Consider the following 135,416-nt stretch of genomic DNA (forward strand, 5'->3'; position numbering starts at 1 on the left):
AATGCTGTGTTTTCCACCAACTGGCAACCTGTGGTAGCGAAATACTATTGGGTAAATAGGATACATGCCGTATCGCACAGGCCAAATCAAAAACCAACATGAAGACACTTTTTCAAAGTAGAATAACTGTATATAAATAACTGGCGGTAGAAACGAGTATGTGAATGATGCATGTTTCCTAACTGCCCGCAAACACATTATGGTATTTTTATGCTTTAGTACAGTAAAAATATTAAATACTGAACATTTAACCCCCTCGAGACACTGTCATGCCGACCACTCACCCAAATTAGGGGTAAAACGTGAGGAAATGGAAGTGTATTTAACACCACAGAAACAAACACTTGCGACCCGCATGACCCATGAACGCCACATCAATGAGATCTCACAGTTTGACATGTTTGTCACTGGAAAGCACCATTGGTGTCATGAATAATTAAAGACAGTGTCTTCTCATGTGATAAAAAAAAAAACTCAGTGTCAAAAATAATTATGAGACACCGGCGTGTCATCAACGTATTAAATTGCACTGCCACTTGACAAACTGTGATGTGGACACGATGTAGAAAAAATTAACAAGTTGTCCCCTACAAATTTATTAAACAGATGCTAACTTTGCCTACAATGATGTTCAACATACAGACCTCTGAAACACAAATTTTTGAAAATGTAGTTTTCTTTAACCAGGAAAAGGCATTCATACATCCACACACACTGAACTGAGATAAATACATTCATATTAGATTGATTTTTTTTCCTTGATTGTTAATGATGAACAATGTACATTGTGTTCAATGGATAATTTATAAAGCGCAAATAATATTCTTATGTGATGAATGCAATGTTTTGAGTGGATATTGAATTTGAATTGAAGAGAAAGAGCAATAGTTCAACGAATACAGACTGATTAATGCGTTTTATTCAATAATTCAATGACTCATTTTATTTCATATTTTATTTAATTAATTTATTCAATAGGTATCTATCCAGTTATGGCAGTAGACAATTAAAGTTGCAAACACGCATATTAAAAACACAGCTATTAGTCATTTTATTGATTCATTGCATGGTGTGAGACCCGAACCCGGGACTCCAAATACTATTATAAATAGAAATTACACAAATTTGGCGATGTTAACTCAACACAAATGGGTTACCATTACATCAGTGCAACTTTAAAATACCAGCAGTCAGCAATCTCACACTTTATATAACACCAATATTCAGCATATTCAAAGTGACTAGATGTCCAAAAATAACCCAGATTCGTTCAATTTCATACGAAGGCTTAAGTGCACGCATGGTTTGTAATATCCATAAATTTATCATAAGATGTGGTATTTATAAAATGCTGTGAGGGTACTTTTTAAGAAGGTGTATTAAGCCACTGCCTGAGGCCCGTGTCACGAGCAAGTTCAGAGAAGTCCATCACGCTCTAAGTGAAAAACTTTCATCAACCTCAACCGTCACTCACATCTCCAAACAACACAGTACAGTATACGCATACACAAAACTAAATTAGCGTCAGGGCTCGCATTAAAGATTAAAGCTGTGTGGTATGTTGTTATAAACACATATTTCACCCTCTCTCGTGAAATCCCACATGCACATTAGCACACACGCAGCCCATCGGCTGAGCCGTCCGACTCCAGCACCCGTGCAGCGGGCCAGCGGGGTGGAAAATTGCATCTTGTCATTTAATTTCCAAAAATCTTTGTTTTCACAGGATTAATCTCTGTGCTTTGCTACTGTTAAGTTGAAAGCTCAGCAAAAGCAACTGGCCTGTGTCTGTATCTGCAGTCTGTCGGGACGCATTTGAGAACTTGTGCTGAGATGAATAATGATCAGCAGCTCGGCGCTCCCGTTTGCCCTGCATAAGCCATAAATTACCCAGCTAAAGGCGTCGTGCGAGCTGGGGATCCACGGCTATTGGAAGAAAAAACAACTTCATTGGTCCCCGACAGGTGGCTGTTGTAACTGAATGCAGAGGGACTTCTTTTTTCTCTTTAATTTGTCTGCATGCCTTCTTGATTACTTGCATGGTTTTGGTAATTGACTATCAAATTCAATTCATCCATAGTCTAAACTGCAGGCATAAATCTAATTATGCATATTTCAATAATCGTTTCAAATTAAGTTGTTCCTTGTTGAGAAGATATGCTCAGAAGGATGGTTTCAAGGGGTGTAACGGTACACAAAAAATGATTATTATTAAACAGTGGTTTACTGAACAAACCAAGTCAGTCTTTAAATAATAAAAAGAAGCTTCAAATGATTGGGAGAAGAGATTTGAAGTGCTTTTGGATTCAAAACATGTTGCCAAAATGTTTTAGATCTATTTGCTATGAGGATGACTCTTTATGTGAAATGGAAATACCTGCGTGAATTTGAATGAATTTACTGGCAAGTATACAACCATACGATGTCCCCAGCTAACATAATTTTGTTATAAGAAAGTTCTCTAAATATTCAGTGTTGGTTCTGGGAATGTGAAAAACTCAAATTTTAGTCACCATTATGGAGATCAGTGTTTGGTTTAGTTGGGCAGTTGACCTTTACATGTTTAAATTTAGATTTTGTTTGGCTGCTGTACATAAGTTGTGACCGCCAGATGAACAAAGAGAAAAAGTAATCAGATGGTGTTGGTTATGTTCTAACATAATCGTTATTTCACAATCATATGACCTGAATCACTGAACTCAAGCATTCCTAATCTCTGATTAGAATGTATATTGGTCATTACTGAATCAAAGTGATTTAACAGCATAAAATCCCAATTTTTCAATTTAATCCAAAAGATTTCTTTAAAATTGTTCCGTTGAAAATGTAATTTTGTTTGGACACACAGATATCAATAATCCGCCTGTGATTCTCAACAGTGCATTCTGGGTGCCACCAAACTCATCAAAACTCATTCATAGCTCCCATCATACATTGCGGTATGAATAAATTATGATCTGAATTGTCTCCTGAATCTCCTTTTCCTAATTGAATATTCTTGTCACCATTGTGGAGATTCATACACTGAATCTATATGTCTGTGTGTGCCTGAGAAAAAGATTTTTTTCTTTTTTTTATCAGAACAATTTTTAAGAAATCATTAACTTTATATTGAACAACACTGAACACTATATATATATTGAACCAACTGTTTATATTGAAGCAACACTGGATATATATTATATATATATATTAAACCACTGTTTATATTGAACCAACACTGAATATTTAGAGAACGTTCTCATAACAAAATTCTGTTAGCTGGGTCAGATCTCAAACGCATAAAACCACATGCATATCCAGCACATTCTCATCCTTTGGCGTCATATAGACATCATGACGCCATATGACATTTTGTCGAAATACTACACACATGGCACCCTTTAGCGTCAATATAACACACACTGTTATGAGTAGGTTTAGGTCTGGGGTAGGGTCTGCGTCTTATATTGATGCTAAAGGATGCCAGTCACCTTGGGTTCAAAATTAAAAATCTTTTTCCGAGTCAATTTGTTCATTTCGTTCGTTGAATGATCAAGATTCAAGGCGACCATTTGTGCTTATAAAACTTGGTTTTGTTTTTTTGTTTTTTCAAATGAGCGATCGTTTCGCTTGATAAGACCCTTATTCATCGTCTGGAATCGTTTAAAGCCCTTTGAACAGTTTGCACTGAAACTGTCTATTGGTCTTTGAACCGTTTGGACCCCATTGAAGTCCATTATATGGAGACAAATCCTGGAATGTTTTCATCAAAAACCTTAATTTCTTTTCGACTCAAGAAAGAAAGACATGGACATCTTGGATGACATGGGGGCGAGTAAATTATCAGCAAAAGTTTTTTTTTAAAAGTGAACTACTCCTTTAAGTCAACTTGCATATTCAATCCGGGCCTGGTTATGACAAACTGATTGACTGCAAACTAACTATCAGTGTTGATGTAAACAAATGTAGCCCTTTTTTATATGCAATCAATATGTTATTGAATGCATCTTATTTGATATACCACTGCCTGCTATATGTCCTGAGGAAATGCCTCTGGTCAGAAGAGGTCAAAAGAGTGTAAAATGTCACTGCAAATTCAATCATTCTCAGCAGTTTGCTGAGCTACACGACAACTTAATTAAACGAACACATTCAGATCCTCTGAAGAAAAACGTGTGTGCAGAATCGATCGTCTTACAAGGGCAGTGCTAGGGCTTACAAAGACATCTCCCTAATAAAACCCAACTAAACGGGGAAAGCATGCTTGAAATGGCGAGACATATCGACGGCATATTGACGACCTGGGTTATGAGGTCACGGTGATTTCCCTGGGAAGACAGTGCTAAAGGTTAAACTATCCCTATTAATTGCTCCATCAGGATGGTCACGGCTACCTTATAAAGGTGTTGATGTGGACATGTGAAGCTGTACGTGTTCAGATGTCGGCGGGAGTTGCTACAACAAAGCTTGTGTTTGTCGGTTCTCTGCAGCTGAAAGGGCCATGAATATCCCAGGAGGCAGAGAGAGGCAACAGCCGTTAGAAACCTCTGTAGATTTGGTTCTCCATGAATAATATCACAGTGGGACTTTGCAATAGCACAAGCATTGCATTTGCACATAAATGCACCTCTCTCACGAGAACCCTTACACAACCCAGCAAGTGCACGACACCCTGAGTTTGTTTACTTCCAGAGATGGACGACCACCCACGGCCACTGAGCGTGGATTTTTATGTGTATATCTATAGAAAGATATGGAAAAGAAAATGCATCTATAATATCGCTGTGAAAACAGAGCAGATAGAGATGGAAGCAATGAGAAAATTCTGCTAGAGCATGACCTTCAATTTATACGCTCATAAAGATAATGAGGATTGAGGTGTGTGTGTGTGTGTGTGTGTGTGTGTGTGTTCAATGATTTATTAAAGTATCATGAAGTTGCACTGCTGTTCACTGGTCATATGCAAGGACAGTTCAAATGGAAGATGATAAAACACAATCTAGGGTAAAATGTCTCTAAATACGTTGTATTAAATAATTTAGTAAAAAATGCAAAAAGCTTGCTTCTAGTCAACATTTTCATTTCTAATCGTATTTTTAATTTATGGATACACAAAAATTATTCCGAAAATTAAAATCCAGAATCTTAGACAAGTTTATGTAAATCCTTGCCAATAAATGTAGTTTAATGACCATTAAAGATGCAACAAATGTCAGTATCCATCATCGAGTGTAATTTTAATGCATATTAAAACACTTCAACCACAGATTAAAACTGGGTTTTATTCATTAAAAATGTTAACTGAAGTCATGTGTATATTTAATTCAGCGATGTGCCTGTTGCAACATTTATGACAAATGATATGACATTGCTTTTGGACATTTAGCGACACTTTCAAAGAGAAATGTGCCTAAAATGCTGCACTAGATGAGCTACCAACACTCTAAAAATGCTGGGCTATTTTATTTCCATATTCAAATATGGACAAACCCGAACATTGGGTTAAAAATGTGATTTAAAAATGTAACCCAATGGCTGGGTTTGTCTATATTTGACCCAAAGTTGGGTTAAAACAACCCAACAATTTTTAGAGTGAAGTTTATGTCAGAAGAGCCAAACATGTCATGCACATGTCAAAATGCATCACATTATGAATCATGCATTCAAAAGGCTTTGAGGTCATAGCATAACATTATGCAAAGAACCACATGAAAATAAGTCTTAATTAATTAATCAATTAATAATCTGCCTTTCTAATCATAATTTGTGTGATAGGAATAAACGCTGTTGCTGTTTTACTGTCTCTGGTGTTCATTTCAACTGGATCTATGTATACAGCAGGTACATTTTTGGAGTTCAATGATCAATGAATAGATCCACAATAAAATACAGTATTTAACAAATTCCTGTAAAAAATTAAACTGTCAGACAGTTTTGTGAGATTTACCAAGTACCTAGTCTTTGTAAATAATTAATAAGTAGGACTACAGTACATATTGTAAATATTTTATTTTATTATAGTAGATATTTTTAATGACATAATTATGCATGGAGAGAATAAACTCTGGATAGAAGTGAGAAGTGATGGGTTTGGGAATATGTGTGTTTTGTTGCCATCAGCCAATCAGCATTGACTCCAGAGTGATTCATCATTTGGCATTTACAGCTCAGGTAGCTCAAGAACGCTTATGGTCCCACAAGGCAGGATTCTGCCATTGAGATACACTGAAATGCTAATGGCGTTTTCTCTCCTGGTATTAAAGAGCTCATTGATTAATAATAATGCAAAATTTGGTCACAATATGCAGCTAATTGTGAATGGATGTCAATGGAAAACCATGCATTATAATATTTGCATCTACCAACAGATGCTAACTGTCTGCACTAACCAGCCAAACCTTGACCTTCTGGGTAGGAATTAATTATACATCTTGGGCCTTATTTGTAAAACACAAGCACTGATTTCTATGTAAATTATTCATAAATCCATTTCTATTGAACTGAACGCATCAATTTAATTTCGTCCTGTGTGTGTCTCATGAATGAGGCCACTCTCTGAACCAAATCTTAAAACCAGGGGAAACATTACCAGTGTTTGCATTTCACGATGGTGGATCGTTACCGGGTTGTGAGCAAACTAGCTTACTAGCAAACTAGTCCAGACACTACAAAGTACTCCTTCAAAATGCCAAAAGAAGAAACAGGAGCAAGAGACAAAAAATATATATATAGAGAGTAGGCAATTTATTGAAAACTGTATTTAATCATAAGTTTAAGACCATAGCCCAAAAATAAACCCACAGCAGAACTAAAAGTGTCAAAAAAGGACTCGGTAGTGATTAGCCCGTACCGTTCTTGTTGATCACAACAAGGGACTGTTTCCAGGAGGTCGGTTGGAACATTGCTCCAAGATGGCTTCACAAAGGGCATCCACGGTCTGGAACTGATGACCATTTTTGTTAACTTCCCTTTCCATCCATCCCCAAATGTTCTCAATGGGATTTAGATCAGGGGAACACAAAGCGAGGTCCAAAAGAGCGACATTATTCTCCTGGAAGAAGTCCTTCGTCAGGCAGGTGTTGTGACCTGCAACGTTGTCCTGTTGAAAGACCCAGTCATTACCACACAGACGAGGGCCCTCAGTCGAGAGGGATGCCCACTGCTACATGTCCATAGCCAGCCGCTGTTTGACGTCCCTGCACAACCTGAAGCTCCATTCTCCCATTGAAGGATAAAGCACCCCAGATCATGATGGAGCCTCCTGCACTGTGCCGCGTAGAAAACATCTAAGATGGGATTGTGATGTTGCCAGTAACGTTGGAAGCCACCAGGACATTTTTCATCTCATTAGAAAATAAAACTTTCTTCCACCTTTCAATGTCCCATGTTTGGTGCTCCCTTGCAGATTTCTTATGAGTTTGTGGCGTGTGAGGAGATGCGCTAGCCGGGAAAACCCAGGCAAGTTCCGGCAAATTTCGATTTTATCTGAAAGTTAGTCTGGCAAAGAGCTCATTCAAGCCCATTTCCAATCCGTCGAAAATGCGGCACCTATCAGAAACGTTGGGGCGGGCTTTACACGATGACGACATCACTGGGATTTTTAAGCAGATTTTGTAGCCTACATTACAAAGAAGGATGCCGCCGTCGAACATCACTCTATCGCGCTATCGATAGCTATTGCGTCTGTTTTAAGCGATTTGAACGTTTCCTTTTTGTTAAAAATCGAACTAAGATTAACACTCATACGTACGTCATCTCCTTCATTGCTCTGATTGGTTTTACATCTACCCGCAACGTCCGCTGGTGACGCCTAGGGTTGGGTATCGAGAATTGAGTATCGATTGGAACCGGGACTAACTTTTTGTTTTTCCCGGAATCGTTCAAAAGTTAAAATTTCGATTCCTAGTTTCGATATTCACAGTCCGCCGAGCGGAAGAAGAAACCGCTGAACAACACCAACGAAGAAGCGTCTACCGGAAGTGTTGGCATAACCGCGCGAGTCGAACATTAGTAGCTTACGTCAGCGGTCCAAAGTGTGACTTCACTTTTCTAAAAATAACGAAATCTCGGCAAAATGCAAAATTTGTGACAAAAGGAGTATTTGTGACAGGAGTATTTCCTTCAGAAAGGATTATTTGTTAGCAAGACCGTTTGTTAGCAAGGTTAGCTAAACTTTTTTGACCCTGCCTCTTAAAAGAATCGGAATCGAGAATCGTTAGGAACCGGAATCGAAACAAGGAATCGGAATCCGAATCAGAATCGTTCAAATTCAAACGATACCCAACCCTAGTGACGCCCCTCTGGAAAAGATTTGTCTATGATGCTTTGCCAGACCATAACTCAGTTACAACTGAGAATGGTCTGTTTTTAACCAGGCTAGAGATGTGGTCTTTGAAGACATTTTTTGTTCTTTAAGCCCTTCTCTCACAGAAGACTTCTTATGGTTATTGGGCTGCAGTCAAGCATCAGTAAGGGCCTTAATTTGGGTTGAGGATCGACCTGTGTCTTCACAGACAACCGTGAACAAGGCTCAGTGCAGGTGATATTTTTGGGGGGTCTAGCACTTGACTTCTTTGTCCCATAACTCTCAGGATCTTTTAAGAAATGTAAAATGAATGTCTGACTGCGTCCAACCTCAGCAGCGATGGCGCGTTGCAAAAGGCCTTGCTTGTGCAGCTCAACAATCCTGCCACGTCCAAAGAGAGAAAGCCTTTTTACGTTTGCCATCAGGAGATCATGACAGTGTGACTGCCTGAAGGACAATGACACGAAAGCCATATTTTTGTGCAGATTTGACCTTTTTGAAGGCTATGGTGTTAAACTTTTGATCAGCTAAAGAACAGCCTGTTTTTTCAATAAATTACCTACTTTCTTCTTTCGGCATTTTGAACCAGTACTTAACCCGTTAACGATCCATCAGCACGAAATACGAATACTGGTAATGTCTCCCCCGGTCTTAAGATTTTATTCAGGAGTGAATTAATCTTTCCGCGTTTTTGTCGAGACCTATTTGTTTGACACCTCCTCCCTGCAAACGTCCTGTATCCTTCCTTTCCTCTAACCGCTCCTTCACTATTATCAGCCTATTCCATTCTGTATTCTGCTACTGAACACATGCAAGTCCTTGACTATTTTCCTTGGGAATATTGCGTTTTCTGATTCAATGCCCATTTCTTTCCTCTCCCTGTCAAGGACTAGGAGCAGTCTACCACCCGCCCCTCTCTGCACTCCTGAAGGCAGCTTGTGTTTGCTGCTTTACTCAATCTTGTGTTTGATTGTCAACAGCAGCAGGTCTATTCTCTGTTTTCAGATGTAAGATATCAAAAACAACAGTCTGTGCTCATTTATATGCTTAATCTGCCACCATTTTGTTAGCCAAGTGCTATAAATGTGAATATAAAATCAAAAGGCTTCTCTATTAAAACAGGGAATTAAAAACACCCAGAGCAACCGGAATTGTGGGTAAGGATGATTTTTGGTTTACTGCTTTACTGTTGGACTGTTGTACACGTCACACAGCTGAGTCTTGGCTTTGATTTCATACATTTTAGCTTACTGTTAAGCTAAATCACCGAAACCTCTCTCTAAACTTTCTCTATTAAGCATCGAATGGTAAAGCAAAGGCATGGCACAACATTTTAACTATTAATTCTTATACATTTTAGAGCTGAATATATTCATCAAGCTTAATCCTGTTACCACAAATACTACTACTAACAACTATAATAATAATATAGTTTATTATAAATCATTTATTTTAAGTTAACATAACTACAAACCAACATTTGCAAACTATGCTACCATTCAAATGTGAAAGGGTTGCGACGACTTTTCTTTTTTTCAAAGAAATTAATAGGTTTATTTAGCAAGGTTGCATTAAATTGATCAAACTTGACAGAAATTCTTTGTAACATTGTAGATGTCTTTACTATTCAAATATACACTGTTACACTTTCTATTCATCAAAGAATCCTGAACAAATTCATCACGGTTTCCACAAACATACTAAAAAGCTCTATGTGTGTTGTTAGTCTTATTTATCATTGTCTGTCCCAAAGATTACATAAGATGGAAGCAAGCAACCATACATTTAGAAAGTGTGCATCATTCATGCAATTAAATAAAAACGAAGAAAAAAAACCCACAATAGGCGTTAATTATGAAACACACGTATAACAGAAAAAAGGGCATACGTTCGTTTCCATGCAAATCTTTGGCCTTTATCAATAAGGGTGTGAGCAGTAGCTACAATCAAATCTTGCATCAGGTCTCAGCTTGTGTACTCAAGTTTTTGAGTTAGCGTGAACTTGCGTGCTGCATAGTAAATCTGGTGGAGAATTGAAATGAGATTATTTTATTCATTTAGATCTTCCTGACCAACAACCGCAGCTCAATTGGTCATTAACCATTAAGATTAGAATTTCAAAATGAAAATTAAATTAGAATAGATGGGGGTCTGTGACACCTTTTTTCCAAGGACTTTAACTTTTTTTCCCAAGGACTTATATGCAAATTCACCTTGGAGTTCTGGACTTCATGAGGTCATGGGCAGGTAAGCATAGGAAGCCTCCAGGGTGGTACCTGACAGGCAGGTGACCATGGTAGATCTGGCAATTCAGGCAGCGTGGGCGAAGCAGGCAGCTTGAGGGACCAGGGCGAAGCCAGCAGTTCGAGAGACTAGGGCGGAGCCAGCAGTTCGAGAGACTAGGGCGGAGCCAGCAGTTCGAGAGACTAGGGCGGAGCCAGCAGGTTGAGGGACCAGGGCAGTACCAGGGCGTAGCCAGCAGCTCGGGGGACCAGTGCGGAGCCGGCAGCTCGGGCATATAGTTTCTGGATACTGGATGGGGACGGAGACTGGAGTCACCTCTGGACTCTGGACGAGGAAAGAGACTGGAGATTCTGTTCTGGCGGCAGCTATCATGGCAGGCCTCTGTATGTTCTGGGAGGATCAGTGTTGAGCAGGCTTTTGACAGTGTAGAAGAGATTGACTTGGGGTGTCCAACTTCCCAAACTGCCTAAAGAACTAGAGGTTAAAGTGCAGGTATGGCTGCATGCCCCCCTCTTGGGTTGATTTCTAAACGAACTCAGTGCTGAGTTTCCTGGAAAAAGAACATCTCAGGGTTATGTATATAGCCAGGTTCCCTGAGACGGGGATGGGATGCTGTGTCGAGTTATCATACTTCAGGCATACCTGCACATCTTCCTTCGGACAAATTAAAGTTGAGGATGTCTATTGCAAGCACATCTTTACAGTCATACCGACACACTGAGTGATTTCACATGGCAGCCTTGGTATGTTTTTTACATACAGACACTGATCACCCCCCCCCCCCCAAAACCGCATGAATATCGCATGAAGCCAGATCAAATCATTGTCTTGGAAATATTCATATAAATCCCCCTCCTCACAGAGCATAATGTAGAAAACATGCTGGCCACCATGGATTGGCAAAACAGCTCCTTATTCAGTCTATGCGCATATCTAGATAAAGCAAAGCCTGCTGCAGCCTATGCTGTCAGTACAACCCAGTCTTCTGTTCGGGTTACTGCTGGTTTTGACAGAAACCAGCAAGCAGTTTCTCTTGACTTCTCATTATTATTCTTGTCTTCCCCTTCTAGAGCTGATGGCAGAACTGTGTTGATGATTTCACCTGACGGAAAAGACAAAATGGGGGTTGACAAAATACAGCTGCTTTAAAGGATTAGTTTTGACTCAGTGCATAAGTGCAATGTATAATTAATGCCCTAAAGTACAGAAGCACACATATGAGCGATACCTTTTCCCTGAAATCTTACTGTATATGTTCTCAAAAATGTAACTATTATTTTTTGTATATATTTAGTGTGTATGTGAAAATTCTGAATTAAATCTGTATAGTATGTATTTATTACTGATATTTATGACATTTATAAGTTGGATTTCTCTTAATGCAAACTAATATACTATTAATTTCCAGTATATAAACTATATTTATGTACAGTCACTTGTGCATTTATTAACTTTTCTTAATGCATTTTAATGTGAAAGGGACATTAACATTTGGTTAGAAATTAGCTTAATATTGGGTTTTTGTGTTCTATTTTCTTTTTTCAAAGAATATCTGCTGTTCTTTTCCCTGTTATAACCTTTCAAATAAAATAAAAAAAAAACATATTCAAAATAAATAAAAAATCCATGTTGCAGCTTTTAAAGAGAAATACATAGTGGAAATAAATAACAGCAAAATGAAATGATAAAAATGTAAAAGACTACTCATGTGAACAAAGGTAAGCAATATATATGCTAGTATATAATGTGAAAAAAAAAAACTTCTAGATTCAAGAACTTCTCCATACAGTTGTGCTTTTGACAGCAGAAAGGCATTATTACTGATTTATATTATATTATAATTTAAAATGGCAGGGGGTAATGTCACCGCTCACCTCAGGATGTGGGCAGGGGACTGAAGCAGGAATGAGCAAGTCATTAAGCATGTCAAATCAAATCAACCCTGAAAGGAGGCATTATGCTCCCTAATGGAGATTTAAACCTCCAGACGTCAGTAGTTTGTATAGCTATTTTACCTGGGCTCACCTGACTCCTTCCAGCCAAAGAACTTGTGGCATTTCCAGCTTCATTCTGCTGTTTCGCATTACTGGAGAAGCCAAGCAAAGGCAATTAGGCTCTGCTCTAGTGCCACACACCTCCCTCAAATACCCACATTTGTTTATTTAGTGTATTTCAGACTTGTAAATACCAACCCTCCAAGCACAGAAGCAAACCTCCAACCAATTTTTCTAAAAAGAAAAGCATTTGGCATTTTGATTGATTTTACTTTGAACTGATGATTCAGGGAATTGTGTTTTCTTGATATTCTCATTATAGACCTCAAACGTTCAGCATCCCTTCTAGTCTGCGGCTGTTTGCCTCTGTAGATCAAACTTCTCTTCAAAAACAACGTGACGGAAACTAAGATTCTTACTCTTCAATTATTTGTTTGTGAATACACCATGTTAAGATGTCAATAAGTTACAGAGAGCCAAGCAAGCATTCGTTTTAATGTGCGGTGTCTCATTGGAAGCTCATGACGTTATGAGGGCAGAACAGACTACCATGACGGGTTCGATGAATCAAAGCGAGTTTATAACTTTGAAAACAGATCTTAAGCTAGTGTATACATGTATTTATTGATTTGTTCTCCACACTTTACCTTTCCTCTGGTGTCACAGTCCCTTATTCAAATCATCGTTCACCTTCATTCGCCCTGGATTGAGGGTTAAGGCCGATGAAAGCTCTCTAATTATCACCCTCTGCCACACATCAATCATGTTTCCCACAGACCTTGCGAAGCAACTGTGATGGAGACGAGGAGAATCCATTTGACCTGTCCAAGAGTGAATTAATTATCCAATTACTCCTCTACAACTGACTGTGCTGCCTTGATAACTTCAAAGCTGTTTACGACTGAATATCTCCTCCAAGATAACAAAAGACCTCTCGGCTTCATAATCACCCCGCGGACTGGCCAACCCGCGTCAGATCTTACTCTCGCTGTTTTCAGGATGCATCAAAGATGAAAGAGAAATCGACAAAAATGTTTTTAAAGGAATAGTTCAGCCAACCATTATCGAGTCTGTCATCCTTTGCTCCCCTTAATGTGGTTTCAAACCCATATGACTTTCTATCTCTCTTTTGGATCAGAAAAGAACATTTAGCAGGACGTTCTGGTTTTTCTTTTCCATATGGAGAACGTGAGTGGGGACTGCTGAGCTCAAAATAATCTAACTGGCATGTTTTCACATATGCATCAGAAACTGGTCACGCAAGGGGCGTTCAGGACATTGTGACACAGCATCTCGTTCCCAAACCAGGGCTATAATCATAACCTATAGACTTTCAAAAACATTGCTTTCAGTATTATATTTCGAATTTTCATTTTTAGGTAACCTATCACTTAAACTTTAAATGAACTGGGCCTACAACATTCATTCTACACAAAAGAACTAAAACCAGTGGTAACATCGAGAGCAGAGCCGGATAGTATTGGAGTACATTTACTTAAGTTCAGTACTTAAAGTCCCCGTGAAATCAAAATTGAACCTATTTACTTTGTTAGCGCATATTACTAGTCTTGTGGTGAACAATTAATCCGTGCAAGTGAATATATATTAAAAAAATGTTTTACCTTGGTAATCTTTAATCAAAATCTGAAAAGTTACTTCCGGTCTGGAACGGTTTCTTTTTCTGATGACGTAGGTTTCACAGTTTGGGTGGGGAAACGCTTAACCACTCCCCTCAAACCGTTAGTTTGCTATGAGCGAGAGATGGAGAGGAGGAGCGCTAGAGTAAAACCCTGCCCTCTGTTCAATATTCCGTTTCACTTGGAAATACGTCACAGCACTGGAGAAAAATCGTTTGCAACTTCCGGTTCACGGGGACTTTAAGTACAATTTTGAGGGATCTGTACTTTACTCAAGTATCATTGTTGGGGAGTACTCATGACTTTACTCAAGTACATTTGAGAGGGAAATTTGTGCTCTTTACTCCACTGCATTTCTATCCATAACCGTGAATACGAGTTAAGTAGTAAAAAAAAAAAAAAAAAAAAATCAGAAACCCACAATTTGTTGATTCCCTCTCAAACGGGATTGGATTGTGCAAGCGACACTGATTGGGACACCCTATCAACAATCACCTTCAGCTTTCCGCCAAAGTCAACTTCATGGTCAGATTTAGATAAGAGACGAAACAATGGATGAAGACGCAGCCAGTCCATCCCGGGAATGTGCCGACCCGTGGCCCCACCTCGCCAGACTATTTCAATTTTCAGACATTTTCTTAAATGTTAAATAAAAGGATGAAAATGACTTGATTTTATCTTACTTAAATGAATTCATTTTACATTATCCAAGGTGTTAACATTAATATTTTTCATAAGTGTGGGACGTTTTTTGTCCATAAATTTACGCACCGTGTCAGTAGTAATGTAATATTTAGAAAATTTACTATTGTACTCTTTATACTCAAGTACTTTTAAAAACAAGTACTTCAGTACTTTTACTTAAGTAGACTGTAGTACTTTTATTGTACTTGAGTAAAATTTAGCCAGGGGTATCTGTACTTTTACTCCACTAATAAAGCTGTGTACTCTGTCCGCCTCTGATCGAGAGTAGCCTGCACATGAAAGTGAGATTCTGTGACATTGAGTTGGAGGTACAGACTGACCAAAATGTGAAGCAAAAAGCGAAGCCCTTCAGAGGAATTCACAGCACAATATAAAGAGGGAAGTAGTGCGCCGCAGCCAGTAAGTAAAGAGTGCACTGCATCTGAGCCAATGTCAAACAGAGGTGAAGGGAATTCAAACTCACAAACACATTTAATGCTTTGACACGCTGACCTGTAGACTCTGTGAAGCACTGATGTGTATTCATGAGTGATAGCAAGCGAAAGAGCCAGGAGAAAAATGTGATAATATGTACGTTTACGAGCAACCACGCACACTCACATCGCAGTAAACCATTTCAATCATTTCACTGAAGTAGAAGAAAAATATGTAAATGCATACACACGTACAGTTCAACACTGTTTATATGTACATATAGAGAACACATGTTGATTTATACTGCTGTTCACTTATTATGTGTGGGCTGACCTTGTATCTCGTGCCCTCGGCTGCTGCATTTTACTTTGATCTAAAGGCCACGGGTCAACATGAATGCAGTTTCCGCCCACAGAAAGACTCACCTCTGCTTTTCAGTGGCATCTGAATCAGAGGTTCTCAAACGGTTTTGTGTTAGATATCAAGTGGTCACCAAATACAGTAGCCAAATTGTTTATTGTATGGATTTTGCTACTTTCATGGACAACCGATGTTTATGCATGTAAATGCAAGTGTGGAGGTGGGGGTAGGGGACAGGATCTTTGAGGGATTCTTGCTTTAGCACTAATAAGTCTCTTAAACATTTACAAACGTTAGCAATAGGTTTTTAGTATCAGGAGTAATACAAACATATCGTCACCTTTGGGGATTTTTAAAATAATGATAATGAAAGTTGAAGCCGAACCGTCATTTTAGATTGAATATATAATGCAGGCTTAGCCTCCTACAGGGAAGCAAGGTCATGCACAAATCTCTCAGTGCGACTGATATAAATGGAACATAGCTACAAGTGAAATGTGTGTCCTAAACAAACAACCACTTTATAAAGTTATGAGTGAGATTTGTGTGTGAAGTGACCCTTGTTTAAATGAAAATGTGAGAATGTAAATTACTAGATGGCTGAAGAAGATAGTATGGCAACAGCATGTCAAAAGCAATTCATGTAAGAGAGCACACTCGGCATATTAAATGCTCTTTAAAACTATACAATCTGGCAATGCTTATTCTCGGCGCCATCGTCCCCCCAGCTGCATGCGGCGAGCCGGCGAGAGCATTAATGAGCGAGAGCAGCTCCTGTAACAAGAATGCCACAACATGTTACAACTGTTGTCCGATCCTGGTAACCGTGTGTGAGCGCTGCAGTGTGTCTACTACTTTAGGGCATTGCTGCGAGGAGAGCCTGTGGACCTGCTGATGGCTGGCGGTTTGTAGATATTTGTTTGCATTAAGATCAGAATTAACATCATAATTCAAATGACCTTTTAAAAACTATACATATACTGTGGATATAACTGGAAACCACTGATTTAAGTTCGAAATGTGCATTTTCATGTCTATTCAAAAAAGGGGGGGTGACAGTTAAGAGGTTAATAACTGTTTCAGATGCAGCTTCAAATGTCTTTAAACGACACCAGACGATGAATAAGGGTCTTATCAAGCGAAACGATCGATTATTTCAAAACTTATTCCAAAAATTTAACTTTTCTAAGGACAAATGCTAGCCTTGCTCTATTCTGTGAGGCGCGTTTGCAACGTCACGTATTACGTAATTACGTTCAAAAGGTCACGGGCGATGTAGCCGAAAGTACAGAGTCAGTGTTTACAAGTTGAACGCATAGGTTGAACGTGCAAACTAGCTCAAACACCGTTTACAAAAAAAGGAATTAAAAGAAAAAACAACGATGTCGGACGATTTTGATTCTGTACTTCCGGCTACGTCGCCTGTGACCTTTTGAACGTAATTACGTATTACGTGACGTTACAAACACGCCTCAGAGAATATAGCAAGGCTAGCATTTGTCCTTAGAAAAGTTACATTTTTGGAATAAGTTTTGAAATAAGCGATCGTTTCGCATGATAAGACCCTTATTCATCGTCTGGTGTCGTTTAAAGACATTTGAAGCTGCATCTGAAACTGGTATTAACACTATCTTTTGGACCTTGAACCATCCGGTTCCCATTGAAGTCCATTATATGGAGAAAAATCCTCTAATGTTTTCATCAAAAACCTAAATTTCTTTTCGACTGAGGAAAGAAAGAAATAGACATCTTGGATGACATGGGGGTGAGTAAATTATCAGCAAAAGTTTTTTCAAAAGTGAACTAATCCTTTAATTTAGGTTATTTTTGAACAATGGACAAAAGTGGTTCTTGCACGTCATGTGACTTAATACCGTGACGTGCTTAAAACATCATCACACAAGAACCAACAAGGTTTTGTGTTCCATTGCATTGTTGGCCATGAGTAAGGGTGCTTCTTATTTGGATACTTAAAAAAAGAAGGAACAATACCTGCTGGAACAGTAGCATTACTGAGAGGGATAGAAAAATGTTGGACAAGGTGATTAAGAAATCCAGCTCTGTCCTGGGCTGTTCTCTGGACTCAGTGAGGGAGGTAGGAGACAGAAGGGCCCTGGCTAAACTGACAGCTATGCTGGCCCATAAATCACACCCTCTGCACTACACTCTGTCAGTTCTGCAGAGCAGTTTCAGTGATAGGCTGCTCCATCCCTGCTGTGTAAGGGAGAAATGCTGCAGATCTTTCCTACCAGATTGTACAATGAACATGACTCTATGCTATATATGATGCTATATATGCTATATGACATCAGTATTTATTTATCCATTATGCCATAGGACACTGTATAAAGCATTGTCTATTTTAGTCTTATTTATTGTACAGTAATTATGATTTTATTGTTTAAGAACAGTACTTATTTTTTAAATGCTTGTCTATGCTTGGACACTTATTTTATCTGCTCTGTCTCTGCTGTTGCAAATCGTAATTTCCCAACTGTGGGACAAATAAAGGTTTTCTTATCTTGTCTTAAAACCACTTAATTGTTACCCTGTTCATAAATTATCATACTGTTTCAGACTTCGATATAATACCAACTAGATCACCAAATTAAAGTCCCCCCCAATAATTCCAAAAATTCCTCCAACTCCGTGTTCATGTCTCGAGAGCAGTCCCGGCCGTCGACAAGCTCCTCACATTGGGCGCAGCAGAAACAGAGTGTCAAGTCTCGTGCTTGATGCCTCTGCCAACCCTGCCTTTATGCCTGGGCATAGACGGTCCCAGTTCGCTCCCTCTGAGGAGGGTCACAGGGCAGTCAAACCAGTTCCCTGCTGGTGCGCCGTTACAGGGTGCTGTTTGCTGTTCAAAATCGTACCAATATCGTGTTCCTCCATTTGGTCTAGCCGTGTCACCCCGCACATTCACAAAGTTCATGGATGCAGCGTTAGTTCAACTGTGCCTCCAGGGCATTCGTAACCTGAACTATATCGACGATTGGTGAAATATGGGATTCGGCGACGATGCATGTGCACCTTTTGCTTGTTCATATCACTTCGATTCTCTCCATAAAGCAAGTGTACCCGGGCCAGCTGCTGTTAGGTCTGATGGTAGCAGCATCCAACGTTACACCTTGCTGCCTCCTGTACAAGAGACCGATACAGTGGGGGCTCAGGACAAAGGGGTTTTCCCCGAAACAAGCTCTGCCCGATCAAAGTCACACGGCGCTGCCTACGTGCTCTGGTCATGTGGAAAGAACCTTGGTTCCTGTCCCTGGGACCCGTGTTGGGAGCTCTTTGTCTTTGTGTAACACTAATGACAGATGCTTCCCTAACAATCTCGGGAGGTGACCATGAGTGGTCGGCCAGCCCAAGGTCTGTGGCTGGACCATCATCCCTCGTGGCACATAAATTGTCTCGAAATTTTGGTGGTGTTTAAGGCACTGAAATACTTCCTCCCAGAACTGAGGAGCCACCATGTGCTTGATTGATCAGACATCATGTCGGTGGTCTCTTATATAAACCATCAAGGTGGTCTGCATTCACGCCCGTTTTACAAGCTCGCCTTACCCTCCTATGGACTCAGGGTAAGCTACTTTCGTTGAGGGCAATTTATATCCCAGGGTATCAAAATCAAGGAGGAGAAGCCCGGCGAATGGAGACTCCACCCCGAGGTGGTGGAGCTCCTGTGGAAGAGTTTCGGTCGTGCAGCGTTGGACTTATTCGCTTCCAGGGAGACATCAGACTGTCCACTGTGGTTCTCCCTCAGGGGTTGGACGCTATGGTGCAGCAGTGGATGCGGTCACGTCTGTACGCATTTCCCCCGATCGATCTGCTCCCAGGAGTTCTGGAAAGGGTTAGTCGGGACGGGGTCAGTCTACTGTTGGTAGCCCAGTACTGGCCAGCCTGAGTATGGTTTGCGGACCTAGTATCTCTCCTGGACGGCTTTTCTCTGGAGATTCCAATCAGGATAGACTTACTCTCACAGGCGAGTGGTATGATTCTTCTCCCCCATCCAGAGTTGTGGAAACTGTGGGCTTGGCCTCTGAGGGGTTGTTGAACAAATGTTGTTGAGACCATCCTCCACTCCAGAGCTCCGTTCACGAGAAAGTTATATGCCTTGAAGTGGAAACTTTTCACTTCATGGTGTGGTGAACACCGGTTGGAACCAGTGGGTGCAGTGCTGGAGTTCCTGCAGGAGCATTTCTCCACAGGGTTATCCCACTCCACACTGAAGGTGTATGTGGCGGCACTTGCTGTTTACCACGTCCCTTTAAGTGGAGTTTCTTTGGGGAGGCACCCACTAATAACTCGCTTTCTTCGTGGTACTTTGAGACTGAGGCCAGCAGTTCGCACAAGGGTGCCATCCTGGGATCTGGCCATCGTATTAGAAGGTCTCTCCTTGGCTCCGTTTGAGCCTATTGAAGAAGTTTCTGAGAAATCCATCACTCTAAAAACTTTAATCTTTCTTCTTGCTATCTCGTCTCTCAAGAGAATTGGAGACATTCAAGCACTCTCGGTTTCTCCCTCGTGCCTGGAATTTTCTCCTGGTATGGTGAAGGCTTTTCTCCACCCTAGACCGGGCTACGTTTCGAAGGTTCCTACTAATATTGTTAGACCTATAGTTCTGCAGGCCTTCTGTCCCCCTCCATTTCTGGCGTCAGACCAAAAGAAACTTTAATCTGCTCTACCCTGTTAGAGCCTTAGATGCTTATGTCCACAGAGCTGCCCTGTGGAGGAAGTCTGAACAGTTGTTTGTTTGCCTTGGACCATCCAGGAAGGGGTGTCCTGCATCTAAACATAGGATGAGCAAGTGGGTGGTCGAGGCCATCTCACTTGCTTACGAGCCGGCTGGTCAGCCCTGTTCTAAAGAGTATGGCTGCTTCTAAAGCTCTATTGTCAGGAGTTTTCCTTCATGATGTTTGTGATGTGGCAGGATGGTCCTCACTGCACGCGTTTGTTAGGTTCTAGGACTTGGACCTCAGCTCCACTCCAGGGGCACAGGTCCTCTCGTCCTTTGTGCGCTCTGATTTCACCTGACAGGCACTTGTTCTTATGGCGACATGGGTATTATTGTTCCCACAGCGTTGACGCAGCTCCTTGAATAGGAAATTCTCGGTTACGTATGTAGCCCTAGTTCCCTGAAGAGGGAACGAGATGCTGCGTCATTCTGCCATATTCCCGGCATGCCCACTAGCACTTGCTTCAGCCTATCAGAAGGTGTCACGCTTTTGTTTTTGGGGTGGTTTATAGTTTCCTGGTCGATGATGTCACCCACCTATGATGTTCCGTTTCTCTATTGGACTGATTCCATGCATGCTTTAGGACACACACACGCAGAGGCGTTGCCACAGCATTGACGCAGCGTCTCGTTCCCTCTTTGGGGAACTATGGTTACATATGTAACTGAGACGTTCTTCATACTTTAAAATAGCTTGAATGTAACTCTACTCCTTTTCCTCATATAGTGTGGGTGGTTCTATGAATATGCAAATGAACCTGTTCCTCCACTCATTCAGAGCAGATTAGAGATCCACTCGTTGATCTGATATGCGTATATTAAATGTGGAAAGGGTGTAGAATTGCATTCAACCAATTTTAAGGTTTTTTTTTTTTTTAGTTTTAAAGGATTCAATTATTGACAACAGGGAGACTTTAAAACGTTGATGTTACAATAGCTGGTAGCCTGATACAAAAAAAAGGCATTCAGTGGGCCAACAAGGCACTCTGAGGAGGCCCCTTATATGCCATTGTATTTGACCTGTGTCATCTTGGTTGCTCTCTGTAAGTTCGACCCCTGGGTGTGCAGCTTCAGGGTTTGTGATGCATCAGAGAAATGTAAATCTACCGGAACCACCTGCAGGTTAATAGTGAGAGCAATCATAAATTGTGTCAAATCCTGAGTGTGTTTTGATCCACAGATAATGATGGCCTCAAGAAGACCAAATCTCCAATCCCACACAACACTTTGAATTTTTGAAACTTTGAGCTGTTGATTACTGTACCATCACACATGAGAATCAGAGTTTGACAGAGAAAGAGCTGTTAGGATGAAGGTTTCTCGGTCTGAAGCGAAAACTCCCCCTTCGTTCCGATTTCATGGACTGGAACTTCAGTTGATCTGGAACAGATTGGAATGGAAGGGTATGCAAGAGTCATGTGTCACACAAGAGGGTGTGGAACTTCCTGGAAAAGCACAATAGCATGAAAAGTACAAACTGTATTCGTTCCGTCTGTCCATTGAGGACACAATAAATGGCACACACATATACAATACGTATTGTAGACTTGGAATAAAGCCTTTTCCCCATTATAATTTGATTCACAGGACCAGACACCAATTCTCTTGCCAAGAAAAAATCTTTATTCTTTTATGTCAGGTGAGAAACTTGAGAAGATGTTGGATTCATTTGTGTTTCTCCTTCCTCACCCCATCATGCCTTTATGTTTCTCCTTCCTCTTACCCCATCATGCCTTTATGTTTCTCCTTCCTCTTACCCCATCATGTTGCTTATTTTTAAAATGGAACGTATTCCTCATGCTTACACATGGTACAATCCATTTTCCATATTAAGGAACTTCCCTTCAGTGTATACATTTGTGAACATAGAATCAGTTGAAAGACATTCATTTCCTTGTAAAGAATATGCCAACTGTACACTTTGTTTCATTAACAGTTGAGTGTTGCATTGCACTCTAACCCTAACATTCTCTGACTTCACAAAATACATTATGTAATTATTATGAAAATAAATAAAGAACAATGATACTAAATTAAACAGTAAAAATTTAGTTTTCAGTATGTATATATGATCCTGAATCACAAAACCATTTAGCCAACAATACATTATATGGATCAAAATTATTGATTTTTATTGTATGCCAAAAAGCATTAGGATATTAAGTAAAGATCATGTTCCATTAAGATATTTTGTAAATTTCCTACCATAAATATATAAAATGTATTTTTGTGAGTGGATGCAGCAACTTCATTTGGACAACTCTAAAGGCGTAAGATTTTTGCAACCTAAGACTCCATATGTTCAAATAGTTGTATATCTGCCAAATATTGTCCTATTTGTCCTAACCATACACCAATGGAAAGCTTATCTATTTAGCTTTTGGATGATATATAAATCTCAATTTCAAGAAATGTACCCTCATGAGTGGTTTTGTGGTCCAGGGTTCTGTTCAATTCAAGTGTATTCTAGTTCCCCCTGCTTCTCTGACTCGTTCAATCTTGGTTTTGCTCGTCTGTCATGGTGACATATGTTTAGTTGGCATCTGTCCCAGCTCCCATGTGGAGTCGCTCTTGCTCTGGATGCTGCGTTGCTATGGAGAACAGCTTGCAATCACAATAGCACTACCGTAGTGTGCAGGTGATTTCTAAACAGCACTTTCACCGACTGCCCAGGGCCTCATACACACTACGGTAATAGTAGACAGGAATCGATGTGTAGCATGTTGTAAGGTGCTTGGTCGTGTTCAATATGCTGAGCTTCAGCAGGAGAAAATTAAAGATGTGTTTATGTAGGTTTTTGAGAGAATTCAGTCTCAAGTGTAGTGTTTAAAGAAAGCTGTTTATTATTAGTGCCATTGAATATTCACTATGAAGTGCTGCAGGCGTGACGTATTTTTGTAGGCCAAAATCCAGAGTTTGCATTTTAGCACTTCCGGTTCCATCGGCCGAAATTTAATGAGATTTTGGTTAAATGCCTGAAAGGTCAAGATATTTTTTATGGATTATCCTACACCAGTAAAACCACCCCACGTGTAAGAATCAAAACCATTTGTTGGTCACAGAGATTATTCTCGAAATTTAATGAATTTATTCTCAAAACTTTTTTTCTTGAAATTTATCAAGTTTGTTTTCTCGCAACACAATGACTTTATTCTCGGAAATTATTGAGTTTATTCTCAAGATTGTATTTCGACTTTTTTCTCGAAATACAACAACTTTATTCTTGGAAATTAATGAGTTTATTCTCAAGATTGTATTTCGCCTTTTTTTCTCGAAATTTAACACGTTTTTTCTCAAAACACGACTTTATTCTCAATATTTAATGAGTTTATTCCCAAGATTGAATTTAGACTTTTTTTCTCAAAATTTTACGACTTTTTTCTCGAACACACAACGACATTATTCTCGATATTTAATGAGTTTATTCCCAAGATTGTATTTAAAAAATTTTCTAGAAATTTAACAAGTTTTTTCTCAAAATACAACAACTTCATTCTCGGAAATTAATGAGTTTATTCTGAAAATTGTATTTCGACTTTTTTTCTTGAAATTTATCAAGTTTGTTTTCTCGCAACACAACGACTTTATTCTCGGAAATTAATGAGTTTATTCTCAAAATTGTATTTTGACTTTTTTTCTCGAAATTTAACGAGTTTTTTCTCGAAACACAACGACTTTACTCTCAATGTTTATTGAGTTTATTCTCAAGATTGTATTTCGACTTTTTTCTCGAAATACAACAACTTTATTCTTGGAAATTATTGAGTTTATTCTCAAGACTGTATTTCGCCTTTTTTTCTCGAAATTTAACACGTTTTTTCTCAAAACACGACTTTATTCTCAATATTTAATGAGTTTATTCTCAAGATTGTATTTCGACTTTTTTCTCGACATTTTATCGAGTTTTTTCTCGAAACACAATGACTTTATTCTCAATATTTAATGAGTTTATTCCCAAGATTGAATTTAGACTTTTTTTCTCAAAATTTTACGACTTTTTTCTTGAACACACAACGACATTATTCTCGATATTTAATGAGTTTATTCCCAAGATTGTATTTCAAATTTTTTCTAGAAATTTAACACGTTTTTTCTCAAAATACAACAACTTCATTCTCGGAAATTAATGAGTTTATTCTGAAAATTGTATTTCGACTTTTTTTCTCGAAATTTAACACGTTTTTTCTTGAAACACAACAACTTTATTCTCGATATTTATTGAGTTTATTCTCAAGATTGTATTTCGACTTTTTTCTCGAAATACAACAACTTCATTCTGGGAAATTAATGAGTTTATTCTGAAAATTCTATTTCGACTTTTTTTCTCAAAATTTAACACATTTTTTCTTGAAACACAACAACTTTATTCTCGATGTTTATTGAGTTTATTCTCAAGATTGTATTTCGCCTTTTTTTCTCAAAATTTAACATGTTTTTTTCTCTAAACACAACAACTTTATATTCAATATTTAATTAGTTTATTCTCAAGATTGTATTTCAACTTTTTTTCTTAAAATTTTATCAAGTTTTTTTTTTCTCGCAACACAACGACTTTATTTTCGGAAATTAATGAGTTTATTCTCAAGATTGTATTTAGACTTTTTTCTCTGTAAAAAATGATTTTTTGGTTAAGTAAATACTAGTGAAAAACCCCAATGTAATTTACTTGAAAAAGTTAGTTCAGGCAAGAATTTAAAAAACTAAGTAAATTCCATATCAGTACTTATTTCAAGCGAGTATAAATTAAAGTGTAATATCAACTCAATAAAATTAAGTAAAAATTACTCAACTTTTCTGATACTGGGGTTCCCATCATGCACTGGACCTTGAATAATTAATGAGGTTCATTTTTCACTGGTTTCCAGCTGCATTTACACTGTTTTATCATTGATTTTTGTTTTCAGTATTAGTAAATTGCCATTTTGTGACATTTCGAGTAAATTTTTTGCTTAAAACGACACATTCAAACACAAAAACGATCTATCAAATGTTACCACCATTGTGTATTGTCTACCAAGTATTGAGGTGTTTGCATTCACATAAGGCTTAAAGTCTGACATGATGTATATATAAATTACTTAGATGATCTAAGTAAAGAACATACTATAAATGACTAATAAAATTCAAGATAATTGTTTTAGTGAAGTGTAATACAAAGGCAAAGGAAATCGGTATTAATCAACCTTTTACAAGCCGAGTTAAAATTACTTATTTTTTTGTAAAGTTTACTTAATTCCACATTCCAAGTAAATTTAACTTACAGATTTCTAATTAAAGCTACTGATAAATATTTTTAGGTTTTTACTTGGCAAATCTTTGTAAATTTACTAGCATTTTCTGAGTGAGATGGTTTAGCAAGGTTTTTTCAAGTAAATCCTACTCCAAATTTTTTACAGTGTAAATTTAACAAGGTTTTTCTCGAAACACAATGACTTTATTCTCGATGTTTAATGAGTTTATTCTCAAGATTGCATTTCAACTTTTTTTCTCAAAATTTTACGAGTTTTTTCTCGAAACACAACGACTTTATTCTCAATATTTAATGAGTTTATACTCAAGATTGTATTTCGACTTTTTTTCTCGAAATTTTACGAGTTTTTTCTCGAAACACGACTTTATTCTCAATATTTAATGAGTTTATACTCAAGATTGTATTTTGACTTTTTTTCTCGAAATTTTACAAGTTTTTTCTCGAATCACAACGACTTTATTCTCAATATTTAATGAGTTTATACTCAAGATTGTATTTCGACTTTTTTCTCGAAACACAACGACTTTATTCTCGATATTTAACAAGACCTATACAGCCGCCGGCGGCTAAAAATAACTGTTGTTCTTAAATGTTAAATAACTTTTGAACCGCTGCTCCAATCCGTATGCTTTAAAAAGTCCCATAAAGAGGAGGCTTTTCTGTGATATCGGGTTAATCGCGTTTGGACATTCAGAAGCTCCGTAGTGAATGTGATTGCGTCATCAAGTTTTGATCAGCATTGATTCGTCAAAGAAACCCGTGCGTTTTTTTCCTCTGAGCCAATCATAAATGACTGTTAATGCTTAGTCCCACCCCATCCCCAGATTGGTTAAAACTATCATCTACTCAACCAATAAATATAGTTCTTGGTCTTTTGCACGACCAATTAGCATCTTTCTTTAGAAATTTGAGGTAAAGTCAAAGTAGTTCATATAGGCTATGTATGTAAGTGTGTGTGTGTGTGTGTGTGTTTATATATATATAAGTTTTATTTATATATAAGTTTTTTTTTTTTTGCTTCATTGTTCTACTACAATGTTTCTATTTATGTTACTTCCTTAACTTTATTGGACACAGTATGAAAAACACTGTTTTCACTGAAACAATGCTTTTCACTGAAAATCGCCTATAATAATGTTGTAATAAATACCTATAACTTGCTTAGGGATTGTTGCATGTAGTCAAAATTACATCTGGAAATGTAAAATATCCAAGTACAGCTTTCTAAAGGAAAAAATCCAAACTTCAGGAGGATTTGTTTGAGTTGAGTAAAAAAAATCACTACAAATATGCTGCCGTTTTTCTTAAATCTGGTAAATTCATCCATTCTAAGACAAATTAAATGTAAAATTGGATTATTTAAATGAGATAGATTGAAACTTCAAGTTCTCCTGATAAAAATTATATATGGCACTTGATGCTGACTGGTATAATTGGTTAGAAAAACAAAGAAAAGAACAAGCGGTGCAGGTACAGGTATTCTCGATATTTAATGAGTTTATTCTCAAGATTGTATTTCGACTTTTTTTCTCGAAATTTTATGAGTTTTATCTCTTAACACAACAACTTTTTTCTCAATATTTAATGAGTTTATTCTCAAGATTGTATTTCAACTTTTTTCTCAAAATTAACAAGTTTTTTTCTCGAAACACAACGACTTTATTCTCGATATTTAATGAGTTTGTTCTCAAGATTGTATTTTGACTTTTTTTCTCAAAATTTTACGAGTTTTTTCTCGAAACACAATGACTTTTTTTCTCAATATTTAATACGTTTATTCTCAAGATTGTATTTCGACTTTTTTTCTCAAAATTTAACGAGTTTAATCACGCATTATAATGACTTTAATCTCGAGGTGGTTTTATTTTTTTGATTACTGCTTGGCCCAAATCCTCTTCCGTAGTTTAATCCAAAAGATAATAAAAAAAAATCCTACTTGTTTGTCATTGAGGGAACCAGGTAATGCTGACTACATGGTTGGCCTACAGAAATATGTCATAGAAATGAATTATGCTTGTTGAAACCTTCTAAAATGGTTGAACACAAACAAATAATAGTTAGCTTCATTTGTAATAAAATCCATACTTTAATATTTTTGATGCCAACCTGTAATATCCAAAAGATTGTGCAGTAAGTACAAAAACAAATTTGAATCCCAAATAATAATGATAAATTAGAATAAATAGATTTATAAATCTACATTTTCACTTTAATTCACAACCAATAGTAAAGATTGTACATTCCTAAAATGATCTGACTTCCCTTTTCAAAAATCATTTCTTGACATGTTCGTGTTTTACAAGAGGACACTATATGATTTGTTGGTGAGAATATTTGGCACACCCCAAACACATTATTTGGTACTTTCACAGAATAACTTAATCGCACAGAAACCATTTAGACATAAATATAAAATAAAGAATTTTTGGACTATGATGACAACCTCATATATAACTAAACACATTTGAGTACATGAAAAATATATTTGGCACAATAATCATGAGAGTAAAAAACAGTCTAGAACACTAAGAGAAAGTGTGCCACAAGAGACAAACACATCAATGCAACAGAAAAACAAAACAATTTTCAATAATGTGTTGACTTTATCAGCTATAAATATTCAACCATCTCCAATGCATCCACACACACACACACACACACATGCAACTGAGTGAAACGGCATCAAATAGCTGAAATAATACAGCCTGGAATACAGTTATCAATGTAAAATAAAACAGACTTTTGCATGAATGAATCCAACATGAAACCGGTCAAGAACATACGTAGGTCATATTTCACCAAACAATTCAAAAAGAAATATTTAAATGCATAGCGTCTTAGATTTTGACATCAAAAACAACATCAACAACAAATAAAAAGTCAAGTATTTATCTATCTTGGTCATTTATGCTGATTTTAATAAGAAAGAAAATGTAAAAATGTAATGATGTTTGATGTTATATAGAAAACATGACTATCGCAGCAATGGGAATATATCAAATAAATCCTAAAAGCCCTAAAAAGGCTTAATTTTCTTTATGTAAAATATAATTTCTTATTTGGAATTGATGGTGAAATGTGACCTGGACTTGTTTTCATACATGCAGTGTCGTGATGATCTCACGAGCTCGTGCCGTTCTCCACGGACGTCCTTGTCACAGACTCGAAATTTAAAGGCTTTTGAACTTTAGAGTTGAAGAATCCCTGAACTGAGTCGTGTGTGCGTTGTGTGTCCAGCAGAAGTCTCAGCAAACGCCCGCGTCACGCCATGGTGTATCCGTAACTCCCACAATGCAGTGCAACCAGCAAACGATCACGCAGGACATCCTTGCTGGGGTATTCTGGGAGTTTCAGCATGTTAATGCTGGGAGAGCAGAGAGATAGGTAAATGAGAGTCACACTGGTTTCATTACATGCACTTTTGTTGTGTGTGTTCATCATTATGTTGTGAAACAGGAGCAGAGCCACAGTGCCCTCTAGAGCTCCTGAGCAGCACTGCCCTCACGTCTCACCATGTGCTGGAGGTAGGCAGTAGGTTTGCTGTGTAGGGCACAGCGGCGATAGTAAACTTCTGGAGGCCACTGCCGCCCATCAGGAAAGCAAATCCTCCGTGAGGGACTCTTGAACTGTTAAACAAAAGAAAAAAGGGTATTGTGTTGCTGTTCGAGCCTGAGAAAGCTCCACTTCTTCTCTATATCAGTGTTTCTGAACTTAGAATTTTTTTTAAAGAATTTAAGACTGATCAAAGTAATCGCGGTTTCAACACACTACTAACTAACTCAACCAGGCCCCGCCCCTTTTGTTTTGCATATTAATTATTATAATGAGGAATATTGTGACACGTTCGTTCCTGAAACTCAAGACTACAATGGAGGCGTTTCAGGAACGAACGTGTCACAATATTCCTCATTGTAATAATTAATATGCAAAACAAAAGGGGCGGGGCCTGGTTGAGTTAGTTAGTAGTGTGTTGAAACCGCGGTTACTTTGATCAGTCTTAAATAGAGTAAATTCATAAATGTTCATTGTATCAGGGATTTACATCATTTGTAATTATATAAGTGTTATTATTACTATTGTACATAATAAGGGACTTTCCTCACAAACAAAAAGGTATTTTTAGTAAATTAAATATTTGAAGCAAAGAGGAAAAAAAACTAGAACTTTTCTTTTTTTATAATCAAGGTTTAATTGTTTTGTGGAAGAGAAAAAACACTAAATTCACTATTTTAACAGCGAATAACTGTAATAGTTAATTTTAACAATATTTCACAGTAATGTCTAGAAAATAACATTTATGTAAAACGAAGAAGATGTGTCAGTGTTTCTGAACTCCTGAAACGCCTCCATTGTAGTCTCGAGTTTCGGGAACGAACACGTCACAATATTCCTCATTATAATAATTAATATGCAAAACAAAAGGGGCGGGGCCTGGTTGAGTTAGTTAGTAGAGTGTTGAAACCGCGGTTACTTTGATCAGTCTTAAATAGAGTAAATTCATAAATGTTCATTGTATCAGGGATTTACATCATTTGTAATTATATAAGTGTTATTATTACTATTGTAAATAATAAGTGACTTTCCTCACAAACAAAAAGGTATTTTTAGTAAATAAAATATTTTAAGCAAAGAGGAAAAAACACTAGAACTTTTCTTTTTTTATTATCAAGGTTTAATTGTTTTGTGGAAGAGAAAAAAACACTAAATTCACTATTTTAACAGCGAATAACTGTAATAGTTAATTTTAACAATATTTCACAGTAATGTCTAGAAAATAACACTTATGTAAATCGAAGAAGATGTGTCGGTGTTTCTGAACTCCTGAAACACCTCCATTGTAGTCTCGAGTTTCGGGAACGAACACGTCACAATATTCCTCATTATAATAATTAATATGCAAAACAAAAGGGGCGGGGCCTGGTTGAGTTAGTTAGTAGTGTGTTGAATCCGCGGTTACTTTGATCAGTCTTAAATAGAGTAAATTCATAAATGTTCATTCATTTTTTTACTGAATTACTGTGTCAGGGATTTACATCATTTGTAATTATATAAGTGTTATTATTACTATTGTACATAATAAGGGACTTTCCTCACAAACAAAAAGGTATTTTTAGTAAATAAAATATTTTAAGCAAAGAGGAAAAAAAACTAGAACTTTTCTTTTTTTATTATCAAGGTTTAATTGTTTTGTGGAAGAGAAAAAAACACTAAATTCACTATTTTAACAAGGAATAACTGTAATAGTTAATTTTAACAATATTTCACAGTAATGTCTAGAAAATAACACTTATGTAAAACGAAGAAGATGTGTCAGTGTTTCTGAACTCCTGAAACGCCTCCATTGTAGTCTCGAGTTTCGGGAACGAACACGTCACAATATTCCTCATTATAATAATTAATATGCAGAATAAAGGGGCGGGGCCTGGTTGAGTTAGTTAGTAGTGTGTTAAGCTGGTGGTTATGGAAAGAGGCGGGACATTTCCCAAACACACTCAAAACGCTCGACCAATCACAACACACTGCTCCAGCCGACCAATCAGAGCACAGTGTGTGTTTCAGAAGGAGGGGCTTCATAGAGACAGGAAGCGTTACTGACAGACTGGGAAGAGAGGAGCCGCAACAGTGGAGAATATGAGGAGAATAATCAACATTCAAGCAGGAAAACCTGTTCTAGTAGAACATCCAGAACATTCTGAAACATTTAGCATGTTATGGATCTACAAAGCATCCAACCATCCTTAAAAATGTGACACCAAAGAATTATCTTTTTCTCAGCCATTTTTTCTTATAATTTGGAGAGAGAAAAACTTAAAGCTTAGTATCAGGAAGGAACTAATTCACTATTGTACCCTGTAAGTGTCACAAGCTTATAAATGCTCAATCTCTGACAATATTTATACTGTTTTAAATGCCTGAATACAGCATGAGGAAACATCGATACATACCTTCCTGTAACAAACTGTAGGAGGAGGACTCTTTCTTCTTGAGTGAGATGTTCAACCACTTCCCAAAACCACTGTAACAAAGACACATGTGAGTCTGTAACTGTAGTCTGGGCTATACCATCACTGAAACTATCAAACAGCACATATGTGGGAACTGATACATGGGTGTGTATTATTTTTTAATATTTAAAAGAAAAAAAGAAAGAGTAACAATTACTTTGTTCAGCCATTTAGCCTTTCCTACTGTTGCTGTCTCTGACAAGTGCTCTCGCTGTTAATAAATGTGTATACTGTGATGTGTAAACGTCGATAATATACTGTTACACTTTCCAGCCCTGTGGAAGAGAATTATAGTTGTGCTGATGGGATACCTGTATCACAGGCTCCTGCAGGTCATATCCACTGGTGTACTCTGTGTTCCTCTTCCAGTCCATCACATCGATTTCAGGCATGCCTGACAACAGCAGCTCCTACTCACACACACACACACAATGCCATCAAGGATCCGCAGCAGATAAACACACACACACGCTCTGATTTAGGCATTCCTAATGACTTTTAAAGAAACAGTTGACTCAAAATATGAATATTCTGATGAGGGCGGGGCAACCTGTCACTCACATGAGATCAGCCAATAGCAAACCACAACCATCCAATCAATTCCCCTCAGACACAATCAAGCCCCGCCCACATTTTTTCTTGTTCCAGAAGCGTTTTACTCAGATATACGGCACACTAGGGAAGAAAATACCAGCGCAACTTCCCTTTCATGCCGATTTTATCAAAAATATGAACCTAATTTTCAGATGTTTTGAAAAATGTATAAACATTTATCAACATATAAAATATGATTTACATCATTTGTAATTATTTAAGTGTTATTATTACTATTGTACATAATAAGTGACTTTCCTCACAAACAAAAAGGTATTTTTTTAGTAAATAAAATATTTTAAGCAAAGAGGAAAAAAAACTAGAACTTTTCTTTTTTATTATTAATATTCATTCTTTTTTTCAAGGTTTAATTGTTTTGTGGAAGAGAAAAAAACACTAAATTCACTATTTTAACAAGGAATAACTGTAATAGTTAATTTTAACAATATTTCACCGTAATGTCTAGAAAATAACATTTATGTAAATCGAAGAAGATGTGTCAGTGTTTCTGAACTCCTGAAACGCCTCCATTGTAGTCTCGAGTTTCGGGAACGAACACGTCACAATATTCCTCATTATAATAATTAATATGCAGAATAAAGGGGCGGGGCCTGGTTGAGTTAGTTAGTAGTGTGTTAAGCTGGTGGTTATGGAAAGAGGCGTGACATTTCCCAAACACACTCAAAGCGCTCGACCAATCCAAAGCGCTCGACCTTTTATCAAAATAAAAGTCAATATGTAAAACCTAGTGAAAACCTGAGCTCCTATAACAGCATGTCATTATTTTGTTATAGTTGTGTTTTGAATTCTTCACACTTCGGATGTCATTTTTCTCTATTTTAGAGACTGTTTAGGATTTTGTAGTGCGTTGTTACGGCTTTTAATCCGAGTTTCGTCCAAAACCAGACACGACGGCAATACGTCAAGATTCTATTTTAGAGATGTAAAGCATAGAGTATAATGATGATAATCTCGGGTACTGATTTTGTGCTTTATTTAATGTTAAAAGAATTTATTGTGAGTTTGAATGTCATTTTGCATGGCTATATTGAAAACTACAGTGGATAATTTACCTTAGATATTGAAAATAAATTAAAGTAAACAAAGCTGTAAAAACTCAGAGTGAACAAACGTGTATTCTTTGACAAAGATTGTTTCAATCACTCAGGATGTATTTTTAATTTTTAAATGTTAAAATTATTTGGTTAGGAGTGTAATGCGCTTGCAGAGAGACTCCGCCCACACGCTCTTCTGATTGGCTGTGTTTTTTAATTGATTTTGTTGAGTGTAATGCGCTTGCAGAGAGACTCCGCCCACACGCTCTTCTGATTGGCTGTGGTTTTTAATTGATTTTGTTGAGTGTAATGCGCTTGCAAAGAGACTCCGCCCACACACTCTTCTGATTGGCTGTGTTTTTTAATTGATTTTGTTGAGTGTAATGCGCTTGCAGAGACTCCGCCCACACACTCTTCTGATTGGCTGTGTTTTTTAATTGATTTTGTTGAGTGTAATGCGCTTGCAGAGACTCCGCCCACACACTCTTCTGATTGGCTGTGTTTTTAAATTGATTTTGTTGAGTGTAATGCGCTTGCAGAGACTCCGCCCACACACTCTTCTGATTGGCTATGTTTTTTAATTGATTTTGTTGAGTGTAATGCGCTTGCAGAGAGACTCCGCCCACACGCTCTTCTGATTGGCTGTGTTTTTTAATTGATTTTGTTGAGTGTAATGCGCTTGCAGAGAGACTCCGCCCACACACTCTTCTAATTGGCTGTGGTTTTTAATTGATTTTGTTGAGTGTAATGCGCTTGCAGAGAGACTCCGCCCACACACTCTTCTGATTGGCTGTGGTTGTTAATTGATTTCGTTATGAGTGCAGTGCACTTGCAGAGACTCCGCCCACACGCTCTTCTGATTGGCTGTGGTTGTTAATTGATTTCGTTATGAGTGCAGTGCACTTCCAGAGACTCCACCCACACACTCTTCTGATTGGCTGTGGTTGTTAACTGATTTGGTTGAGTGAAGTGCTCTTCCAGAGAGACTCCGCCCACACGCTCTTCTGATTGGCTGTGGTTGTTAATTGATTTGGTTACGAGTGAAGTGCGCTTGCAGAGACTCCGCCCACACGCTCTTCTGATTGGCTGTGGTTGTTAATTGATTTGGTTACAAGTGCAGTGCTCTTCCAGAGAGACTCCGCCCACACGCTCTTCTGATTGGCTGTGGTTGTTAATTGATTTGGTTACGAGTGCAGTGCTCTTCCAGAGACTCCGCCCACACGCTCTTCTGATTGGCTGTGGTTTTTAATTGATTTGGTTGAGTGAAGTGCTCTTCCAGAGACTCCTCCCACACACTCTTCTGATTGGCTGTGGTTTTTAATTGATATTGTGGCGTTACATCTGGTGTGTACACACAAATTGCTTGTCGCTGCAATCATCGCGTCTGGTTAAGAAACCGTGTGTCTTGATTCCAGTTCACTTGTGCATTCGCAAGTGCTAATATAACGTTTATCATGTGGATGAATCTTAAATATACAGGATGTGTTTGAAAGAACTAATTAACCTGCTCGTTTAACTGGTGCTCAGCTCTATCCTCTTAATCCATACTACAAAACATACTACGATTTTTTTTACTTTTCTTCAGTGAGCACAGGAAAGAAGAGCAGCAGAAATGGAAAATGCGACATGAGAATATAAAGAGATCTTTGCATGAGTCTTATGCAGAGATGAGAGGAGGAATCCACTGACCAGCTCATATTCATCAAAGAGCTGTATGAGCGAGGGAAGGATGAAAGTGTGAAAGCCCTGCAGGAAAGCATTGATCTGCGGCTGAATGGCTCGGGTCATCCTGAGCTCCGTCACCAGCTGCACGTACTCCTCCTGACACACACAGAAACAGCACAAATCAAACCATCATTCACTTCTTCACAAGCACAGACAGAGCGCTTGTACTCAGCAGTCTAGGGTGACTAAAAACCAACAAAAAAACTCATGTAAATGATGTAAACGGCTTTTTGAAAACTACAATTCATCTTTTTCTAAAGGACCTTTGATTTCATGCGTAAAAGTTTTTAATGAGGGAAATTATTTAAAACCATGCTTACAAAGAGACTTCAAATGTAATGAATATTTAAGAGGTCATCCGATGCCCATTTTCTACAAGTTGGGGTGAAACAACTCCCCTTTTTACCTCCTCAAAACCTGCGACCTGTTTCAGTGCATGCCTCTTTAAATGATAATGAGCAACTGCTCATTATATGACATATTATATGACATATGAGTGTTTAGGCTTTTTGGGAAGGAGTGAATTGATTTTCTTTTATTTGCGTGGTGGTTGTGTCCACACACTGCAAACACACATTGATATGCAAACACCATATACAAGCGAAATTTGCATCCGATGACCCGTTTACCTAGCCTGGTAACTGGCTCATCTTACCCCAATGTTGCCTACAGATATGTTTTTAGTAACACTAAAACGGTAATACTACAATAATAGCTAACATTAGTTAATAACTAACATGAACTAACACTGAGCAATACATTTGTTAGAGTATTTATTAATCGTTGTTAATGTTAGTTAATAAAAATACAGTTATGTTAGTTCACAGTGCATTAACTAATGTGAACAAATATAAGCTTAGATGTTAATAACGTATTAGTAAATGTTAAAATTAATATGAATTAAGATTAATAAATGCTGTAGAAGTATTGTTCATTCTTAGTTCATGTTAACTAATGAACATTATTGTAAAGTGTTGCCATTTTAACAAACTGCTATTTTCTGCAAATAATTGCTCTAAATAACAAATCAGGATCTCTCTCGACTCACAGATCCTGAGCAATACTCCGTATTTAACATATCATGAAGACTCACGAGTTACGTATTTGCGCTAAATTTGTGCAGATTGACATACATATACTGTTTAAATATATATAGTTTACTTAACTATAAAAGAGAACTGAAACAATTCTAACCGAAAACAATGACAACACCTATATATTTATTAGTGCTGTCAAACGATTAAAATATTTAATCGCGATTAATCGCATTAATGTCATAGTTAACTCGCGATTAATCGCACATTTTTATCTATTCTAAATGTCTCTTGATTTCTTTTTGTCCCATTATTATTAATGCTCTTATCAACATGGAAAAGTGGATCGGCTTGCTTTGTGCAAATGTTTTTTAATTGGAAACAACATTGATACTGTGTTCAATTTCATAATGTAAAACTGTCCATTAATAAAAGAGTGAAATAAATTCTGACGAGGTCCTGATATTGACGAGGGGGTGGAGAATTTGCATCAGCTGTGTGTGTGTGTGTGTGTGTGTGCTTGGCCATCATCAAGTGGTGTTTCAGACTGGCACAGATCACTCTGGTCATTTGGCAACTTTTAAAAGTAATCTTTCCATTCAGAATCTTATTGGCATCCATTTCGGCGACTCATGCTCGTCATCCACTCAAAACGCAACGCTAACCAACTATTTGGCCGGCTCGCAAGCCCAAACGAGTGTGTGCGGCGTGCCTGTTGTTTTGTTTCCGGTCTCCACTAGCGCTGCGCCACGTCCTGTTGCAATAGCATGTGAAAAACACTACAAAGTTTGCTAGGCCAAAAGACCGTTAAACGCGCGTTAAAAAAATGTACGCCGTTAAAATGGGTTTGTGTTAACGCTGTTAATAACGCGTTTAACTGACAGCCCTTATATATATATATATATATATATATATATGAAGAGTTCAGATGCAAAAGCCTCTAAATGCCATTTGAAATTTTCTTCTTTAATGATGATTTTTGTCAAACTTGTATATTTAAGTTCAGTAATTTCACTTAAATAACAATTAATAGGTAATTATCATTGCCATTTAAGTGAAATCACTGAACTTAAATATACAAGTTTGACAAAAATCATCATTAAAGAAGAAAATTTCAAATGGCACTTAGAGGCTTTTGCATCTGAACTCTTCATATATACACACACTGTATTACCTTGTTGTCTTGTGTGACCTGGATGGCAGTTCCTCCTGGTTTGAGCGGGAACTCTTCCATGTTTCCGAACACATCCGTCTCCACGGAAAAGGTGAGCTCAAGGCCAAGATCACTGATGTCATTGTCCAGGATCCACTGAAGATTTTTAGCATACTCTGGGTCAATGGACGACACATCCTGATAGCTCACTGGGATGCCTGCGAAGATATCACACACACACACACACACACACACACAACACATTTTAACACGTGATGCTTGTTACATGCAGATTATTTTCCCACTTCACAAACCGTGAGACTGGCTCTTCAGTTTGTGGCTTATCTAATCTGTGTTTCTGATTCTTGTGCTTGACAATGACCATCAGGGTACGAAATGTTAAAGTTACTGCCCATTCATAACTTCTACTAGCCCCCTAAAAAAAGAAAAAAAGATATAAACCAGATTAACTGCGTCATAGCTTTATATATATATAATAAAATTTATTTCATACATTAATTTCTTATTCAAACAAAATCCTGTCATCCATCTCCTCACTTTCTCTTTCATCCTCATCAGCATCAGTGTTGGGTAAGTTACTCTAAAAAAATAATTAATTACTAGTTACTAATTGCCTCTTCAACAGTGTAATTAGATTACTGTACTAAATACTCTCTCTAAAAAGTATTTAATTACTTTTAATTACTAATTACTTTCAAAATCCCAGCTGAATAATACAAGGGTAGACATGAATCTGTTTTAATTCTTTCAAATAAATACTATAAAATTGCACGAATTATCCTTAAACTGATCAAGGTGGAGAAGGTTACATTATAAAAACATACTTTTTAGCATCAGACGATACATTTTGATGTTAAACCCACTATTGTTTTATGTCTGATCTCATGACATTTCACACTTTTTTTCATACATATTTTACAATAATTCATACGGGCTTTGTACGAGTGCGGTCGTACGATTTAGACACCTCATAAAATGCATACGAATCGCTGTGAGATCGGATTGATCTATACACAGTATTTACCTCAATTACATCAGAAGTAACTGTAATTAAATTACAGATAAATGAAGAGTAATCCCTTACTTTACATTTTCAAGGAAAAAGTAATTAAATTACAGTAACTAATTACTTAGTAATTAGTTACACCCAACACTCATCAGCATAAATGTATTTTAGGTGGACAGATCAATACAGTACAAAGAACATCTAAAAATATTCGCTATTGCTTCAGTGCAAGTGAACAAGCGTGCCGCTATTTGTTGCGTAGTGACGTGTGTGTTCAAGTAAGCCAGAAATGTGCAGACCGTGAGCAATACGCTGTATTTAATATATCACGAAGACTCACGAGTTGCAGATTTGGCTTAAACGAACTTCCCCAGCAGAGTAAACATAATAAGTCTAGTTACACGCCAAATTGGCTCGTGATTTGACAGCAACAGTTGAATTTTTACCCGTATTTGGTTCATTTCAAACCCTGATGGCCATGTATTGAGTTGATTAAAGCGTATCAAGCATGTCTACAAGTTCATCTGTACACCAAGTTCAACAAACAGAGTCGATGTAAAAAGAAATGTGCTGACACAGAGTGACTCTGAGAGTGGAGTGTGTTACCCAGTATGTGCTTGTAAAAGGAGCGTGTGAAGTAGATGTTCACCAGCTGTCGATGATAGAGAGCCAGACCCAGGATTTGACCAGCAAATCGGAAGTAGTTCAGATGGTCTGGATTTACAGAGGAATTACTGTTGGGTTGAAACGTGGTACCTGTAAATGAAAAAAAATAAAATAATAATAATCCATGTATGCACATGCAAAACACATGTTCAGTAAAGCAGCCGACCAATATGAAGTTGGCCAGTGGGATCCTGACATGGGAGAGATGATGTCATTTACCATCGGCAGATTGTGTAAACAGTGCGTAGTCTGGGTTGATGATCTCATTGGACAGAATGTCAAACCACTCTCTGACCACACCCTGACCCTGAAAAAAAGACAGATATTCATGACATCAACCCTAGATCTTATGGAAGCTCGTTTCTGCCACAGAAAAAAGAAAAAAAAGGTAACTGCAACTTTTGATCTCACAATTGCGAGTTTACATTTCGGAATTGTGTGATATAAAGTCAGAATTGTGAGTTATAAAGAATTGTGTTTTAAAGTCAGAATTATGAGTTATGAAGTCTTAAATCTGAGTTTTAAGTCATAATTGTTAGTTTTAAAGTCAGAATTATGAGTTTTAAAGTCAGAATTATGAGTTATGAAGTCTTAATTGTGAGTTATAAAGTCTTAATTGTGTTATAAAGTCAGAATTCTGAGTTATGAAGTCTTAATTGTGAGTTATAAAGTCTTAATTGTGTGTTATAAAGTCAGAATTCTGAGTTATGAAGTCTTAATTCTTAGTTATAGGTCATAATGGTTAGTTTTAAAGTCAGAATTGTGAGTTTTAAAGTCAGAACTGTGAGTTATGAAGTCTTAATTGTGAGTTATAAAGTCTTAATTCTGAGTTATGAAGTCTTAATTCTTAGTTATGAAGTCTTAATTGTGAGTTATAAAGTCTTAATTGTGTGTTATAAAGTCAGAATTCTGAGTTATGAAGTCAGAATTATGAGTTATGAAGTCTTAATTCTTAGTTATAAGTCATTGTTAGTTTTAAAGTCAGAATTATGAGTTATGAAGTCAGAATTATGAGTTATGAAGTCTTAATTGTGAGTTATAAAGTCTTAATTGTGTGTTATAAAGTCAGAATTATGAGTTATGAAGTCTTAATTCTTAGTTATAAGTCATAATTGTTAGTTTTAAAGTCAGAATTGTTAGTTTTAAAGTCAGAATTGTAAATTTTAAAGTCAGAATTATGAGTTATGAAGTCTTAATTATGAGTTATGAAGTCTTAATTCTTAGTTATAAGTTATTGTTAGTTTTAAAGTCAGAATTATGAGTTATGAAGTCTTAATTGTGAGTTATAAAGTCTTAATTGTGTTATAAAGTCAGAATTATGAGTTATGAAGTCTTAATTCTTAGTTATAAGTCATAATTGTTAGTTTTAAAGTCAGAATTGTTAGTTTTAAAGTCAGAATTGTAAATTTTAAAGTCAGAATTATGAGTTATGAAGTCTTAATTGTGAGTTATAAAGTCTTAATTGTGTGTTATAAAGTCTTAATTGTGAGTTATGAAGTCTTAATTCTTAGTTATAAGTCATAATTGTTAGTTTTAAAGTCAGAATTGTTAGTTTTAAAGTCAGAATTGTAAATTTTAAAGTCAGAATTATGAGTTATGAAGTCTTAATTGTGAGTTATAAGTCATAATTGTTAGTTTTAAAGTCATAATTGTTAGTTTTAAAGTCAGAATTCTGAGTTATGAAGTCTTAATTCTTAGTTATAAGTCATAATTGTTAGTTTTAAAGTCATAATTGTTAGTTTTAAAGTCAGAATTATGAGTTTTAAAGTCAGAATTATGAGTTATCAAGTCTTAATTGTGTTATAAAGTCTTAATTGTGTGTTATAAAGTCGGAATTCTGAGTTATGAAGTCTTAATTCTTAGTTATAAGTCATAATTGTTAGTTTTAAAGTAATAATTGTTCGTTTTAAAGTCAGAATTATGAGTTATGAAGTCTGAATTCTTAGTTATAAGTCATAATTGTTAGTTTTAAAGTCAGAATTGTGAGTTTTAAAGTCAGAATTATGAGTTATGACGTCTTAATTGTGAATTATAAAGTCTTAATTGTGTGTTATAAAGTCAGAATAGCGAAATATACACTCGCAATTGTGAGGTAAAAAAGTTGCAATTATCTTTTGAAATTGTTCTTGCATCAAACCCACAGAGATAAAATAATCTAAAATGGTGTAAAATAGCCGATATACGCACAAATATAGAAGACTCTTGATCTAAAGTGAGTTAATGCTGCCTTCATCGATCGTGTTTACATTTGGCAGGTTTGGTTGGATTAAAACTCTGCTGAGAATGAGATTGCTTTGTTTGTGCGGTTCATGTGAAGAAGTGCCCTCTGTCAGGCGGACCGCTCTCTAGATAACTCAGGCGCTCTAGGGTCGGGAACTGAAATAGATTCAAATTCTGAGTCTTCCGCAAAAGGTTTTTGACACGACTTTTTGGTGGAGTAAAATCTAGCAATAATTCGTTGAGAAAATGAATTATCGTTTTTACCTCGCGTAACCACAGCCACAAAGCGCCCGCGACCTCAGATCACTTGGACGTAGCTATGATTATAAGAGGTAAAACTATATAAATACTGTTCGTTTTCTCACACAAACCGCTCGTTTCGTGTCTTAGGTCATCAATGTGTACTTACATTTACGAGTCATTAAATCATGTTTAATTTGGACTTCTCTGAGCATGCTCTTTGAGGTGGTGACCATTATATGACTGGAACGGTTTGACCTAAAAATATCAAAATTGAAAATACTGTGGAAACAAAGACACCTACATCTTGGATGCCCTTGAGGTAAGCTAAAACATACCATAAATTCATTTCAAAGTGAACTATCCCTTTAAGATCGAGATATCCCTGGATGACGAGAACAAGCTCACCATTCCTTCTTCACCGTGAAACCGCACGGCAATGCCTTGTTTGAGCTTCTCATTGGAGGACTTCGACACGACCTCACAGCTGCTGCGGAATATAGAGTCTGAAAGAAGAAGATAAATACATGAACACAGGAAGTGGAGACAGAAAAATGAAGGATCGTAATGTGGAAATTCTTCTACCTCGGTGAACAAGAAGAATATCATTTTCATTAACCGGCCGGTGAACCATATCCGAGTCGGGCTGTCCGGCCAGAAGATGTTCGTAAAACCACTCACACCTGTCTTTAAATGGCTGAGGAAGAGAGATAAACAAACATGATGGCGATCGTTAAGTCTTTATGCTAGGGATCGTAGCTAATCGGTACGCACATAATTCTTGGATTAATCGCAAACTTTAACCATCATAGAGCGAAAGTTGATCAGTAGGGCTGTCACTTTACGTTCGAAAGTCGATTGCACAATCGATCGGACCAACCAACACCAATATCGAAAACGAAAATAGGGAATCCATTTAAAGGTTTTTTTTTTTTTTACCAAAAATGTGTTTTAGGTGGACAGATCAATTCAGCACACAGAACATGTAAGAAAATAACAATGGCTGTGTCCAAAATCTCCACTTTTGTCTTTTCTGTTCACCAAATGCTTTTTAATATTGGCTATTACTTCAATGCAAGCGCACAAGCGCGCCATTATTTAGTTATACCCAATATATAGTTATATTATAGTTTCAGGAGTCATGCTTACCTGGCCTTTGATGATATGCATGAAGCGAGACATGAGTTCAGGACATTCCAGCAAGAAGTGGAAGTGGTTGAAGATAATTTTGGGATTCCTGGGAATAATGAAAGAGCAATTGTAAGAAAGCGTTTACAAATATAGGCAGAGGGAAGTTTGTCAGGATGCATAGTATCCTGGATCCATGAAATAACTGTCCTTTAAAAATATAAATCTGCCCCTCTATGGGAATTTAACATGGCTTATGCATCCTGTACTTTAAGGAAGAACATTTATTTATTTTAGGGATGCGTGGTATACCACTACTGCAAAAATACCGATATATAATATATTTCAAACGGCACAATATCATCCTTTTGTTCAATTCGGTATTTGTTGCGCTGCTGTTTCGAAGTTCTCCTCTAGGGGGCAGTGCGCTTCCAAAACGGTTCACGCGACACCGGCAAACGGTGACGACGGAGGAACACGATGGATCAAACGAAGCTCATTCAAATTTCTACACGCCCGAAATCAATAAATAGAGAGAGCAGTATGCTCATCCTGACTCGCTGAAAGAGTTCAGAGACCGACGAGTGAGTTCATCATTCGACTGATTTAATTTAGACTTTTATTGAACACTGAACAGCGCACATACATAAAAGCTTATCAATTAAATATGATACGGTAAACACGCAAGATCAAAATCTTCTTGCATGACACGCTAGAACCAATTCAGTTTGGGTCTCATAATTTTTGCACTTTCAAACAAACATATTAAATGAATTTGAATGAATAAAGAATAAAAGTCATAGTACAATTAATGGCATATTACTGCCGCTGTGGCGACCCATGGAGGAATAAGTGATATGAATATTACTAATATTACAATTTGTCAACATTCATTATGTAACCTAACCTAACAATATTATAGCATTTATTAATCTGCTTCAATCAGTAATAAAATGACCTAAAAAATTTAATATACTAATGCATGTTTAGCATGTTAACATTACTTTATGTAATGCATTATATGCAAATTATGATCCCAAACACCAAGATGAATAAATGCTATAAATGTTGATAATTCTCTGTTGATGCATGACAGCTAATGGTTTACATGTCATGTCATTATTCTATTATTATCATTATTATTATTATATGTTAATCTATTATTATAGATATGAACCTATTTTAATTGTATAATTTCAGGTTTTTGTTTTTTTTTCCTCAAAATCCAAATTTGACCTACTGTATGTTCCTTGAGTGAATTTATTTATTTATTTATTGATACTTTTTCTTTTGTTTTTGTAATAAAATTGTTTCAATTCACTTAAATTTATATTTATATTCGACTGTGGTATCGATTTAGTATCGATACCGAGGTATTAGGGTTGACTCGATACCATAATTTTGGCTTCGGTACGATACCAGAACCTAATTTCTTTACGATATATTATTTATTCACAAAGGAAATTGGTGTCCTTAAAGGTTGGAGTTTCCCTCATTTTTTTTTTTTTAAATTAAGGCATTAAGATCAATTTCCAAAAGATGTTTTTTATTCCTCTTTTTAGTCTCTGCTCTATTCACGCATATACAGTAAAGTGTAATTTATCCCTGAGATCAAAGCTTCAAAGTCACATGATCAAAGTCTTCAGTGTCACATGATCCTTCAGAAATCACTCTGATATGATGATCTGATGATCAAGAAACATTTATGATGTTGAAAACAGTCGAGCTGCATCAGATTTTCTGATCTTTTGTGTTTTTTTCAGGATTATTTAATGAATAGAAAAAACAAAAGAATAACAGTTATTTTTGTATCATTATAAATGTCTTTAAATGTCACTGATCAACTGAAAGTGTCCTTGATGAATACAAGTAATAATTTCCTAATAATCTTCCTGACCCTTAGATGCGGTCACTATGAACATTCATAGTATAGAAGAAGAGATGAGATGAAGAAGAGATTAAGTAGTATATTTTTTTCCTCATTAAACTATTCTTTAATAAGCAATTTAACAGATTTATAAATTATGTATTAGATGCTCTTGACTTACCTTGTCACAAAACACTTGAGTACTTCATCATGTTTGCAGACGAACTCGATGAATCGAGGAGAGGTCATGCTTGATATCAGAGAAGGAGAGAGCAGGGTCTCGGAGTTAATGAATTATGCATAAATTAAAGAGCGATTTAACGATCTAATAACATTATCATTAGAGAAGCAGCCTGTGGTGTCGGGCGACGATTAAACCATATTATTAAACCATTCATAACATAATAACTGCACGTAATGTGATAATCATTACATTATTAATGCAATAATCATATAATTATTAATGCAATAACATTTTCATAATGTGATAAATTCAGAATTTAATAACCATCTTTCACATTATGTAATAGGTTATTATAAGACATTTATAACATCATGAACCCACTAGCAATATAATTGTCTTTCAATATAATACATTTGTTCACAAAATAGGCTACATTGTGACTCAACATTTTGATAAATATTGTACAAATTTTCATTTTGTACATTTGTACGAGTCATAATAACCCAGAAACACATTTTTAAAAGGAATTATAAGTTTTTAAATCATTCATGTGCCATTTAATCATATAAATGGTTGTCATATATACTTGTTTATATTGTACCAACATGTATAATGCCGTTTAAAAAAAAAACATTATTTTTACATTTTGAGCTCAAGATTTGATTAAAGATTATTAATGAACATGAGGTGATGTTTCATGCATTCTCTCACAGTTTTAACCCTAACAAATCTTGACATTGTCATCCTGGAATATGGCCATGATGTGTGTGTTCCTACAAAGCTGTTTAACCTGACAACATGACCTTTACTTTGCTGTGCTGCTATATTTCACGGCCAAATCCAGGTTGATAAACAACTAAAAACCTTTATAATATGCTTGAGATTCATTTTTAATAAAGCTGATTCGAGCCTGTCTTTGTGTAAACCCCTTTCAAGGGTGTCAGAATACGTTTGTTCCACAGAGGGCTAGAAATATATTTTATACAGTGGTTTTGTGTGGACTGGTGTGAGTTTGAGGTCAGTCTTACCCATGAGGCATCTGACAGGAACAGCACATGTAGAAGGCCTGGATGACGGCGCTCAGGCGATTGGCTATCATCGAGATGACGTCCTGACCGTCGGCGTAACCCTCGGGTGTCTTCATCACGGAGCTGGCGTCCAGTAACAGCGGGGCACTTTGGCTGGATCCCGAGGGGTCCGCCTCCTGCTTTTTCAGGAAGAGTGAGGCGATGTCGTTTCCTGAGGATGAGGTGGATGCGTCTGTGCTCTCCTTCTCCAGCTCAGTGGAGATGAGGACCAGCCATTCGTCAAGAGAGTGCCATAGCAGCTCCAGGGGCTAGACCAAACACAAGAGCAGAGAAATCACGATCAACACTAGGCCAGGTGATGTCTCCAATATTTAAAACGGTTAGTTCAAGTCCTTGATTCTGATTGGTCAATAGCTGTGTTTCTATGTGTTCTATGCATCACTACTCTAGCAACGTAAACAAAAATAGGCTACATTGTGACTCAACATTTTGATAAATATTGTACAAAAATGATTAATAACCCAGAAACACATTTTTTTATTAAAGGAAAATGTTTTTAAATCATTTATGAGCCATTTAATCACATGAATGGTTGTCGTATAAACTTCTTTATATTCTACAAACATGTTTAAAAAAGCTTGTTTTTACATTTTGAGCTCAAGATTTGATTAAAGATTATTAATGAACATTTTGTTACATTAGTAATGCAATGTTTATTACATTATGAGCTGGCTCAGTTCTCCTGTGTTCCCCATTAACCCGACTCAAGCATTTGGGTCCACTTATAAAGTTCACATGTAAATGCGAATTGACACGCTAGCCATTTGTCAGTTGCGTCTTACTTATCCGTGTTCACAAGTTTCAGTCCTTTCAATATAAAAGTCTTCTCTACTGACTCGCTCACTCATAAACTATATAAAGGCGTAATAATGTCACTTCTGTTGCTGTTCGCGGTCAGGAAGGAAGGAAGGAAGGCTTTTAGTGATTTTACTTCATGAAAGTTGCATTGACACATATTTCTCAGCTTTAAAGTCCCTATGAAATCAAAATTTACCATACTTACTTTGATTGCCTAAATTGATCGTTTTGTGGTGAACAATTCATACATGCAAGTCAATCCACACAAAAAAAAATGTTTGGCTTCGTAATCTTTAATCAAAGTTTGAAAATGCCCCTCCCCTCTGCATTGGAGGACCTTGCCCGATGATGTAGGCTTTACGGTTTGGGTGTCTCCTTAACATCCATAACCACGCCCCTCCAACTGACAGCTGCTGTGTGTTTGCGAGCGCCGAGCGAGCATTGATTGACAGCGTGTGTAAACTTGCGTCATCCTCCATTTCAGAATGAAACACCCATTTTTCTAGATCCAATCAGGTGCTAGTTAGAAAAAAAAGCCACGCCCACTATTTTGCCTCATTTAGTATTCCGTTTCTCTCCGAAATACGTCACAACACTGGAGAAAAGTCGTTTGCAACTTCCGGTTCACGGGGACTTTAAAATTAGTATTTTGTAACCGTTTTAGAAAAGCAATTGTGCTGTACTGCGAGATACTCAATACTCAAGTCACGATACAGCACAGCCTCTCGAACCTTATCGCTTACTTGCAGTATATTACAGTGGTCTAGAAAAAAAAAAAAAAACTTTGTCAGACAAATTTTAAACTTAAACAAGTTCAATGTTTTGTTCTTCCCTCATATTTAAAATATTTAAAAAAATAGAAAATATTTTCCTTATATTTTGAGATGGTCCTCACTGCAGAACACGAAATCCAGGGGGAGGAGTTGGATCCAGATCCTTACATATACCTAAACATACCCATCTCCGCCCCCTGATCCCTAACCCCACCCCTAATCCTACCCATCTCCACCCCTTTAAAATATTTATTTGGATATTTTGAGGATCATTAAAAACAAATATCCCCTCTGAACATCACTTTTTGGACACTACTACATATGATCTTTTATATAAAATGAAGTGAAATTGTCAATATACAGTATCTGTCTGATTATATTGTATTTATCTGGACATTGAGTGTCATTACTTGTATGAAAATGTTAGATGTTTTAATATTGTGTCAGCGCTATTGATGCTGCCATAAACAATAATCTCATTACTTTAGTCATTCTCGAGTCATACAGTTCAAGTCAAGTCTCGAGTCATTAGATCTCAAGTCCTTAAATTTGTCATGTGACTCGAGTCCTCTACCTCTGATTATTAATAATTATCATCATCATTATTATTATTTTATAAAACAAGTAAAATGACAATATTAACATTTATGGTTGACTTAATTCCATTAGGAATTTCGGGAAGATGGTTGGCTCATGTTGCGTTCCCAGATGCGACTCAAACAAAGAGTAACATTTCCTGTGAACCGAAAGAGTGAAAATGACAAAATGACAGAACATTACTTTCTTTAAGCATCTGAACACTGACCTTGAACACCTGGCTACGGGGCGTCTTGTTCCCGTTGTAGCACATGTCACTCCCGTTGTTTGGGGAGGACGGTCCCAGGCAGAACACATGACAGAAGATCCGGATAATCCGGAGAAAACTCTTGGTTTGGACCTCGAAGTTACTGGACAAGCTGAATTAAACAGTGAGAAACAGATTTGAGTAAAGGAAGGCCTAAAGAAGAGGAGGAACTTCATGAAAACTGTGGATAACGCAGATGCACCTCAGCAGTTTATGTCCGTTTGTGGTGGCCACGTCAGCCAAGCTGGTCAGGATACTTTGGTAGTTCGAGTCGTTTTGCTGAGAAACATATTCTAGAACCTGCCGTAGCTTAGAAATAATGAGGTTTAATTAGTTAACTACATTAGTTAGCATGAATTAATAATGTAATAACTTCTACAGCATTTATTAATCTTTGTTTACGTTAATTTCAACATTTACTAATACATTATTAAAATAGCAATGGCATTAATAAACGTCATACATCTTAACATTTCACTTTTAATAAAACTTTTGCTGATAATTTACTCGCCCCCATGTCATCCAAGATGTCCATGTCTTTCTTTCTTCAGTCGAAAAGAAATTAAGGTTTTTGATGAAAACATTCCAGGATTTTTCTCCATATAATGGACTTCAATGGGGTCCAAACGGTTCAAGGTCCAAATGAGAGTTTCAGTGCAGCTTCAAAGGGCTTTAAACGACACCAGACGATGAATAAGGGTCGTATCAAGCGAAACGATCGCTCATTTAATAAATAAATAACAAAGTTTAAGTTTTATAAGCTCAAATGGTCGCCTTGCTCTGTTCTGTGATCATCCTGTTCGAACTCGTTCATCAAAATGAACAAATCTTTTTTCGAGTCATTTGGTTCATTTTGATGAACGATTTCGAACAGGAGAGTCACGAATGCGCATCACAGAACAGAGCAAGGCGAGCATTTGAGCTTATAAAACTTAAACTTTGTTATTTATTTATTAAATGAGCGATCGTTTCGCATGATAAGACCCTTATTCATCGTCTGGTGTCGTTTAAAGCCCTTTGAAGCTGCACTGAAACTGTCTTTTGGACCTTGAACCGTTTGGTTCCCATTGAAGTCCATTTTATGGACAAAAAAATCCTGGAATGTTTTTATCAAAAACCTTTTTTTTTTTTCCCGACTGAAGAAAGAATGACACGGACATCTTGAATGACATGGGGGTGAGTAAATTATCAACAAAACTTTTTTTTTTTTTTTTTAAAGCGAACTACTCCTTTAACATGAACAAACAATGAACATCTGTATTTGTATTAACTAACATTAACAAAGATTTACAAATACAGTAACAAACGTATTGCTCATGTTAGTTCATATGTTAACAAATGAAACTTATTGTAAAGTGTTACCAAAATAATATTCAACATGTAAACAGGCATTTAGGTACATAAACGTATGGAGAAAGATAGATGAGGAAAAGAGAGGCGTACCATGTTTTCTTTAATGTCGTCGTTCTGGGTCATCTGTATGAGCGTCTGAAAGAGTCTGCTGTGGTGCTGGATGAGAATCTCACACGTCTCCCCATAACCACCCTGCAGTCACACACACACACACCAGCTTTAGTGTCCTGCGTGCGAGTACCGCTAGCTAAAACTAAAACTAGGGTTGTAACGAGATATGCAAACAATGTGATTTGCTCCAAGACTCAGCTTACTGTATTTATAAGGTATAAATCGCCGCAAAATTTTAATTCTGTCATCATGTGCTCACTCTCATGTCGTCTCAAACCTATACGATTTTCGTTCAGCTTCCAAACACACATAAAGATATAGTTTATAAACCCTGAGAGATTTCTGTCGCACTATTTAAAGCCTGTTTCTCTAAAACGTAAAAGATCCCAAAAAATGTCATAAAGGCATCGTAAAAATAGTCGATTGAGTGGTTTCATCTAAATTAAGTCTTCTGACGAGACACGACGGCTTTATATGATGAACAGATTCACAACGACACGCAGACTGTAGTGAGTTTCAGTGACACTACATTACACTACTTTATGAACAATGTATAATAATGCACTGGGGGAATATTTGTGGGTCATGATAATAAAATAATAATAATCTTATTTTAATAAGATAAGTAATGATCATAACCTCTCTTCTTAATTTTGGCTTAAAATATCAATAGCATCGTATCGTCAGTTCAGTCCCATGATTTGTATCGAATCGTGATGAGTATATCGTCACACAACCCTATAAACTATTAAAACATTCAGATACTATTTCACTGTAAACTGAAATTAAGCTAAAATAAACTATTATATAAACATTTGTTGAAAAAGTTTAAACTAAAATTAGAAATGTTGCCTTTGCAATAAATAATAAGCTTAACATGAAACACTAAAACTATTACCTGGAAATAAAAACAAAAACTGAAATAAAACTAAAAATGAAACTTAAATAGCAATATATATATATATATATATATTATATATTCGTATTGAACCGTTCGGTACGAGGCTTTCGGTTCAGCACTCATTGCAAATCGGTGTGACCAAATTTTAATAATTATCATATAATGTTATTTTTAATGTGATGACCAAAACAATATTTGTTCATCCTTCAAATATTATCCACATTTATAAAAGTTTCAAGATTTAGAAAATCTCACACTTATTTAAAAATTATATATATTAAAAAAAAAAAATCAAAAACTGTATCAAAAACGTACCGAAAAGTGACACCACTGTGTCATATCGAAACAAACCGTGAGTCTTATCCGGGCTAGGGTTTATTTGGGCGGGTCTGAGCCGGGCTTGGGTTGATTTGGGGGGGGGGGGGGGGGGGGAGGTCTGAGCAGGGTTTGGGTTGATTTGGGGGGGTCTGAGTCGGCCTTGGGTTGATTTGGGCGGGGCTTAGCCGGGCTTGGGTTGATCTGGGCGGGTCTTAGCCGGGCTTGGGTTGATTTGGGCAGGTCTGACCCGGGCTTGGGTTGATTTGGGTGGGTCTGAGCCGGGCTTGGGTTGATTTGGGCGGGGTCTTAGCCGGGCTTGGGTTGATTTGGGCGGGTCTGAGCCTGGTTTGATCTGGGCCGGTCCGGGCTTGGGTTGATCTGGGCGGGTCTGAGCCGGGCTTGGGTTGATTTGGGTGGGTCTGAGCCAAGTTTGGGTTGATTTGGGCGGGTCTGAGCCGGGCTTGGGTTGATTTGGGCGAGTCTGAGCCGGGCTTGGGTTGATTTGGGCGGGGTCTGAGGTGGGCTTGGGTTGATCTGGGCAGGTCTGAGCCGGGCTTGGGTTGATCTGGGCAGGTCTGAGGTGGGCTTGGGTTGATTTGGGCGAGTCTTAGCCGGGCTTGGGTTGATTTGGGCGGGTCTGAGCCGGGTTTGGGTTGATTTGGGCGGGTCTGAGCCGGGTTTGGGTTGATTTGGGCGGGTCTGAGCCGGGCTTGGGTTGATTTGGGCGGGTCTGAGCCGGGCTTGGGTTGATTTGGGCGGGGTCTGAGGTGGGCTTGGGTTGATTTGGGCGAGTCTGAGCCGGGCTTGGGTTGATTTGGGCGAGTCTGAGCCGGGCTTGGGTTGATTTTCGCTGGTCTGGGCAGGATTTGGGCGGGTCTGAGCCGGGCTTGGGTTGATTTGGGCGGGGTCTGAGCCGGGCTTGGGTTGATTTGGGCGGGGTCTGAGGTGGGCTTGGGTTGATTTGGGCGGGTCTGAGCCGGGCTTGGGTTGATTTGGGCGGGGTCTGAGGTGGGCTTGGGTTGATTTGGGCGGGTCTGAGCCGGGCTTGGGTTGATTTGGGCAGGGTCTGACCCGGGCTTGGGTTGATTTGGGCGGGTCTGAGCCGGGCTTGGGTTGATTTGGGCGGGTCTGAGCCGGGCTTGGGTTGATTTGGGCGGGTCTGAGCCGGGCTTGGGTTGATTTGGGCGGGGTCTGAGGTGGGCTTGGGTTGATTTGGGCGAGTCTGAGCCGGGCTTGGGTTGATTTGGGCGAGTCTGAGCCGGGCTTGGGTTGATTTTCGCTGGTCTGGGCAGGATTTGGGCGGGTCTGAGCCGGGCTTGGGTTGATTTGGGCGGGGTCTGAGGTGGGCTTGGGTTGATTTGGGCGGGTCTGAGCCGGGCTTGGGTTGATTTGGGCGAGTCTGAGCCGGGCTTGGGTTGATTTTCGCTGGTCTGGGCAGGATTTGGGCAGGGTCTGAGCCGGGCTTGGGTTGATTTGGGTGGGTCTTAGCCAGGCTAGGGTTGATTTGGGCGAGTCTGAGCCGGGCTTGGGTTGATTTTCGCTGGTCTGAGCAGGATTTGGGCGGGTCTGAGCAGGGCTTGGTTTGATTTGGGTGGGTCTTAGCCAGGCTAGGGTTGATTTGGGTGGGTCTGAGCCGGGCTTGGGTTGATTTGGGCGGGGTCTGTGCCGGGCTAAGGTTGATTTGGGCGGGTCTGAGCTGGTCGGCCATGATGGTAGGAGACGCCATCGGTTGCCAGGGGCAACACCTTCAGAACTTCACAGAGGTGCGACTAAACATTCCAGAAATAGCAAAAGAGAGACAGCGCAGTATTTGTTTACATTTTAGCGATACGCCGCAGCTTCTTTGGAAGATATGGAGAAGGAGGAAAAGAAATGAAAGGGGTATTATTTGAAGTTTTACGGTAAGCTATGAATGAAGAGTGATGAGGCTCCAGTAGGAGTGTGTTCACCTGCACACACAGGTCCAGCGGCGTGACCCCGTTCTTATCGGGCAGATACTTGGCTCCTCTGAGCAGCAGAATCTGAGCCGTGTCCCTCTGACCGTGACTAAAACACAAAGACAAAAGCTTGACAACCACACAATAGCAACATCTTCCTTCCATGTCAACAAGTTTTGATCCCTCCTCACTTTGTTCACTGCAAGCAAACAAAGAAGTTCTTACATCGAGTGTAAAATGAACAAAGAAGATTTGGGCGCAACAAAAAAGTTTAAACTTACAAACTTACACACAAAATATTACACCGACTTGAAACACATAAACGTAATATTTACGGAAGCCTCTGATCAGGAGTAATGGTTGGAATAAAACGGCAAACTGAGCAAACTCTTTAGCCATATACTGTATGATAAAGCTGACACTTACACAGTTTAAGAGAGAGAACATTATGTGAATGAATGAATTTTTTAGCGGACTTGAACCCATCCTAAATTGATGCCCAAATAAACTATAAGTGTAATATATATATAACTATAAGTGTAATTTGTGATGCACAAATAATAAGTGTAATCTCTTATGTTTTGTACCAGTATTTATTTACTGAAATACCGTTTCTGAATGATATGTGCATGTAAAACTACCTTATAACCAATCAGATCAATGTGTGGTCGTCAACCAGTGGATCGCCGAGCTGAGTGAGTGGAGGCGGGGCTCATTTGCATATTCATAGAACTGCGCATACTAAACGAGGCAAGGGGGTCGACTTACATTCAAATGAAGAATTTTAAGGAAAAAACATTTAAAAATGTAATTTTGGTGATCAAAGATGAGTTTTAAGGGATACAATTATTTACTACAGAGTCAGGGAGACTTTAAATATTTTAATGGAAACTTATTTTTACGGATAGTTACATGAGGCAAACCAGTTAGAATCAAGCTATTGGATTATTGAGGGTAAATGTCATATTATGCGACTACGCTTTACTTTACGGAAAGCTAACGACCTACTAGCTACCTACTAGCTGCTTTGAGAACTAATGGGGCAAACAAATGTGTTTTCTAGCTGCTAGTTGTTACAAAGTCTCAAGTGTGGACTTTGCAAATTGTGCCATGTTGCAAAGCATTCCCATCTCTTGTGTTTTTATTAACAACGTCATCATCGATTAGTCCACTCAGATGAAACAGATGCGTATGGTTCATTTACAATATACACGAGATTCACAAAAGCCGCGAGCGAGTATGAAATTAGGGACAGAGCAGACCCAGAATTCATGTTTTAAAACCGATCATCCGTACGTTTAATTACTCTTTCTAATTATGTGTTGTGAGGCATGTTAGTGTTGATCACATCATCATCAGCCTTGAGTGGACTGATATCAGTAATCAAAACAAGACGATGAGTGCGGTTGCTCGGCAACCAAAGCAACGTTTCCTTATCAGGACGATTCGTATTACAGCACAGAAACATCAAATCTCTTGTAATTCTCATTAAACTCACAAGAAAGCCCAATGTTAAAAGGTTATACAGGAAAGACATCTGTTCAAACCACTAATTACCATAATTATGTTTCTTGTGCGTTCAGAAAACTGTCCAGATTCAGTCACTGAAAGGAAGTTGATTTTCTTGAAGGGGTCCAATAATGCTCCTTTCACAAGTCTCGGATGTCCCCAGAGGGTGTATGTGAACTTTTAGCGGAAAATACCCCACTGATAATATTTATTATAGCATGTTAAAATTGGCACTTTTTGAGAGTGAGTAAAAACGCTCTGTTTTGTGTCTGTCCCTTTAAATGCAAATGAGCTGCTGCTCCAAACGCAGAGGGCGGAGCTTTAAGAGCTTGTGCGTGTGTGTGTGTGTCTCTGAAAATTTCAAAAACGTTTAGCCCAAAAAAATAAATAAATAAAAAAATAAAAACGTTTAGCCTTTTATGTTTAAACCGGAGTCAACAAAGATGGAGAGACTCAAGAAGGAACAACATGTAGAATGAAACAGTACATTTCTGAATGCTTAGTTGATGAATTTACGTAGCTGATGTGGAGTTAACGATCTTCTAGTCCTTGATTAGCATATTCTGTCCTGATAATCTATAAATCGTGTTCCCGGGGGCGGGGTTAATGTAAATTTTAGGGTTAGTGATGTCAAGAACTACAAGAAGCTCGTTGTTGTAGTCCTTAAAAAGTGATTTCTGTAAAAGAAAATATCTCCCTTTCTTTGAGCTTTGAGCGTCGTACCTTTGCAGATGTTGTTTATGCTCAAACAGCAACATTACACACTATCTAAAGTTAAATAAAGTGAAATCAGCATCAATCACCCCTTAAAGGGGTCACATTCTCACTGATTCTAACATGATCACCTGCAGGCGAAGTAGAGAGGAGTCGCTCCAGACACATTGGGCCTGTTGATGTCCGCTCCACTGTCCAGAAGACACTGCACTGTCTGTGGGAAACAGCACTTCATACCATTAATAAAAGGACTCTCAGTTGCAGTGTGCAACTGTGGCGGACAGACAGGTTTCGTACAGTCTTGTGTCCGTTCTGGCAGGCCACGTGTAAGGCTGTCTGGCCCATGGCGTCCTCCACGTCCACATTCGACACGTGCTGGACCAGGTCATGAAGAAGCTCAGTCCTGCCATTCACTGCCAGCCAATGGATCTAAACACACCAGAGGAACAACGTCATATCAGGGATTGATATTATTGGGTCATTCCGTGTCAACTCAACCGGACGGTCGCCAGCGAAACATTTAGATTTAGACTTAATATTAAAATACAAAATATTAAATGTCATGCATATATGAAGAGTTCAGATGCAAAAGCCTCTAAGTGCCATTTGAAATATTCCTCTAGAATGCTCATTTTTATCAAGCTTTTATATTTAAGTTCAGTGATTTCACTTAAATGGCAATGATAATTACCTATTAATTGTTATTTAAGTGAAATTAATGAACTTAAATATACAAGCTTGATAAAAATCATCATTAAAGAAGAAAATTTCGAATTGGCTTTTGCATCTGAACTCTTCATATATATATATATTAATTTGTTAACACTAGTTAATGAATTAACTAACATGAACTAACACTAAGCAATACATTTGTTACAGTATGTATAAAACTTTGTCAATGTTAGTGAATAAAAATACAGCTATTCATTGTTTGTTCATGTTAGTTAACAGTGCAATAACTAATCTTAACAAATAAAACTTTTGATTTTAACAATATATTAATAAATGTTGAAATTAATAATAACTAAGATGAATATATATATATATATATATATATATATATATATAGTAAAACGTTGATATTTATATAGATAGATAGATATACATACATATATTTATACATACATTTATATAGTTTTTCGTTTTATAAAATATTTGAATTGTATAATACAATAATATATACAATATATTAATTGTCAGAAAGTGAAGGAGTGAGGATAATAATAATATTTGTTGTCATTGTTGTTTTTGCCGTCTGAACTGTGCAGATTGATCATCATACTCACAGCAGTGAGACCTTCATTATTGCAGATATTAACGTCAGCGTTGAACTCTAACAGTCTGCCCATACACTTCTTCTGTCTGTGAAAATATAAGACAAGATATAATCATGGGTCTCACCGTAAATCTATTCAAAATTACTGATCAGTTTGCAATGCACACAAATGGTCAGGCTATAATTATGCATTATAATAATGAATGATAATGCATGTGAATTCCAGCAGGTGGCAGCACTGCAGGAGTGTGTTAACCGCGTGTTTACCCGTTTCTGGCCGCCAGATGCAGAGGTGTGCAGCCGGAGATATCCTGATAGTTCGGATTCGCTCCACGCTTTAACAGCAGGACGAGACACTCTACTGATCCACAACTGAAACAAGAGCAACATCTCAGGAGAACAAATTCAATCTGGGTGATTGGAAAACACTAACACCACTGGAAGCCCCTTTTATAAGACGTAATATAAGTCTCATGTGTCTGTGAAGTTTCATTCATCAGATCATTTATTATAGCATGATGTAAATGCCCATTTGTGAGCTAAAGCAAACACAAGCAGCTTTCGTGCATGTATCTTTAAATGCAAATGAGCTGCTGCAAAGATTAACCATCATAGAGTGGATGTTTATGTTTAGGGGCGGAGCTAAGCTAATAGAGCAGATCATGTGCCCGTTGTGGGCGGGGCCTAAGTGTATGTGATGTCACAGTGGAACACATTCCTGAACGGCCCATTTTGAAACACTGTTTCAGATTCATGTGGAAAATAACAAATGGAGTGGACCACAATAGTGTGCACACACTGCAGACACGTAATTATGTTCAAAGACGATATGAAGGTCAATTTTGCATAATTTGCATAATAGGAGTTTTTAGAAATATATATTTAAACAGTGGTGGCAGAACAGGGAATGCAAATGTGGTTGTGTCAATTCTGTAATTTTGTGAGAATGTGAAAGGAACGAAATGACTTACTTGGCAGCAATGTGTAGAAGGCTTCTTTTAACACGTCCAAAGGCGTAGTTGACATCAAACTTTGAGTTCAAAAGCAATTCAGAAACTGACCTATAAGCATAAATAAAAATGGCAAAAACAGATTTAGCATTCATTAGTGTGGCCAAGAGATAAAGGAGTTTAATTATGATCCAGGTCACAAAACCCATCGGATTAACAAGAGTGGCACTCACCTGTGCTGGTCCGCCATGACCATGGGCATGAGTGTGTACACAGCGGTTTCACTGTCTGCAAGAACACAAAGACAGATTTTAAATACTATGGAAGTCAATGGGTGCAGTTTGGTCCTTTGTGTTCAGAAGAAAGAAACTCATACAGGTTTGAAAGAACTTGAGGGCGAGTAAAAGATGACAGAATTTTCAGTGTTAAGAGAACTATCCCTTTAAGGGCACATTTCATTGATGGCCATTGGTGTGAATGATATTTTTAAAACACTTTTTTTTTTTTCGATTTAGGGAATGCATTAGTACGGAAGCCCTGAACCGCAACCTAAAAAAAAAAAAATCTGTAAAAAAAAAAAATCTGTAAAAAAAAAAAAAAAAAAAAATCTAGCATTTCGAGATTAAAGTCGAAATGTTTCGAGATTAAAGTCGAAATGTTTCGAGATTAAAGTCGAAATGTTTCGAGAATAATGTCGAAACATTGTGCATTCATAACAGTGCGCGTCCACTGGCTCAGAGCGCGCGCGTGAAGTCGAACTGCCATGGATAAACACAAAATAGTAGCTTTTTACTTTTATCTGAATTACTTATCTTACTTTATCGTTATAAAATATAATGCGCCGGAATAGACTTTAGCCTATAGGAAAACCAAAACGGAAAACACTTTTCAGACTGGATGGAGAAATCCAGCTTTATGAATGAATGAATGAATGAATGAATGAATGAATGAATGAATGAATGAATGAATGAATGAATGAATAGGGCATTTATATAGCGCTTTCATATATGCCTACACTCAAAGTGCTTTACAATCATATCAGAAAATCTCTCCTCAACCATAAGTGGTTATTAAATCTTAGGAAATCACAGGATCCGGCCAAATGATTGGATACAGAATGATGCACTTAAAATGTATCCAGAGCATATTTACGTTGAAGAGGGAGACCGAACAGTTACTGTTGTGTTCTCGACCCAGATAGTGTTGACTAGACGAGCACGAAAACACCTCAGAAACACTGCCACTAGCACGTGTGACGTGCGTAGAATTTTGTTGAAAGCCCAGATAAAAGTAAAAAGCTACTATTTTGGGTTTATCCATGGCAGTTCGACTTCACACACACAGACACGCGCGCGCTCTGAGCCAGTGGACGCGCACTGTTATGAATGCACAATGTTTCGACTTTAATCTCGAAACATTCCGACTTTAATCTCGAAACATTTCGACTTTAATCTCGAAACATTTCGACTTTAATCTCGAAACATTTCGACTTTAAGCTCGAAACATTTCGATCTCGAAACATTTCGACTTTAAGCTCGAAACATTTCGACTTTAATCTCGAAACATTTCGACTTTAATCTCGAAATGCTGGATTTTTTTTTTTTACAGATTTTTTTTTTTTTTTAACTGATTTTTTTTTTTTTTTTTTTTTAGGTTGCGGTTCAGGGCTTCCGTACATTTGTTACGTCCTAGGACGTAGTGTGTTTTGTTATGTGATTTATTTTGTGGTCTACATGATGAAACATTTTATCATTTATTTTGGAGTTGTCCTCATTCAGTTTGTTTTTGGTCTGATTTCTGCTCCTTTATTACGGCTCACATCATGCCCAGCTTTCAACTCTGCTTCAAAAATGTGTTATTTGGATTTTTCCTTTATGACCAATCTTATCGTAGGGAATACTACCTAATTAATCTTCTTCTTCTGTTAGCTAAATTTAGTATCCATAAATGTAAATTTGGTGGAAACAAGCCTTTGTTTTTAATTTTAAGAGCAGAAATTCAACAATACCTAAAAACAATACTGGGTTTGAAAAATAAGAAAGCTGCAAAATGTGTATCTATATGTAAACATTTTCACATTTTTGTTTAACTTAAGTTTGTCACTGCTGTGTTTGTCTTTTCTTGTTTTTTTTTATTTAGTTTATTCAATGTACCCCTGACTGTAATTGTAATTCTTGGAAAAAAAAAAAAAAAATAAAAAAAAAAATAAAAAAAAAAAAAAAAAAAAATAATTTGGTGTTGTGATTTGATGTGTGTGCAGTTCGTTCCTCCCTCTTTCTTTCCCCTCTCTCTTTTTCTCTCCCTCTGTGCAGGCCTTGATTGGGTTCAGCTGCGGCCGATTACGATGAGGAGCGGGAGCGCTTAAAAGCGGAGACAGACTGCAGTGAGACAGAGCTCCTTAGAACGCGCGTCGCGGAGGTCCGTGGTCCTTGTCGCCTGCCCCAGACATGTTGCTGAGATCAATAATGTTGATGTTTTGATCTTTTAGTGAGTTTTCCTAGTGGGGAATACTCACGGTGTGTTTTAGAGGACACTTTTTCTCTTGAGTTGAATGTCGTAAGTTTATTTCCTTGTTACTGATTTGTACTTGTTTTCGTTTATTTTGTTTTTGATTCATGTCATTAAACTAATGTTTGAATGTTTCTTTAGAAAGCCGTAGGGAGGAGGTTGCCATTCTTTTTTTTATTAAACATTTTCTCTTGGTTATTTACTAGTTAGGGAGTAAGGGAAGTTTGTTGTATTTTCTTTGGGGATTTTCATTTGTTAGGTAATTTATATTTAAGTCGGCGTTAGTTAGAATTAATTTTGGTTTGTTATTTTGGCTTGAACCCCTCCTGAAGATTCACGCTTTCAGCTTTCTTTATTTCTGCGTAAATAAAAAAGCTTATTCTTTTGACACTATATTCTGGTGTGGTACTGTTTGTGATCTGGGACAGGAGAGGGGATATTTATATTGTTTTATTTGTTATTGGCGTTCCTAACCCTGGACTAGGAGGTCGTAACACATTTTATAATGTGTGCAGTGCTCCCTGTTTTGTCTGTTTGTTTGAAATTGTCCCTTAAATTATTGCAGTGTCCATTTTTAAAGTGAGTTGGTCAGGATGATCTATATCCGTATACATTTTTGTGTGTGTGTGTGTGTGTGTGTGTGTGTGTGTGTGTGTGTGTGTGTGTTAGTTTGATTTTAGATTTAATTTAGGAACATCATAATGTTTCTACTGTAGTGGATATTTTAAACACATTACTTTAAGTGCCCTCTCTTGATTTTATCTACAATAACCAATTGTCAAGAATTGATCATTAAATTTGTTGGGTACATTGTTAAGATTTACAATATTTTTATGATTTCTGTTCAAATATATTTAGATTTGAGGTTAACCTCATTAAGAGAATAACATGTGGTTGGCCAGACCAAGCCCGGCATTGAAAAATAATGCTATTGCTAATTAGGGCTGTCAAACCATTAATCGCGATTAATTGCATCCAAAATAAAAGTTTGTGTTTACATAATGTATGTGGGTGCACTGGGTATAATTATTTTATACATGCTTAAGAAATATTTTCATGTATATACTGTATATATATATTTATATGCATATATAATTTATATTATCTATAAATATTTTATATATAAATCATATTTTTCTTAAATATACAATCATGAGTGTGTATTTACATATATACAAAATAATTATACACAGTGCACCCACATATATTATGTAAACACAAACTTTTATTTTGGATGCGATTAATCGTTTGACAGTCCGAATAACTGAAAAGAAATTGTCAACTATGTTGACTTTTAAGTAGAGCAATTCATAGGTAACACGCTGTAACACATAGACAATATAGCCTATATTAAATTGTGAATAACTACAATGGTTATTCTCCTATCCTTTCACTGTATAGGCTATTTGATTATTTCGTTGTTGTTGTTGTTGTATTTTGGGGTAAAATATATCCCGACATGAGAATGATCCATATGCGCCTTTAGGTGTTTGGTAGTAATTGACCATATATGGATAAACCCGAATGAATGTGAATGGCCGTAGACAGGAATCCTTCCCGGAAGCAGAGATGATGACAATATATCCAGGGTCGCCTTGACAACTCCAGAAGTCTTCCGAAATTCGAATGTTCGTGAATAGAATGTAACGTTAATGTGTGACGTCTCACCTTCGGGGAGTTCCACGGTCCTCGCGCGACGCAGGGAACGCGTCAGTCGGTTCAGCTGTACATTAAAATGCTCCATCGCCCGTTCCATCATATGAGACGAACAACACCGAAATCAGCTCATCGAACTCTTACTCTCTCTCTCTTTCTCTCTGAAAAGCCAACGCCTCGATCTCTTCCATCGGCTGTCGGCTGATTCGCTCTGTCCACGACTCATTCCCCCGCACAATATCCCTCCATCGCTCTGTGATTCATTTTGGGGCAATATTTCCTCATGGTGTCTTTCTTCCTGTTTTCATTGCAATGTATTTTGGGAAGTGTAGTCTTGGTCGGTACAGGCACGCATGTAGACGTGAGGGGTCAACAACATGACGTCATTCCAAATTACCAGGTTAAAACAAAAAAGGATTCAGATTTTAAGACCTTCCTTTCTGACTGAAATGTTATGAAACAGTTAATATTCAAAACTTTAAGGTAATCCATTTTTATGCATCACATTGCAGTGCTGTGATGTTAGTAATTTCCAGTTATCCTGAAAGATTTAATTATTGTTAATCTGATAATGATAATAAACACTGTTTAATCAGGTGGTCAGAGGAGAACTGCGGGCCCGACTGAGTCTGTTGTTTTTCTCCATTCTGTCACTGATGGCGTTTCGGTTCCTCCACTGTTGCCTTGGCTTTTGGCTTGCTTAGTTTACTTAACAATATCATTGATCTGCCTTACTTCAGGTGGACAATGATGCAATTTTCTTCTAGAAACAAACTTCTCGTATTATTTTCATGTTATCACTGTGAAGCTGCTTTGATACAATCTGATGAACCCAAATGCATTTATTGATAACAGAAAACTGGGAAAACAAAACCCACAAGGGCCAAACAACACTGGTAGGGAAAATAAAGACTAATAAGACTAAGACTTTGACATTAAACTATACAGGAACAAGGCAGGATTTTACAAGATCACAACTTCGTTAAGACAAGGTATAGACATGGCACGTAAAGCAATGAACTGGCACAGGACAGCAAACACTAGCGGATCAAATAGGGAGAAACAGACATTTACAGCAGGTGACAGAGATGAAGCAATGATGCACACAAGCACACAGCCCAAACACAAGGCCATGTGCCTGCACACAAAACAAGGATCTGTCATGATCCTGCCTCAAGAGTATGACAAGAGGATATTGTAAAAAGCGCCGTATAAATAAAGGTGACTTGACTTGAAAAGAAGTTTAAGATGGGGGTAGATGCCCTCACTGTAAAAAAAATATTGATGGTTTAACTTAAAAAAGTAAGTAACCTGGTTGCCTTAAAATTTTAAGTTCATTGAACTGGAAAAGGTGAGTTAATACAATGAAGGAGATTAATTTAACCATCAGAAACTCAAAATCATATGTTATCTGAACTAAATAAATTATTTAAGTTGATTTGACAAAAGAAAAAATGTTGTGATTACTACACTGTAAAAAAATATTGTTGGTTTAACTTAAAGTAAGTAACCTGGGTTGCCTTAACATTTTAAGTTGATTGAACTGGAAAAAGTGAGTTAATACAATGAAGTAGATTAATTTAACCATCAGAAACTTAAATAATAAGTTATCTCAACTAAATAAATTATTATAAAGTTGATTTGACAAAAGAAAATATGTTGTGATAACAAATCATTTACTCCACACTCACGCCATGAAACATGACAAACTGTGTACATATTTTTATTTATTTTGCTAGGCTGTCATACAAAGAAATTAGGATCACATGCAAAAATAACAGAGAACCAACCAAATATGAATAACTGTTTATGTTAGTCATCGTGTGCTTTTTCCTGTCAGTGTCTTGTTTTTCTTTGTATTTTTGTTTATTTTTTTAATTTTTTTTGCGCTGTAAAAAACAAAAACCTGTAGCTTTAGTTTGCCTTTTTTGACACATCATTTTCTAACTAAATATCTTGACCAAAATTAGTGTTTTGTTTGTCCCTCATATTTTAAAGATTTTGCACAAAAAATGTAGGATTTTTAGAGCATTGGATAGTTTTCACAAGTCATTAATATCATAAAGGCCACTGTATTCACATTTGTGCATAGATTTTTGCCTGCAAAATATATTAATATAAAATTGACGTTCAGTTTCTCAATGTTTGAGTAATCAAACTTTCAACAAAAACAGCAAAAACTCTTTAAAAACTAAAATAGAAGTCACATACTACATGAGACTAAAATAACACATTTTCTGACCCAGATTTCAGTGGCTGGGCATCAGTACTAAAAAAACTGAGAAATATTTTCCACTGAGAAGCTGACAAGCCCTTGATTTCAATAGTCTGATTTATCTGGCAGGAATCTGACACCATCATTTTGAAAAGACATCACTTCATTTGATCTTTTTTCTCTCACTGTACCGTTTTCTTGTGTTATACTAAAGCCATTTTAATTCGAAAGATTACACAGTGAGTAAACACACACACACACACGCATGTGCCTGTGAAGGTAAACATCTGTGATGGGAGGAGGTAGAGTCCATGCTGATGGATTTAACCAAGGTTGAGTGTCAGTCTCTGAGGAGATGAGCATGTCGAGCTCCTCGATGAAGTTGACCTATTGACCCGGAGAAGAAACAAATTTAGTAGGATGTACAATATAATATAACAGCACGACACACGTCACAGGATGTGATGATGTCATTAGAGTGTTCGGCTGTAACTGTAATAACTGGCTCAGTGGTTCATGAAGGTTTTCTACAAACCAGAAAGTTGGAAAGTCCCCGGTTCCACCTGACCAAGTGTCGAGGTGTCCATGAGCAAGACACCTAATCCCAGCTGTGTGTGTGTGTGTGTGTGTGTGACACCTAACCCCACCTGCTCCTGACGAGCTGGATGGCACCTTGCATGGCTGACACCACCGTCGGTGTATGAATGAGTGTGTGAATGGGTGAATGTGAGGCAAATGTAAAGCGCTTTGGTGGCCATTGGGTCTGTGAAAGTTCATTTAGCATTTAGAAAAGTGTGCTGCCTCTAAAGCTTCACCGTTTGAGTGAAAACCAAACACACAAGAGTTATGTCTCTAATTGGCTAACGAACAAACAACTTTTACTTCCACACTCTAAAAAATGCTGGGTTGTTTTAACCCAATTTTGGGTAAAATATGGACAAACCCAGCCATTGGGTTACATTTTTAAATTACATTTTTAACCCAATGGTTGGGTTTGTCCAAATTTTACCCAAAATTGGGTTAAAACAACCCAGCATTTTTTAGAGTGCAGTGTCATTTGATCACTTTAGTAGTTCAACTGGGAAAAAAAAGCAGGAAATCAACAGTTATCAAAAGTCTTATTTTTCTTGCAGTACTCAGTGTATCGACAGTTTCTGTCATTTCTTCATTTCAGCTAAATACATTTACGCTAATCATGTAAAGCTATCCAGGCTGAATGTGTGTGTGTGTGTGTGTGTGTGTGTGTGTGTGTGTGTGTGTGTGTGTGTGTGTGTGTGTAAACACCAGAGGGCAGCAGAGCATCACTTCTACTCTCCAGACTGAGAATGTAAAACACCTCTCAATTACACATTTTAAACATAATATTCATAACAAAAACAGTTCAATAACATGTAAAAGGATATATATATATATATATTAATATGGGGGGCCAAACAGGAAATAATTGAATGTAATCCCGAATATATAGTTAAAACTCTGAATATATAAATGTAATCCTGAATATATAGTTACAACTCTGAATATATAAATGTAATCCTGAATATATAGTTACAACTCTGAATATATAAATGTAATCCTTAATATATAGTTATAACTCTGAATATATAAATGTAAATTCTGAATATATAGAGTAAAAACTCTGAATGTATAAATGTAATCCTTAATATATAATTATAACTCTGAATATATAAATATAAATAACGAATATATAGTAATATATAGTAATAACTAGTAATAACATACATAAATTAATGTAAAGCACTACTATTCAACTTGGTTTTAACAGTGCTAAATACATAAACAAGACAAGATGATACAAAAAAGACCCGTTTCAGTCTTTATCTTCAGGTCTTTAAGCTGTATCCATGTTGGAAACACCTTTCACGTGACTCATTCTGTGCAGATTGAACACAAAATATTTCTGTGACTGCAAAAAGTAAAAGATAACAATAACCAGAGGCGTTTCCCACAGCAACATTTTGCCCAATCCAAAAAAATGTAAACCTCAAGGATTCAGAGTTTGTATTTTTTTTCTGCATCCTAGTCATACAAAAATGAGTGTTTGATTAAAACCGGAAAGACATAAGAGGACGTTTGAGGTTTCACAATGGCATTCGAGCAAATTTTAAAACTTTTAATTCTTTCTTTAGGATTTAGACTTTTATTTTGAAGTTTTAACTCCTCTGAAGTAGTGTGTCATTCAGGGTAATCTCTATAGTTCAGATTAGCCAATAATAAAAGTCATGCAAGATCCGCATTTATTTATAACATAAAGCCATGCATTTGTTTGATCTGACTGATAATTTGGTGTAATATTTTTAAAACCACTCATCATAAAAGTTATATCATTGGAATGGTAAAGGAAGATGAAGAGGACTTTGAGGAAGAGGAGGAGGACGATTATTATAGAGCTGGAATCAGAGGGAACATTTCAACAGTCTTTTCTGTCATCTCCAGTGTTTTGTCGGGTGAGTTTTTATTTTTAAAAACATAATGACATAATGATTAAGAAAGAGTGTGTGCGTGGAGACAGACAGTAGCTTTCAAGCACTGGCACCTGTTTGCATTAGCCTAAAGATCAGCTGGAATAATGACCATACTCATATCCACTTCATTGGCATTATTCATCCATCGGAACAGAATTTGTTTCTGAATGTTTCAAGTTTAGTTTAGTTGGAAACATATTAAGGTTAATATAAAAATATATATGTCTGAGACTGAGAGATGCCAGAATTAAGACATGTATGTACAGTGTCTATGTATGTTAATTCAAATATTACACAGACAGAGTCAGTGATACACGCACGTGCTTCTGTTTACGTTTGGAGCTGTAAAAATAAAAAAAAAATAAAAAAAAATATATAAAAAAAAAAAATATATATATATATATATATATATATATATATATGCACAGGTTTAAAAGAATTAATATCCTTCCAAACACAATACGAAAAGTATGTAATAATTAAGAAAATATACAATTAAATAAATAAAATATGTTTATCAACTAAATCCAGCTAAATCCATCTTTTAATTTTGACGGGGCTTTTATATATTAGATTTGTCGTAAATTCGACTTTTATTTTGAAATCTTATTGGTCGCCCGAGCACAACAATGCCGTCATATTTCCGCGACAGTTTCCCCAGCGCTAGGATAGAGCTTTTATGACCGCGGTGTCATCGCTTCTGCTTATTACTTTTCTCTTATATTGGTGTGTTTTTAGAGTATCTTAATTAGACCATGTTGTCATGTTTGATAGGTCTAAATTATAATAATAATAAAGCCACCTGCCAAAATGAGGAAGTCGCGTCTCATTGATTATAACACTCCAATAACACTTCCTCCTCACAAATAAACTCCCACGACCAGTGACACTCGCTGCACTATTGCCAGTTTTTATTAATCTATGTTTAGCTCCTGATTAGTGATATCCAGTGTGTTCGGGCAGGTTTTGTCAGGAGCTGGGGTTGTTTTAGAGCATCAGAGATGTTGAACGTGCCGTCGCAGAGTTTCCCATCAGCCGGATCCCAGCAGAGAGTCTCACCAGCCGGACAGTCCAGGAATAAGGTTTGTTTTCATTGATACTCAGTATTTAAATGCGTCTTTGTCTGAATGCAGTTGTAAATATGCTGTGTCTGTATGTGTGCTCATGTTTATATTACATTGGAAGGACCAAATGTCCCCAAGAATAGTAAAACGTGAATTCGCCTACATTGTGAGGAGGGAAATTGATTAATGAACATACTAAATTCTGTTTTTTTTTTTTTTTTTTTTTTAAATATAAAAGAGCAAAAAGTTTTCTGTGATGGGTAGGGTTAGTGTAAGGGGATAGAATATACAAATCATTATGTCTATGGAGAGTCCCCTTCAAAGATAGTGGACCAGACGTGTGTGTGTGTGTGTGTGTGTGTGTGTGTGTGTGTGTGTGTGTGTGATGAATCCAGGTGGCACTGAAGCCCGGACACAGTCTGCTGGACTGGATCCGACTGACCAAGAGTGGCCGCGACCTGACCGGACTGAGAGGAAAACTGATCGAGGTGACCGAAGACGAGCTGAAGAAGCACAACACCAGGAACGACTGCTGGACCTGCATTAGAGGTACAACCTCACATATTTAAGTAGCACAATGACAATAACCATAAACTTTTTTGAGCAGCAAATCGGCATATTAGAGTGATTTCTGAAGGATCATGTGACTCTGAAGACTGGAGTAATGATGCTGAAAATATAGCTTTGATCACAGGAATAAATTAGTTTCATAAAGGACAAAAAGCGAAGCGAACTCTGTGAGCGACACTGGAGAGAGTGTGACTTTATTTAAACTTATATAAACTAATATCATTTATTTTACTGGACAGTTTAAAGCTCTTATTCTGTTGTTACGTGAAGAGTGCTGTGTTGCAGCATGCAGTATTTGTCCTGAAAAGGCTACTGAGTTAATGTGTTATCTCAATAAATTTAAGGTCATTCCTATTTTATTTGGATACATTTTAATCATCAACTTTTAAAGCACACTCTTTTAACGACTATAAAAAATTCAAACAGAAAAAACGGAATTTTGAAAAAAAAAAAAAAAAAACACAAAAAAAAAAAAACAACGTACTGTAATTTTGGAAAAAATAAGGGCCCTACGATCCCGGGATGTGTTTGCGTTCACACTGAAGGCACATTTTATGTCAATTTCCCGGGATCAGCTGTGAAAGGGGATTTTGTGTCAGGCTGTTTCGTTCTCATGTACGCATGACTTCCTGTGTTTGTGTGTTTGCTGTAGGAATGGTCTACAACGTGAGTGCGTACATGGATTTCCATCCTGGCGGGGAGGCGGAGCTAATGAGGGCTGCTGGGATTGATGGCACTGACCTGTTTGACCAGGTGAAGTCCTTGTGTGCTGGTTTCAGGAAATACTCTGTTTTAATCTTAAATGCTTACAGTGTAAAGTCACTTGTACACTATTTATAGTCAGATGATAGTTTATAAATTGAAGTCTCTAATACATTAATTGGCTATATACAATTATTTATTTCTTCATTTATTTTCATTTTAATTTTCAACTGATCATTGTTTTATTAGCTCATAAGTCTGTTTTTGTTCCTGTAAATGTATAAACAGTGAGGCCAAACCAGAGTTGCTAGTAGTTCATTAAAACATTAATTTAATGTATAGTAATAAATAACAAGTGTAATGAAATGTTTATGTGTAAAGTGAATTTATGCTTAGTGTATTTATTAACATTTTAAGAACCATTAATGTCCTTTAAAGTTGCAAAAACTTACAGTTTTGACAGCATCCAAAACATATAAATAATTTATGTATGCACAGCTTTACTGATGTACAAATGTTTATAAATACTTAAATAATCTATGATCATTGAATAAATTAATCGGAGCATTGTATGGAATTTTACTTCATTATAACATTTATTTTCTGAATATCTATTTTTACAGTATATTGTAGCTAAAATTTATTGTCACTTTAAATGTTTCTGCCTATTACTTTTTATATAAATAATCATTATTTTACCAGGGTTAAGGAGTGTAATGGTATAAATAATTTGTAAATATTTCTATTGCTGTATTGTACATTTTGGCATGTATCCAACATACAAAAAAGTTAGTTGCATGCGCATATCTACATACAGTATAAACAATAAGGACAGCCTTATTTTAAACCAGAGTTGTTAATAGTTAATGAAAACTTTAAAAAGCTAAATTAATAGTGATGAAATGTTTAGCCCTATGTATAAAGTGAATTAATCCACATTTTAGGAACCATTAAAGATTAGTTTTAGTATTTCCCATGACCTTTTAATCCCATTACTCCTAATAATAATCATCAACAAATCTTTTAAACTGCTGTACATCTGTTAGGTATGGCTAACAAGTTGTTAACAAAGAATAAAACACATTATCTAACTCTTTACATATGAGCTAAAGAAACAATAATAACTACAATGACACTGAAGACCTCACTATTTTTATCAACAATGTAAAGCCTGTGATTTATAAACTCTGAATCAAATGAAAGCTAAGAGTGTGTGGATGGTTTATAAGGGCTGTGTTCCTGTATCTGTCCTCAAAGGTGCACCGCTGGGTGAACTACGAGTCCATGCTGAAGGAGTGTCTGGTGGGCCGGATGGCAGTGAAGCTCGCTTCTGCTCCGCAAGGTACCAGTAGAAAAGACTTCAGACAGTCATCATTTTCATACAAACATATTGCCTGATGACCTGGAAATCAAATAATCAGTCGTTTCTGGGTTGAACTAATTTTCTGTTCTAATGAACAGATGCGTTTTTTTGATTTTAACCTGAAATGTTCAGAATCAAACCCAAAATAAGCTTTTTCTGAATGTTTCAATGACATGGTTCGTTGGTTATTACAGCTCAGACGGAGAAGACTGAGAGCACTCACGTGAACGGTATGACAGCAAAGCCATGTGGATGTCTAGTTATAAATGCTGAGAATGCCAACGACGACTTTGACTCATGAGGAGTAATTGTGTGTTTGATGTTCTCTTTACACCAGGTTTGTCTGCTCCTCCACCCTTAAGACCGGAGCCGCTATCTGCTCCTCTCCCTGCTAAAGATCATCGCCCTCGGTGTGTTTGACTTTTATTATATCACTGAAATCTAGGCTATGACATGATTCCTTCTGACAGCACAACAACGACATTCCCAAGTATTCATATTATATCTGAACAAACTGTGGACAAAAATTCAACTTACTGAAAGGTGTCCACGGACAGGCACAGACTTAATGGGATTGTTCACCCTATAGTAGTTATTTTAGTTGATAAAGCTATATATATATATATATATATATATATATATATATATATATATATATATATATTTATTTATTTTTTTAATTTTTTTTTATTTCAGGCAATGGCACAGAATGTACAAGGCAGATAAAATATTGTTAAAGGATTAGTTCACTTTTGAAAAACCTTTTGCTGATAATTTCCTCACCCCCATGTCATCCAAGATGTCCACGTCTTTCTTTCTTCAGTCGAAAAGAAATTAAGGTTTTTGATGAAAACATTCCAGGATTTTTCTCCATATAATGGACTTCAATGGGAACCGGATGGTTCAAGGTCCAAACGAAAGTTAATAACAGTTTCAGATGCAGCTTCAAATGTCTTTAAACGACACCAGACGATGAATAAGGGTCTTATCATGCGAAACGATCGCTTATTTCAAAACTTATTCCAAAAATGTAACTTTTCTAAGGACAAATGCTAGCCTTGCTCTGTATTGTGAGGCGCATTTGTAACGTCACGTAATACGTAATTACGTTCAAAAGGTCACGGGCGACGTAGCCGGAAGTACAGAATCAAAATCGTCCGACATCTTTGTTTTTCCTTTTAATTCCTTTTTTTGTAAACGGTGTTTGAGTTAGTTTGCACGTTCAACCTATGCGTTCAACTTGTAAACACTCTGACTCTGTACTTTCGGCTACGTCGCCCGTGACCTTTTGAACGTAATTACGTATTACGTGACGTTGCAAACGCGCCTCACAGAATATAGCAAGGCTAGCATTTGTCCTTAGTAAAGTTACATTTTTGGAATAAGTTTTGAAATAAGCGATCGTTTCGCATGATAAGACCCTTATTCATCGTCTGGTGTCGTTTAAAGACATTTGAAGCTGCATCTGAAACTGTTATTAACTGTCTTTTCAACCTTGGACCGTCTGGTTCCCATTGAAGTCCATTATATGGAGAAAAATCCTGGAATGTTTTCATCAAAAACCTTAATTTCTTTTCGACTGAAGAAAGAAAGACGTGGACATCTTGGATGACATGGGGGCGAGTAAATTATCAGAAAAAGTTTTTTCAAATGTGAACTAATCCTTTAAGTCATACAGTGCAAAAAATAAACAAAATAAACAAAAACAGAACATAAAGGTTTTTTTTGTTGTTGTTTTTTAAACTGACAATCAAATTCTGCCTGAAAGGGAGTGGGAAGAAGAAAACTTATTTAATCTCACCCCAGTAAATATGGATATTTTTCTTACTCAACCGCATTGCTTTGCTTCAGAAGGCCTTTATTAACCCCATGGAAGCCGTATGGATTACTTTTATGACGGATTGATGTAGGGCCGCAACTAACGGTTATGTTAATAATTGATTAATCGGACGATTATTTTTCAATTAATCGGATAAAAATTCTATTCGATTTTTTTTTGCACCTCGCGGCGCTCTCTCACGTCCCTCGGCCTCGTCCTGCTCGCCACGAGGGTATTTATGTGTAAAAGTACTTTAAAAAGTGCAAAAGCCACACATTGAGTTTTACTAATATCAATATTTGCATTGTTTTTAATGATAATTGCTGATGGCAAGTTGACAACCATGATTAATGGGAAAAAAATATAATGTTTTAACACAATTTTTGTTAAGCCAAATTTACACAGACATGTTGCTCAGATGTGAAGATATAAACTAAAAACATCTGAGACCAACTAATTGAAAATGACATTCGTTGACAACGATTTTCATAATCGATTTTATCGATTAGCTGTCGCAGTCCTAGATTGATGCACTTTTTTGGGGGTTTATTGTGCTGTCAGTCTTACGGCACTCTAAAAATATTAGTATTTTATTCAAATTAAATAGCTTTTGTTTTTCATCTCTAGGTATGATTGGTTCCAGACAGATGCCACTGTCAATATCGTTGTTTACACCAAGCGAAAGGTTGGTAAAGTGCAGTGGTTATGTGGTTGTCTTCTCTCAGATGTAAAAGGAAAGTCAAACGCTATTGTTCTCCCCTCACCAGATTCCCAGCTCCGGCTGTGCAGTTGTGGATCTACAGGGCGAGACTCTTCGGGTGGAGATGCTCTTGGGGAAGATGTCATACCTTCTCTACTGGCGTGAGTCTTTCACCAGACATGAACATTGTTGTGTATCTGCTCACTCAGTTATCAAGTTGATAACACTGTTTCTTTTTCAGGTCTGTCCAGTGAAGTTCAAGGATGTGTTGATGGTGAGTAGTATGTTAAATTAGACATGCTTTTTTGTGTTAAATCTAGATCTGTTTTGAAAATTATCTGTACAAAACATAACCCAGTGTGGCAGTACCACTATCTTATATCACTGTGGTCCTTTGAAATGTACAGTACCACAGTGATGAGTCATTATATTTACTCCAAAGAATACCATGGTGTTACTATGAGACATATCATTTAAACATAGTAATGCCATGGTGCTTTTTGTTGCTTTTTTATGTTAGTAAATTGCAGAAATAGCCTCGAAGATCAGTAAATTTTCTTTTTTTGAGTAAAAGTTTCTTTATTTGTCTCTGCTTATAGTCCAGACGGCCCACTCTGTAGGAAAAGTGCAGGTGTGTCTGCGCAAATCTGTTAAAGACAAGTGGACGAAAGTGGGGCAACCACTTGAACTCCATGACACATTTACTCAGAGTAAAGATCGTGGTGAGTAACTCAATTGTCAGACAAGGATCTAAATGAAGTTTGTAAAGATAAAGGTAAATAGGAACTAGGGATTAATCGCACCCAAAATAAAAGTTTGTGTTTACATAATATATGTATGTGTAGTGTGTATTCTTAATTTGTATATATAAACACACACATTAATGTATATATTAAGAAATATTTGCATGTATATACTTTATATATATTTATACATAATTAATATTATATATAAATATACATATTTGATATATTAATTACACATTTTTCTTAAATATATACATGCTGTGTGGGTATTTATATATACAAATTAATTATGCACACCACACACACATATATTATGTAAACACAGACTTTTATTTTGGATGTGATTAATCACGATTAATCGTTGCCCATCCCTAGGAACACATTTGAGAAATAACATTGTTTTGTAACATACCATGGACTAAAGGGGTACCACAAGGCTCGGTGTTGGGCCCCTTATTATTTGACTTATATATATTATTTACTGCTGTGCTTCTAATTTGGTCATCTTTAAAAATAAATTTAAACAATAAATACTGTTTTGTGGCTCTTTAATGTGTCGTGACAGATCGCTGTAAAGCTGCTCGTGATCCGATCATCTCTTCCTTCTAGTTTATTTATAGCATCAAATAAACATGTATGAACATAAGGAATGTTGTTTTAACCGTGGAAAATTCATCAGTATATTCTGTTTTTCAAGTGATCAGATCCTCATTGCATTTATTTTTTTCTAATTTCTTCTTTCTTTCCTGTTTTATGTGAAAAGTTTTTGTTGTAATATGCTGCTAGGTCTCTCTCTATCTCTCTCAAAAAATCTAAGAAATAACTTAACCCTCTGGGGTTGTTCGTTTCAGAGTCACACTCGGGGTGTTCGGGTCCAAATGGACCCAAAGGGCGGGATTCATATTTAAAAAAAAAAAAATCATGATTTTTTTTTTTTTTACTCGTTTTTTTATAATATTTTTTCTTTTCTTTTTTGGTGTTTTGAGAAAATTTCAAAAATAAAAAAACATTTATAATTAGTATTAATGCAATAATTATGACAAATTGTCCCCCCATTGATCATAATAGAAAAAATATTAAAAAAAAAAAAATTATATATTTTTTTTAAAGCTTTATTTCATTTTAGAGTCAAGCCTAGGCCTCATAAAAGCAATTTTTGAAATGAGATGGATGCCATCTGGTGGACAAACTGAGCATTTTAAAAATGCAAAACACATGTATAATCTGAATTTTTTGGTGTGTTTGTGTATAAAAGTGTGTTTGTGTGTGTGTGTGTGTGTCTGGATGTGTCTTTTTGCACTCTTGATGTTTTATAGATTCACCCCTTCACAGGTGTGTGCTTTTTTCAATTTGTAGATTTTACGCACAAAAAAACTCAGTATTTTCACATTTTTTCCAATTTCCCATTCATTTTCCATGCGGGTCCATTTGGACCCGAACACCCCGAGTGTGACTATTTTTTTTACAACCACTTAGACTACTCACATCCTGTCCCCAATTTTTGGGGGTGTTCAAATACCAAATACCAACAAAGTCACCAAATTTCAGACCATTCCAAAAAAAATCTTTAAATTCTTCGGATCCATTTGGGCCGAACAACCCCAGAGGGTTTTAAAGATGAATATGTGTTTCATCACAGGGCTCTTCTACAGGGAATGTGTGTTGGTTTCAAAAACAGAAGTCACACATGACACGCAGGTCTTGCGTTTACAACTTCCTCCAGGGTCACGTATGCAAGTGCCTGTGGGGAGACACGTCTACCTCAAAACGTCCGTCCAGGGTAATCGTTCACCTTATGTCACGCATCGAATGCTCTTCTACTCTAAAATAACCGAATGGAAGGTGGCCGGTGTTCAGCAGGCTGGTGTTGTGTGTATTGGTGAACAGGTTCAGATGTCGTGAAACCCTACACACCAGTGGATCCGACACTAATACCTCCCGCACAATCCAGTGCTGAAATGGGCTCAGACGTACATCTCATGATAAAGATCTATCCTGACGGAGTGTTGACCTCACACCTCGCCAGCCTTCCTATTGGTTAGTATTTCTCATATCTATTTTACCTGGATGGAAAGATTATGTGCTTTTGCTTCAGGGCTGGGCGAAATTCATCCGTTCAGTTAATCATTTGGAATAACTGGGACTGGATTTACTGAATTCAAATACATTCAATAGGGGTGATGATGGCGCAGTGGATAAGACACATGCCTTTGGTGTGAGAGACCCGGGTTCGAATCCACTGTGAGACACCAATGTGTCCCTGAGTGAGACACTTAACCCCTAGTTGCTCCAGAGGTGTGTGACCTCTGACATATTTAGCAATTGATAAAAGCGTCAGCTAAATGAATAAAAGTCTTCTGGGATATTCCACCCTGGTCAATAAATATGCCTGTGAGACCTATAAAATCTCAACATGAATGAACAAATAGATAATAAATGCATAAAAAATGTATTAATGCATATATTTTGTCACTAAACAAAAATGATGCCCTTTTTTCAGTTAACTTTAAGTGTCTTATATTTCAATTCCATTTCCCGTTTGATACCTCAGTTGAAACTAGAATTGAATTGGATTTTTTTTATGTCTCAATTAAATTCCAAATGGCACTCGACCCTGTTTTTCCACATACAGTAAAAAACAAATGTGTAAATAAATGAATAGTACATCCGTACTGACAGTTTCACTTCCGGTGATGTGTTGTATGTGTATTGTTATATCATAAAATCACTTGTCACAGCTTTAATATATCAGTTGAATTTGATCTATTTTGTCTATTACCTTAGAAACATCACTTCTAATAATTGTATGTTCCAGGGTTGCGTTTCCCAAAAGCATCGTAAGCCTAAGTTGATCGTAAAATTGATCGTACGAATGATCTTAATATTATGTTCTGTTTCCCAAAAGCATCGTAACTTAAGTAGCACTTGAAAATCTTCGTAGAACAACGAGTGCTCTGGAGTAATCGTACATCCCCAAGTGCATCGTAAGGAGACAACCGGCAGATTACACTTTTATATAGATTCAATAGATTACACTGCAACGTAGTAGCCTATAATATATAGGTTTTGATTGTACACTTTGTTGTACTCGTGTTTTGTTTAAATGAATAAATTAAATATTTAAAAAGGGAAGAAAAAAATAGAAATAAACATCTAAATTATACGAATGAACAAAAAAAAAATCATAAAATAAGTAATCTGGGAAATATGCTTTAAAGACTGGGCAAAATAGGGATGAATTCAAAAAAATCTGTCAATGAAAAACCAGCCATGGATTGGGCATTTCTCGCGGACCTCCTTCCCTGATCTTTGAACATGGGTGCAGTTTGTTTGCAGCATTCCTTATTTGTTTAAGTTCCTTATTTGTATGGTGTCCTTTAAATGTGTTAAAAATAAAATCTTTGTTTCCCTCTATCTCCTCTGGAAGGGCATTAATTTTATCTTTTTTGAAAGGTAGCCTATCTTCTCTTGTTTTTGTCAGCCTGTATAGGTGTTTTATATCCATATAGACTTGTCTTGATTTCTAATCCACAACAAATGACGATTATTAGGTTCAACGTTTAGAATACGACTCCATATAAGGTTATATTTCAGCACTTCGCGAATGGATAGCGACGCTTAAGTAGCACGTAGAACGCGTTCTCGCGCGTGCATGTTTGGAATACACACGTGGAATTGCTGCGATCGTTCGTAACCTTGCACGTAGAGAGCGCTCTTAAGAGCTAAGATACGTCGTTATCGGGAAACCCAGCCCAGATCATTTGCACCTGGTATCAAAGTTCCCTATAATTTCTCTAAAACATATATTTATTGAACTTTGATGGTTGAAATTTCTCTGATTTAAGAACATTTCTTATCACGTTTTACCCTTTTTCCTGTTTGAAAATAGCCGTGAGAGCTTGAATCGCAAGCGTCCGTAGCTCATGTGCTGTGTTTGTGTGTTCCAGGAGCCGCTCTGTCAGTGGGCGGCCCCGAGGGCTCCTTCACGATGCGTGTCCTGCGGGACGTCACTCATCTCTACATGTTAGCAGCCGGCACAGGATTCACACCGATGGCTCGCCTCATACGACTCGCCCTACAGGAGCTCACATCAGTCAGGTCTGCCCACACTCAGCATTTGTCACATAAGTCACCATTTAAATGAAAAAAGTCAATTATCCTTAAGTTCACACAGGTGTCCTATAGAGCTGGGTATTGACACAAATTTCACAATTCAATTCGATTTCGATTCAATATTGATTATTTCTGATATCAGTTACTATAAATGGTAAATTTTCTCAAGGAAATCAAATCTCTTAACTAATGCTGTAAACTATGGGAGTCTAGTTGTAGCCTATAGGCTTCATTCGCCTAATATGAAGGTAATAATGAACTGTTTTGTAGCTATACAAACACTTAAATTACACTTTTATTTATTTTTAAAATAAGAAGATTATATGAAATATAAACATTTAAATGGTGGCTGTCATAAAAACTTGCCAGATTTAATCAAAAATGCATTAAATATTGAAGAACATTAAGATTATAATGCATATTTAGCAAAATGTTCCTCTCTAGAGTTATTTTTTCTGAGGTAAATATGACGATGCATGACATTGATTACAAGCTGTTTAACTGACGTCTTTTTACGGTTGAAACACTGATTGAGCGAATCAATGTGTCATGATACGGATTTGGATAAGTTGTACTCTATGTTTTAACACACTTTCAGATGCCCATTCATGTTTATTAGGCGCTGTGACTGGTATTATACGCCTTATTCACGGCAGCGCCATCTTTGATTTTTAATGAGAATGAAAGCGAGGCTGTGAGGGATAGACTTGCATCTCTTCAATGGGCTGTACTGTTATTTAATGTGTTTTCAGTTTGTTCTGCTCATGAAACACTGGAAAAATATCTTTCCAAGAAATGTCAGTTGACAAAAAACTCCCGACAATGTAAGCTGTGGAAAAGTGTAAGTAATCTAGCCGCTTTATTCAGCTTTTACAGCGGATGCCATTGGAAACACGGTAAGTCTATCCCTCACAGCCTCACTTTCATACCTGTCATGGCGCTGCTCTCAATAAGGTCTATTAAGCCGGAAGAGAGATCAGCGCTGCATTCAAGCAGGTGTGTTGTTTATGTTGGGGTGTCTTTTCAGAAAAGTCAGGCTGATGTTCTTTAACCGTCAGGAGAGGGATATTCTCTGGCGCTCTCAGCTGGATGAACTCAGTGCGAAAGAGGACAGGTATGATTTATCACATCGTTTCTATCAGAAGCTTCTCCGTGCGCTTGGTCACATTCAGCCTTGCGCTGTGAGATCCTGTGAGCGAAGTACAGTCATCTCAGTGGGAATCTGTATTTATGACTATAAAATTGTTCATTTTCGTCAAGTCACTGTTTTTTAAATTGCACTTTATACATTACTGAACGTTTCAAATCAGCTTCACAGTAAAAGTCGATGTTGCAAAATCCCTGAGTTTTGAAACGCCTGTGGTTTGAGCTGTAAAGAGGAAGAGCTGTTCAGAGCAGTGTTCGTCATGTGTGTGTTTGTTAGGTTTGAGGTGGAGTACGTTCTGTCAGAGCCTGCGGACTCATGGGAAGGCAGAAGAGGACGGATAGATGTGTGTGTGCTGCAGAACTTCCTCGAGAGACCAGACAACTCCAAGAGCTTAGTGTGTGTGTGCGGCCCGACTGGATTCACGGAGCTGGCAGTGCAGTGAGTCATTTAATGGTTTACACATACACACACACACACACACACACTCACTCTCTCTCTCTCGCTCTCTCTCTCACACACTTACTCACTACACTAATTCACTCACTCACTCTCACACACTCACTGATTCACTCGCTCTCTCTCACTCATTCACACACACACTCTCTCTCACACACTCACTGATTCACTCACTCACACACTCACTCACTCTCACTCGCTCACACACACACTTACACACTCACTGATTCACTCACACACTCACTCACTCATACACAAACTCACTGATTCTCTCTCTCACTCACTCACACACACACTCACTGATTCACTCACACACACACACTCACTCACTCTCACACACTCACTGATTCACTCACTCACACACTCACTCTCACACACTCACTGATTCACTCACTCACACACTCACTCATACACAAACTCACTGATTCTCTCTCTCACTCACTCACACACACACACTCACTGATTCACTCACACACTCACTCACTCGCTCATACACACACTCACTGATTCACTCACTCTCACTCACTCGCTCACACTCTCACTGATTCACTCACTCACTCTCACACCCTCTCACATACTCACTCACTTACTCACTTACTTGCTCACACAAACACTCACTGATTCACTCACTCACTCTCACACCCTCTCACATACTCACTCACTCACTCTCACACCCTCTCACATACTCACTCACTCACTCACTTACTTGCTCACACAAACACTCACTGATTCACTCACTCACTCACTCGCTCACACACACACTCACACACTCACTGATTCACTCACTCACTCTCACACTCACTCACATACTCACACACATACTCACTCACTCACTTGCTCACACACACACTCACTGATTCACTGATTCACTCACTCACTCACTCACTCACTCACACACACACACACACACACACACACACAGTCCCGGACGAGTCTATCACTCACACGACTTCTCAAACAAACCACACATTTATTGGCGAGGTTTTTTTTTCGATATCTCAGCTCTGGAAGGGTCTAGAGCCTCCATTGTTGCACTCAGGCCCTCTATCAGAATCCAGAGTTTTGCGAAGATTGGGGATACTTAATTTTTCGCCCAAAAAAAAAACGTAAGGGGTACACCTGTCGTTTTTTTTTCTGGTCGAAATTTTGAGTTTCGACATCTCAGCTCTGGAAGGGTCTAGAGCCTCCATTGTTGCACTCAGGTCTAAGGCTCACGGCCCTCTATCAGAATCCAGAGTTTTGAGAAGATTGGAGATACTTAATTTTTCGCCCAAAAAAAAAAACCGTAAGGGGTACCACTGTCGTTTTTTTTTTTCGGGTCGAAATTTTGAGTTTCGATATCTCAGCTCTGGAAGGGTCTAGAGCCTCCATTGTTGCACTCAAGTCTATGTCTCATGGCCCTCTATCAGAATCCAGAGTTTTGAGAAGATTGGGGATACTTAATTTTTCGCCCAAAAAAAAAAAACGTAAGGGGTAAGGTAACACTGTCGTTTTTTTTTCTGGTCGAAATTTTGAATTTCGAAATCTCAGCTCTGGAAGGGTCTAGAGCCTCCATTGTTGCACTCAGGTCTAAGTCTCATGGCCCTCTATCAGAATCCAGAGTTTTGAGAAGATTAGGGATACTTAATTTTTCGCCCAAAAAAAAAACCGTAAGGGGTAACACTGTCGGTTTTTTTTCTGGTCGAAATTTTGATTTTCGATATCTCAGCTCTGGAAGGGTGTAGAGCCTCCATTGTTGCACTCAGGTCTAAGTCTCATGGCCCTCTATCAGAATCCAGAGTTTTGAGAAGATTGGGGATACTTAATTTTTCGTCCAAAAAAAAAAACAACGTAAGGGGTAACACTGTCGGTTTTTTTTTTCGGGTCGAAATTTTGATTTTCGATATCTCAGCTCTGGAAGGGTCTAGAGCCTCCATTGTTGCACTCAGGTCTAAGTCTCATGGCCCTCTATCAGAATCCAGAGTTTTGAGAAGATTAGGGATACTTCATTTTTCGCCCAAAAAAAAACGTAAGGGGTAACACTGTCGTTAATTTTTCGGGTCGAAATTTTGAGTTTCGATATCTCAGCACTGGAAGGGTCTAGAGCCTCCATTGTTGCACTCAGGTCTATGTCTCATGGCCCTCTATCAGAATCCAGAGTTTTGAGAAGATTGGGGATACTTAATTTTTCGCCCAACAAAAAAAAAACGTGAGGGGTAGCACTGTCGGTTTTTTTTCTGGTCGAAATTTTGAATTTCGAAATCTCAGGTTTATAAACCTGAGTAATGGCACCATCTAATCAAAAATAGCACAAATTTCAATTTGGAAGCCTTGCCTATAAACAAAATATGTTTGAATGGCTTTAAATGGGGACATACCTACTATTGTAACATAGATTTATGAAAAGAAATGGGTGAAATATTAAAATTCCAATAAAAATACACACATTTGGCAAAAATGATGCTGTTTGAATCACCGAAAACTGTCTAAGGACACATAAGTGTTAATTTATGCTTTATAATGGTTTATTTACTGCTCGGCTAATGAATTGCTTGTCTCTCTTGTTGTATCCAGATTGGTCAGACAGCTGGACTTCAGTGAAGAGGAAATCCACATTTTTCAGGGCTGATTGAGACATGGATTTCTGTTACACATCTCTATGCATATAACATGCACTTTCCAGTTATAATGAAGCTGCGACAACCATTCAACCACATCGTCTTTTCATTTGTGGAAATCCAATGTACAATCAAATGCGTGCACTTATAGATCCTTGTATAACACTGACATCACCACAGAAGCTCTCGCTCTCTTAACTCACCAAACCAGTCAAACACCAGAGCGTTCACGGCCTTAAGCAGAATCGATCCGCTAGTTCTGTTCTTACGTCGAACTTCAGGAGTCGTGCTGTCATAATGCGTTGGCCATTCACACGGTCCATGTGTAATGCAACTAAAGCATAACTTACTTTCAACTAGTTTTATTGATGTGTCAGTAAATCAGGGTGCAATACATCAGTCATGTACATCAAGTATAGTTATCGCTGTTTGGAAATGCTAATCTGACTGCCAAATAAATAAGGATTCTTGGTAACAAATTTCTTAATGCCTTTACCTATGATGCATTCATAATGTACATTATAATGCATGATTTTTTTATATATAAATAATTGTAACCAATGTTAAAATTCATTACAAATATTTTCAGATAGATGTGAAATTGGTTGTTTGTCATGTGTTTCATGCTTTTTTAAGGTATAACAATGAATGGATGAGTATTATAACTGGTTACAATTATTCATGAGACCATACAAGGCATATAATTAATGCAGTAAACATACTGTTGTAATGCATTATATATACTGTATATAGGCTTTAAGTGATTTTCTGTTTCTTTTATCTCAGAATATGTGCAGATATTGCTCTAATATGGAGTGCAAAGTGGATATGTTTTGTGCCTGTAATGCTGGCATCTGCTGCTCTGATGTCTTATAGCAAAGCACTTTTCTGTTATTCAAGCAGACCATGTTGTTCTGGACGTATCTGATCATGCAATGTGTTTATTGTTTGTTACTTAGGATGAAATGTGTTTGAATGCTTTGCTGTCCAAATATTTATTTTTAGAAGAAAGCTCTGAGATGTGAATGACTGTATAAAATTGATTATTATTTGACTCCACAGTCATCTTCATACAAACCACTGATGGCTTCCAGCAGCTTTCACAGGATTTCCTCTTTGAAGGGGGAGATGGGATATGTGGCATTAAACTGTCCGGAAAACAGAGAATACAGTGAATTAAATGGTTTTAAAGATGTTAATTTTGTCTTGAGACTCGCTGATTAAATGAAATGCACCTTTAGAGGATCGATGTTGCTGTCTGTCTATCTGTCTGACACTAGTCTTCCCATACATTACAGGGAGATGTATTCAGTGAAATCATCAAATAACATTCTTACTTTTAAGGTAATTACCAACTAACAAAATATATTCCAAAAATGTTTTTCATACTTTCCTGGTAAGTTATGAAAACATTATCTTCAAAACACCCATATAAATCATTAAAACACCCACAAAAAACATTAACCCTCTGGGCTTCTTTGGTCAAAAATGACCGAAAACTGTTACGTTTTGAAATGTTTAATTTTTTTGCTTGATCGGATCGGGCTGAAACTTGGTGACTTTTGTTGTATTACCTATATGAACACACAAAAAAATCAAGGAGATGATTCTGATTTGTTAAAGGGTCGTAAAAAAAAAAGTCACACTTAGCTTCCTCCTGGCCAAAAATGACCGACATAGGAAATGAATGGGAAATACGAAAAAACAGGAAAACTCAGAGAAACTTTTGGTGGTACAAGCTACAGATCAGCAACTGTGCAGAAAAAAAAGTGTACAGCAATGAAGGGGTGACACTCTAGAACATCCAGAGTGCAAATAAGACCCCCCCACACACACACACACACACACGCGCGCACACAAACACACACACATACACTTATAAACTGGCAAGACTGCACCAGCAAATTTGTAGAATATGAAAAATAAAATCAATACATTAGAAAAAAATCTTGCTCAAATGCGCACTCACACACACACGCACACAGACATGAGAAATCATGTCTAAACCAACAAAAAGAATGAAAAAAGCCTTTCTATGTATTTGAATAGGAAGCTATAGGCAGCCTACAGGCTGTACAGGACATTGCACACATGTAACTATTTTTGAAAGCCACTAGGTGGCGCTCTTCTACTTGAATTATTATTTTTTTATTAGCTGACACTCTATTTTGATGTGAAATGTTGTATTTATTGAAAAAAAATAAAAAAAAATATAAAAAAAAAATATGTATATTAATTCTAATGGACAAAATAGCTCATAAAAATTATATAATTAATGCAAAGTATCATAAAAAATTCTAAAAATTCTAAATAATAATCAGAAAATATTATAGAACTAAAATATATTTGAATGGTTATCCTGGGAAGAAGTAAAGTTAAATTTTAAGGCTTCGTCCGTTTTTGACCGGGAGGAAGCTAAGTGTAACCCATTTACGAAGAAGCCCAGGTGCATTATGCAACATTTCATGTTAAAATACGTGTTTTTCTAACCCATTCTTGTTTAAACACTTGCCTGATGGGCTGAATGAGTCCTTCTCTGATCACTGCGATCGCCTCTATAATCCTGTACAGTGAAATAAATAAGAGGGATTCGGGACGGGTTTGAGACTGGTGTGACGTCACGCGCGTTCACATCAACTGGCGATGTCTGGCAGGATTGTGTATTCGCCGCCATTCTCCGTATCAGTGAAGACGACTCCAGCGACACAACTTTGAATCCATCTTCTACTTTTGTGGAAAGTTGACTAAAGACACCGGCTTGTAGTTCATTCCAAACCCCAACGCAAACTCCACGTAAGACAAAGAAAAGAAAACTTGTGTCTGTCCAGTGCCAGATGTCGGAATAAGACGAGAGTCATCATCGGGAAGCTTTCAACAAACGGAGAGATCTCCGGCCGGCTCTCAGAATCCAGAGTTTTGAGAAGATTGGGGATACTTAATTTTTCGCCCAAAAAACAAAAACGTAAGGGGTACCACTGTCGGGTTTTTTTTTCTGACCGAATTTTTGAGTTTCGATATCTCAGCTCTGGAAGGGGCAAGAGCCTCCATTTTTGCACTCAGGTTTAAGTCTCATGGCCCTCTATCAGAATCCAGAGTTTTGAGAAGATTGGGGATACTTAATTTTTCACCCAAAAAAAAAAAACCGTAAGGGGTACCACTGTCGTTTTTTTTTTTCGGGCCGAATTTTTGAGTTTCGATATCTCAGCTCTGGAAGGGGCTAGAGCCTCCATTTTTGCACTCATGTCTAAGTCTCATGGCCCTCTATCAGAATCCAGAGTTTTGGGAAGATTGGAGAAACTTAATTTTTCGCCCGAAAAAAAAAACGTAAGGGGTACCACTGTCGTTTTTTTTTTTCGGGCCGAATTTTTGAGTTTCGATATCTCAGCTCTGGAAGGGGCTAGAGCCTCAATTTTTGCACTCATGTCTAAGTCTCATGGCCCTCTATCAGAATCCAGAGTTTTGGGAAGATTGGAGAAACTTAATTTTTCGCCCGAAAAAAAAACTGTAAGGGGTACCACTGTCGTTTTTTTTTTCGGGCCGAATTTTTGAGTTTCGATATCTCAGCTCTGGTAGGGGCTAGAGCCTCCATTTTTGCACTCAGGTCTAAGTCTCATGGCCCTCTATCAGAATCCAGAGTTTTGGGAAGATTGGAGAAACTTAATTTTTCGCCCGAAAAAAAAAAAACGTAAAGGGTACCACTGTCGTTTTTTTTTTCGGGCCGAATTTTTGAGTTTCGATATCTCAGCTCTGGAAGGGGCTAGAGCCTCCATTTTTGCACTCAGTTCTAAGTCTCATGGCCTTCTAATAGAATCCAGAGTTTTGGGAAGATTGGAGAAACTTAATTTTTCGCCCGAAAAAAAAAAACGTAAGGGGTACCACTGTCGTTTTTTTTTCGGGCCGAATTTTTGAGTTTCGATATCTCAGATCTGGAAGGGGCTAGAGCCTCCATTTTTGCACTCAGGTCTAAGTCTCATGGCCCTCTATCAGAATCCAGAGTTTTGGGAAGATTGGAGAAGCTTAATTTTTCGCCTGAAAAAAAACCGTAAGGGGTACCACTGTCGTTTTTTTTTTCGGGCCGAATTTTTGAGTTTCGATATCTCAGCTCTGGAAGGGGCTAGAGCCTCCATTTTTGCACTCAGGTCTAAGTCTCATGGCCCTCTATCAGAATCCAGAGTTTTGGGAAGATTGGAGAAACTTAATTTTTCGCCTGAAAAAAAAAACGTAAGGGGTACCACTGTCGTTTTTTTTTCGGGCCGAATTTTTGAGTTTCGATATCTCAGCTCTGGAAGGGGCTAGAGCCTCCATTTTTGCACTCAGGTCTAAGTCTCATGGCCCTCTATCAGAATCCAGAGTTTTGGGAAGATTGGAGAAACTTAATTTTTCGCCCGAAAAAAAAAAAACGTAAGGGGTACCACTGTCGTTTTTTTTTTTTCGGGCCGAATTTTTGAGTTTCGATATCTCAGCTCTGGAAGGGGCTAGAGCCTCCATTTTTGCACTCAGGTCTAAGTCTCATGGCCCTCTATCAGAATCCAGAGTTTTGGGAAGATTGGAGAAAATTAATTTTTCGCCCAAAAAAAAAAAAAAACGTAAGGGGTACCACTGTCGTTTTTTTTTTTTCGGGCCGAATTTTTGAGTTTCGATATCTCAGCTCTGGAAGGGGCTAGAGCCTCAATTTTTGCACTCAGGTCTAAGTCTCATGGCCCTCTATCAGAATCCAGAGTTTTGGGAAGATTGGAGAAACTTAATTTTTCGCCCGAAAAAAAAAAAACGTAAGGGGTACCACTGTCGGTTTTTTTCGGGCCGAATTTTTGAGTTTCGATATCTCAGCTCTGGAAGGGGCTAGAGCCTCCATTTTTGCACTCAGGTCTAAGTCTCATGGCCCTCTATCAGAATCCAGAGTTTTGGGAAGATTGGAGAAACTTAATTTTTCGCCCGAAAAAAAAAAAAAAACGTAAGGGGTACCACTGTCGTTTTTTTTTTCGGGCCAAATTTTTGAGTTTCGATATCTCAGCTCTGGAAGGGGCTAGAGCCTCCATTTTTGCACTCAGGTCTAAGTCTCATGGCCCTCTATCAGAATTTGGGAAGATTGGAGAAACTTAATTTTTCGCCCCAAAAAAAAAACGTAAGGGGTACCAATGTCGTTTTTTTTTTCGGGCCGAATTTTTGAGTTTCGATATCTCAGCTCTGGAAGGGGCTAGAGCCTCCATTTTTGCACTCAGGTCTAAGTCTCATGGCCCTCTACCAGAATTTAGGAAGATTGGAGAAACTTAATTTTTCGCCCAAAAAAAAAAACGTAAGCAGTACCACTGTCGTTTTTTTTTCGGGCCGAATTTTTGAGTTTCGATATCTCAGCTCTGGAAGGGGCTAGAGCCTCCATTTTTGCACTCAGGTCTAAGTCTCATGGCCCTCTATCAGAATCCAGAGTTTTGGGAAGATTGGAGAAACTTAATTTTTCCCCCAAAAAAAAAAAACGTAAGGGGTACCACTGTCGTTTTTTTTTCGGGCCGAATTTTTGAGTTTCGATATCTCAGCTCTGGAAGGGGCTAGAGCCTCCATTTTTGCACTCAGGTCTAAGTCTCATGGGCCTCTATCAGAATTTGGGAAGATTGGAGAAACTTAATTTTTCGCCCAAAAAAAAAAACGTAAGGGGTACCACTGTCGTTTTTTTTTCGGGCCGAATTTTTGAGTTTCGATATCTCAGCTCTGGAAGGGGCTAGAGCCTCCATTTTTGCACTCAGGTCTAAGTCTCATGGCCCTCTATCAGAATTTGGGAAGATTGGAGAAACTTAATTTTTCGCCCAAAAAAAAAACGTAAGGGGTACCACTGTCGTTTTTTTTTTCGGGCCGAATTTTTGAGTTTCGATATCTCAGCTCTGGAAGGGGCTAGAGCCTCCATTTTTGCACTCAGGTCTAAGTCTCATGGGCCTCTATCAGAATTTGGGAAGATTGGAGAAACTTAATTTTTCGCCCAAAAAAAAAAAAAACGTAAGGGGTACCACTGTCGTTTTTTTTTCGGGCCGAATTTTTGAGTTTCGATATCTCAGCTCTGGAAGGGGCTAGAGCCTCCATTTTTGCACTCATGTCTAAGTCTCATGGCCCTCTATCAGAATTTGGGAAGATTGGAGAAACTTAATTTTTCGCCCAAAAAAAAAACGTAAGGGGTACCACTGTCGTTTTTTTTTCGGGCCGAATTTTTGAGTTTCGATATCTCAGCTCTGGAAGGGGCTAGAGCCTCCATTTTTGCACTCAGGTCTAAGTCTCATGGCCCTCTATCAGAATTTGGGAAGATTGGAGAAACGTAATTTTTCGCCCAAAAAAAAAACGTAAGGGGTACCACTGTCGTTTTTTTTTTCGGGCCGAATTTTTTAGTTTCGATATCTCAGCTCTGGAAGGGGCTAGAGCCTCCATTTTTGCACTCAGGTCTAAGTCTCATGGCCCTCTATCAGAATCCAGAGTTTTGGGAAGATTGGAGAAACTTAATTTTTCGCCCCAAATAAAAAAAACGTAAGGGGTACCACTGTCGTTTTTTTTTCGGGCCGAATTTTTGAGTTTCGATATCTCAGCTCTGGAAGGGGCTAGAGCCTCCATTTTTGCACTCAGGTCTAAGTCTCATGGCCCTCTATCAGAATTTGGGAAGATTGGAGAAACTTAATTTTTCGCCCAAAAAAAAAAACGAAAGGGGTACCAATGTCGTTTTTTTTTTCGGGCCGAATTTTTGAGTTTCGATATCTCAGCTCTGGAAGGGGCTAGAGCCTCCATTTTTGCACTCAGGTCTAAGTCTCATGGCCCTCTACCAGAATTTAGGAAGATTGGAGAAACTTAATTTTTCGCCCAAAAAAAAAAACGTAAGGGGTACCACTGTCGTTTTTTTTTCGGGCCGAATTTTTGAGTTTCGATATCTCAGCTCTGGAAGGGGCTAGAGCCTCCATTTTTGCACTCAGGTCTAAGTCTCATGGGCCTCTATCAGAATTTGGGAAGATTGGAGAAACTTAATTTTTCGCCCAAAAAAAAAACGTAAGGGGTACCACTGTCGTTTTTTTTCGGGCCGAATTTTTGAGTTTCGATATCTCAGCTCTGGAAGGGGCTAGAGCCTCCATTTTTGCACTCAGGTCTAAGTCTCATGGGCCTCTATCAGAATTTGGGAAGATTGGAGAAACTTAATTTTTCGCCCAAAAAAAAAAAACATAAGGGGTACCACTGTCGTTTTTTTTTCGGGCCGAATTTTTGAGTTTCGATATCTCAGCTCTGGAAGGGGCTAGAGCCTCCATTTTTGCACTCGGGTCTAAGTCTCATGGCCCTCTATCAGAATTTGGGAAGATTGGAGAAACTTAATTTTTCGCCCAAAAAAAAAACGTAAGGGGTACCACTGTCGTTTTTTTTTCGGGCCGAATTTTTGAGTTTCGATATCTCAGCTCTGGAAGGGGCTAGAGCCTCCATTTTTGCACTCAGGTCTAAGTCTCATGGCCCTCTATCAGAATTTGGGAAGATTGGAGAAACGTAATTTTTCGCCCAAAAAAAAAAACGTAAGGGGTACCACTGTCGTTTTTTTTTTCGGGCCGAATTTTTTAGTTTCGATATCTCAGCTCTGGAAGGGGCTAGAGCCTCCATTTTTGCACTCAGGTCTAAGTCTCATGGCCCTCTATCAGAATCCAGAGTTTTGGGAAGATTGGAGAAACTTAATTTTTCACCCCAAATAAAAAAACCGTAAGGGGTACCACTGTCGTTTTTTTTTTCGGGCCGAATTTTTGAGTTTCGATATCTCAGCTCTGGAAGGGGCTAGAGCCTCCATTTTTGCACTCAGGTCTAAGTCTCATGGTCCTATATCAGAATCCAGAGTTTTGGGAAGATTGGAGAAACTTAATTTTTCACCCCAAATAAAAAAAACGTAAGGGGTACCACTGTCGTTTTTTTTTCGGGCCGAATTTTTGAGTTTCGATATCTCAACTCTGGAAGGGGCTAGAGCCTCCATTTTTGCACTCAGGTCTAAGTCTCATGGCCCTCTACCAGAATTTAGGAAGATTGGAGAAACTTAATTTTTCGCCCAAAAAAAAAAAACGTAAGGGGTACCACTGTCGTGTTTTTTACAGGCCGAATTTTTGAGTTTTGATATCTCAGCTCTGGAAGGGGCTAGAGCCTCCATTTTTGCACTCAGGTCTAAGTCTCATGGCCCTCTATCAGAATCCAGAGTTTTGGGAAGATTGGAGAAACTTAATTTTTCGCCCAAAAAAAAAAAACGTAAGGGGTACCACTGTCATTTTTTTTTTTCGGGCCGAATTTTTGAGTTTCGATATATCAGCTCTGGAAGGGGCTAGAGCCTCCATTTTTGCACTCAGGTCTAAGTCTCATGGGCCTCTATCAGAATTTGGGAAGATTGAAGAAACTTAATTTTTCACCCAAAAAAAAAAAAAACGTAAGGGGTACCACTGTCGTTTTTTTTTTCGGGCCGAATTTTTGAGTTTCGATATCTCAGCTCTGGAAGGGGCTAGAGCCTCCATTTTTGCACTCAGGTCTAAGTCTCATGGCCCTCTATCAGAATTTGGGAAGATTGGAGAAACTTAATTTTTCGCCCAAAAAAAAAAACGTAAGGGGTACCACTGTCGTTTTTTTTTCGGGCCGAATTTTTGAGTTTCGATATCTCAGCTCTGGAAGGGGCTAGAGCCTCCATTTTTGCACTCAGGTCTAAGTCTCATGGCCCTCTATCAGAATTTGGGAAGATTGGAGAAACGTAATTTTTCGCCCAAAAAAAAAAAACGTAAGGGGTACCACTGTCGTTTTTTTTTCGGGCCGAATTTTTGAGTTTCGATATCTCAGCTCTGGAAGGGGCTAGAGCCTCCATTTTTGCACTCAGGTCTAAGTCTCATGGCCCTCTATCAGAATTTGGGAAGATTGGAGAAACGTAATTTTTCGCCCAAAAAAAAAAAACGTAAGGGGTACCACTGTCGTTTTTTTTCGGGCCGAATTTTTGAGTTTCGATATCTCAGCTCTGGAAGGGGCTAGAGCCTCCATTTTTGCACTCAGGTCTAAGTCTCATGGCCCTCTATCGGAATTTGGGAAGATTGGAGAAACTTAATTTTTCGCCCCCCAAAAAAAAAACGTAAGGGGTACCACTGTCGTTTTTTTTTCGGGCCGAATTTTTGAGTTTCGATATCTCAGCTCTGGAAGGGGCTAGAGTATCCATTTTTGCACTCAGGTCTAAGTCTCGTGGCCCTCTATCAGAATTTGGGAAGATTGGAGAAACTTAATTTTTCGCCCCCCCAAAAAAAAACGTAAGGGGTACCACTGTCGTTTTTTTTTCGGGCCGAATTTTTGAGTTTCGATATCTCAGCTCTGGAAGGGGCTAGAGCCTCCATTTTTGCACTCAGGTCTAAGTCTCATGGCCCTCTATCAGAATCCAGAGTTTTGGGAAGATTGGAGAAACTTAATTTTTCGCCCCAAAAAAAAAAAAACGTAAGGGGTACCACTGTCGTTTTTTTTTCTCGGGCCGAATTTTTGAGTTTCGATATCTCAGCTCTGGAAGGGGCTAGAGCCTCCATTTTTGCACTCAGGTCTAAGTCTCATGGCCCTCTATCAGAATTTGGGAAGATTGGAGAAACTTAATTTTTCGCCCCAAAAAAAAACGTAAGGGGTAACAATGTCGTTTTTTTTTTCGGGCCGAATTTTTGAGTTTCGATATCTCAGCTCTGGAAGGGGCTAGAGCCTCCATTTTTGCACTCAGGTCTAAGTCTCATGGCCCTCTACCAGAATTTAGGAAGATTGGAGAAACTTAATTTTTCGCCCAAAAAAAAAAACGTAAGGGGTACCACTGTCGTTTTTTTTTCGGGCCGAATTTTTGAGTTTCGATATCTCAGCTCTGGAAGGGGCTAGAGCCTCCATTTTTGCACTCAGGTCTAAGTCTCATGGCCCTCTATCAGAATCCAGAGTTTTGGGAAGATTGGAGAAACTTAATTTTTCGCCCAAAAAAAAAAAAAACGTAAGGGGTACCACTGTCGTTTTTTTTTTCGGGCCGAATTTTTGAGTTTCGATATCTCAGCTCTGGAAGGGGCTAGAGCCTCCATTTTTGCACTCAGGTCTAAGTCTCATGGGCCTCTATCAGAATTTGGGAAGATTGGAGAAACTTAATTTTTCGCCCAAAAAAAAAAAACGTAAGGGGTACCACTGTCGTTTTTTTTTCGGGCCGAATTTTTGAGTTTCGATATCTCAGCTCTGGAAGGGGCTAGAGCCTCCATTTTTGCACTCAGGTCTAAGTCTCATGGCCCTCTATCAGAATTTGGGAAGATTGGAGAAACTTAATTTTTCGCCCAAAAAAAAAACGTAAGGGGTACCACTGTCGTTTTTTTTTCGGGCCGAATTTTTGAGTTTCGATATCTCAGCTCTGGAAGGGGCTAGAGCCTCCATTTTTGCACTCAGGTCTAAGTCTCATGGGCCTCTATCAGAATTTGGGAAGATTGGAGAAACTTAATTTTTCGCCCAAAAAAAAAAACGTAAGGGGTACCACTGTCGTTTTTTTTTCGGGCCGAATTTTTGAGTTTCGATATCTCAGCTCTGGAAGGGGCTAGAGCCTCCATTTTTGCACTCAGGTCTAAGTCTCATGGCCCTCTATCAGAATTTGGGAAGATTTGAGAAACTTAATTTTTCGCCCAAAAAAAAAACGTAAGGGGTACCACTGTCGTTTTTTTTTCGGGCCGAATTTTTGAGTTTCGATATCTCAGCTCTGGAAGGGGCTAGAGCCTCCATTTTTGCACTCAGGTCTAAGTCTCATGGCCCTCTATCAGAATTTGGGAAGATTGGAGAAATGTAATTTTTCGCCCAAAAAAAAAACGTAAGGGGTACCACTGTCGTTTTTTTTTCGGGCCGAATTTTTGAGTTTCGATATCTCAGCTCTGGAAGGGGCTAGAGCCTCCATTTTTGCACTCAGGTCTAAGTCTCATGGCCCTCTATCAGAATTTGGGAAGATTGGAGAAACTTAATTTTTCGCCCAAAAAAAAAAAACGTAAGGGGTACCACTGTCGTTTTTTTTTTCGGGCCGAATTTTTGAGTTTCGATATCTCAGCTCTGGAAGGGGCTAGAGCCTCCATTTTTGCACTCAGGTCTAAGTCTCATGGCCCTCTATCAGAATTTGGGTATATTGGAGAAACTTAATTTTTCTCCCAAAAAAAAAACGTAAGGGGTACCACTGTCGTTTTTTTTTTTTCGGGCCGAATTTTTGAGTTTCGATATCTCAGCTCTGGAAGGGGCTAGAGCCTCCATTTTTGCACTCAGGTCTAAGTCTCATGGCCCTCTATCAGAATTTGGGAAGATTGGAGAAATGTAATTTTTCGCCCAAAAAAAAACGTAAGTGGTACCACTGTCGTTTTTTTTTCGGGCCGAATTTTTGAGTTTCGATATCTCAGCTCTGGAAGGGGCTAGAGCCTCCATTTTTGCACTCAGGTCTAAGTCTCATGGCCCTCTATCAGAATTTGGGAAGATTGGAGAAACTTAATTTTTCGCCCAAAAAAAAAAAACGTAAGGGGTACCACTGTCGTTTTTTTTTTCGGGCCGAATTTTTGAGTTTCGATATCTCAGCTCTGGAAGGGGCTAGAGCCTCCATTTTTGCACTCAGGTCTAAGTCTCATGGCCCTCTATCAGAATTTGGGTATATTGGAGAAACTTAATTTTTCTCCCAAAAAAAAAACGTAAGGGGTACCACTGTCGTTTTTTTTTTTCGGGCCGAATTTTTGAGTTTCGATATCTCAGCTCTGGAAGGGGCTAGAGCCTCCATTTTTGCACTCAGGTCTAAGTCTCATGGCCCTCTATCGGAATTTGGGAAGATTGGAGAAACTTCAGTTTTCGCCCAAAAAAAAAAAACGTAAGGGGTACCACTGTCGTTTTTTTTTCGGGCCGAATTTTTGAGTTTCGATATCTCAGCTCTGGAAGGGGCTAGAGCCTCCATTTTTGCACTCAGGTCTAAGTCTCATGGCCCTCTATCAGAATTTGGGAAGATTGGAGAAACTTAATTTTTCGCCCAAAAAAAAAAAAAATAAGGGGTACCACTGTCGTTTTTTTTTCGGGCCGAATTTTTGAGTTTCGATATCTCAGCTCTGGACGGGGCTAGAGCCTCCATTTTTGCACTCAGGTCTAAGTCTCATGGCCCTCTATCAGAATTTGGGTATATTGGAGAAACTTAATTTTTCTCCCAAAAAAAAAACGTAAGGGGTACCACTGTCGTTTTTTTTTCGGGCCGAATTTTTGAGTTTCGATATCTCAGCTCTGGAAGGGGCTAGAGCCTCCATTTTTGCACTCAGGTCTAAGTCTCATGGCCCTCTATCGGAATTTGGGAAGATTGGAGAAACTTCAGTTTTCGCCCAAAAAAAAAAAACGTAAGGGGTACCACTGTCGTTTTTTTTTCGGGCCGAATTTTTGAGTTTCGATATCTCAGCTCTGGAAGGGGCTAGAGCCTCCATTTTTGCACTCAGGTCTAAGTCTCATGGCCCTCTATCAGAATTTGGGAAGATTGGAGAAACTTAATTTTTCGCCCAAAAAAAAAAAAACTTAAGGGGTACCACTGTCGTTTTTTTTTCGGGCCGAATTTTTGAGTTTCGATATCTCAGCTCTGGACGGGGCTAGAGCCTCCATTTTTGCACTCAGGTCTAAGTCTCATGGCCCTCTATCAGAATTTGGGTATATTGGAGAAACTTAATTTTTCTCCCAAAAAAAAAACGTAAGGGGTACCACTGTCGTTTTTTTTTTTCGGGCCGAATTTTTGAGTTTCGATATCTCAGCTCTGGACGGGGCTAGAGCCTCCATTTTTGCACTCAGGTCTAAGTCTCATGGCCCTCTATCAGAATTTGGGTATATTGGAGAAACTTAATTTTTCTCCCAAAAAAAAAACGTAAGGGGTACCACTGTCGTTTTTTTTTCGGGCCGAATTTTTGAGTTTCGATATCTCAGCTCTGGAAGGGGCTAGAGCCTCCATTTTTGCACTCAGGTCTAAGTCTCATGGCCCTCTATCAGAATTTGGGAAGATTGGAGAAACTTAATTTTTCGCCCAAAAAAAAAAAAACTTAAGGGGTACCACTGTCGTTTTTTTTTCGGGCCGAATTTTTGAGTTTCGATATCTCAGCTCTGGACGGGGCTAGAGCCTCCATTTTTGCACTCAGGTCTAAGTCTCATGGCCCTCTATCAGAATTTGGGTATATTGGAGAAACTTAATTTTTCGCCCCAAAAAAAAACGTAAGGGGTACCACTGTCGTGTTTTTTTCGGGCCGAATTTTTGAGTTTCGATATCTCAGCTCTGGAAGGGCTAGAGCCTCCATTTTTGCACTCAGGTCTAAGTCTCATGGCCCTCTACCAGAATTTAGGAAGATTGGAGAAACTTAATTTTTCGCCCAAAAAAAAAAACGTAAGGGGTACCACTGTCGTTTTTTTTTCGGGCCGAATTTTTGAGTTTCGATATCTCAGCTCTGGAAGGGGCTAGAGCCTCCATTTTTGCACTCAGGTCTAAGTCTCATGGCCCTCTATCAGAATTTGGGAAGATTGGAGAAACGTAATTTTTCGCCCAAAAAAAAAACGTAAGGGGTACCACTGTCGTTTTTTTTTCGGGCCAAATTTTTGAGTTTCGATATCTCAGCTCTGGAAGGGGCTAGAGCCTCCATTTTTGCACTCAGGTCTAAGTCTCATGGCCCTCTATCAGAATTTGGGAAGATTGGAGAAACTTAATTTTTCGCCCCAAAAAAAAAACGTAAGGGGTACCACTGTCGTTTTTTTTTCGGGCCGAATTTTTGAGTTTCGATATCTCAGCTCTGGAAGGGGCTAGAGCCTCCATTTTTGCACTCAGGTCTAAGTCTCATGGCCCTCTACCAGAATTTAGGAAGATTGGAGAAACTTAATTTTTCGCCCAAAAAAAAAAACGTAAGGGGTACCACTGTCGTTTTTTTTTCGGGCCGAATTTTTGAGTTTCGATATCTCAGCTCTGGAAGGGGCTAGAGCCTCCATTTTTGCACTCAGGTCTAAGTCTCATGGCCCTCTATCAGAATTTGGGAAGATTGGAGAAACGTAATTTTTCGCCCAAAAAAAAACGTAAGGGGTACCACTGTCGTTTTTTTTTCGGGCCGAATTTTTAAGTTTCGATATCTCAGCTCTGGAAGGGGCTAGAGCCTCCAGTTTTGCACTCAGGTCTAAGTCTCATGGCCCTCTACCAGAATTTAGGAAGATTGGAGAAACTTAATTTTTCGCCCAAAAAAAAAAAAACGTAAGGGGTACCACTGTTGTTGTTTTTTCGGGCCGAATTTTTGAGTTTCGATATCTCAGCTCTGGAAGGGGCTAGAGCCTCCATTTTTGCACTCAGGTCTAAGTCTCATGGCCCTCTATCGGAATTTGGGAAGATTGGAGAAACTTAATTTTTCGCCCCAAAAAAAAAAACTTAAGGGGTACCACTGTCGTTTTTTTTTCGGGCCGAATTTTTGAGTTTCGATATCTCAGCTCTGGAAGGGGCTAGAGCCTCCATTTTTGCACTCAGGTCTAAGTCTCATGGCCCTCTATCAGAATTTGGGAAGATTGGAAAAACTTAATTTTTCGCCCAAAAAAAAAACGTAAGGGGTACCACTGTCGTTTTTTTTCGGGCCGAATTTTTGAGTTTCGATATCTCAGCTCTGGAAGGGGCTAGAGCCTCCATTTTTGCACTCAGGTCTAAGTCTCATGGCCCTCTATCAGAATCCAGAGTTTTGGGAAGATTGGAGAAACTTAATTTTTCGCCCCAAAAAAAAAAAAACGTAAGGGGTACCACTGTCGTTTTTTTTTCGGGCCGAATTTTTGAGTTTCGATATCTCAGCTCTGGAAGGGGCTAGAGCCTCCATTTTTGCACTCAGGTCTAAGTCTCATGGCCCTCTATCAGAATTTGGGAAGATTGGAGAAACTTAATTTTTCGCCCCAAAAAAAAACGTAAGGGGTACCACTGTCGTTTTTTTTCGGGCCGAATTTTTGAGTTTCGATATCTCAGCTCTGGAAGGGCTAGAGCCTCCATTTTTGCACTCAGGTCTAAGTCTCATGGCCCTCTACCAGAATTTAGGAAGATTGGAGAAACTTAATTTTTCGCCCAAAAAAAAAAACGTAAGGGGTACCACTGTCGGTTTTTTTTTTGGGCGAAAAATTAAGTTTCTCCAATCTTCCTAAATTCTGGTAGAGGGCCATGAGACTTAGACCTGAGTGCAAAAATGGAGGCTCTAGCCCTTCCAGAGCTGAGATATCGAAACTCAAAAATTCGGCCCGAAAAAAAAACGACAGTGGTACCCCTTACATTTTTTTTTGGGGCGAAAAATTACGTTTCTCAAATCTTCCCAAATTCTGATAGAGGGCCATGAGACTTAGACCTGAGTGCAAAAATGGAGGCTCTAGCCCCTTCCAGAGCTGAGATATCGAAACTCAAAAATTCGGCCCGAAAAAAAAACGACAGTGGTACCCCTTACGTTTTTTTTTTTTTGGGGGGCGAAAAATTAAGTTTCTCCAATCTTCCCAAAACTCTGGATTCTGATAGAGGGCCATGAGACTTAGACCTGAGTGCAAAAATGGAGGCTCTAGCCCCTTCCAGAGCTGAGATATCGAAACTCAAAAATTCGGCCCGAAAAAAAAACGACAGTGGTACCCCTTACGTTTTTTTTTTTTTTGGGGCGAAAAATTATGTTTCTCCAATCTTCCCAAATTCCGATAGAGGGCCATGAGACTTAGACCTGAGTGCAAAAATGGAGGCTCTAGCCCCTTCCAGAGCTGAGATATCGAAACTCAAAAATTCGGCCCGAAAAAAAAACGACAGTGGTACCCCTTACGTTTTTTTTTTTTGGGCGAAAAATTAAGTTTCTCCAATCTTCCTAAATTCTGGTAGAGGGCCATGAGACTTAGACCTGAGTGCAAAAATGGAGGCTCTAGCCCCTTCCAGAGCTGAGATATCGAAACTCAAAAATTCGGCCCGAAAAAAAAAAACGACAGTGGTACCCCTTACGTTTTTTTTTTTGGGAGAAAAATTAAGTTTCTCCAATATACCCAAATTCTGATAGAGGGCCATGAGACTTAGACCTGAGTGCAAAAATGGAGGCTCTAGCCCCTTCCAGAGCTGAGATATCGAAACTCAAAAATTCGGCCCGAAAAAAAAAACGACAGTGGTACCCCTTACGTTTTTTTTTTTTTGGGCGAAAAATTAAGTTTCTCCAATCTTCCCAAATTCTGATAGAGGGCCATGAGACTTAGACCTGAGTGCAAAAATGGAGGCTCTAGCCCCTTCCAGAGCTGAGATATCGAAACTCAAAAATTCGGCCCGAAAAAAAAACGACAGTGGTACCCCTTACGTTTTTTTTTTGGGCGAAAAATTACATTTCTCCAATCTTCCCAAATTCTGATAGAGGGCCATGAGACTTAGACCTGAGTGCAAAAATGGAGGCTCTAGCCCCTTCCAGAGCTGAGATATCGAAACTCGGCCCGAAAAAAAAACGACAGTGGTACCCCTTACGTTTTTTTTTTTGGGCGAAAAATTAAGTTTCTCCAATCTTCCTAAATTCTGGTAGAGGGCCATGAGACTTAGACCTGAGTGCAAAAATGGAGGCTCTAGCCCCTTCCAGAGCTGAGATATCGAAACTCAAAAATTCGGCCCGAAAAAAAAAAAACGACAGTGGTACCCCTTACGTTTTTTTTTTTGGGAGAAAAATTAAGTTTCTCCAATATACCCAAATTCTGATAGAGGGCCATGAGACTTAGACCTGAGTGCAAAAATGGAGGCTCTAGCCCCTTCCAGAGCTGAGATATCGAAACTCAAAAATTCGGCCCGAAAAAAAACCACAGTGGTACCCCTTACGTTTTTTTTTTTGGGCGAAAAATTAAGTTTCTCCAATCTTCCCAAATTCTGATAGAGGGCCATGAGACTTAGACCTGAGTGCAAAAATGGAGGCTCTAGCCCCTTCCAGAGCTGAGATATCGAAACTCAAAAATTCGGCCCGAAAAAAAAAACGACAGTGGTACCCCTTACGTTTTTTTTTTTTTGGGGCGAAAAATTAAGTTTCTCCAATCTTCCCAAATTCCGATAGAGGGCCATGAGACTTAGACCTGAGTGCAAAAATGGAGGCTCTAGCCCCTTCCAGAGCTGAGATATCGAAACTCAAAAATTCGGCCCGAAAAAAAAACAACAGTGGTACCCCTTACGGTTTTTTTTTTTTTGGGCGAAAAATTAAGTTTCTCCAATCTTCCTAAATTCTGGTAGAGGGCCATGAGACTTAGACCTGAGTGCAAAAATGGAGGCTCTAGCCCCTTCCAGAGCAGAGATATCGAAACTCAAAAATTCGGCCCGAAAAAAAAACGACAGTGGTACCCCTTACGTTTTTTTTTTGGGAGAAAAATTAAGTTTCTCCAATATACCCAAATTCTGATAGAGGGCCATGAGACTTAGACCTGAGTGCAAAAATGGAGGCTCTAGCCCCGTCCAGAGCTGAGATATCGAAACTCAAAAATTCGGCCCGAAAAAAAAACGACAGTGGTACCCCTTACGTTTTTTTTTTTTGGGGCGAAAAATTAAGTTTCTCCAATCTTCCCAAATTCTGATAGAGGGCCATGAGACTTAGACCTGAGTGCAAAAATGGAGGCTCTAGCCCCTTCCAGAGCTGAGATATCGAAACTCAAAAATTCGGCCCGAAAAAAAAACGACAGTGGTACCCCTTACGTTTTTTTTTTTTGGGCGAAAACTGAAGTTTCTCCAATCTTCCCAAATTCCGATAGAGGGCCATGAGACTTAGACCTGAGTGCAAAAATGGAGGCTCTAGCCCCTTCCAGAGCTGAGATATCGAAACTCAAAAATTCGGCCCGAAAAAAAAACGACAGTGGTACCCCTTACGTTTTTTTTTTGGGCGAAAAATTACATTTCTCCAATCTTCCCAAATTCTGATAGAGGGCCATGAGACTTAGACCTGAGTGCAAAAATGGAGGCTCTAGCCCCTTCCAGAGCTGAGATATCGAAACTCGGCCCGAAAAAAAAACGACAGTGGTACCCCTTACGTTTTTTTTTTTGGGCGAAAAATTAAGTTTCTCCAATCTTCCTAAATTCTGGTAGAGGGCCATGAGACTTAGACCTGAGTGCAAAAATGGAGGCTCTAGCCCCTTCCAGAGCTGAGATATCGAAACTCAAAAATTCGGCCCGAAAAAAAAAAAACGACAGTGGTACCCCTTACGTTTTTTTTTTTGGGAGAAAAATTAAGTTTCTCCAATATACCCAAATTCTGATAGAGGGCCATGAGACTTAGACCTGAGTGCAAAAATGGAGGCTCTAGCCCCTTCCAGAGCTGAGATATCGAAACTCAAAAATTCGGCCCGAAAAAAAAAACGACAGTGGTACCCCATACGTTTTTTTTTTTTTTGGGCGAAAAATTAAGTTTCTCCAATCTTCCCAAATTCTGATAGAGGGCCATGAGACTTAGACCTGAGTGCAAAAATGGAGGCTCTAGCCCCTTCCAGAGCTGAGATATCGAAACTCAAAAATTCGGCCCGAAAAAAAAACGACAGTGGTACCCCTTACGTTTTTTTTTTGGGCGAAAAATTACATTTCTCCAATCTTCCCAAATTCTGATAGAGGGCCATGAGACTTAGACCTGAGTGCAAAAATGGAGGCTCTAGCCCCTTCCAGAGCTGAGATATCGAAACTCGGCCCGAAAAAAAAACGACAGTGGTACCCCTTACGTTTTTTTTTTTGGGCGAAAAATTAAGTTTCTCCAATCTTCCTAAATTCTGGTAGAGGGCCATGAGACTTAGACCTGAGTGCAAAAATGGAGGCTCTAGCCCCTTCCAGAGCTGAGATATCGAAACTCAAAAATTCGGCCCGAAAAAAAAAAAACGACAGTGGTACCCCTTACGTTTTTTTTTTTGGGAGAAAAATTAAGTTTCTCCAATATACCCAAATTCTGATAGAGGGCCATGAGACTTAGACCTGAGTGCAAAAATGGAGGCTCTAGCCCCTTCCAGAGCTGAGATATCGAAACTCAAAAATTCGGCCCGAAAAAAAACGACAGTGGTACCCCTTACGTTTTTTTTTTTGGGCGAAAAATTAAGTTTCTCCAATCTTCCCAAATTCTGATAGAGGGCCATGAGACTTAGACCTGAGTGCAAAAATGGAGGCTCTAGCCCCTTCCAGAGCTGAGATATCGAAACTCAAAAATTCGGCCCGAAAAAAAAAACGACAGTGGTACCCCTTACGTTTTTTTTTTTTTTGGGGCGAAAAATTAAGTTTCTCCAATCTTCCCAAATTCCGATAGAGGGCCATGAGACTTAGACCTGAGTGCAAAAATGGAGGCTCTAGCCCCTTCCAGAGCTGAGATATCGAAACTCAAAAATTCGGCCCGAAAAAAAAACAACAGTGGTACCCCTTACGGTTTTTTTTTTTTTGGGCGAAAAATTAAGTTTCTCCAATCTTCCTAAATTCTGGTAGAGGGCCATGAGACTTAGACCTGAGTGCAAAAATGGAGGCTCTAGCCCCTTCCAGAGCAGAGATATCGAAACTCAAAAATTCGGCCCGAAAAAAAAACGACAGTGGTACCCCTTACGTTTTTTTTTTGGGAGAAAAATTAAGTTTCTCCAATATACCCAAATTCTGATAGAGGGCCATGAGACTTAGACCTGAGTGCAAAAATGGAGGCTCTAGCCCCGTCCAGAGCTGAGATATCGAAACTCAAAAATTCGGCCCGAAAAAAAAACGACAGTGGTACCCCTTACGTTTTTTTTTTTTTGGGTGAAAAATTAAGTTTCTCCAATCTTCCCAAATTCTGATAGAGGGCCATGAGACTTAGACCTGAGTGCAAAAATGGAGGCTCTAGCCCCTTCCAGAGCTGAGATATCGAAACTCAAAAATTCGGCCCGAAAAAAAAACGACAGTGGTACCCCTTACGTTTTTTTTTTTTGGGCGAAAACTGAAGTTTCTCCAATCTTCCCAAATTCTGATAGAGGGCCATGAGACTTAGACCTGAGTGCAAAAATGGAGGCTCTAGCCCCTTCCAGAGCTGAGATATCGAAACTCAAAAATTCGGCCCGAAAAAAAAACGACAGTGGTACCCCTTACGTTTTTTTTTTGGGCGAAAAATTACATTTCTCCAATCTTCCCAAATTCTGATAGAGGGCCATGAGACTTAGACCTGAGTGCAAAAATGGAGGCTCTAGCCCCTTCCAGAGCTGAGATATCGAAACTCGGCCCGAAAAAAAAACGACAGTGGTACCCCTTACGTTTTTTTTTTTGGGCGAAAAATTAAGTTTCTCCAATCTTCCTAAATTCTGGTAGAGGGCCATGAGACTTAGACCTGAGTGCAAAAATGGAGGCTCTAGCCCCTTCCAGAGCTGAGATATCGAAACTCAAAAATTCGGCCCGAAAAAAAAAAAACGACAGTGGTACCCCTTACGTTTTTTTTTTTGGGAGAAAAATTAAGTTTCTCCAATATACCCAAATTCTGATAGAGGGCCATGAGACTTAGACCTGAGTGCAAAAATGGAGGCTCTAGCCCCTTCCAGAGCTGAGATATCGAAACTCAAAAATTCGGCCCGAAAAAAAACGACAGTGGTACCCCTTACGTTTTTTTTTTTGGGCGAAAAATTAAGTTTCTCCAATCTTCCCAAATTCTGATAGAGGGCCATGAGACTTAGACCTGAGTGCAAAAATGGAGGCTCTAGCCCCTTCCAGAGCTGAGATATCGAAACTCAAAAATTCGGCCCGAAAAAAAAACGACAGTGGTACCCCTTACGTTTTTTTTTTTTTTTGGGGCGAAAAATTAAGTTTCTCCAATCTTCCCAAATTCCGATAGAGGGCCATGAGACTTAGACCTGAGTGCAAAAATGGAGGCTCTAGCCCCTTCCAGAGCTGAGATATCGAAACTCAAAAATTCGGCCCGAAAAAAAAAACAACAGTGGTACCCCTTACGGTTTTTTTTTTTTTGGGCGAAAAATTAAGTTTCTCCAATCTTCCTAAATTCTGGTAGAGGGCCATGAGACTTAGACCTGAGTGCAAAAATGGAGGCTCTAGCCCCTTCCAGAGCAGAGATATCGAAACTCAAAAATTCGGCCCGAAAAAAAAACGACAGTGGTAGCCCTTACGTTTTTTTTTTGGGAGAAAAATTAAGTTTCTCCAATATACCCAAATTCTGATAGAGGGCCATGAGACTTAGACCTGAGTGCAAAAATGGAGGCTCTAGCCCCGTCCAGAGCTGAGATATCGAAACTCAAAAATTCGGCCCGAAAAAAAAACGACAGTGGTACCCCTTACGTTTTTTTTTTTTGGGCGAAAAATTAAGTTTCTCCAATCTTCCCAAATTCTGATAGAGGGCCATGAGACTTAGACCTGAGTGCAAAAATGGAGGCTCTAGCCCCTTCCAGAGCTGAGATATCGAAACTCAAAAATTCGGCCCGAAAAAAAAACGACAGTGGTACCCCTTACGTTTTTTTTTTTTGGGCGAAAACTGAAGTTTCTCCAATCTTCCCAAATTCCGATAGAGGGCCATGAGACTTAGACCTGAGTGCAAAAATGGAGGCTCTAGCCCCTTCCAGAGCTGAGATATCGAAACTCAAAAATTCGGCCCGAAAAAAAAACGACAGTGGTACCCCTTACGTTTTTTTTTTTTGGGCGAAAAATTAAGTTTCTCCAATCTTCCTAAATTCTGGTAGAGGGCCATGAGACTTAGACCTGAGTGCAAAAATGGAGGCTCTAGCCCCTTCCAGAGCTGAGATATCGAAACTCAAAAATTCGGCCCGAAAAAAAAAAAACGACAGTGGTACCCCTTACGTTTTTTTTTTTTTGGGAGAAAAATTAAGTTTCTCCAATATACCCAAATTCTGATAGAGGGCCATGAGACTTAGACCTGAGTGCAAAAATGGAGGCTCTAGCCCCTTCCAGAGCTGAGATATCGAAACTCAAAAATTCGGCCCGAAAAAAAAAACGACAGTGGTACCCCTTACGTTTTTTTTTTTTGGGCGAAAAATTAAGTTTCTCCAATCTTCCCAAATTCTGATAGAGGGCCATGAGACTTAGACCTGAGTGCAAAAATGGAGACTCTAGCCCCTTCCAGAGCTGAGATATCGAAACTCAAAAATTCGGCCCGAAAAAAAAACGACAGTGGTACCCCTTACGTTTTTTTTTTGGGCGAAAAATTACATTTCTCCAATCTTCCCAAATTCTGATAGAGGGCCATGAGACTTAGACCTGAGTGCAAAAATGGAGGCTCTAGCCCCTTCCAGAGCTGAGATATCGAAACTCAAAAATTCGGCCCGAAAAAAAAACGACAGTGGTACCCCTTACGTTTTTTTTTTTTGGGCGAAAACTTAAGTTTCTCCAATCTTCCCAAAACTCTGGATTCTGATAGAGGGCCATGAGACTTAGACCTGAGTGCAAAAAATGGAGGCTCTAGCCCCTTCCAGAGCTGAGATATCGAAACTCAAAAATTCGGCCCGAAAAAAAAAACGACAGTGGTACCCCTTACGTTTTTTTTTTTTGGGCGAAAAATTAAGTTTCTCCAATCTTCCTAAATTCTGGTAGAGGGCCATGAGACTTAGACCTGAGTGCAAAAATGGAGGCTCTAGCCCCTTCCAGAGCTGAGATATCGAAACTCAAAAATTCGGCCCGAAAAAAAAACGACAGTGGTACCCCTTACGTTTTTTTTTTGGGCGAAAAATTACATTTCTCCAATCTTCCCAAATTCTGATAGAGGGCCATGAGACTTAGACCTGAGTGCAAAAATGGAGGCTCTAGCCCCTTCCAGAGCTGAGATATCGAAACTCGGCCCGAAAAAAAAACGACAGTGGTACCCCTTACGTTTTTTTTTTTGGGCGAAAAATTAAGTTTCTCCAATCTTCCTAAATTCTGGTAGAGGGCCATGAGACTTAGACCTGAGTGCAAAAATGGAGGCTCTAGCCCCTTCCAGAGCTGAGATATCGAAACTCAAAAATTCGGCCCGAAAAAAAAAAACGACAGTGGTACCCCTTACGTTTTTTTTTTGGGAGAAAAATTAAGTTTCTCCAATATACCCAAATTCTGATAGAGGGCCATGAGACTTAGACCTGAGTGCAAAAATGGAGGCTCTAGCCCCTTCCAGAGCTGAGATATCGAAACTCAAAAATTCGGCCCGAAAAAAAAACGACAGTGGTACCCCTTACGTTTTTTTTTTTTGGGCGAAAAATTAAGTTTCTCCAATCTTCCCAAATTCTGATAGAGGGCCATGAGACTTAGACCTGAGTGCAAAAATGGAGGCTCTAGCCCCTTCCAGAGCTGAGATATCGAAACTCAAAAATTCGGCCCGAAAAAAAAACGACAGTGGTACCCCTTACGTTTTTTTTTTTGGGCGAAAACTGAAGTTTCTCCAATCTTCCCAAAACTCTGGATTCTGATAGAGGGCCATGAGACTTAGACCTGAGTGCAAAAATGGAGGCTCTAGCCCCTTCCAGAGCTGAGATATCGAAACTCAAAAATTCGGCCCGAAAAAAAAACGACAGTGGTACCCCTTACGTTTTTTTTTTTTGGGCGAAAAATTAAGTTTCTCCAATCTTCCTAAATTCTGGTAGAGGGCCATGAGACTTAGACCTGAGTGCAAAAATGGAGGCTCTAGCCCCTTCCAGAGCTGAGATATCGAAACTCAAAAATTCGGCCCGAAAAAAAAAAAACGACAGTGGTACCCCTTACGTTTTTTTTTTGGGAGAAAAATTAAGTTTCTCCAATATACCCAAATTCTGATAGAGGGCCATGAGACTTAGACCTGAGTGCAAAAATGGAGGCTCTAGCCCCTTCCAGAGCTGAGATATCGAAACTCAAAAATTCGGCCCGAAAAAAAAACGACAGTGGTACCCCTTACGTTTTTTTTTTTTGGGCGAAAAATTAAGTTTCTCCAATCTTCCTAAATTCTGGTAGAGGGCCATGAGACTTAGACCTGAGTGCAAAAATGGAGGCTCTAGCCCCTTCCAGAGCTGAGATATCGAAACTCAAAAATTCGGCCCGAAAAAAAAACGACAGTGGTACCCCTTACGTTTTTTTTTTTTTGGGGCGAAAAATTAAGTTTCTCCAATCTTCCCAAATTCCGATAGAGGGCCATGAGACTTAGACCTGAGTGCAAAAATGGAGGCTCTAGCCCCTTCCAGAGCTGAGATATCGAAACTCAAAAATTCGGCCCGAAAAAAAACCGACAGTGGTACCCCTTACGTTTTTTTTTTGGGCGAAAAATTACGTTTCTCCAATCTTCCCAAATTCTGATAGAGGGCCATGAGACTTAGACCTGAGTGCAAAAATGGAGGCTCTAGCCCCTTCCAGAGCTGAGATATCGAAACTCAAAAATTCGGCCCGAAAAAAAAACGACAGTGGTACCCCTTACGTTTTTTTTTTTTGGGCGAAAAATTAAGTTTCTCCAATCTTCCTAAATTCTGGTAGAGGGCCATGAGACTTAGACCTGAGTGCAAAAATGGAGGCTCTAGCCCCTTCCAGAGCTGAGATATCGAAACTCAAAAATTCGGCCCGAAAAAAAAAAACGACAGTGGTACCCCTTACGTTTTTTTTTTGGGAGAAAAATTAAGTTTCTCCAATATACCCAAATTCTGATAGAGGGCCATGAGACTTAGACCTGAGTGCAAAAATGGAGGCTCTAGCCCCTTCCAGAGCTGAGATATCGAAACTCAAAAATTCGGCCCGAAAAAAAAACGACAGTGGTACCCCTTACGTTTTTTTTTTTGGGGCGAAAAATTAAGTTTCTCCAATCTTCCCAAATTCTGATAGAGGGCCATGAGACTTAGACCTGAGTGCAAAAATGGAGGCTCTAGCCCCTTCCAGAGCTGAGATATCGAAACTCAAAAATTCGGCCCGAAAAAAAAACGACAGTGGTACCCCTTACGTTTTTTTTTTTTGGGCGAAAACTGAAGTTTCTCCAATCTTCCCAAAACTCTGGATTCTGATAGAGGGCCATGCGACTTAGACCTGAGTGCAAAAATGGAGGCTCTAGCCCCTTCCAGAGCTGAGATATCGAAACTCAAAAATTCGGCCCGAAAAAAAAACGACAGTGGTACCCCTTACGTTTTTTTTTTTTGGGCGAAAAATTAAGTTTCTCCAATCTTCCTAAATTCTGGTAGAGGGCCATGAGACTTAGACCTGAGTGCAAAAATGGAGGCTCTAGCCCCTTCCAGAGCTGAGATATCGAAACTCAAAAATTCGGCCCGAAAAAAAAAAAACGACAGTGGTACCCCTTACGTTTTTTTTTTGGGAGAAAAATTAAGTTTCTCCAATATACCCAAATTCTGATAGAGGGCCATGAGACTTAGACCTGAGTGCAAAAATGGAGGCTCTAGCCCCTTCCAGAGCTGAGATATCGAAACTCAAAAATTCGGCCCGAAAAAAAAACGACAGTGGTACCCCTTACGTTTTTTTTTTTTTGGGCGAAAAATTAAGTTTCTCCAATCTTCCCAAATTCTGATAGAGGGCCATGAGACTTAGACCTGAGTGCAAAAATGGAGGCTCTAGCCCCTTCCAGAGCTGAGATATCGAAACTCAAAAATTCGGCCCGAAAAAAAAACGACAGTGGTACCCCTTACGTTTTGTTTTTTTTGGGGCGAAAAATTAAGTTTCTCCAATCTTCCCAAATTCCGATAGAGGGCCATGAGACTTAGACCTGAGTGCAAAAATGGAGGCTCTAGCCCCTTCCAGAGCTGAGATATCGAAACTCAAAAATTCGGCCCGAAAAAACAACAACAGTGGTACCCCTTACGTTTTTTTTTTTTGGGCGAAAAATTAAGTTTCTCCAATCTTCCTAAATTCTGGTAGAGGGCCATGAGACTTAGACCTGAGTGCAAAAATGGAGGCTCTAGCCCCTTCCAGAGCAGAGATATCGAAACTCAAAAATTCGGCCCGAAAAAAAAACGACAGTGGTACCCCTTACGTTTTTTTTTTTGGGCGAAAAATTAAGTTTCTCCAATCTTCCTTAATTCTGGTAGAGGGCCATGAGACTTAGACCTGAGTGCAAAAATGGAGGCTCTAGCCCCTTCCGGAGCTGAGATATCGAAACTCAAAAATTCGGCCCGAAAAAAAAAAACGACAGTGGTACCCCTTACGTTTTTTTTTTTGGGAGAAAAATTAAGTTTCTCCAATATACCCAAATTCTGATAGAGGGCCATGAGACTTAGACCTGAGTGCAAAAATGGAGGCTCTAGCCCCTTCCAGAGCTGAGATATCGAAACTCAAAAATTCGGCCCGAAAAAAAAAAACGACAGTGGTACCCCTTACGTTTTTTTTTTTGGGAGAAAAATTAAGTTTCTCCAATATACCCAAATTCTGATAGAGGGCCATGAGACTTAGACCTGAGTGCAAAAATGGAGGCTCTAGCCCCTTCCAGAGCTGAGATATCGAAACTCAAAAATTCGGCCCGAAAAAAAAACGACAGTGGTACCCCTTACGTTTTTTTTTTTTTTTGGGCGAAAAATTAAGTTTCTCCAATCTTCCCAAATTCTGATAGAGGGCCATGAGACTTAGACCTGAGTGCAAAAATGGAGGCTCTAGCCCCTTCCAGAGCTGAGATATCGAAACTCAAAAATTCGGCCCGAAAAAAAAACGACAGTGGTACCCCTTACGTTTTTTTTTTGGGCGAAAAATTACGTTTCTCCAATCTTCCCAAATTCTGATAGAGGGCCATGAGACTTAGACCTGAGTGCAAAAATGGAGGCTCTAGCCCCTTCCAGAGCTGAGATATCGAAACTCAAAAATTCGGCCCGAAAAAAAAAAGACAGTGGTACCCCTTACGTTTTTTTTTTTGGGCGAAAAATTAAGTTTCTCCAATCTTCCTAAATTCTGGTAGAGGGCCATGAGACTTAGACCTGAGTGCAAAAATGGAGGCTCTAGCCCCTTCCAGAGCTGAGATATCGAAACTCAAAAATTCGGCCCGAAAAAAAAAAACGACAGTGGTACCCCTTACGTTTTTTTTTTGGGAGAAAAATTAAGTTTCTCCAATATACCCAAATTCTGATAGAGGGCCATGAGACTTAGACCTGAGTGCAAAAATGGAGGCTCTAGCCCCTTCCAGAGCTGAGATATCGAAACTCAAAAATTCGGCCCGAAAAAAAAACGACAGTGGTACCCCTTACGTTTTTTTTTTTTGGGCGAAAAATTAAGTTTCTCCAATCTTCCCAAATTCTGATAGAGGGCCATGAGACTTAGACCTGAGTGCAAAAATGGAGGCTCTAGCCCCTTCCAGAGCTGAGATATCGAAACTCAAAAATTCGGCCCGAAAAAAAAACGACAGTGGTACCCCTTACGTTTTTTTTTTTGGGCGAAAAATTAAGTTTCTCCAATCTTCCTTAATTCTGGTAGAGGGCCATGAGACTTAGACCTGAGTGCAAAAATGGAGGCTCTAGCCCCTTCCAGAGCTGAGATATCGAAACTCAAAAATTCGGCCCGAAAAAAAAAAACGACAGTGGTACCCCTTACGTTTTTTTTTTTGGGAGAAAAATTAAGTTTCTCCAATATACCCAAATTCTGATAGAGGGCCATGAGACTTAGACCTGAGTGCAAAAATGGAGGCTCTAGCCCCTTCCAGAGCTGAGATATCGAAACTCAAAAATTCGGCCCGAAAAAAAAACGACAGTGGTACCCCTTACGTTTTTTTTTTTTTTGGGCGAAAAATTAAGTTTCTTCAATCTTCCCAAATTCTGATAGAGGGCCATGAGACTTAGACCTGAGTGCAAAAATGGAGGCTCTAGCCCCTTCCAGAGCTGAGATATCGAAACTCAAAAATTCGGCCCGAAAAAAAAACGACAGTGGTACCCCTTACGTTTTTTTTTGGGCGAAAAATTACGTTTCTCCAATCTTCCCAAATTCTGATAGAGGGCCATGAGACTTAGACCTGAGTGCAAAAATGGAGGCTCTAGCCCCTTCCAGAGCTGAGATATCGAAACTCAAAAATTCGGCCCGAAAAAAAAACGACAGTGGTACCCCTTACGTTTTTTTTTTTTTGGGCGAAAAATTAAGTTTCTCCAATCTTCCCAAATTCTGATAGAGGGCCATGAGACTTAGACCTGAGTGCAAAAATGGAGGCTCTAGCCCCTTCCAGAGCTGAGATATCGAAACTCAAAAATTCGGCCCGAAAAAAAAACGACAGTGGTACCCCTTACGTTTTTTTTTTTGGGAGAAAAATGAAGTTTCTCCAATATACCCAAATTCTGATAGAGGGCCATGAGACTTAGACCTGAGTGCAAAAATGGAGGCTCTAGCCCCGTCCAGAGCTGAGATATCGAAACTCAAAAATTCGGCCCGAAAAAAAAACGACAGTGGTACCCCTTACGTTTTTTTTTTTTTGGGCGAAAAATTAAGTTTCTCCAATCTTCCCAAATTCTGATAGAGGGCCATGAGACTTAGACCTGAGTGCAAAAATGGAGGCTCTAGCCCCTTCCAGAGCTGAGATATCGAAACTCAAAAATTCGGCCCGAAAAAAAAACGACAGTGGTACCCCTTACGTTTTTTTTTTTGGGCGAAAACTGAAGTTTCTCCAATCTTCCCAAAACTCTGGATTCTGATAGAGGGCCATGAGACTTAGACCTGAGTGCAAAAATGGAGGCTCTAGCCCCTTCCAGAGCTGAGATATCGAAACTCAAAAATTCGGCCCGAAAAAAAAACGACAGTGGTACCCCTTACGTTTTTTTTTTTTGGGCGAAAAATTAAGTTTCTCCAATCTTCCTAAATTCTGGTAGAGGGCCATGAGACTTAGACCTGAGTGCAAAAATGGAGGCTCTAGCCCCTTCCAGAGCTGAGATATCGAAACTCAAAAATTCGGCCCGAAAAAAAAAAACGACAGTGGTACCCCTTACGTTTTTTTTTTGGGAGAAAAATTAAGTTTCTCCAATATACCCAAATTCTGATAGAGGGCCATGAGACTTAGACCTGAGTGCAAAAATGGAGGCTCTAGCCCCTTCCAGAGCTGAGATATCGAAACTCAAAAATTCGGCCCGAAAAAAAAACGACAGTGGTACCCCTTACGTTTTTTTTTTTTTGGGCGAAAAATTAAGTTTCTCCAATCTTCCCAAATTCTGATAGAGGGCCATGAGACTTAGACCTGAGTGCAAAAATGGAGGCTCTAGCCCCTTCCAGAGCTGAGATATTGAAACTCAAAAATTCGGCCCGAAAAAAAAACGACAGTGGTACCCCTTACGTTTTTTTTTTGGGCGAAAAATTACATTTCTCCAATCTTCCCAAATTCTGATAGAGGGCCATGAGACTTAGACCTGAGTGCAAAAATGGAGGCTCTAGCCCCTTCCAGAGCTGAGATATCGAAACTCGGCAAGAAAAAAAAACGACAGTGGTACCCCTTACGTTTTTTTTTTTTGGGCGAAAAATTAAGTTTCTCCAATCTTCCTAAATTCTGGTAGAGGGCCATGAGACTTAGACCTGAGTGCAAAAATGGAGGCTCTAGCCCCTTCCAGAGCTGAGATATCGAAACTCAAAAATTCGGCCCGAAAAAAAAAAACGACAGTGGTACCCCTTACGTTTTTTTTTTTGGGAGAAAAATTAAGTTTCTCCAATATACCCAAATTCTGATAGAGGGCCATGAGACTTAGACCTGAGTGCAAAAATGGAGGCTCTAGCCCCTTCCAGAGCTGAGATATCGAAACTCAAAAATTCGGCCCGAAAAAAAAAACGACAGTGGTACCCCTTACGTTTTTTTTTTTTTTGGGCGAAAAATTAAGTTTCTCCAATCTTCCCAAATTCTGATAGAGGGCCATGAGACTTAGACCTGAGTGCAAAAATGGAGGCTCTAGCCCCTTCCAGAGCTGAGATATCGAAACTCAAAAATTCGGCCCGAAAAAAAAACGACAGTGGTACCCCTTACGTTTTTTTTTTTGGGCGAAAAATTAAGTTTCTCCAATCTTCCTAAATTCTGGTAGAGGGCCATGAGACTTAGACCTGAGTGCAAAAATGGAGGCTCTAGCCCCTTCCAGAGCTGAGATATCGAAACTCAAAAATTCGGCCCGAAAAAAAAAAAACGACAGTGGTACCCCTTACGTTTTTTTTTTTGGGCGAAAAATTAAGTTTCTCCAATCTTCCCAAATTCTGATAGAGGGCCATGAGACTTAGACCTGAGTGCAAAAATGGAGGCTCTAGCCCCTTCCAGAGCTGAGATATCGAAACTCAAAAATTCGGCCCGAAAAAAAAACGACAGTGGTACCCCTTACGTTTTGTTTTTTTTGGGGCGAAAAATTAAGTTTCTCCAATCTTCCCAAATTCCGATAGAGGGCCATGAGACTTAGACCTGAGTGCAAAAATGGAGGCTCTAGCCCCTTCCAGAGCTGAGATATCGAAACTCAAAAATTCGGCCCGAAAAAACAACAACAGTGGTACCCCTTACGTTTTTTTTTTTTGGGCGAAAAATTAAGTTTCTCCAATCTTCCTAAATTCTGGTAGAGGGCCATGAGACTTAGACCTGAGTGCAAAAATGGAGGCTCTAGCCCCTTCCAGAGCAGAGATATCGAAACTCAAAAATTCGGCCCGAAAAAAAAACGACAGTGGTACCCCTTACGTTTTTTTTTTTGGGCGAAAAATTAAGTTTCTCCAATCTTCCTTAATTCTGGTAGAGGGCCATGAGACTTAGACCTGAGTGCAAAAATGGAGGCTCTAGCCCCTTCCGGAGCTGAGATATCGAAACTCAAAAATTCGGCCCGAAAAAAAAAAACGACAGTGGTACCCCTTACGTTTTTTTTTTTGGGAGAAAAATTAAGTTTCTCCAATATACCCAAATTCTGATAGAGGGCCATGAGACTTAGACCTGAGTGCAAAAATGGAGGCTCTAGCCCCTTCCAGAGCTGAGATATCGAAACTCAAAAATTCGGCCCGAAAAAAAAAAACGACAGTGGTACCCCTTACGTTTTTTTTTTTGGGAGAAAAATTAAGTTTCTCCAATATACCCAAATTCTGATAGAGGGCCATGAGACTTAGACCTGAGTGCAAAAATGGAGGCTCTAGCCCCTTCCAGAGCTGAGATATCGAAACTCAAAAATTCGGCCCGAAAAAAAAACGACAGTGGTACCCCTTACGTTTTTTTTTTTTTTTGGGCGAAAAATTAAGTTTCTCCAATCTTCCCAAATTCTGATAGAGGGCCATGAGACTTAGACCTGAGTGCAAAAATGGAGGCTCTAGCCCCTTCCAGAGCTGAGATATCGAAACTCAAAAATTCGGCCCGAAAAAAAAACGACAGTGGTACCCCTTACGTTTTTTTTTTGGGCGAAAAATTACGTTTCTCCAATCTTCCCAAATTCTGATAGAGGGCCATGAGACTTAGACCTGAGTGCAAAAATGGAGGCTCTAGCCCCTTCCAGAGCTGAGATATCGAAACTCAAAAATTCGGCCCGAAAAAAAAAAGACAGTGGTACCCCTTACGTTTTTTTTTTTGGGCGAAAAATTAAGTTTCTCCAATCTTCCTAAATTCTGGTAGAGGGCCATGAGACTTAGACCTGAGTGCAAAAATGGAGGCTCTAGCCCCTTCCAGAGCTGAGATATCGAAACTCAAAAATTCGGCCCGAAAAAAAAAAACGACAGTGGTACCCCTTACGTTTTTTTTTTGGGAGAAAAATTAAGTTTCTCCAATATACCCAAATTCTGATAGAGGGCCATGAGACTTAGACCTGAGTGCAAAAATGGAGGCTCTAGCCCCTTCCAGAGCTGAGATATCGAAACTCAAAAATTCGGCCCGAAAAAAAAACGACAGTGGTACCCCTTACGTTTTTTTTTTTTGGGCGAAAAATTAAGTTTCTCCAATCTTCCCAAATTCTGATAGAGGGCCATGAGACTTAGACCTGAGTGCAAAAATGGAGGCTCTAGCCCCTTCCAGAGCTGAGATATCGAAACTCAAAAATTCGGCCCGAAAAAAAAACGACAGTGGTACCCCTTACGTTTTTTTTTTTGGGCGAAAAATTAAGTTTCTCCAATCTTCCTTAATTCTGGTAGAGGGCCATGAGACTTAGACCTGAGTGCAAAAATGGAGGCTCTAGCCCCTTCCAGAGCTGAGATATCGAAACTCAAAAATTCGGCCCGAAAAAAAAAAACGACAGTGGTACCCCTTACGTTTTTTTTTTTGGGAGAAAAATTAAGTTTCTCCAATATACCCAAATTCTGATAGAGGGCCATGAGACTTAGACCTGAGTGCAAAAATGGAGGCTCTAGCCCCTTCCAGAGCTGAGATATCGAAACTCAAAAATTCGGCCCGAAAAAAAAACGACAGTGGTACCCCTTACGTTTTTTTTTTTTTGGGCGAAAAATTAAGTTTCTTCAATCTTCCCAAATTCTGATAGAGGGCCATGAGACTTAGACCTGAGTGCAAAAATGGAGGCTCTAGCCCCTTCCAGAGCTGAGATATCGAAACTCAAAAATTCGGCCCGAAAAAAAAACGACAGTGGTACCCCTTACGTTTTTTTTTTGGGCGAAAAATTACGTTTCTCCAATCTTCCCAAATTCTGATAGAGGGCCATGAGACTTAGACCTGAGTGCAAAAATGGAGGCTCTAGCCCCTTCCAGAGCTGAGATATCGAAACTCAAAAATTCGGCCCGAAAAAAAAACGACAGTGGTACCCCTTACGTTTTTTTTTTTTGGGCGAAAAATTAAGTTTCTCCAATCTTCCCAAATTCTGATAGAGGGCCATGAGACTTAGACCTGAGTGCAAAAATGGAGGCTCTAGCCCCTTCCAGAGCTGAGATATCGAAACTCAAAAATTCGGCCCGAAAAAAAAACGACAGTGGTACCCCTTACGTTTTTTTTTTTGGGAGAAAAATGAAGTTTCTCCAATATACCCAAATTCTGATAGAGGGCCATGAGACTTAGACCTGAGTGCAAAAATGGAGGCTCTAGCCCCGTCCAGAGCTGAGATATCGAAACTCAAAAATTCGGCCCGAAAAAAAAACGACAGTGGTACCCCTTACGTTTTTTTTTTTTGGGCGAAAAATTAAGTTTCTCCAATCTTCCCAAATTCTGATAGAGGGCCATGAGACTTAGACCTGAGTGCAAAAATGGAGGCTCTAGCCCCTTCCAGAGCTGAGATATCGAAACTCAAAAATTCGGCCCGAAAAAAAAACGACAGTGGTACCCCTTACGTTTTTTTTTTTGGGCGAAAACTGAAGTTTCTCCAATCTTCCCAAAACTCTGGATTCTGATAGAGGGCCATGAGACTTAGACCTGAGTGCAAAAATGGAGGCTCTAGCCCCTTCCAGAGCTGAGATATCGAAACTCAAAAATTCGGCCCGAAAAAAAAACGACAGTGGTACCCCTTACGTTTTTTTTTTTTTGGGCGAAAAATTAAGTTTCTCCAATCTTCCTAAATTCTGGTAGAGGGCCATGAGACTTAGACCTGAGTGCAAAAATGGAGGCTCTAGCCCCTTCCAGAGCTGAGATATCGAAACTCAAAAATTCGGCCCGAAAAAAAAAAAACGACAGTGGTACCCCTTACGTTTTTTTTTTGGGAGAAAAATTAAGTTTCTCCAATATACCCAAATTCTGATAGAGGGCCATGAGACTTAGACCTGAGTGCAAAAATGGAGGCTCTAGCCCCTTCCAGAGCTGAGATATCGAAACTCAAAAATTCGGCCCGAAAAAAAAACGACAGTGGTACCCCTTACGTTTTTTTTTTTTTGGGCGAAAAATTAAGTTTCTCCAATCTTCCCAAATTCTGATAGAGGGCCATGAGACTTAGACCTGAGTGCAAAAATGGAGGCTCTAGCCCCTTCCAGAGCTGAGATATTGAAACTCAAAAATTCGGCCCGAAAAAAAAACGACAGTGGTACCCCTTACGTTTTTTTTTTGGGCGAAAAATTACATTTCTCCAATCTTCCCAAATTCTGATAGAGGGCCATGAGACTTAGACCTGAGTGCAAAAATGGAGGCTCTAGCCCCTTCCAGAGCTGAGATATCGAAACTCGGCAAGAAAAAAAAACGACAGTGGTACCCCTTACGTTTTTTTTTTTGGGCGAAAAATTAAGTTTCTCCAATCTTCCTAAATTCTGGTAGAGGGCCATGAGACTTAGACCTGAGTGCAAAAATGGAGGCTCTAGCCCCTTCCAGAGCTGAGATATCGAAACTCAAAAATTCGGCCCGAAAAAAAAAAACGACAGTGGTACCCCTTACGTTTTTTTTTTTGGGAGAAAAATTAAGTTTCTCCAATATACCCAAATTCTGATAGAGGGCCATGAGACTTAGACCTGAGTGCAAAAATGGAGGCTCTAGCCCCTTCCAGAGCTGAGATATCGAAACTCAAAAATTCGGCCCGAAAAAAAAACGACAGTGGTACCCCTTACGGTTTTTTTTTTTTGGGCGAAAAATTAAGTTTCTCCAATCTTCCCAAATTCTGATAGAGGGCCATGAGACTTAGACCTGAGTGCAAAAATGGAGGCTCTAGCCCCTTCCAGAGCTGAGATATCGAAACTCAAAAATTCGGCCCGAAAAAAAAACGACAGTGGTACCCCTTACGTTTTTTTTTTTTGGGCGAAAACTTAAGTTTCTCCAATCTTCCCAAAACTCTGGATTCTGATAGAGGGCCATGAGACTTAGACCTGAGTGCAAAAAATGGAGGCTCTAGCCCCTTCCAGAGCTGAGATATCGAAACTCAAAAATTCGGCCCGAAAAAAAAAACGACAGTGGTACCCCTTACGTTTTTTTTTTTTGGGCGAAAAATTAAGTTTCTCCAATCTTCCTAAATTCTGGTAGAGGGCCATGAGACTTAGACCTGAGTGCAAAAATGGAGGCTCTAGCCCCTTCCAGAGCTGAGATATCGAAACTCAAAAATTCGGCCCGAAAAAAAAACGACAGTGGTACCCCTTACGTTTTTTTTTTGGGCGAAAAATTACATTTCTCCAATCTTCCCAAATTCTGATAGAGGGCCATGAGACTTAGACCTGAGTGCAAAAATGGAGGCTCTAGCCCCTTCCAGAGCTGAGATATCGAAACTCGGCCCGAAAAAAAAACGACAGTGGTACCCCTTACGTTTTTTTTTTTGGGCGAAAAATTAAGTTTCTCCAATCTTCCTAAATTCTGGTAGAGGGCCATGAGACTTAGACCTGAGTGCAAAAATGGAGGCTCTAGCCCCTTCCAGAGCTGAGATATCGAAACTCAAAAATTCGGCCCGAAAAAAAAAAACGACAGTGGTACCCCTTACGTTTTTTTTTTGGGAGAAAATTTAAGTTTCTCCAATATACCCAAATTCTGATAGAGGGCCATGAGACTTAGACCTGAGTGCAAAAATGGAGGCTCTAGCCCCTTCCAGAGCTGAGATATCGAAACTCAAAAATTCGGCCCGAAAAAAAAACGACAGTGGTACCCCTTACGTTTTTTTTTTTTTGGGCGAAAAATTAAGTTTCTCCAATCTTCCCAAATTCTGATAGAGGGCCATGAGACTTAGACCTGAGTGCAAAAATGGAGGCTCTAGCCCCTTCCAGAGCTGAGATATCGAAACTCAAAAATTCGGCCCGAAAAAAAAACGACAGTGGTACCCCTTACGTTTTTTTTTTTTGGGCGAAAACTTAAGTTTCTCCAATCTTCCCAAAACTCTGGATTCTGATAGAGGGCCATGAGACTTAGACCTGAGTGCAAAAATGGAGGCTCTAGCCCCTTCCAGAGCTGAGATATCGAAACTCAAAAATTCGGCCCGAAAAAAAAACGACAGTGGTACCCCTTACGTTTTTTTTTTTGGGCGAAAACTTAAGTTTCTCCAATCTTCCCAAAACTCTGGATTCTGATAGAGGGCCATGAGACTTAGACCTGAGTGCAAAAATGGAGGCTCTAGCCCCTTCCAGAGATGAGATATCGAAACTCAAAAATTCGGCCCGAAAAAAAAACGACAGTGGTACCCCTTACGTTTTTTTTTTTGGGCGAAAAATTAAGTTTCTCCAATCTTCCTAAATTCTGGTAGAGGGCCATGAGACTTAGACCTGAGTGCAAAAATGGAGGCTCTAGCCCTTCCAGAGCTGAGATATCGAAACTCAAAAATTCGGCCCGAAAAAAACACGACAGTGGTACCCCTTACGTTTTTTTTTGGGGCGAAAAATTAAGTTTCTCCAATCTTCCCAAATTCTGATAGAGGGGCATGAGACTTAGACCTGAGTGCAAAAATGGAGGCTCTAGCCCCTTCCAGAGCTGAGATATCGAAACTCAAAAATTCGGCCCGAAAAAAAAACGACAGTGGTACCCCTTACGTTTTTTTTTTTTTTTTTGGGGCGAAAAATTAAGTTTCTCCAATCTTCCCAAAACTCTGGATTCTGATAGAGGGCCATGAGACTTAGACCTGAGTGCAAAAATGGAGGCTCTAGCCCCTTCCAGAGCTGAGATATCGAAACTCAAAAATTCGAGGTACCCCTTACGTTTTTTTTTTTGGGCGAAAAATTAAGTTTCTCCAATCTTCCCAAATTCTGATAGAGGGCCATGAGACTTAGACCTGAGTGCAAAAATGGAGGCTCTAGCCCCTTCCAGAGCTGAGATATCGAAACTCAAAAATTCGGCCCGAAAAAAAAACGACAGTGGTACCCCTTACGTTTTTTTTTTTGGGCGAAAAATTAAGTTTCTCCAATCTTCCTTAATTCTGGTAGAGGGCCATGAGACTTAGACCTGAGTGCAAAAATGGAGGCTCTAGCCCCTTCCAGAGCTGAGATATCGAAACTCAAAAATTCGGCCCGAAAAAAAAAAACGACAGTGGTACCCCTTACGTTTTTTTTTTTGGGAGAAAAATTAAGTTTCTCCAATATACCCAAATTCTGATAGAGGGCCATGAGACTTAGACCTGAGTGCAAAAATGGAGGCTCTAGCCCCTTCCAGAGCTGAGATATCGAAACTCAAAAATTCGGCCCGAAAAAAAAACGACAGTGGTACCCCTTACGTTTTTTTTTTTTGGGGCGAAAAATTAAGTTTCTCCAATCTTCCCAAATTCTGATAGAGGGCCATGAGACTTAGACCTGAGTGCAAAAATGGAGGCTCTAGCCCCTTCCAGAGCTGAGATATCGAAACTCAAAAATTCGGCCCGAAAAAAAAACGACAGTGGTACCCCTTACGTTTTTTTTTTGGGCGAAAAATTACGTTTCTCCAATCTTCCCAAATTCTGATAGAGGGCCATGAGACTTAGACCTGAGTGCAAAAATGGAGGCTCTAGCCCCTTCCAGAGCTGAGATATCGAAACTCAAAAATTCGGCCCGAAAAAAAAACGACAGTGGTACCCCTTACGTTTTTTTTTTTGGGCGAAAAATTAAGTTTCTCCAATCTTCCTAAATTCTGGTAGAGGGCCATGAGACTTAGACCTGAGTGCAAAAATGGAGGCTCTAGCCCCTTCCAGAGCTGAGATATCGAAACTCAAAAATTCGGCCCGAAAAAAAAAACGACAGTGGTACCCCTTACGTTTTTTTTTTTGGGAGAAAAATTAAGTTTCTCCAATATACCCAAATTCTGATAGAGGGTCATGAGACTTAGACCTGAGTGCAAAAATGGAGGCTCTAGCCCCTTCCAGAGCTGAGATATCGAAACTCAAAAATTCGGCCCGAAAAAAAAACGACAGTGGTACCCCTTACGTTTTTTTTTTTTTGGGCGAAAAATTAAGTTTCTCCAATCTTCCCAAATTCTGATAGAGGGCCATGAGACTTAGACCTGAGTGCAAAAATGGAGGCTCTAGCCCCTTCCAGAGCTGAGATATCGAAACTCAAAAATTCGGCCCGAAAAAAAAACGACAGTGGTACCCCTTACGTTTTTTTTTTTTGGGCGAAAACTGAAGTTTCTCCAATCTTCCCAAAACTCTGGATTCTGATAGAGGGCCATGAGACTTAGACCTGAGTGCAAAAATGGAGGCTCTAGCCCCTTCCAGAGCTGAGATATCGAAACTCAAAAATTCGGCCCGAAAAAAAAACGACAGTGGTACCCCTTACGTTTTTTTTTTGGGCGAAAAATTAAGTTTCTCCAATCTTCCTAAATTCTGGTAGAGGGCCATGAGACTTAGACCTGAGTGCAAAAATGGAGGCTCTAGCCCCTTCCAGAGCTGAGATATCGAAACTCAAAAATTCGGCCCGAAAAAAAAAAACGACAGTGGTACCCCTTACGTTTTTTTTTTGGGAGAAAAATTAAGTTTCTCCAATATACCCAAATTCTGATAGAGGGCCATGAGACTTAGACCTGAGTGCAAAAATGGAGGCTCTAGCCCCTTCCAGAGCTGAGATATCGAAACTCAAAAATTCGGCCCGAAAAAAAAACGACAGTGGTACCCCTTACGTTTTTTTTTTTTGGGCGAAAAATTAAGTTTCTCCAATCTTCCCAAATTCTGATAGAGGGCCATGAGACTTAGACCTGAGTGCAAAAATGGAGGCTCTAGCCCCTTCCAGAGCTGAGATATCGAAACTCAAAAATTCGGCCCGAAAAAAAAACGACAGTGGTACCCCTTACGTTTTTTTTTTGGGCGAAAAATTACATTTCTCCAATCTTCCCAAATTCTGATAGAGGGCCATGAGACTTAGACCTGAGTGCAAAAATGGAGGCTCTAGCCCCTTCCAGAGCTGAGATATCGAAACTCGGCCCGAAAAAAAAATGACAGTGGTACCCCTTACGTTTTTTTTTTTGGGCGAAAAATTAAGTTTCTCCAATCTTCCTAAATTCTGGTAGAGGGCCATGAGACTTAGACCTGAGTGCAAAAATGGAGGCTCTAGCCCCTTCCAGAGCTGAGATATCGAAACTCAAAAATTCGGCCCGAAAAAAAAAAACGACAGTGGTACCCCTTACGTTTTTTTTTTGGGAGAAAAATTAAGTTTCTCCAATATACCCAAATTCTGATAGAGGGCCATGAGACTTAGACCTGAGTGCAAAAATGGAGGCTCTAGCCCCTTCCAGAGCTGAGATATCGAAACTCAAAAATTCGGCCCGAAAAAAAACGACAGTGGTACCCCTTACGTTTTTTTTTTTGGGCGAAAAATTAAGTTTCTCCAATCTTCCCAAATTCTGATAGAGGGCCATGAGACTTAGACCTGAGTGCAAAAATGGAGGCTCTAGCCCCTTCCAGAGCTGAGATATCGAAACTCAAAAATTCGGCCCGAAAAAAAAACGACAGTGGTACCCCTTACGTTTTTTTTTTTTTGGGGCGAAAAATTAAGTTTCTCCAATCTTCCCAAATTCCGATAGAGGGCCATGAGACTTAGACCTGAGTGCAAAAATGGAGGCTCTAGCCCCTTCCAGAGCTGAGATATCGAAACTCAAAAATTCGGCCCGAAAAAAAAACAACAGTGGTACCCCTTACGTTTTTTTTTTTTGGGCGAAAAATTAAGTTTCTCCAATCTTCCTAAATTCTGGTAGAGGGCCATGAGACTTAGACCTGAGTGCAAAAATGGAGGCTCTAGCCCCTTCCAGAGCAGAGATATCGAAACTCAAAAATTCGGCCCGAAAAAAAAAACGACAGTGGTACCCCTTACGTTTTTTTTTTGGGCGAAAAATTACGTTTCTCCAATCTTCCCAAATTCTGATAGAGGGCCATGAGACTTAGACCTGAGTGCAAAAATGGAGGCTCTAGCCCCTTCCAGAGCTGAGATATCGAAACTCAAAAATTCGGCCCGAAAAAAAAACGACAGTGGTACCCCTTACGTTTTTTTTTTTGGGCGAAAAATTAAGTTTCTCCAATCTTCCTTAATTCTGGTAGAGGGCCATGAGATTTAGACCTGAGTGCAAAAATGGAGGCTCTAGCCCCTTCCAGAGCTGAGATATCGAAACTCAAAAATTCGGCCCGAAAAAAAAAAACGACAGTGGTACCCCTTACGTTTTTTTTTTTGGGAGAAAAATTAAGTTTCTCCAATATACCCAAATTCTGATAGAGGGCCATGAGACTTAGACCTGAGTGCAAAAATGGAGGCTCTAGCCCCTTCCAGAGCTGAGATATCGAAACTCAAAAATTCGGCCCGAAAAAAAAACGACAGTGGTACCCCTTACGTTTTTTTTTTTTGGGCGAAAAATTAAGTTTCTCCAATCTTCCCAAATTCTGATAGAGGGCCATGAGACTTAGACCTGAGTGCAAAAATGGAGGCTCTAGCCCCTTCCAGAGCTGAGATATCGAAACTCAAAAATTCGGCCCGAAAAAAAAACGACAGTGGTACCCCTTACGTTTTTTTTTTGGGCGAAAAATTACGTTTCTCCAATCTTCCCAAATTCTGATAGAGGGCCATGAGACTTAGACCTGAGTGCAAAAATGGAGGCTCTAGCCCCTTCCAGAGCTGAGATATCGAAACTCAAAAATTCGGCCCGAAAAAAAAACGACAGTGGTACCCCTTACGTTTTTTTTTTTTGGGCGAAAAATTAAGTTTCTCCAATCTTCCCAAATTCTGATAGTTCTGACACTGTCGTTTTTTTTTCGGGCCGAATTTTTGAGTTTCGATATCTCAGCTCTGGAAGGGGCTAGAGCCTCCATTTTTGCACTCAGGTCGAAGTCTCATGGCCCTCTATCAGAATTTGGGAAGATTGGAGAAACTTAATTTTTCGCCCAAAAAAAAAAAACGTAAGGGGTACCACTGTCGTTTTTTTTTCGGGCCGAATTTTTGAGTTTCGATATCTCAGCTCTGGAAGGGGCTAGAGCCTCCATTTTTGCACTCAGGTCTAAGTCTCATGGCCCTCTATCAGAATTTGGGAAGATTGGAGAAACTTAATTTTTCGCCCAAAAAAAAACGTAAGGGGTACCACTGTCGTTTTTTTTTTCGGGCCGAATTTTTGAGTTTCGATATCTCAGCTCTGGAAGGGGCTAGAGCCTCCATTTTTGCACTCAGGTCTAAGTCTCATGGCCCTCTATCAGAATTTGGGAAGATTGGAGAAACTTAATTTTTCGCCCAAAAAAAAAAAACGTAAGGGGTACCACTGTCGTTTTTTTTTTCGGGCCGAATTTTTGAGTTTCGATATCTCAGCTCTGGAAGGGGCTAGAGCCTCCATTTTTGCACTCAGGTCTAAGTCTCATGGCCCTCTATCAGAATTTGGGAAGATTGGAGAAACTTAATTTTTCGCCCAAAAAAAAAACGTAAGGGGTACCACTGTCATTTTTTTTCGGGCCGAATTTTTGAGTTTCGATATCTCAGCTCTGGAAGGGGCTAGAGCCTCCATTTTTGCACTCAGGTCTAAGTCTCATGGCCCTCTATCAGAATCCAGAGTTTTGGGAAGATTGGAGAAACTTAATTTTTCGCCCCAAAAAAAAAAAACGTAAGGGGTACCACTGTCGTTTTTTTTTCGGGCCGAATTTTTGAGTTTCTATATCTCAGCTCTGGAAGGGGCTAGAGCCTCCATTTTTGCACTCAGGTCTAAGTCTCATAGCCCTCTATCAGAATTTGGGAAGATTGGAGAAACTTAATTTTTCGCCCAAAAAAAAACGTAAGGGGTACCACTGTCGTTTTTTTTTCGGGCCGAATTTTTGAGTTTCGATATCTCAGCTCTGGAAGGGGCTAGAGCCTCCATTTTTGCACTCAGGTCTAAGTCTCATGGCCCTCTACCAGAATTTAGGAAGATTGGAGAAACTTAATTTTTCGCCCAAAAAAAAAACGTAAGGGGTACCACTGTCGTTTTTTTTTCGGGCCGAATTTTTGAGTTTCGATATCTCAGCTCTGGAAGGGGCTAGAGCCTCCATTTTTGCACTCAGGTCTAAGTCTCATGGCCCTCTATCAGAATTTGGGAATATTGGAGAAACTTAATTTTTCGCCCAAAAAAAAACGTAAGGGGTACCACTGTCGTTTTTTTTTACGGGCCGAATTTTTGAGTTTCGATATCTCAGCTCTGGAAGGGGCTAGAGCCTCCATTTTTGCACTCAGGTCTAAGTCTCATGGCCCTCTATCAGAATTTGGGAAGATTGGAGAAACTTAATTTTTCGCCCAAAAAAAAAAAACGTAAGGGGTACCACTGTCGTTTTTTTTTTCGGGCCGAATTTTTGAGTTTCGATATCTCAGCTCTGGAAGGGGCTAGAGCCTCCATTTTTGCACTCAGGTCTAAGTCTCATGGCCCTCTATCAGAATTTGGGAAGATTGGAGAAACTTAATTTTTCGCCCAAAAAAAAAACGTAAGGGGTACCACTGTCGTTTTTTTTTCAGGCCGAATTTTTGAGTTTCGATATCTCAGCTCTGGAAGGGGCTAGAGCCTCCATTTTTGCACTCAGGTCTAAGTCTCATGGCCCTCTATCAGAATTTGGGAAGATTGGAGAAACTTAATTTTTCGCCCAAAAAAAAACGTAAGGGGTACCACTGTCGTTTTTTTTTTCGGGCCGAATTTTTGAGTTTCGATATCTCAGCTCTGGAAGGGGCTAGAGCCTCCATTTTTGCACTCAGGTCTAAGTCGCATGGCCCTCTATCAGAATTTGGGAAGATTGGAGAAACTTAATTTTTCGCCCAAAAAAAAAAAACGTAAGGGGTACCACTGTCGTTTTTTTTTACGGGCCGAATTTTTGAGTTTCGATATCTCAGCTCTGGAAGGGGCTAGAGCCTCCATTTTTGCACTCAGGTCTAAGTCTCATGGCCCTCTATCGGAATTTGGGAAGATTGGAGAAACTTAATTTTTCGCCCCAAAAAAAAAAAACGTAAGGGGTACCACTGTCGTTTTTTTTTTCGGGCCGAATTTTTGAGTTTCGATATCTCAGCTCTGGAAGGGGCTAGAGCCTCCATTTTTGCACTCAGGTCTAAGTCTCATGGCCCTCTATCAGAATTTGGGAAGATTGGAGAAACTTAATTTTTCGCCCAAAAAAAAAACGTAAGGGGTACCACTGTCGTTTTTTTTCGGGCCGAATTTTTGAGTTTCGATATCTCAGCTCTGGAAGGGGCTAGAGCCTCCATTGTGTCACTCAGGTCTAAGTCTCATGGCCCTCTATCAGAATCCAGAGTTTTGAGAAGATTGGGGATACTTAATTTTTCGCCCAAAAAAAAAAAAAACGTAAGGGGTAACACTGTCGTTTTTTTTTTTCGGGTCGAAATTTTGATTTTCGATATCTCAGCTCTGGAAGGGTCTAGAGCCACCATTGTTGCACTCAGGTTTAAGTCTCATGGCCCTCTATCAGAATCCAGAGTTTTGAGAAGATTGGGGATACTTAATTTTTCGCCCAAAAAAAAAAACGTAAGGGGTAACACTGTCGGTTTTTTTTCTGGTCGAAATTTAGATTTTCGATATCTCAGCTCTGGAAGGGTCTAGAGCCTCCATTTTTGCACTCAGGTTTAAGTCTCATGGCCCTCTATCAGAATCCAGAGTTTTGAGAAAATTGGAGAAACTTCATTTTTCGCCCGAAAAAAAAAAAAAAAAAAACGAAAGGGGTACCACTGTCGTTTTTTTTTTTTTCGGGCCGAATTTTTGAGTTTCGATATCTCAGCTCTGGAAGGGGCTAGAGCCTCCATTGTGTCACTCAGGTCTAAGTCTCGTGGCCCTCTATCAGAATCCAGAGTTTTGAGAAGATTGGGGATACTTAATTTTTCGCCCAAAAAAAAAAAAACGTAAGGGGTAACACTGTCGTTTTTTTTTTTTCGGGTCGAAATTTTGATTTTCGATATCTCAGCTCTGGAAGGGTCTAGAGCCACCATTGTTGCACTCAGGTTTAAGTCTCATGGCCCTCTATCAGAATCCAGAGTTTTGAGAAGATTGGGGATACTTAATTTTTCGCCCAAAAAAAAAACGTAAGGGGTAACACTGTCGGTTTTTTTTCTGGTCGAAATTTAGATTTTCGATATCTCAGCTCTGGAAGGGTCTAGAGCCTCCATTTTTGCACTCAGGTTTAAGTCTCATGGCCCTCTATCAGAATCCAGAGTTTTGAGAAAATTGGAGAAACTTCATTTTTCGCCCGGAAAAAAAAAAAAAAACGAAAGGGGTACCACTGTCGTTTTTTTTTTTTCGTTTAGAATTTTTGAGTTTTGATATCTCAGCTCTGGAAGGGTCTAGAGCGTCCATTGTTGCACTCAGGTCTAAGTCTCATGGCCCTCTATCAGAATCCAGAGTTTTGAGAAGATTGGGGATACTAAATTTTTCGCCCCAAAAAAAAGAAAAACGTAAGGGGTAACACTGTCGTTTTTTTTTTTCGGGTCGAAATTTTGAGTTTCGGTATCTCAGCACTGGAAGGGTCTAGAGCCTCCATTGTTGCACTCAGGTCTAAGTCTCATGGCCTCTATCAGAATCCAGAGTTTTGAGAAGATTGGGGATACCTAATTTTTCGAGAGATATCCAGATGTTTATTCGCCTCTGCCATAACGACCTATCGGTTTTTTATTAAACCGAGACAAATGGAATTTTGTTTTATTTACGATCACTGAGAAGTGTTCTATTATTTAAAAAGCAAAAAAAAAATTTTTTTTTATTATTTTCAAGGTGAAAAGGATTCATTTGCCTGGATCCACGCCGAAGAAAACGTCTAAATGTCACATTTTTAATGAAGCATTCTAAATATTCCACTTTGGAAAATGTGTAGATGTCAGGTTTTCATTAAACCGAAAAAATGGAATTTTGTTTTATTTACGATCACCAAGAAATGTTCTATTATTTAAAATGCAAAAAAAAAAAAAAAAAAAAAACATTTATTATTTTCAAGGTGAAAAGGATTCTTTTGCCTGGATCCACGCCGAAGAAAACGTCTAAATGTCACATTTTTAATGAAGCAGCCTAATGAGTAAAATGTCTATTTTTCTTGGGCGTCCCCCAGCTCCTCGTTTAAGCAAAAGGTACGCTAAACAACGTATTACATCGACGTTAAACCACGTTAACGGTGTTAACCATAACCTTTTAAATACTCGACCTAGTTCCGTTGCTTAGCAACGGGAAGAAACTCCTGTAACTTCAGTGCCCAACCCGTATCACGACAAGACGTGAAATAATCATGTTGGTCCACTTTGGAAAAGGTGTAGATGTTACGGTTTAGTTTAAACTCAAAACCATAAATAGGGCTATACTGCCCTCTTGTGTCAAATTATATTTCTATATTTATTTTTCCAACAAATAAAACCAAACCGTCAATAAAAATGAATTCAATACACCTTTGAACTCAACAGATTCAGTGGCTCAATTGATAAAGCGTTGGGCTTTAAGCAAGAAGATCTGAGTTCAAATCCCATTCTTGCTTATGTTAAATTGTTGTGATTATATCAAACAAAGTGGCCAAAACAACATTTCTTCAACCCGGTATCACGACAAGACGTGAAATAATCACGTTGGTCCACTTTTGAAAACGTGTAGATGTCACGGTTTAAACCCCCTCAAACGTGAAACTTACACTTAAACTGAAACTTACCATCACGACCTATTGGTTTTCATTAAACCGAGAAAAATGGAATTTTGTTTTATTGACGATCACTGAGAAATGGTCTATTATTTAAAATGCAAAAAACATTTATTATTTTCAAGGTGAAAAGGATTCATTTGCCTCGATCCACGCAGAAGCAGCCTAAATATTCCACTTTGGAAAATGTGTAGATGTCACGGTTTTCATTAAACCGAGAAAAATGGAATTTAGTTTTATTTACGATCACTGAGAAATGTTTATTATTAACCTGACATCACATTTTCCAATGTGGAATATTTAGGCTGCTTTATTAAAAATGTGACATTTAGACGTTTTCTTCGGCGTGGATCAGGCAAATGAATCATTTTCACCTTAACAATAATAAATGGGTTTTTTTTTTGCATTTTAAATAATAGAACATTTCTCAGTGATCGTAAATAAAACAAAATTCCATTTTTCTCGGTTTCCAGGCCACCCCCTAGAATCGCCAGTGTCTAGGTCTCAAACGGGTCCTGTACAACGTAATAACTTATATTGTTCATGAACGTGTTTCCATAATAATACAATCATACGTGGATACAGGAAACATAAAACAGTTCAACATGGCGATGTTGCAAAAACCGAAGTTTTCTACCACCCCCGTTTTCTACCACAAAAACCGAAGTTTTCTACCACCCCCGTTTCCCCCTCACACACACATAAGTGTGTAATTTACTCGAATGCCTTTCCTTTTATATATTTTAAATGAATTTCTGATTTATAACTTTATTACCTCATTATGACTGTAGCAAAAGATGTGTGCGGCTGATGCTCCTTTGGTTATGAACAGCTTGCGCAAACGTGCGAATGTGATCCTTTTTATAGTCTATGGTGGTGTGGTCCATGAGCGCGCACACCTATGGTTGCAGTTTCGCTTGTCGCCAGAGGGGGCGTAGTTCTACAAAAACTCAGAAACTTGCGTTTTGCACCTTTAAGAACATTCTCAAAACATAAGCAAAGAAACATTATTTATACATCGTTCATGGATTTTTTTTTCCCCCTGAAATGTTATTGGTGGATGTTCATCAAAGATATTTTAAATGTTGATACTGGTTTCAGGAATTTCAGTGACATTCCCATCCCATGTTTAAAGAATGATCAAATGCAATGTTCCCTTAAAGAAGCTGTATGCAAGATTGTGGCCAAAACTGGTACTGCAATCACTTTCAAATAACTGTAGAGCGGTGTATCCCCCCAAAGCAGAGCTTCCAATGGCAAGTGACTAGTCCTTAACAGTGAGGGTTTTTTCTGTTAATTATTTATTTCGGACTTTGTCACAAAGTAGTTTTTTCTTTTCTTTTTTTTTTGGTTTCGCAACGTTAGAATTTTTTTTTATCCGATTCCGACACGTCTGTATCTGCAGCTGTGGTAACTAGAGAAGAGCTGGCAACCCGAATGCCGCAACACTACTGACTCTGTGATTGGTCGATCGGTGGAGGGTGACGCATCAGACCAAAACACAACATGACAACATCAGTCGAGGGCTACGACTTTTTAAATCACAATATCCTGGCTGGACTACTGTTGTGAGTGATATAAGTATTTGAAATGAACATGATTTCTTAATGTCTAGTGACATATCAAGGACAATTTATTAGTATTGAAGCCATGAAGCTACACACTCCGGGTCAGTAGGTGGCAGTATTTCCATCAGAGTTTCTGCTGAGCTTCTAGAAAAGTTTCTATTAAACGTTACATGCTGAAAACAATGCACCGTCACCCATAAAATTATGAATTGCCAAATCATGTAAAAGTTTTATTTTATCCTTCCAGAGGAGGTGTTGCTACATTGCCAAATGTAACCACAATTTGTGCTCTTTACAAATGTTCAAATGCAAATAAAATACTCAATTTAAAGCACCATACAAACAAGAGGTGAATGTATATAGCAAAACACACGTCAAACATAAGGAAACAACCAGTAATTATGAAGGAAATGAACAAAACATTTTTCACTTTCTTTTCTTTTGTGTTCTTTTTTTTTTTTTACAAAAATAAAAAAAAACATACAGATACAATTCAGACATATTTGTGCTCATTTTCTAATAGTACAAACTCAAATTTAAACCATACACGCATATATATTCAATATAAAATACAGCCACAGAAATGAACATTGATTTTGATGATTTTTTTTTTTTTTTTTAACATTGCTAGCCTGGCATGCCAGACCTACATCAAGATGTTAGGTCTGGAAACTCTTCATTGACAGGGCTCAATCCGAGGGGCGGGATAAACGGTTGTCTTTCAAATTCTCTCTGCACGCAATTGGATAGCGCTAAAGCCAATCAGAGCAACAAAACGGTGACGTACTTGTCACCAGGTGAACCAACTAGGAACCAAAAAAATATTGACTCGTTTCCAGGGGGAAGAAGTGCCGGTGTAACACCGGGCCGGCTTTTGGTAAACATATCTGACTATAATGAGCGCCAGCTGAAGCCAATGAGCAGCGCTTCATTGAATCTCATGACGGGAAGGAAGAATATAAAGAGAGAGGCTTGAAGCATAGGAGGGAGCTTTTGCATTGGGAGAACTTCACACAAGTGCTCGAGGGGATTAGAGCAGTGACAGCGGGCGGCAGGATAAGGCTGGTTCCTTGTTCATCTCAGTGAGATCATTTGTCTTTGGATCATCCATCCTATGAAGAGAAGAGAGGCGAGTTGTTTTAATCACTGTGATGGTAGAGTGAGTTGCAGTGTCTGAAAGAGTGAAACAAACACGTGTGAAGATTTCCAAGAGTGATTTATGCACGAGTGTGGTGAGATCAAACAACTGTGTTCTCTCTGAGTCTCTGATGGATGAGATCGACCCATAACTTTAAGAGTTTTTTTCTGATCTGCTCTCCTGCCTGTGTTGAAGTAAAACAGAACTGCTGAATCGAGTATTTCCCCCAGCTGTCATCCAGTCGTGTGAGTACAACACCCCGAGTTAATAGTGACATCTTCATCTGTCTTCCTGCTTGTGTTGAAGTAAAACAGAGCTGCTGAACCGAGTATTTCCTCCTGCTGTCATCCAGTCGTGTGAGTACAACACACCGAGTTAATAGTGACATCCTCATCTGTCCTCCTGTCTGTGTTAAAGTAAAACAGAGCTGCTGAATCGAGTATCCCCTCCCGCTGTCATCCAGTCGTGTGAGTACAACACACAGAGTTAATAGTGACATCCTCATTTGCTCTCCTGCCTGTGTTGAAGTAAAACAGAGCTGCTGAACTGAGTATCTCCTCCTGCTGGCATCCAGTCGTGTGAGTACAACACACAGAGTTAATAGTGACATCCCCATCTGCTCTCCTGCCTGTGTTGAAGTAAAACAGAGCTGCTGAACTGAGTATCTCCTCCTGCTGGCATCCAGTTGTGTGAGTACAACACACAGAGTTAATAGTGACCTCTTCATCTGTCCTCCTGCCGGTGTTAAGTAAAACAGAGCTGCTGAACTGAGTATTCCCTCCCGCTGTCATCCAGTCGTGTGAGTACAACACACCGAGTTAATAGTGACATCCTCATCTGTCCTCCTGTCTGTGTTAAAGTAAAACAGAGCTGCTGAATCGAGTATCCCCTCCCGCTGTCATCCAGTCGTGTGAGTACAACACACAGAGTTAATAGTGACATCCCCATCTGCTCTCCTGCCTGTGTTGAAGTAAAACAGAGCTGCTGAACTGAGTATCTCCTCCTGCTGGCATCCAGTCGTGTGAGTACAACACACAGAGTTAATAGTGACCTCTTCATCTGTCCTCCTGTCTGTGTTGAAGTAAAACAGAGCTGCTGAACTGAGTATCTCCTCCTGCTGTCATCCAGTCGTGTGAGTACAACACACAGAGTTAATAGTGACATCCTCATTTGCTCTCCTGCCTGTGTTGAAGTAAAACAGAGCTGCTGAACTGAGTATCTCCTCCTGCTGTCATCCAGTCGTGTGAGTACAACACACAGAGTTAATAGTGACATCCTCATTTGCTCTCCTGCCTGTGTTGAAGTAAAACAGAGCTGCTGAACTGAGTATCTCCTCCTGCTGTCATCCAGTCGTGTGAGTACAACACACAGAGTTAATAGTGACACCCCCATCTGCTCTCCTGCCTGTGTTGAAGTAAAACAGAGCTGCTGAACTGAGTATCTCCTCCTGCTGGCATCCAGTCGTGTGAGTACAACACACAGAGTTAATAGTGACCTCTTCATCTGTCCTCCTGCCGGTGTTAAGTAAAACAGAGCTGCTGAACTGAGTATTCCCTCCCGCTGTCATCCAGTCGTGTGAGTACAACACACCGAGTTAATAGTGACATCCTCATCTGTCCTCCTGTCTGTGTTGAAGTAAAACAGAGCTGCTGAACTGAGTATCTCCTCCTGCTGGCATCCAGTCGTGTGAGTACAACACACAGAGTTAATAGTGACCTCTTCATCTGTCCTCCTGCCGGTGTTAAGTAAAACAGAGCTGCTGAACTGAGTATTCCCTCCCGCTGTCATCCAGTCGTGTGAGTACAACACACCGAGTTAATAGTGACATCCTCATCTGTCCTCCTGTCTGTGTTGAAGTAAAACAGAGCTGCTGAACTGAGTATCTCCTCCTGCTGGCATCCAGTCGTGTGAGTACAACACACAGAGTTAATAGTGACCTCTTCATCTGTCCTCCTGCCGGTGTTAAGTAAAACAGAGCTGCTGAACTGAGTATCTCCTCCCGCTGGCATCCAGTCGTGTGAGTACAACACACAGAGTTAATAGTGACATCCTCATCTGCTCTCCTGCCTGTGTTGAAGTAAAACAGAGCTGCTGAACTGAGTATCTCCTCCTGCTGGCATCCAGTCGTGTGAGTACGGCACACAGAGTTAATAGTGACATCCTCATCTGTCCTCCTGTCTGTATTAAAGTAAAACAGAGCTGCTGAATCGAGTATCTCCTCCTGCTGTCATCCAGTCATCCTATGCAGCGAGCCTGACGACGAGGGAAGTCACTGTCAGTCCCACGAGCCTATGCAACGAGCCTGACGACGAGAGAAGTCACTGTCAGTCCTACGAGCCTATGCAACGAGCCTGACGACAAGAGAAGTCACTGTCAGTCCTACGAGCCTATGCAACGAGCCTGACGACGAGAGAAGTCACTGTCAGTCCTACGAGCCTATTCAACGAGTCTGACGACGAGAGAAGTCACGGTCAGTCCCACGAGCCTATGCAACGAGCCTGACGACGAGAGAAGTCACTGTCAGTCCTACGAGCCTATGCAACGAGCCTGCCAACGAGAAGAGTCACTGCCTGTCCCTACTTTTATTCTTTTTTTAAACTTAATAAAAAAAAGTTACTCTTGAACCCACTTCTGTCGTCTGTCTCTTGGTGTCCTTTGGTGACTGCTCCTCCGGAGTGTGGTAGATTACCCTTGGTCTTGACCCCGGTGACATAACTTTTGGCGTAGTCGGCAGGGTTACCACTCGGAGTTGAGCGGCCAGAGGACCCAGGATGGCGGACGAGGATTTGCCGGCCGCCCGTCAGCCAATGGCATCTATATTTATGGGAGCCCCGTGGGCTCCGAGGTACAGTGGGCCTGGCTCAGAGTTAAGCCTGACAGACTGGAAAACGCAGGTGGAGTATCTAGCTGGGCTGCAAGGGCTCCGAGAAGCCCAGAGGATACAATTTGTGTTGAATTCGCTCGAGGGGGAGGCGAAGAGAGAAGTACGAGCAGCACCTGAAGCCGTCCGAGCCACTACACAAGCAATCTTCGAGTTTTTATCCAAACAGTATGGTGATTCCACTCCAGTGGCAGTGTTGCGGGCTCAGTTTTTTAACTGTAAGCAGGGACCTGGGCAGACTTTGCGAGCGTTCGCTCTGCGACTGCGGGAACAGTTCTCCAGGTTGAAGAGTCGGGAGCATCATGGACTAGGAAATGAAGAGACTTTATTGAGAGACCAGTTCCTGTTGGGATTGCGAGAAGGTCCAGTGCGACAGAGTCTGAGGTTACAGCTTCGACGGGATGCCGCCCTGACTTTCGAAGATCTACGTGAAGAGGCTCTAGCCCTGGAACAGGATCACAATCAGGCCGTGGAGTCGCCGGTGTGCATGGCTGCAAGTGGAACTAGTGCCCCAGGATTGCCTGAATTGACGGATTGGAAACAAGCCTTCCGTGCAGAGCTGATGAAAGACGTTCGGGAAGAAATGGCTGAGTTCTCAAAGACTATTCTGGGAGAGCTCCGCCGTGGACGGCCAGAGCCCCCGCCTTTGCTCCGAGACCGGTCATATTCTGATGGAGAGAGAGATCCGGGAAGACGTACCGGCCGACCACTCAGTTCCAGGTTCCAGTGGGATGAGCAAGGGCGCCCGATCTGTAACAACTGCAGGGAGCCAGGTCACTATAGCCGCCAATGCAGCTCCCGGCGTAACTCGCAAGGGGGTTTTTAGGACGACCGGCCACTGTGGGTCAAGTGGTCGGGACCCCCCGGATGGACCCCTTTCCAAGTTCAGCTCCACGAGACAGCTTGGTGGGACGTTGTCCCGTCGTGGAGATTAAGGTCAATGGAGTTATTGTTCGTTGCCTGGTAGATACAGGATCCCAGGTCACCATGTTTGCCGAGAGTCTGTCCAGAGATCTGTTCGACGCCCATCATTTACTAGAGGCTGAAGTCCCCTGGCTCACCTTGCGAGGAGCAAATGGCCTGAACATTCCCTATATCGGATACCAGGTGACTGATTTTGAGGTCCAGGGCACCACGATCCCGCAGAAGGGGGTGGTGATTGTGCGGGACTCCTGTCTGGGGGAACATCGTGCTTTGTTGGGGATGAATGTAATCATGGACTGTTGGGAAGAACTGTTCCAGGCTGGTCCTCTTCATTCTACTTCTGTAGCCGAGAAGCGAGAGTGGGAACGGGTTATCACCGACTGTCGACGGGTACAGGTGGCCAGCTCCCAACAAGATCGGGAAGACTCTGGTCGAGTGGTATGTCGATACGCCATCTCTATTCCTGCCCGGAGTGAGGCTGTGGTCTGGGTTCGTCTTCCTGAGCGGGCCTATGGTCGAGAAGAGTATGTCCTTATTGAGCCCCACTGGGAGTGTCAGTCCGTCGAAGTTGCTCGGGGGTTAACAGTGGCCCGTCGAGGCCGGATTGCAGTAAAAGTGAGGAACACAAACACTTACCCTGTCCAACTCCATCGTCACCAACGGTTGACCCGAATTACGCCAGTGGATTCCCATCAGGTGAGGGAGGAGCAGGAGGTCCGCTTCTGCCAAGTGAGCGCAACGGTGGTCGAGGTCGGTCTTGCAAGGGAGGAATCTGGTCCTGGTCCCGCTGCATGCAACATGCCGACCCATTTGCAGAGCGAGTCCCTGCAGGGGGAGGGCCTACAGGAAGAACAAACGCGCCGACTCCAGGGTCTGTTGGCCAAGTGGCAAGGCGTCTTCTCCACCCATGAGGAAGACTATGGATGCACCGACATCGTCAAACACGTTATACCTACCGGAGATGCTCCGCCTAGTCGAGAGCGGTACCGGCCGGTACCTCCAACCTTATACTCTGAGATTCGTGCCTTATTAAAGGGGATGCTGAGACGCGGAGTTATTCGAGAGAGCAGCAGCCCATGGGCCGCCCCAATTGTCCTGGTCCGTAAGAAGACCGGCTCTTGGAGATTTTGCGTGGATTATCGCAAGTTGAACCTTGTCACCAAGAAGGACGCTTTCCCCCTGCCCCGGATTGAGGATTCCCTTACGGGACTGACCAACGCCGCCTGGTATTCCACCCTTGACTTGGCGAGTGGCTACTGGCAGGTGCGGGTGGAGGAGCAGGACCGAGAAAAGACCGCATTTACCACCCCCTTTGGCCTGTTTGAGTGGGATCGTATGCCCTTCGGACTCTGTAACGCCCCTGCGACCTTCCAGAGGCTGATGCAGCGATGCCTGGGAGGACAGTTGATGGACTCTACCCTGGTGTACTTGGATGATGTGATCGTCTATTCTCCCGACTTTGACTCTCACCTGTTGCATCTGGAGCAAGTTTTCCGTGCTATGAGGCGGTATGGACTAAAGCTCCAGCCAGGGAAATGCCAGCTCTTTAAGAAGGAGGTCCAGTTCTTGGGGCACCGAGTGAGTGCCGCAGGAGTGGCTGTCGACCCGGAGAAGGTATCTGCAGTGCAGGGTTGGGTTCCACCAAAAACCATCAGGCAGGTGCGGTCCTTCCTGGGATTTGTCGGCTACTACAGGCGCTTCATAAAAGACTTCTCAAAAATTGCAAAACCCTTGAACCAGCTGCTGGCCGGATCTGGTTCTTCACGGAGCCGGAGCTCCCCCATGATTACTTGGACCCCAGAGTGTGAGACCGCCTTTCAGAGGCTGAAGCAGGAATTGCTGCAGGCCCCCATTTTAGCTTACGCTGATTTCACCCGACCCTTTGTACTTTACACTGACGCTAGCAACCGCGGATTGGGAGCCGTACTGGCCCAGCGACGAGACGGAACAGAGAGGGTCATCGCTTACGCCAGCCGGAGTCTCCATCCAGCAGAGCGGAATGATGCCAACTACAGCTCTTTTAAAATCGAGCTGCTGGCCCTGAAGTGGGCTTTGTGCGAGAAGTTCAAGGACTACTTGTGGGGAGCGGAAGTATTGGTGGTGACCGACAACAGTCCATTAGTCCACCTCCAAACCGCAAAGCTAGGGGCAGTGGAGCAGAGGTGGGTGGCCCAGCTCGCCAATTTCAATTATCGGTTGCAGTATCGACCAGGCCGCGAACACATAAATGCTGATGTCCTGTCACGATTACCACCGGTGGGGGAAGGGGGAACCCCAGGACTGGAATCAGAGGAAGGGCTGATGGTAGGAATAGTAGAGGCGCAGGGAATGCGATCGGATGGAGTACCGGCAAGTTGGGGATGGGACCCCCACCGATGGAGAGGGCGGCAGGAACAGGATGAGGAGTTGGCTATCCTGCGGGTTTGCCTGGAGCAGAATCGACTCCCCGGGGCGGACGAACGACGGGAACATCC

The 135,416-nt window shown here is 39.4% G+C and overlaps 3 protein-coding genes across 4 annotated transcripts; 2 read left to right on the forward strand and 1 right to left on the reverse strand.

Annotated features, from left to right (window-relative positions):
- Positions 1-27,689: 27,689 nt before the first annotated feature.
- On the reverse strand, positions 27,690-61,571 carry hace1 (HECT domain and ankyrin repeat containing E3 ubiquitin protein ligase 1). The gene is made up of 24 exons (XM_039651254.2): positions 61,274-61,571; positions 57,331-57,385; positions 57,119-57,208; positions 56,415-56,519; positions 56,158-56,233; positions 55,169-55,300; positions 55,003-55,085; positions 52,661-52,757; positions 49,472-49,573; positions 48,231-48,337; positions 47,990-48,140; positions 45,554-45,861; positions 44,523-44,591; positions 42,496-42,583; positions 41,932-42,043; positions 41,755-41,852; positions 39,106-39,193; positions 38,827-38,976; positions 37,215-37,411; positions 34,971-35,102; positions 31,944-32,042; positions 31,573-31,643; positions 29,140-29,253; positions 27,690-28,991 (listed from the first exon to the last, which is right to left on the reverse strand). The coding sequence occupies exons 1-24, from the start codon at positions 61,362-61,364 to the stop codon at positions 28,889-28,891; spliced, it is 2,718 nt and encodes a 905-aa protein (XP_039507188.1). The 5' UTR covers positions 61,365-61,571; the 3' UTR covers positions 27,690-28,888.
- Positions 61,572-65,721: 4,150 nt separating this feature from the next.
- Positions 65,722-81,731, forward strand: cyb5r4 (cytochrome b5 reductase 4). Of its 2 annotated transcripts, none has more exons than XM_039651337.2 (17): positions 65,722-65,944; positions 66,926-67,044; positions 67,422-67,575; positions 68,249-68,349; positions 69,556-69,640; positions 69,856-69,891; positions 69,999-70,071; positions 72,108-72,165; positions 72,248-72,341; positions 72,422-72,454; positions 72,780-72,902; positions 74,566-74,706; positions 74,814-74,963; positions 76,874-77,024; positions 78,067-78,153; positions 78,463-78,624; positions 81,196-81,731. In XM_039651337.2, the coding sequence occupies exons 1-17, from the start codon at positions 65,830-65,832 to the stop codon at positions 81,248-81,250; spliced, it is 1,737 nt and encodes a 578-aa protein (XP_039507271.2). In that variant the 5' UTR covers positions 65,722-65,829; the 3' UTR covers positions 81,251-81,731. The 2 variants fall into 2 exon arrangements, with proteins under 2 accessions (XP_039507271.2, XP_039507272.2); XM_039651338.2 differs by lacking the exon at positions 65,722-65,944 and adding an exon at positions 66,597-66,688.
- Positions 81,732-131,185: 49,454 nt separating this feature from the next.
- On the forward strand, positions 131,186-132,942 carry LOC148976906 (uncharacterized). The gene has a single exon (XM_089118221.1). It carries the CDS (start codon positions 131,909-131,911, stop codon positions 132,842-132,844), a length of 936 nt encoding a protein of 311 aa, XP_088974347.1. The 5' UTR covers positions 131,186-131,908; the 3' UTR covers positions 132,845-132,942.
- The last annotated feature ends 2,474 nt before the right edge of the window (positions 132,943-135,416 follow it).

The sequence above is a fragment of the Pimephales promelas genome, chromosome 12, assembly GCF_988280905.1.
Source record: "Pimephales promelas chromosome 12, fPimPro1.hap1.1, whole genome shotgun sequence".
In the NCBI taxonomy this organism is placed as follows: Eukaryota; Metazoa; Chordata; class Actinopteri; order Cypriniformes; family Leuciscidae; genus Pimephales; species Pimephales promelas.

Excerpts from the sequence above, each read along its gene's own strand:
- cyb5r4 (XM_039651337.2), top strand. The coding sequence starts at position 65,830 with ATGGTAAAGGAAGATGAAGAGGACTTTGAGGAAGAGGAGGAGGACGAT. Across the intron at positions 65,945-66,925 it reads CATCTCCAGTGTTTTGTCGG|GTTTTGTCAGGAGCTGGGGT; the intron begins GTGAGTTTTTAT and ends GTGTTCGGGCAG. Across the intron at positions 74,707-74,813 it reads CCTCAAAACGTCCGTCCAGG|GTTCAGATGTCGTGAAACCC; the intron begins GTAATCGTTCAC and ends ATTGGTGAACAG.
- LOC148976906 (XM_089118221.1), top strand. The coding sequence starts at position 131,909 with ATGGCGGACGAGGATTTGCCGGCCGCCCGTCAGCCAATGGCATCTATA.
- hace1 (XM_039651254.2), bottom strand. The coding sequence starts at position 61,364 with ATGATGGAACGGGCGATGGAGCATTTTAATGTACAGCTGAACCGACTG. Across the intron at positions 44,592-45,553 it reads TCCTGTCAGATGCCTCATGG|CATGACCTCTCCTCGATTCA; the intron begins GTAAGACTGACC and ends TCTGATATCAAG. Across the intron at positions 38,977-39,105 it reads GTTTACACAATCTGCCGATG|GTACCACGTTTCAACCCAAC; the intron begins GTAAATGACATC and ends TTTCATTTACAG.